The following is a 144179-nucleotide window of genomic DNA, read 5'->3' on the forward strand; positions in this document are numbered from 1 at the left end:
AATAAATTATCTTGATGAAACATACATAGCTCTTTAATACAGATTATTAGGGAACGAGCAGAATTTATGGTAGGGGGCTGCGGATAAAATTGGTGGTACCCCCAAAAAGTGGGGGTATGAACGGGCGTGGAAAAATTCTGTTCTAAAGCCTATATTTAATTATGAGGAGGGTGACTGCCTGAGAATGTATGTGTATGTCTTAATATCTATCTATCTATCTATCTATCTATCTATCTATCTATCTATCTATCTATCTATCTATCTATCTATCTATCTATCTATCTATCTATCTATCTATCTATCTATCTATCTATCTATCTATCTATATGTGTGTGTGTGTGTGTATGTGTGTGATATCCCTCTCGCCAATAATTCACAAGAGGGCGTTGTTTGGGATATATCACATTCATTCATTTGATGAGCTCTGCAGCTGATCTCATACACGCTCTGATATGATATCTGATCACTCGTGTCGTCGCGACATAGCCCCATATACAGAGATAAAGAAAGTGTAAATTTACCCACATAATCTACCCAACGAGCTACGGTAAATAAATTTAAAAAGTCGACAATCATGGCTAAATTGCACATAAGACCAGATATAACTCAAACTTCCTTGGTCATGTAAAATATAGAAAATTCTATACCTGTCAGGAAACGTTCACCAAAATATGCATCACAAAAGCCGGGGATTGTCAGGAAATGAATGCACGTACATCTCAGCATACCATCTCAGTACATGTGCACATAGACACATACAGACATACAAAGACACGAACAGACAGACAGACAGACAGACAGACAGACAGACAGGCGCACGGACAGAGACCGACCGACCGACAGACAGACAGACAGACAGACAGACACACACACACACACACACACACACCTCTTGTTTAGTTTTTTAGTTTTTACCTTTTTAGGTCATCCATATCCTTTAGGGGATATTTCCACAAGTCTTAATTTTTTAAATGCACATTTTAACAGTATTCACATATATACATATTTTTTTGTAGGCGGATATGGTGATACTATCGTAGAAATAGTTTTTTTTCCATCACAGTCCACAACACAACGACCCCACCCATTCAGCTGAGGATGATCCCCCTCAGTCACTTCTAATTTCAAAAATAGGGTGACAAACCACCCGCACCCAGGTCGAAGAAAATGGCCAATCCCTTATTGTTTTGTTCAACACAGGTACAGGAGCTCCTGGGATGTCGGACAAATTTGACAGTCTGTAATAAACTGTTATTATTAATAAACTAATCGGACCCAATACAGGAACAGAATTCACATCGGGTAACCGAGAATCAAAGTAAGGGCAATATCTTTTCCCACACGAAAACTACATGTATTGTGTGGGATTTCACTTGCTAAATTATGTGGGTAAGCTTATAACCCCATCAATATCTTGGAAAATTTACATTCACAATATTTATCATTTTGCGTGTCTTTTTCCAGCCCTAGTGTAACTTACGTGTATTGTCGGGGAAAGTAGCACTTTTGATTATAATTACTGGCATGATCTTGCTTATGCCCAAGCAAACCGCCACCCCACCCAGTAACTAACCATCTCACCACCACTCCAGCGGTTATCGTTGATAAAGTGAGTTGCGGCTCTTACGTGACCAAGTTTGGATTTGGGGAATTTGGTACTGAGAACCCGGGCTCAGGGTAAAAGTGCTATACCGTTGCGTGAGTTCTACTGAATCATCGATGTAATACGCGGAAATGACGTAAAAGCCTCGGCGACCGGAAGCAGAGCATTTTCACATAAAAATACACCCTCAGCGCTGTCATTCATATGCTGAACGCCGCTAGTGTGAAGGTTCTAACTTTCTAGCATTTCTTGTTGAATTCATCGATACACTTACTTTTAAACTGAGTCGGGACACTTCATAACCGTTGGACAATCGTGGAACTCAGGATGGTGTGTAGCCCAACTCAATTTTGGAGGTAAAAGACGCTTTTTTGTGCCTTCTCTCTACGTGTCCTGTACGTGTGTGTACATACGTTATAATATTGTGTTCTACCAGGCCATGTCGCGTACTTGTTTTACTGCTAACGATGCCGGAGTTGTTCCCCTGAAATATCAAGTACAATAACTTCTGTTGTTTAAGAAGTATTTTATTAATTGTGTTATCAAAGATTTAGACAGTCGTAGAAATACAGTGTTATCGTCGTTCGATCAAGAACCATTGATCGATTTTGTGGATCGACTACATCATATGGACTTTCTCTCACAAACTGCCCGGCCATCACACCCGCGTGCATTTTTGGAAAGGGATTCAACGCAGATATTGCTTGTATCTGTGGTATTCTGTTATTTTTGTACATTTTGAGTACGCTTGCTCAGTAAGTCTGAGAATATCGTTTGTTGAAACATGCCAGTAGCAACACAAGAAGCCCATGTAAACGTTCGGAGGTTACGACGACGAATCTTGCCAAAGCCGCTGCACACTGCTGGGGGTCGTGCAAACGGACATACGGCTTTTGACGAGGAAAATGCCAGAATAACGAGTGGCGACATTGGTGATTTCGCTGAATTGTCCATGAATTCTTCAGATAATATGAACCTTTCGCCAAACAGGGACCTTTACAACAACTCCATACCAAGGACTCCAACGCCAAGTGTAAATTTTCACAGGCGATCACCTCTGTCCCCCTCTTCGAATGTGTTTACTGAACTGCGAGTTAATTCGCCAAATTCGGGCCCCGGGCCTGGTGGTTACGACCTAAGGGATACTGCAAGAAGGAGATCATATCAAGGTAAAAACATGTACAAATAAAATTCAAAGCTTCTCACAATATCATAAAATTCACCCAAACATATGTACTAGTGCGGGTATTCTAGTACTGGGAAAACAACCTGATAATAAACTAACGTGGATAAAGGTTTACAATTCTAGGATTCTGTTTCCTCTCTTGCATCTCTTCATTAATAATACCACATTGATAATTTGGATGAAAGTTAAAATATGTTTGTTTTCGAATCCGACAAAATTACAGAACTTTGAAACATAAAACACATTCAACACTACAGTGATAGGTAATTTCTTTCCCATTCAGTGTACAGTATTACATGTAAAAGTTGGTGAATTTAGTGTACCAACTTTGTTGATATGAATGACAGTAGTACTTCTGAACTATATTAACAGTTAAATCATGTTCCTATGATGTTGATAAGTCTAGAAAATAAGACTTTGGAATGATTGAATTATAAACAGAACTACCATGGATTGTATAACCATATCATTATCCACAGTCCCTCTATCATATGCTTGAGGGACTGTACATTATCATTCAAAGTGCTCTCTTACTCTGGCAGCTTCCCAGAAATAAGCTCCTCCCCTCAATAAAATTTATTCACCTTGTGTATTGATTTATTGAAGGTAATATGTAAAGTTAATAATGTGAAATATCAGGTAATGACAAATTTTAAAGTGGAGGCAATTTTTCAGGGTAGAATCTCAGATATTGTATAAAATCTACATTAGATGGCCAAAACAATATTCGAGAGGCGATTTTTTTTATCGTAAACAAGTATGAGAATATTGTAATGCTGGAAAAGTGCTACGAACTAACCATTCTTGTACATTGACACCTAAACTTAAAATTTTGCAGAAAGATAAATTTCTGGCATAATATCATTTTGTTTATTTATAAACATTGTGTATATCATGCAAAGCATCATGGGAAGAAGTGAGAATTGATGGGTCAATAAACAACAGAAATGAGTGGTGGAACATTATTTCATTGTACTCACTTCTGAAACAACTGTGACCATAAACTTTATTTTTAGATCTTTTTAGCAAAATGGAGCTGTTTTCTCAAAATTAATATCTCTTGGTCGCAAACATTTTAAGAGATATTTAAACAAATATTTGAATATGCGTGTTCTTGCATGACCCCAATACAACTGAAATTATGTTAATATGTATTTTAAAAGTATTGAAATTAGAGAGGTAGTTTGTGAATGCTATAGTAGTTAAGATTTTCAAACCCTCACCTCTGAACATATTATTTTCCTCTGTCCATGTCTGCATATGTCTCCCTGTATGAGAATCAAGATAGCAATGCGCTAATTGGAAATTATAAATAACAGTCAAATTTTTTCTTCTTTTTTTTGGTCATATCATTAAATTTTTAACTTCTTAGGCTTTCAGTACTATAATAAGAAAAGGGTGGAGTAAATTGTCGGTCTTGATACAGTTATTTTATCACGTGTACGAGTATTTGTAGGCATCAGTGCTAAGTTCTTTACTGTTGATAATTACAATGTTCACTAATTAACAGTTGGTATCATTAATCAGTTGACAAGGCAAAAGTTTAGGGCCACTGTGGCCTTGGACACTGACAACATTACTTCATTTTGGTACAGCCTTTTCATAAGAGAAATGTAAACATCATTCAGTCCTTTAACAACTTTATGTCTCTTTATGCTTGACAGCTAAAAGCTGAGAACTAGAGCAGTTTGTAGTTTTTAAGTTGCTATGATCAACCAGGGAATAGTTGGGTTGTCAGTAATTCTATCCCCCTAGTTCATTTACATTTGTAAAGGACTCCCTACAAGGTCCCTTATCTTGGTGAAAAGAGGACAATAAGTGGTTAGACTTTGAAAGGGAATACTAACATGCCAACAGCCTATTGCTAGCATGCTATTGGTTGGAATGTAAATTTAGTGTGGATTCAACTTGATGTGTGGGAAACACAGCTGGGTGGTGTTGTAGTGCATTCAGTATGGCGACATAGTCAAAGGTATTTGATAGCTCTCGTCAATTGGCCATTTCTTCTGTAGTGCTATTCACAGTGTTTATCGTCTACCACTGTACAGAACTATTCCTTGGGGATTTGAGTTGTTGCTTTCTTTCATTGTCACAGTGCTGACATTTTTGCGTTAATGTTTGACAAGTAAAGCTAAATGGTGCATTTTTAAAAACAAAATCTATCTGAATCAGTCTCAGTAAATATATTCTTTGGCTGTCAATTATTTTGAATGATCAAAATACAATTTTCATTAAAAGAAGGCATTTACTTGTAGAATGATTATCAATACTGCAACAGTTAATGTAACTTACAGTCAAATGTTATGCCAAATAACCTTATAATAAATAAATAAATTTTTGAAAATTTACCTGAAAGCACGAAGGAACTGATTTCTTTTGAAATACTGTATAAATTTACTTGTTTATCTACTTCTATAATTTTTACAAGATATTTTAGTCCAGCTATATTCTTTAAATCGGAGTGTTAGACCCAAAGAATAAACAGGGCAAACTTTAAAAAGTAGGTATATTGACAGTGTTTGTTGGGTACAGTAGACAATTCTTGGTACCTGAAATATACTTTTACCAGATGGATACATCATAAAGATATTGTGCACTCAGTTTCTTAGCCAGCACTTTTGCTGTACTTGCTACACATGCGTGCATGAAAATAAGTTGACATTATCAACTGGTGTGGAGTTTGTGACTATTGTCTTAAAATTTCCATATGACTTGACTTTAGATTAGACCTTCTCTAGCGTGAGGTAAAATGTTATTGCGGGTACTAAGATTGTATTAGAGAGTGTGTAATTATATGTAAAGTTTCAGCATTACCACTGGGACCAATATACATTGTATATGCAGGGCTTGAAATTGGCAGTAGTTAAGGGCATATAGACTACCAAACATTGTATCTTGACTACCAACTTTGTTATTTGGTAGTCTATTAGACTAATGGAAATCAATGGAGAATTGTAGCTGAAGCAGTTCACTTAGATGAATTTGGCTACCAAGCCCAAAAGTTATATTCAAGCCCTGATATGTTACGTAGCTGAACCTGTGTTTTATAAAGCAAACAAACTGAAGACAATAAATATCATTAGAGTACACTGTAATGTTGATGAAATGTTTGTTAGAGTTGGAGGCATACGCAATAGTTATCTAAAGCTGGGTCCAACACCTCTAAAGTTGTATTTGTTCTTGTTGAAAGTAGTGTAAACTTTTCATACCAATCAGTCAGGTGTCATCCAGACTAGCTGGTGTTATGAATTTAAAACATAATCTGGCTATGCGATACTCCACTTCTTAAGACTCATTTTATAATTGAAACTTATGTCTTTAAGAAACATATCTGGGAGAGCTATATAAAAATTGGTCGGAATGAAAGAGTAATCTGTAATCTTAATTATGATGTCATTGATATCATAAAACTAATGTAAGAATATGGTAATGAGTGAATGCCTTACCATAACTGCAGTTCTGTTTGTTTGAAAGGTCAGGGGTCATTGTTGGAGGTCATAGGTGACCAAAATTTATTCACACCATTTATTTTTTGGGGGGTAAGGGTAAGGGTAAGAATGAAGGAAAGATGAGTAACCAAGATAGAAAGTCTCACAAACAGCTGTGATGCCGATGGTATTATTTCAATAAAGATACTAATCCCCTCCAGAAATGAACAAAACAGTCATTGAATACTGCAGTAATCTGGGAAAGCTACAAATGATAGTCAGTTTGCTGGGTAACATATGTTGCACTATTATTTTAATGGTGTGAAGTCTAATGAAATACAAAACTCATCTAGGAACAAAAAGGCTGAAAACTGAAACTGAAATTTAAATATATTGGTGTTTTGGATAGAATTGACCAGTGAATTAAAACTTTCAAAGTGGGTTCCATCTTTGGCTGTGGGCCTAAAAAAATTATTTGGTTCTGGTTACTAGACCCCACCAAGTTTTTTACTGCCAACGCTAAACTTTGTTTTACGTGTTCAAGAAAAAAAATGACAAAGTCGCAAAAATTGTGTGAAGTCTCATGAGAAGTAGTGGATGCGAAAACTTAAAAAGACAATATAAAACTGTTGTTCCAATCTGTAATGGCTGTACATCTGATAGGAAGAAATAAATAACACAGAGACCATTTGGAAAATAATGGTAAACCTGAACTAGACACTCACACATGAAAAAAAAATATGATAAAATAAAATAAAAAATCTACCTGCCCCACCTATTCTAAAATTGAGCATAATCGGAATCACACAATTTTTTTTATTAGGCCTTAATGAATAGTTCCGCAATTAAAAATATATAACTTAAATTAAATTTAAATATAGTGTTGTTTTCGATAGAATTGGCCAGTGAATTCCAAGTTATTCAAGTGGAGTCCATGCTATAAACGATACCATATATAATTAAATGTATTCCCCAATAGTTTTCTTTTTTCAGCCAAGGAAAATACAAGTGACATAAGAGGACTTTGACACTTCGAGTTGCTAGACGACTATAGACTAGTGAGAAAACCCTTAGGTCATGAGTATTTTCTGACAAATATTGAAGAATAACATAATTATACCAACGCCAGTAGTATAAACAAAAAATGGGGAAAGTAATGGCAATTTTGAATGTTTTGACTCATATTTTGAACACTGCTGAACCAGTGACTTAGACATACATTGTCGTGATATAGATATGTGTTGTTGTGAAGTAGAAAGAGTTAAGTAAGTATATATGCCATATATTTTAGTTTTACTCGGCTTGTCCATTGTATAATAAACTATATATTTATATGAACATTATAAGATAAGATGTACTATTAGCGTTGAAGCTTTGAAGGTTTCCATGGACTAGTGGAAACCATATTGAGTACCACCAAAATATAAACACTGCAAACTTATTTTTCCTTCCATTGGTGATCCCTGAAGGCACTATTTTTTCTCATGGCCAGTGTACACTATTGACTTGCCCTACGGCTAGAGGATGGTATGTGGATGCCTAGCTGAAATTTTTAATAACTTTTGTACATGTACATGCGTCCCATTGTGGTGTCAACTTGCTGTGGGTTTGTATTTGTGGACAACAATAGTGTGACTTTTGTGTAATAATGTAGCAGTAATATGTAGAATTGCTTGGTTTTTACTGAAAGAGGAGAAATAGTTTTAGTGGAAATGTTGAATAAGAGTGTGTCTGAATAGACAAGATACAACACCATAAATCAGACTTAGAAGACAGTCATCAAGTTTGTAAAGATCCATGGAAAGTAAGTGAGGACAGTCTGTTATCAATGGAAGAATGCATGTCAGGGACTTGATATTTATAGATTTCAACATATTTGAAATGTTTGGAAACTTTAGTGTTAGGAATGAGAAGAAAGCAGCGTTGTCATGATATTGTTCTTAGAATTTAAAATACTCAAAAATTTCTATCATTGAATGAAAAAAGTCTGATATTGGATATGAATTATGTAAATTCAGATAGATTTATGCTAACTGGACAATTATTTTGATAAATTTTGAGCTGACCTCGAGATATTTAATTTGAACATATTTTGGTTTTTCAGCATAAGGTACTGTGCGCAAGTTGACAACTCCTTTGAGATTAAGTACACCCTGTGTAAGAGTTTGTGATATGTGAGATAGCCAGGTCAATTCAAATAGGTCCCTACTGTAAGGAGCTTGGTGAATACAAAGGTACACATTGATTGTGAAGCACTTTTCCTACAGCAGTCAGCGCATAAAACCGATTGTTGGGGGTAATGGCCAATGTGCTTATCTATTACTTGACATGCCAGCCATGACAAGTTTGTGCCGGGTCAAAGGTCATATAGATCATGTAGGGAGGCTAGTTTTTGGATAGTTAGTACTCTTGGTGAACAAAAGCTTAAGGGGAATGATAACATGGGAAAACTAGGGTCCGGTGTGATGAATATAAAAGTCTTGGCCCCCTCTACCACCTATTTTGTATCTGATTTGTTGCACTGTGGTGTAGTCATGGAAAGGCTAATTTTAATCTGCCGAGAAGCAGGCATGAAAAGATTAAAAAGCTGTCTGCTAGGATTGTATGACCTTCGTCTAAAGCTGAAGCTTGCATGCACAATATATTTCTGATACTGTACATACTCAAGAGGTAATGACTTCTATGTGTAAGAGTTTGTAGATAGACGATGTGGTGTTTGGTGCTTAGATACATGTAGGAGGGTAAACATTTTTCCAAATGTATATTTTATAAGTATGGTTGTGGGATGAAATTTGATATTGACTACGATGCCTACGATTAGTTGAACATTTAATGAACATAAAGTAAAGTACCTTTCAAATCTGATCCCGTTACAGTAGGATTTAAACTCTAAGTTATGTCTTTTCTGGTTTAATTTCGATTTTGGGTCAAAAAATTCCAGTTAATATTTTATGTCAGAAGTTAAGTCAGAACCCATATTTGTATATTTCTAGTTCCCATATCTCAACAGAAATGTTCCAATAAATATTACATAGCCACCTAAAACTTTCCTTAGGCCGTTACCCTAGACAAGTAAAGTGACCATTTATAAGTATATGCAAATAAAGTTCGACACCCCTATAGGGGTGTATCCAGTGTTGTACATTGAATATACACATAGGGGTAGAGCCAGGTGTTGTACATAGACATTGAATATACACATAGAGATATACCCAAGTGCAGTGCATAGACAGTTTATACACACATAGGGATATACCCAAGTGTTGTGCATAGACATTGAATATACACATAGGGATATACCCAAGTGTTGTGCTAAGACATTGAATATACACATAGGGATATACCCAGTGTTGTACATTGAATATACACATAGGGGTAGAGCCAGGTGTTGTACATAGACATTGAATATACACATAGAGATATACCCAAGTGCAGTGCATAGACAGTTTATACACACATAGGGATATACCCAAGTGTTGTACATAGACATTTTATACACACATAGGGATATACCCAAGTGTTGTACATAGATTGAATACACACATAGGGATATACCCAAGTGTTGTACATAGATTGAATACACACATAGGGATATACCCGTGTTGCACATAGACATTGAATATACACACATAGGTATAAACCCAAGTGTTGTACATAGACATTGAATACACACATAGGGATATACCCAAGTGTTGTGCATTGACATTGAATACACACATAGGGATATACCCAAGTGTTGTACATAGATTGAATATACACATAGGGATATACCCAAGTGTTGTGCATTGACATTGAATACACACATATGGATATACCCAAGTGTTGTACATAGATTGAATATACACATAGGGATATACCCAAGTGTTGTGCATAGACATTTTATACACACATAGGGATATACCCAAGTGTTGTACATAGACATTGAATACACACATAGGGATATACCCAAGTGTTGTACATAGACATTTTATACACACATAGGGATATACCCAAGTGTTGTGCATAGATTGAATACACACATAGGGATATACCCAAGTGTTGTGCATAGACATTGAATACACACATAGGGATATACCCAAGTGTTGTACATAGACATTTTATACACACATAGGGATATACCCAAGTGTTATACATAGACTGTATTAGATGTATAATTAGTTTTCCATGGACTAGTGCATACCATATTATATATATATATACCAAGTACCACTGAATCTGAACATTGTGAATGCCTTGAATCTTCCATGAATGATACACCTTCAAGGCACTATCTTTGCACATATTCAGTGTGTATACTATTTACTTTAAAAATAATCACATTGAGGTATATCCAGGTGTGTCATATATAGAACAGGACAGCATGGATTGCTGGCATGAAGCCTGCAGGCAGCTGTCTTGTGACAATTTTATGGATATGCCAACCTAACATGTTATTTTGAAATATGCCTATTATCAAAAAGTGTACTTTCCTAAGTTCACACCAACTATAACAGTTGTTAGACCCTGTTCCTTTTAGAGTTGTGTGTCATCATTTGGGAACACTCATGTTTTTATAAAGTCAAAAAACTTGTCAATATGGTATTATAACTATCTTAACCTATAGGTCTGTCTTACAATTGCAAATTTGATTTGATTAGTAGTAGAGCTTAGATAACTTATTAGTTTATTTACTTATGTTAGAAAGATGAAAATGTATATTGAGAGGAATAGCATTTGTTTAAATGTTAAAATATTTAATGCATGTTTATTTTCTTAGCAGCTTTAGCTATTCATTAAAAATATTCAAAAGTGTTGTACCATGCAAGATATTAAACACATAAGCATTTGCAGTACAAAACCAGTTAAAGTGGTACTGTAAGTTAAAAGGGCCACATTTATTAAATTACTCAGAAAATGAAGTTATGAAATAGTTGTAGTGCTTTTTTCAGAATAGTAAGTAGATAAAGAATACCTGAAGTTACCAGGTATTGTACCAAGGTTAAATATATTGCAATTAGTAAGAGTTTATTAGATTATCCCCCCCCCCCCCCCCCCCTTTCCTGATTCTGGGATTCTCAAGCCTTAGTAAACACACATCTCTCAAAGGATTGTGGGAAATGAAATCAGGCTACAACTTACAAGGGATGGTAGGGTTTTATTGTAGCTTCCATCTGCCCTTTATATTTAATTATTAGTTGACTTAAAGTACGAGATCTGAGACCACCATGCACAAAGCTTACTATGCTGACAGCACAAACACAACCAACAAGTATAGAAAATAGACCGCATTTAGAAACAATATGCCACTTGTGAGCGCTGCAGCAGCCACACGTTGTGTTGCCCAGAGATTAAACCCTTTGTTGTCTCCTCATCATTAAACATGCTCCTTAGCTAGAGGGAGGAAGTTGGAGGCAAAGACTGCAACAAGGGGTATAATTAAACAGTGCAAGTACACACACTGTCACGATAACAGACCTCCATAGACACTATTAACCTCAGCTGTTGAGTTTCAAAGAGTATTTTTATATCCTATATATTTCAGTTCTAATATTTAATAAAAAAGTCCTGGGATAGACTAAATAATCATAGACCATATTATAGATATGCAAGAATATATTAGACTTGTTTATTGGCTGATGTTCTCATATTTTTCAAAAATGAATGTTTTGTACACGTATAAAAACCTGAATGCTACAAAATTTGTGTTAATAGTTCACGTTGTTTACTTGAATAGTAGAGCTTTATCAAATATAATGAATGTTGACAATACACATAAAAGCTAGGATGAATAAATAATTTAATTTTTAGCCGAAATATGATCTTGTTAAGTATATTATTGTCTTTCCAGTGTGGAGGTTGGGTGTTGTTTTGTCTTTGTTATTGATGTGATAAACAAAGACACCCATGTAACTGTTGAATATGGGGAGGTACACCAGGTTGGTACAAGTACAAGCTGTGACCTGCCTGTTTAGCATTAACTAGTGGCTCTTAGTGATCTCAGTGAAATCATTCATAATTCACTACCTGTACGGAGAACACAGTTTGAGAATAAATTGGCACTTTATGTAGATGAACACAAATGATTGAAAAACAAAATGGATTGGGTGGATATGGATGTACCTTTACTTTACTTCCTTTTAGACTTTTATATCTGTTATATTTCAGCACCAAAGATTTTCATACATTGACAGTAAGCATTTATCTGTTCCTGACAGAAAATGGAACACAGAACGTGTGTATGCATCGGCAGTTTTAAATCTAGCTGTTCCTGGCAGAAATAGGGTGAATTTGGAACACAGAAACATCAGCAGCATCAAGCTGTTGCAGATAGAAAAAAAAAATTAATGAAAAAACCCAGCTGGCTATTGATGAATAAAAAAGAAAAAACCCTCAAATTTGTCTGGTGCTGCATGTTGCAAAAGTTGCCCAGGGAAAAATTCAGGAGTATGTATTCAGAAGTGATTACAGGGACATAGGCCAACTTGAGATACTATTTTTTTTCTAATACTTAAAAATGTACTTAAAATCCATCTTGTATCATATTCATGTTAATTTTCTTTCTGAAAATAGCATAAAATATCAATATAGCATAGACAGGTTTGTACATGTGCATTTGTTCAGCTATCCTGATATCAGCAGTACTTTCTGGGTGAACCCAAAAAGTACCTCATCAAATCATTTATTCAGTTTGCCCTAACTATGCTACAGATCTTTCAGAGTGTACAATAAATGTGTAATTCTTTACATGGTACAAAAATGTCACAGGAAAAATGTTTTATTTACATCTGACCCATACCCCTTTAATTTTGATTATTGACAATTTTCACTTTCTGTTTGTTCTTTCATCAAAATTGTTCAGAATGGTTGTTATGTTTGTTTATAATTTTAGGTTACATACGGATCAAGGAACAAAAAAAAAATGGATAAAGGAATAAAATAAAAGATAGTGGCATGGCATATAAAGTTGATTAAATTCAGTATAGATTGAAATTTCAAGAGGCATGACAGACTGTAATGGTTGCAGGATAATACAGAGAAATCATACATACAGTGAATAGGGTTATGTTCCAGCTGGGAATTGTTATTTGTGACTATAAAGATAGAATTATTCTGTAAAGTACAATAAGTGATGCAAAGCTGCGTTCCATATTTTTTCAGTTTAAGCTGCTCTGTCTCCTTTTATGTATGAATTTATTCACATTTTGTAATACAGTTATTTTGTGTTGTGCCATCCCTCATGATTTATTGATAAGTGTGTGAACTGTATTGAATGGCAGCCATGTTGAATTGTGCTGTTGGCTCCCTGTACAACATTTCATGTATTTTTTGATAGCTAGGTGTATTCCTGTGTTGTATGTAAGATACTGGGTAATTCAAACATGGGGAATTTAGTAAAGTAAACTCTGTTTGGGGGTGGTGAAATGATGTATCCGGCACTATTCTTCAAAATTGTGTGGTATGTTGGTGGCTAAGGTTGTTTCATTAGAGAACAAATATAACATAGTATAATGGCACATCAACCAACCATAGCTGACCTCCTGCTATTTCCTCTCCTTCTTACTTGATAAAATATCCGTTTCTGTTACCATGATGATGTTCTAAAATTATAGGTAACATGAATCTAAAACCCTATGATCTAAGTAATCATGAAGACACCATTATTTACATTGAATTAACTATTGACGTTCACTATGTGCTTTACCAGAATGTTTGTTCACAGTACCAGGGGGTATTGTTGTGTTTCAAGGCTCCCTAAGTTCATATTATTTTCTATACTTGAGTGTGATAAAGCTAGTAATATTGTGCCAGCATTTGTGTAGTTAAAAGAACGGGCAGTGCAGCCACTACTTGGGTTGATATCTACCATATGGGAACGCCTGTCTGAACACCAGTATGCATAAATGAAGTCTAGTTAAATATTGGTGAGTGTGTATATATATTCAAGTTGTTGAACTGTAGAACAAAAGGTATTGATGATAAGGCATGTAAAGTGAATGGAGCAGGTGAGGGTAGGTGGAGTCCAATATGTGATATCATTTGCCTTGCTAATGTTTCAACCTGGATAGATAGTGTGTAAGAAACACAGAGGTCAATGCTCCAATTCTATGTTTTCATACCAAAGTGAGTTTGTACACATACTTTTTAAGGCGGTTTAGAATACAAATAGCCTCCCCATGGACTTATGTAGGTGGACAACTATGGATATTATGTAAGAGTGTATAAGCCTGTCCTCTATGGACAGCATACCAATTGAGTAAAGAAAGCATTCACTTATTCAAAACTTAATGAATTCAGTTGTGTCGGCTCAGAGTGAGATTTAAAGTAATGTGGGAAGTGGAAACAAGGCATCATTGACATGGTATAGAATTAACAGCTAAGGTCACATTGTTTCATATGAGTGAGTTAGATTGAAAACTGCAGCAGATTATCAAGGTGAATGTAGCTGTATCAACAAAGAGAGAAAGTTGTCTTCCTGTGACCCATTCTTACTTCTTACTGTCTAACAGTAACAGGAATGTTGGGCTGCATTCAACCCAGGTAATACATATTTGCATAAGGTACCACAAGGAATTCTAATGATCCAAAAAATAAGGTTGTGGGAGTAATGAATGGTTTTTGTTCTGGAAAATACCCAATTTTATGACACTATTATCTATATTCCTGGTGGAATGGTGTGGAATGTAGAGAGGCATGGCTAGCAGATGGAAGGGAGTGTAGTTTTCACACATTTAACTTTACTCAGTCTGTCAAATTATTGTCTGTACTACTTTGCTGTTGATACTGATAGGATGAGAAATTTCTAGTGAAATTATTTACTGATATGAACTGTAAAAAAATACAGCGTATTGCAATAGATAGAAATATATACTGAAAAGACAACTGTGACTATAATATAGATATGTGGCATTTAAAATATCCATTTGTATTCAATCTGTAACAAACTTGGATGACCATCCCCAGCACTTTAATACCCCCACCACACACACACACACACACACACACACACACACACACACACACACACACACACACACACACACACACACACACACACACACACACACACACACACCTGAAAAAGAAAAAAAAAACATGTAAAGAAACTATACAGAAAAACTCTTTTAACTGTATACTTGTAAGATGCAATTCTTAGGTTGCTATGTGGTTTTCAAAGCTAATGACCATTTCACATTGCTAGATTTGAAAGCCAACAACAAGTCTTTCCGGGCTAGTCAGCTTCTTGCTCAGGGCAAGTCAAAGATTGTGTATGTGTTTAGGTCTTTGATTAGTTTGACCCCTCACACTCTTGTCACAAGAATTCATGGAAATGAAGTGTTATGAAAAATGTGCATGGTTTTCAGTCTGTCCACAGGAAGTAAACAAAAAAGTTGAATATTAACACAACAACCTTGAGTAATAGACCTTGTATCTGTCCCATATCTGTCATTCCTTCATACAACTATCCCCCTTACATTATGACCAATGGTCCATTACTTGCATAGCCTTGGTTTGTGCCAACACTCTACAAACACATATTGCATTTTTCTTTTACATCAGTTGATTGGCGGTGCTTAGTTCAAAAGTTACCTTGTGACATAACAACATGGCCATGTCAGTACAATTCTGTGAGGGTTCCTGTGTTGCCCTACCAGTGTCTATATACATAGTTAGTTTGCTTAGCTTTCTGTGTACATGGTAACCAAATGTACCTGGAAGAGGGTTAAAGTAAAGTGGAATTTAGATGAGGATTTACCCAGGCTATTCATGTGTGGAAAGATATACATAAACAGACAAACACATTCTAGTAAATGTATGCATGCAAACGTACGTGCCATTCACAGAGGAAGTTTAAAGAACATGCCCATGCTATAAACAATGTCATGACTGTGATTACAATATCAGAACTGAAAAGCAGAATGGTGTAGTGTGTTGTGTAGTTTTATAGTTGAAGGCTGTTTTCAAGGCTGGTGTAAATCTTGCATTAAGTTAATGGCATTTCACTGGCCCTCACTACTACACTGAGCACATAAAATACTTTTTATGCACACTATGCCCAGAATATATACACATCTTTGCATACTAGCAATTTATATTTACTATGAAATTATTTTGTCCTTGAAACTTGAAATTGGGTTGCTTCTAAATTATTTTTTTTATAGTTTACAGTGCAGTTTAATTTGCTAGAAGGCAAATCCAACGGTCACTAATATGATTTAAGCACTGCTGGCACCACCATCGTTACATTGCATCATGGGTAAACACTAGTTTATTTTTATGGTTATTGAAAGCCAACAGCAAGTATGTCACCACAATATTCAAGATAATATAGAATGTTTCAAAAGTTAAACTAAATCCCTTAAATGATTTAATCTGGTCTAAGGATCACAGTAGACTACGTTAAATTGGTTAATTTTGACGAAATTGAATCCTTTTGTTTCCAATATGGATGCCGTGGGCATGATGCATGTCACTTGTTTCATATCTTTCATGTCTCCGTACAATTTGTTCCAAGTGTGTTTATTAGAATAGCTAGAGGCAGTCCCTGAATCCCCTGTGCATTTATTAGTAATATGATTGCAAATGGAACAAGGATAGCACTCAATGTGTGGCAGTTTGTGAAAAAGTGGAATGGCTGAAATTGGGTTTTTGATGAAAAATCACACTTTTTCTGTAAGAGATGAATTTTGTGCTAATGTCAAACTGCGCCTCAGCTGCTGTATTACTTAATACAAAAATAATAGCGTAAAGGCAGAAATGAAATGAATTCGTCAGGGCAGTTACTTCTCCCAAAGGAAACTACACACATTTGTGTAAAGCCCCATAAAGAAGCACTTCTAATAAATGAATGGCTAGTGCTGTCATTTCAAAGCTGCTCATTTTGCCTTCAAAACAGGAAAGAAAATAACAATTTATGAATCAAATACACAACTCAAAAAGACCAACTATTGACCAGGAGAAGACATTCCTTGGAGATATTCCACTTAGATAGTTTGAGAAAATAGATAATTAGAGCGAGTACATGGTATAAAAAATGCAATATTTTAAAACAATCAACATGAGTGATGGAAATTGTGCCAAAAGATCACGTGAACATCCCTCTCTTCATAATTGTGATCTCCACACTTAATATTCATATATATACCAATCATGTTGGTAGTTAAGCGTACACTATTTAGTATACCTAGGGATCTAGTAAATCCCTTCACTCTCCATTGAAACGATTTTTATGCAGCTTTACCAGGATCAAATATTCACAAGGTCCGTCAGACTTGTATCTGCAATTTTAAAATACTGATAAAAAGCTAAGCAGGTAGTGAGGAGCCTATTAAACTTTCATGTTCTCAACAGAAAGGTAACTTTATAGCATACAGAAATCTGTTCTTCTTGTACTTTTTGTTGGAAATAATTTCAGTTTTATTCTATTATGCATAGTTAGTGAAAGCAGGAACTGACACATATACATGTAGTGTACTACTACTACTGGTCACTTACTGAAAGACAGCTAAAACAGGCGGTTTGTTTGGTGTTGTGTTCAGCAACAAAGGTGTTCTTGTCTAGCAAGCAAAACAACAACAACCTAACTTGCCAAATGATCAATAGTATAAATGTGTATCTTATATAATCTTCTGACGAACTGTCCCTTCCTAGCTGTATGACTGATACAGTGTACATGTACTCATTTACATACCTGTGCTGTGATGTGATGTCATATTGTTACATCAACCTACTACAGTAAAAGATACAACACAAACTTCACACTGATGGTCTAATTGAGTATTTTCATATGCAGATTTATATTTAATTGTTTACACAGTCTAATGGGGAACAGATTGGAAGGTGGGACACATAGGAAGGAAAGAGTGGGTGGAAGGGGGATGGGATGGGATGTGATGAAGGAAGAGATAAGATGGGATGGATAGATGGATGGATAGATAGATGGAGGAATGGGATGGGATGGATAGATAGATGGAGGATGGGATGGATATATAGAGGGAGGAGGGAAGGTAGGATGTGATGAAGGAAGAGATTAGATGGGATGGGTAAAGGGAGGGATGGGATGGATAGATGGAGGGATGAAGGAGCAAGGAAGGGTAACGGCTTGGGATAGGTACATTGTAGATAGATGAGGGCAAGAAAAGAGAGAGTTGAGAGGGAGGCACATGTAGAGAGAAATACTGAAAGGAGGAAGAGATGGGAAGGAGGCAGGCTTCATGACAAAAAGTGTGTTGAATTTATGTTGTATTTGTACCAAAGAAAATTAGCAGTAACAAGTGATGTGTTATATACAAATGTCACTTATTTTATTTGTACAAAATTAACAATTTCAGGATAAATTGTTTATATAGTAGTTTTTAAAGCAGAACAAGAGTGGATGTCTTGGTGTATCGGTTCAGAATACACAGTTTATCATTTTGAATAGATAACAGGTATAAAGCATACAATTACATGCAAGCCATTTCTCGCAAACTTTACCAATCTTCAAAATACAAATACATTTTTTTTTACCTCAAGACCTCATGAATATGTGAAGATATTTTTACTATGACAATATGTGAAAAAACAAAAGTATATAGATATATGTATATTTTACTTGAACGTACACTTCCTCTAACCCCCATACCCAACCCCCATTACTCACATTCAGTTCTGTTCATTTTCTTTGTCAAGTTGTTTGTAGCCTTGCTAATTAGTGGTGTAAGTGTGGTGAACCAATCATGGTGACTGAATTTAGTGGTTGAATGTAACACATGGTGTTCACATCAGTAGTTGTTACTTTCATTTTGTGTCGTTGCTTTCCCTTAAACTCATTGACTATCAAGGTAACCCATCTAGAGCCAACCAATCATCATAGCCTGGCCAATAGAGTGTAACACATGATAGCCTCCAACCAATCAGCATGGCTGGTACAGTGTAACACATGGTAGCCTCCAACCAATCAGAATGGCTGGTACAGTGTAACACATGGTAGCCTCTGAATTAGTATTTGCAGAGCACTTTGTTGATATGTCTGCACTTGCATGAGACTTTTAATTTGAAAGATAAGTGATGTACCTACATTGTAGGCTAATCACTAACTATGGTCAGTACAGTGCAACACATGGCCATGTTGAAATTGTATGATTCGATTGTAATTTTCCCATGGACTGTAAACTTCTAAAGGTACTCAGCCATTGGCCATGCATTGTATACCATGGCCAGTGTAGTGAAGCACATGGCCACATTAAAAATAGTTCATGTACATGTATAGGGTCCTCTGATTAGCGATGATTTAGTGTAACACATGGCAATGTTGAAATTGGTATGTGTTCATTCTACTTTGTGTGGGTTTCTTTTCCCATAGATTCCAAACTTCTGAGGGTACTTGATCATCATTTCCCATGTCCAATATTGTAGCACATGTCAATGTTGAATGAGTGCTTATTCATTACATATTGTGTAACTGCCTGTTCCCATAAACTGGGGATTTTAAGGGTACTTGTCGTCCATTTTCCTCTGGTACTGTAGTCTAGCACATGGCAATGTTGAAAGTAGTGTTTGTTCCACATTTTGTATTTGTACATGTATGGATACTGCACTGTGAATGGATAGAAACATCTGTGAACAAAGATTCTTATAATCTTATGCTATATCACACACATGGGATTATACTGATCATGTTATTACTAAAGGATCATTTTTATTGCAGTACTTAAAAAAGTAATGTCTGGGAAAAAAGTAGATTTTTGTAATTCATTCTGAATTCTCAGTAACCCATGGTTATAAATGCATGTTCTGCTTTGATATATAGGTGTTATAAATACTTTGCAATACATACGTCATCTCTTACTTGAGTTAATGACAAAACACATCTTGGTATGAAATATTTCTGCTCCTACATAATGTACATAGATATTATGAATTAATAAAAAGTGCAGTTATCACAGGATCAAATTTTCCTGATTACAAAATTTTGATGAGTATGAACAATTTTACACAAATTTAGGTTCTAGTCTTACTTTATAACGTTGATGTGAATTAGTGACTCATTGTCCAGAAATTGCATCAGGTTTGTAGACAGAAATGATATACATGGAGACAGGAATAGCAAAACTACACTTCTAAATCAGTCATTGCTACTTACAGTACTGTAACCAAGAAACACATTTGTTATCAACTCTTGTTGAGTTTTTGTGGTTAGTTAAACTAAAAGTCTTTGTACTCATAATATATTTTTTAGGCAAATGTGAAGATTAAACTTTAAATTTTGGCTGAATAAATTTAAAGTCACTATATTGAACATATTTGAGGCAAACATGACAGATGAAATGTAGCATTACCACCTATTTTCACACTAACACGGAAAGTAAAAATTACTGTACACACACTTTTTGACACAAATAAACATGAACAATATATATGTTGATCTATTTTGAGGGAAACACAGAAGGTACATTGTAAAAGATGCAGTCCTCATATTTTCAGACAAATACAGACTAAAGTAAAAGTATACATGTATTTGAGTCAAACACAAGAAGTAAAGTAAAAGTTACACGTGGACATTGTGAGACAAACTACATCATCTATATGGGAAGTATAATTTAAGGGTTGCGTCAGTGGACGAGCGGTTAGCTCGTATGCCTCTTATCTCTGCAGCCTGGGTTTGAACCCGCCTGGTATCGGCTGGGTTTTATTAAATTTACCATGCTGTAAGTAAGAAGAGTGTCGTTCAGTTTGACTCTACCGAACAATGCACGTTTTCCCTCCTGCATTAACACTGAACTTTCCTCCTGTTATTGGCATTGCCTGTTGGATGGTTAATAAATAAATAAAATAGATAAATAAAACATCACTGCAACTACCATAATATATGTTTAGGCTTGTATGTAGTATACATGTACTGCTGTACTACACTATCATATTTATACCATCTATTCATGCTGTCCATTATTTTTGTAAGGTTTAGGCCCTGTATTAGGTGAAATAGGCTGATGGTGAAATTGTACGCGAGAAGTTGTAAGGTTTAGGCCCTGTATTTAGGTGAAATAGGCTGATGGTGAAATTGTACACAAGAAGTTGTAAGGTTTAGGCCCTGTATTTAGGTGAAATAGGCTGATGGTGAAATTGTACACAAGAAGTTGTAAGGTTTAGGCCCTGTATTTAGGTGAAATAGGCTGATGGTGAAATTGTACGTGAGAAGTTGTAAGGTTTAGGCCCTGTATTTAGGTGAAATAGGCTGATGGTGAAATTGTACGTGAGAAGTTTATAAAATAACAAAAAACAAAGCTAACTTTAATAATATGAAGTGACTATCATTGTTCATGTTTATTATGTTATCATGCATAAATGAAATATATTTATTATTGTGTCTTTTTGACATTAGATCTTGTATATTTCAGTTTGCTAGCTACGTACTACAAGAGGCCTACTGCCCTAGTAGAGGCTTGGAACAGTGTTAGGATGCCAGTAAATAGTGTAGTCTAAACCCCAAACCTAGTATCTAATTCTTATTAACTCTTCAAAGGTCAAGTTTTAAAATTTAACAGTTGAGGGCAATATTGCAAGTGTGGCATTATTTGCATTTTAATTGTCACCAATGGAGTCTGAGTATTTGACCTTGGCCTTGTCACAATCTAAACTCTCTCAAAGCATCACATGTGTGCTTATACTGCATGGAACAAAAGGTGTTCTCCTCTGGCTGTACAAAATTGTAGCAACAGCTTGGCCTATATCAACACAATGTGTATTTCAAATGGGGCATGTCCTTGTACTTTTACTGACTTTAAGATATAGGAGAAACTTATTCTATGTTTGTGATATACACTGATGATAAAAGTACAAGAACCTATGCTTCAGACACCAGGGGGAGATTCCATACATGTTAGCTTTGTACCCAATAAACTGTCTATGCAGCCAAGTTATTTAGCAGCTATGGTTGGTATTATCATTATGCAACTTACTACCGCTAGGTTATATCTGGGTCTGAAACATACTTCATAGAAAGTGCTAAAATACAAATGCCTTGAAATAGGCAATCAGGGTTTTTGTAAAACTTTATACTTTTAGTGTATAACTAGCCTCAAATACAGGATTTTTGTAAAACTAGTAGCAAGTATTGCTGGTAAAAGAAAGTTGGCTAATTTTGTTGTATTTTATAAAACTTGTCATGTAAGACAGCCATGGTTGCAATGGTGGGATCGGTGCATGTGTATATGTGCAATGGTAGGTTCTGTGATATGTGTTGAGTGTATTCGTTATGGTAGGCACTTGTGTTGGGTATATTTACAATGGTAGACTCTGTCTGGTCTGCAACACAAGTATCGAGTACATTGGTTGTCTGTGTCTATGTGTCGTGAGGTACCAGTAGAAATAGGCAATGAAACAATGCTGCATGCACATGTACATGTACTTAGGGCATTCATTTATTTGGAATCATCAAGGCTATTCATTCATAGACACACTTTTAGCAGCTTTGTGTCCCAGCTTGACCATATTTGTGTGAGTGAGACAGCTTAAACCATGTGAAAATGGACCTCACAAATGGGGTTTTATAGTGACGAGTTTGTGTGTTCTGTTTGCACTGGTGTGCTACTTCTGCTCAACCATCAGCCTTCGTTCTACCATTTGTTTTGAAACATATGATGTGTAGCTCTGTGGCAGCAGTTTCATTTCGTAGTAAGACTTCATTCTTCTTGTACATAATCATATAATACCTGGCACCATGTCAGTCACATCAACTCGCCATCAGTACTCACTTATTCATATTACATGTTAGCCTGCAGTCCCATGACCTCCACAAGCCTATTATAATTACAAACTAATGTTTTATAAGATGGGGACAGTACAGAGAGAGAGAAAGAGAGCAGGCCTTCAAGCAAGCATATCATTTTATTTTCTGATATTGGGGTTACTGATCTACATGTACAGTACTATATTTACTTGTATTCTATTATTATTTGTTGTTAAAGGCCAGGGATTCACAAGTTCTAGAAGTGTTATCTTTATCAGTGGACCCACAAGGATTACATGAGATCATTATTTTGCTCTGAATCGACTGTTTCTATGGCACTGCCAGAAACTGTTTTTCCCACCCCTAAGTTTTGATGCTGACCTGAACTGAGCCATATGTGTACAGTTTTGTACCCTTCTCATTTACCTTATGATACAGGTTAACCTTTGTCAGACATTAATTAACCAATTGGCTATGTTTTCTTTTTGTCTTTCAGAATCATTTGGTAGTAGTACATATCCAATGCAGCAATCACCTCGGTACAACTCAGGGAATCCATTAGAAGATACAGATAGAAAGGTAAGACACACATCAAGTCATCACACCTCCTCCCATACAGACCAGTAAGACACACATCAAGTCATCACTCCCCTCCCATACAGACCAGTAAAAAGAAACATGTACTAAAATTAGATATTGTGCCAGTGAACATGATGAATACATTAATAACACACACATGTCAATTGGAAGAGTGTGGAATTATAAGATTGACAGTTTAGAAAGATGTGATGTGTAAGAATCAGACAGAAGGGATTAGAAGAGATCATATATTTCTATTAAAGTGAGTTTAGAGGAGAGGGCTGTTTATGGTACAATTCAAAAGGGTGGGGGGGGGGGATGGGGATGGGGGGGGGGTGTTAATGCGATAGTTTAGAAAGGAGGGGTGTTAAAGTGACAGTTCAGAGGAGAGGGCTGTTCAGGTTACAGTTCAGAGGAGAGGGCTGTTTAGGTTAGAGTTTAGAGGAGAGGGCTGTTTAGGTTACAGTTCAGAGGGGAGGGCTGTTTAGGTTAGAGTTTAGAGGAGAGGGCTGTTTAGGTTAGAGTTCAGAGGGGAGGGCTGTTTAAGTGACAGTTCAGAAGGGAGGAGTGTTTAGGTGAGTTTAGTGAGCGGGAATTTTTTAGGTTGCAGAGGAGGAAAAGGAAAAGGAATAGGGATAGGAGTATGAATATGAGGGTAGTAAGGATGGATGAGATGACAGAGCTGACAGTTTGAGAGTGGGTGGGATTACAAAGTTGTCAGTGCAGACAAGTAGGATTAGTAGATTTTGTTGGATTACAAAAACTCTTCAGTGTAGAGAGGTGGGATTAGCAGGATGAAAGTTTAGGAAGGTGTGAATTCGGAGAGTCAATCAGTCAGGAATGGTAATGGTAGCAGTTTAAGGGTCAGGAATAAGAGATGAGACAATTATGAGGGGAAGAGGCTGTGAGAATGAGTTGAGGGGGAGTGGGAGAATAAGAATGGAATTACTAGGATGGGTAGTATGGTGTTGGTTGAGGGAGAAGAGTACAGGGGATTGTTACGATGGGGATTGGGGAGTTTGTTTGAGGGAAGAATAGGAGGAGGGAATTACTAGAATAGGGAGTGGGGGTTCAGGTACTATTATGGCAACTTAAAGGTGTACTTTTTTATGAAAGTACTTGTAACAGGAGATCGAATTACATAACTCCTTGAAATACATCATTGTGACAATGCATGTATGTAACATGATACCTATCTAATTATCAGTTACAATTTGGTTAATAACCAAGACAAGGTGAATTTCACCTGGGCTGTCAAAACTTGTGCCATGGATTATCCTAGATCTAAAAATAGCTGATTCGTGACAAATAACTGATGAAATTACCAGAAATGACTGTACTTAACATCATTTCAGTTGTAGTGCATGCACATACAGCATAAATGACAACTCTGCCTCAAATTCAAATACAATTATGCTGTTTTATTTTTGTATTTTTGTAATATACAGTCAGAAAGTTTTCTTATGTGTTCAAGTTGTGTAAGTTAGTTGTCTTAGCAAAGCCATGAATGATTTCAGAGGTTTGAGGTGCATGAGTGTCATGAGAGAGAATTAATGTACCATCATTTTAAAGATATAATGAACAGGTTTTCAGTAAAAGTTTAGAAATTGAAAATTGTTGAAAAATTAAGAGAGAAAAAAAGGGCATGTTTTTGATTTTGCTAACAATTATACTTGAATAATTTGTAATGTGAATTCTAACTAAACTAGGGAGTCAGGTTGAAACTACCTGTGTGTTAATTTTCACTTGACACATTTGTAGTTTTAGAATTAAGCCGTAGATGCAGTATGGCAGTCTGAAATGAAATGGTTGCTGTTTTAATTCATATTCATAGACTACATTGAGGTATTTAGCATTTGCAGATCAAGAGAAAAGACGACATATCTAAGCTTTAGTGTGATACATATGGTCACTATGTGTCACGTCATTGTTTGCAATTCAAATTAAACATGTAACCGATAAACTGATGAAAATAGAGCCATATTGTAAGAGTGTGATATAATATTGATTGTAGAATGAAAACTAGTCATTATCATTTCAGCTATCATGCATTAAAATACCAGATGTTTGTATGACTTCCAGAAATACATAGTGACTGAGGCTAATAACTTTACAATCCAACATGGCCGCTACTGACCTCCAATGGTCAGAATACAGAATGTACAGAAATCAGACAGACACTTTGAGTTCCCTTCTTTATTTGCAATAAAATGTAGTATTCTATAATGTACATGAAAATATTAACAGAAAGAAGAAAAAATTATTTGAAATAAGAATGACGCAAAATAAAATGTGTATTTCAAAGGTTGGCCATGGTGGTTTCTGAAATGACCAATTTTCATGAAATTAGCATTGATAACAATGTGGATGATACTATCAGATGTAGATGGTAGGGTTGCAAAGAATTTCCTATACCTTTCGATATTTACACTGATATTTTTCAACCAGTAAATTTACTGATGCCAGATGGTCACTATTTACATTGCATATTCACAGAGAATGCAAAATGCAATATTTGGATATTATTCTGTACAGTGCGTACTAAAATGATGTGAATATAGAATAGTTTTAATAAAACCTAGGGAAGTGATCAGTCTAGATCCAACCAATATGTAGTTACACATCAATTTCTTTGTACTAGCTACCACCTTCTGTGTATGGTTGGATTTGCAGAATTTTGGAGTTGTATTGTCATAAACTATTTGAAGAAAAAGAATTCAGTTTTAAAATGCAACAATTCGTACAGATGAAAAAGACTGAACACGAAAAGCCCCCCAAAAAAGAAGCCTTATAAACAATAAGGATTGTATAGTACTAATTTAGTCTTGGGATAAAATCCGTAACCATATTGTACATTGCCACTCAGGTTAATTGCATCGGTAATATAGTTTTTCTGAAGGTAAAATGTTCATATTGATTGCTGGCATTATGCTTGTGTTGACATACATTGGGCACGCCTTGTGTTGCAAGCACACACTGTACATACTGGCTGGCCTTCCCTGTCAGCCATAATATATAGCTAGATAAATGAACTATGGGCCATACAAATACAATCTAGGTGTGCTCTAGGACTCCCTATCTTAATAGTGATCATTCAACAGTAAAGAAGCTGAGAATGTTGAATTCAAAGATGGAAAGTTGCAGTGTAGAGAGTTTGCCCCGAGTTGTAAATAATTGTGCAGAGGATGTTTAAGAAATAGTAAACATATTTTGAGAGTTTTCACTATCTATCCAATTTGACCCCCAAATGACCTTGTGTATCCCAGCATACATTGCAGGAGAACACAATGGTGGTGTTATCTATGGGTTCATTGAAGCAGTTAAGGTAAAAAAAGTACTTTCTAATGCAAATTCAGCATGGAGCTTAAAGCTTGAGAGCTTTATACACATTCTTACTGCAGAGTTAGAAGCTCACAGGATAAACAGCTTTCCAGTTGCCACTTGTTTGAACAATTTTCTGATTTCATGCTTCACTGCAATTCACCAAATTTGATTAAATTGGAAAAGAATGAACTTCCGTGGTGTGGTTTTCAAATTACTAGTTCTGCTGTCTAAACATACATCTGACTTTTCTTAAAAATGAGAAGAAAGTGATGAGAAATTACACTCTGATATTTCTGATTTGCTCACCCCAGTCCAGGGTTATAACAGAATTAGTGGTTTCCTGAAAACCAGAAAAATGTTGATTCTCTGTGCACATTTGTGTTTCTATTTGCCTAATATTGTGTAAAGGCCTGGTTTATTTAACTATATAATATCTTTGCTCACCAAAGGTGACTAAAATTCATGGAAAACTCATCAACCCAGCCTGCTGGACCAGAGACTTGTCTTGGTGTTACTACATGTATCTTAAGAAGCTCTCTAGCCTAGTGACTTGTCTTGGTGTTACTATCTCAAGAAGCAGTCTAGCCCAGGGACTTGTCTTGGTGTTATTATCTCAACAAGCTCTCTAGCCCAGAGACTTGTCTTGGTGTTACTATCTCAAGAAGCTCTCTACACCCAGAGACTTGTCTTGGTGTTACCATCTCAACAAGCTCTCTAGCCCAGAGACTTGTTTTAGTGTTACTATCTCAAGAAGCTCTCCAGCCCAGAGACTTGTCTTGGTGTTACTATCCCAAGAAGCAGTCTACACCCAAAAACATAGACATATGTCTCTGGACTACAACTATTTTTAAAAAACCCTGATATTTTACAGTTTGAAAAGTTGAAACTGTTTCATACTTTTGATTGTTAGTATGGAATCCATGCTATCCTGTCATACAGAAATGTTATGTAGTGAGAACATTGATTTCTTACTACATTGTGGCAATTGTTAGCATGCTAAACCCACTTGTTATTCAATGTCATTCAAGTTTATAATTTTAAGTTTAAACAGCAGAGTTCAAAGGTGTGGCAGTATGTGGTTCTACCAGAGCTTGGTCACAAGACTATTTCTAATAAATAGTATAAAAATAAATCCACATATAGGACTAAAGTGCTATGCAAAATTATGTAAAGTTGCTTCCACAGCTTAAAGGTTTTGATTTTTACACAAGTTAAACTTAACATGTTATAAAAGGGTCTTTAGTAGAGGTAGCCTGGAATTAAGTCCTTTCCAAAACACTACAGGTCATAACTCTAGAAGTGGCCCAAAAGTAGTCCCAACAAAGGTATTCATGAAGAATTTCACGTATGTATCTGAAGGGTAGATTGTGTAACACCTAAAAGAACAAAGAATTTATAATACGGAATTCTGTCAGATCAGGATCTAGGAAGAGAAACATTACAATCCTGTAAAATGTGAATGGGGAAAGAATAAAGAACTCAGAATTGTGGGATAGATGAGAGTCAAAGTTCACTGACCTTGAATATTTTCTCCACAATGGAAGTGTAAGCTAGGGCCTTGTAATATATCGAACACCAAATAGTAGAGTTCTTTGGCCCCAGCGATACACTTAGTCTAAACACACAGACAGTGAAAAAAAAGGAAGGTCGTTCTATAATGAAATAGTTGAGGTAGAGTAGAGTTGGACAGTTTCCAGTTTGCTTTCATCTGTATGTACACATACCACTGTGTTCTACCTTCATCATTTAGGTCTATTTTGGCCACAAATATTTGAAATTTTACGACATGTCCTAAATACAGGGATAGCTTTCTAAATATTTGCCAGATTTGCTGGTAAAGGAAAAGTATGGTTTGGTGACATCAGTGGGAGCAAAAAATACAAAAAATGTATTACAACGCTGGCAGAGAAAATGTAAAAATGTACAGTTAGTTGGTATAACTAGCAAAAAATATATTGTTGGTTAATATCAATGATATAACTAGCAAATAATGTATTAGTAGAAAATACCAAAACTTACCCTTTTGCCCTTTTCCCCTCCCACTCACCCAGTACTATAAAGACAGGTAGAGAAAATGAACAATTGGTTGATGCTGACAGTAGAGTATATAAAATAGGGAAAATGCTAAAATTTACTTTCATAAGTCACGGCAGAATACTAAGTTACAGTAACTAAGATCTAGTCCAGAAACTTGGACATCTTTCATGGCATACTAGCATTTTGTGGCCGATTAGCCAAGTATCCAAATTCTTTGATATAATATGAAAAAAGTGTGTTTATTGTGTTTTTCTGTGTTCAGTTAGTGATTATGCAGTTCTATAAATTCTCTCTAGATTAGTTTCAGTTTAGCGTCTCAACATTCCAAATGATCAATATTTCTTTCTCGATGAGAGTTTCTGGTTTGAGTCTGACATTCCAGTAATCATCGTTGGCAATGTGAAGCCCACACAGTGTGAATTTATCTTTGGTGGTCTTAACAATCTAACAACCGTTAGGGTGTTGATGTTGACTTCTATTCTCTGGAAAACTTCTCTTAATTAGGATGGGAATGACACAGGTGTAGTGTCTTTGTCTCTGTGATTACTAGACAGGTAGAGGGAGAGGCAAACAATGGTAGAATTGGTTTGCCCTCATGGCTATCTGGCAGTCCTCATACATGGATATGTGTTGCGAGCAAGCTAGCTAGCAGACAGGAAGAGAAAGAGAAGGGAGATGAAAGGGAAAGACAGAGGGAGACCACGAGTGAATGAGTCAGTGAGTGAGTGAGTGAGCGAGTGAGACAGAAAGACAGAGAGACAGAAACAGAGACAGAGTGAACAAGAAAGACACTGAAAGTAGGGCGAGAATGGCAGAGAGGGAGAGTGAGCCTGATTTATAAATGTTGGCAAGCCGTCACAGCTAGTATGCATGCATCACGTTGTTCGGTCATTCAATCTAACTACTTGAAGTTGATGCCTGTATCCAGTAAAATCCAATAAAGGCAGACAGAGCTGTAAATCAGTTTGAAAACTGAGATGAAAGGAAATGAGAAAGATAATTCATACTTATTTAACATGCAAATTTTCTCATTCTTTTCCCAAAATGCTTTGACTAGGATTTGCCACTTGCTGAAGTTCCCGTCACTATGCCATCGTAATTTTCACTTGAACTAATTATAATAGCATTTGCATTTGATAGTTGATTACTACTATAATAACTGCCTTTGTGGTGAAAATTTGAACTATTTAGCACACATAATTCCAGTGTCATTATCCCATTTTTTAATTTTCATAAAATTACTTGAAACAAATAACTAATTAAAAGTGTTCGTGTTAAGGTTTTATCGCTGGGGAACAGAAAGGGGGGACAATGTGATATGGTAAAAAGTGATAATTTCCCCATTTACAACATTGTGATTCTTGTGGCAACTGGTTTTAAAATTACACCAACCTTTACAAAAACAGTAAACAGTATATATATAACTATGACAGAAATTACACTTACAGTAGAACCACTCCCACTTTATTGTGACACCTGTTAGAACTGTTATACATAGACTTTGGTCAAATTTGTCTAAACAGGTTACTTCTGTACAACCTCTGTTCGGAAGGCAAACATTAACATTATCGAACATTTTCAGTATGATTTGTTATGTGTATCTTTGATACCCATTTGCTCAGCTGACTTATTATATGTAATAAGTCATATGGATTGTGATAAGTATCTGTAAGCTGTAACAGATGTAACAGTAGAAATGGAATTTATGTTTTCGACTATAACTACTGTGTGTGCTGATCTAGATAGATAGACTGATATTAGATGGATGGATATGTGTACTTAAATAGACATTGTTTTTGTAAATGTATATATGTATACATGTATGGGTGTGTATGTGTGTATTTGTGTGTATGTGTGTATTTGTATGTATGTATGTATGTATGTATGTATGTATGTATGTATGTATGTATGTATGTATGTATGTATGTATGAATGTGTGTATGTATGTATGTATGTATGTATGTATGTATGTATGTATGTATGTATGTATGTATGAATGTATGTATGTATGTATGTATGTATGTATGTATGTATGTATGTATGTATGTATGTATGTATGTATGTATGTATGTATGTATGTATGTATGTATGTATGTATGTATGTATGTATGTATGTATGTATGTATGTATGTATGTATGTACATTTGTATGTATGTATGTACATGTATGTATGTATGTATGTATGTATGTATGTATGTATGTGTGTGTATGTATGTATGTATGTATGTATGTATGTACGTACGTACGTACGTACGTACGTACGTACGTGTGTGTGTGTGTGTGTGTGTGTGTGTGTGTGTGTGTGTGGATGGATGGATGGATGGATCTATCTATGTCTGTCCTAGCCATCCATCAATGTATCTCATTATATATCCATCTAGTTGTATCCACAATAGATGTATCCAATATGTATCCATCTGTCTATAGATGTATCCAATATATGTATCCATCTGTCTACAATGTATGTGTCTGTCTGTCCATCTGTTACATGTATATCCATTTAAGTTTATACTTTGTTATATATATAGTTTGGTTGTTTGTTAAAAGCAAAACAAATTACTTTCAATTGATAACTTCAGGTGAAATTTGCATATTTCTCTTTGTACAAAGAATTTTAAATTGATGACATGAGAATTTCAAAATTTTTCAATTCCAGTAAAAAATTCAAAACCCAACACTTGTATCATATTTAGGTTTACATTGGAACCAGTGATGTTATTGGCACATACCACAATTTCAAACATAGTCACAATATTTTCCATTCTCAAAGTAAAAACAGTTCTAGCAGTTAGGGAATTAATGTAGGTAGGTGTATTTATACATATTCTACACATGGTTACCTATGATGCTGATATCTGAGAAATTGTAGATGTAGATGTACATGGATTCCATACTGCGTAGAAAGTTGACAAGGTATGCCATGGAATCGGAAACAACTAGGTCAGTTGAAGTAACATAATGGTAACTGTATTTTCTTACATGCAAATAGGGCATGTCGCATGGTCTGTAATTGCGGCAATAAAGGAAGAACTAATCCTCCAAAGAAGATGATTTTTGTATGATTGAGGAGAAGTTTAATCATACGGTTGCACCCCAAGTTGGTCCAATTTAATTGTAAATCCAACTTTATGTATAGTTATAATCATTTACTTAGCACAGCACGGGAGCGGCTTATTTGGCAAGTTTGTCATGAATTTCCTCGGCTATTTACAGCACACATTGCAAAGTTCACATATTGACCAGCTTTGAGAGAGCCTCTATTCTGATGCAAATCAACAGTGCAAGTTCATATAAATGGAGAAAAGGTAGATGTTTATGTAACCGTAGCAACTTTATAGATCCTTTTAGCAATGGATTTGCATTTGATCAGCCATTCTAATTTGGGTCTTTTGTCCTTTTAGTCCGAGTAAGGAGTGGTAAACGTTTGTAGGGAGATTGATTTTTTGTGTGCCATCATGGTAACAGCTTGGTTAGAGGAAATAGAGAGTTCTCCCAGCTGGCACTGCCTTTAAATAAAAGAGCCGGACGTATAACAGAAAATTGTTCAATATATTCCATTGTTATAATTATCTTGCAAAATGTTACCTAATTTAGGTTGCCATTTTAACAAGCTGTGTCGTTGATCAAAGCATCTAAAAAGCAATGTAAAATTCATCTTATTCCAGTGTGTGTAAGGGTATATTAGTGGGTAGGGATATAACTTCCTGTTGTACAAGGTACTGGATAGGGGTGTAGCATCGCACATGTTGATATTGTTTTAGTTATGAAGAAGTATTACATCTATCGTGTGATGTTAAAATTTGGCAAAACTCACATCACATGACTTCCCATCAACCTCTTGTTTAGGAACTCGAGTGAATTGACATATTTTTGGATTTCAAAGGTGATGGATTCTAGTCACCCTAGTTTAGAATCTATCTCAGGAGTGAATAACTTTCAAACGTGACACATACCTTACTTTCATTTCTAATATAAATACTACTCGTATTTTCCATCATTGGATTTGTGAAATTGCGTGCACTCTCATAAAATATGGTTTCTTGAAAAGCATGGTGAAAAACTTTGAATTTAATTTAATTCATAAATGAGTTGTTGTTGCCATGTTTGGTACATTTTCCATGTAATTCAAAAGAGGATGAACAGATAATGTAAGCTAGACTGTGATAGCATAGCTGTTTCTATTAATAATATTAGGTATGAAAAAATATGGTAAGTATATATACCATGTGGGTTTTTTTCCAGCATTTCAGCTGTGCGGTTACACAGCACAGGTTTCTTTGCATTTAAGACTTGATCTGATTACAAAAAAAAATCCCCCCAACAGAGGAAAATGTTATCAGACCCTACCCGTATAATAATCTATCCTCCAGTAGACAGAACAAACAGTACAAAATTTTAAAATAAGGGTGTTCTCCAGGATCGTTTACCCCACTGGGTAGCAGCCGATGTGTTCAACAGTCCGTGCTTTTGTGTTATATGTATAGTTGCCCTCCCTCACTTGTTATCTGGTATGCAGTCAATTGTGGAAGTAGAAGCAAGGTCACTGTCTATACAAGCGCTGTTATTGGTGGATCAACAGAGGTCATCTAACAGTAGGGGGTATTCAGCAAACAAGCCTTGTGGGAGGGGCTTGCTTTCTTTCACTCTGATATTATTGTGAAAAAGGGGGCATTGTGCATGCATTCATCGGAAACCAAGATCCTGAGCATGAGTTATAGAGGCAGTAGGCTGATAAGTATAGTATGATCAAAGCTTGATATTGACAACACTGATATGCTGGCACTTTACGGATATAGGACATTGTTTTGAATTGGTCTGGGTGCGGAGTATTTCACTGCAAGGCAAACCCCATATAGTCGGAAGAATGGATCAGTATACTGTGGGATTCAATGAACTCTGATGTACGTGTGTCATGATTGGTGAGTTCCTATGTCCATACATACATGTATTACTCATGCCGCACAGGAAGTAAATAGATGAGAGTTTCACTTGATGTGTCATAGAAGGATATATTATAGACGACCATACTCTGCATAAACGTACATCCTCATTCTGTTATCAGTACTTCTAGCTGTGTGTTTGAATTTTTCCATTGTGGGTCTATCTGATAGGTATACAGCTGATTGTGAGACCACCATCAGGTAAGGTGTAGCATTAGTAGGTATGTGTGTACAGTAGATTTTGGGTGTGACATTGTTTTGGTCCACTGCCAATCAACATAGCTCTTTATAGGATGTGCAAATATACCGTCATTGATATTGGAGACTAGTGCTTTCATCAGAGCTCCATCCATTTCAATGGTTCATTTGAAATAGCCAAGAACCTTGGTATGGCAGGGATATATGAGTTACTGTGATAAATTAGATTTGGTAGTGTGGGAAAAAACCAGTGTGGATTTAATTTCTGATATAGAGTTACACTGCCAGTATGTATTGAACAAAGCTGTTTGACCTATGACCTTACCCCGGTTGTAAACACTGTTTGTATTGCTCCTAGTGTAGCAAAACCTCTCTCATCTTATCTTGTTTATGAATGTGAATTATTGGTGAACAAAATATGAATTCCATTGCTATCTAAGGATGAATTTGATAACCAATGACCTTCCTGTCTCTCTTCTTAGGCCGTTATTGAAATATATTGGATTTAGTGATGTGTCTACATTGAGTCATGGATACATAACAATTCCTGGATTTTGGGGGTTGGGGGAGTAGTATTTTCGCCAGTTGACCTCGTATTTTGTCTGTTAGAATATTGTGTTGTTTATTTCACCTAGAGCAAATAGCTTGTTGTCATAGTAATATTTGTTTGGATATTGGCATCAGCAGATTGAACATTGCTGATAATTTGTAGTGCTATAAATTATAAACAATTTTACAGATATGTGAAAACACTATCTTACATCATGTGGGATTCTCTAAACTCTTTCAGTGTGCCATTCTTTCTAACTTCCTGTTTCCGTAATGAAATACACTAAAAACAAGCAAAGCCAATATTTCAACAAGCTAATATTCACTTTGTTGCAATCCTTAAATAACAACAATAAACATAAGTTTTCAAAGTGCAGCCAACAACATAGTTCTAAAAGTCTTAACATATTGTGATTCTCGTCTGAAAAATGTTGGGAATTGTAGGTTATCTAAAATACAATGAATTTTACTTCTTGTTACAAAGGAATGTCGACCTTGGTTATTATACCATATTGTAATCAGTAAGACCGTTTGTTTCAGGTATGTGCTGGGTATGAAGCTATAGGTTTCAACACGTCAACGACACTGATCAAATGGACATAGTGACAAATTCCACTCGGTCGTTACTGGGTTGCATTGCTTACAGTCAGTTGGCTATATATGATAGATTTATTTGATATGAGTACCGTTGTTAGGAGTGGATCTCTTTGTATGTTTCCCACCATACCTTGGTTGAACATGAAGAACAGCCATAGTTTGCTCACTGATTGCCACAGCAGGACAGAATAGAAATTTGCTCTCTGATAAATATTAGACTTAGGTATAATGAGTATGTATTCTTATCTGGTCATGTGACTGGCTGGATGTACAAAATGTATGTATAGTAGTGGTCGGCTAGTAATAGAACTAACAGGTAGTATTTGTAGGGGCAGTGTTTAATGTATGTAGCATTGCATCTGCCATTTTGGATAAATTTGACCAGTCAGATTAAGATACAGGTCATCTATATTTTAACTGGAATCATCATCAATGCATTGTTTTGAAACAGTGTTGAAAATAAACCATGGATATGTAACTTCATTGTCAACTCAAGATTATCAAAGTTCCACACCAAAGATGAACAATTTCAGTTTAATTATTAATTTCTCTGCTGTAACATAAACTACTGGAATCCATAAAGCACAGAAAATATCACCAATAACATACAACATGATGCTGTCTGTGCACTAGCAATACAGATGATGCTTTCTCTGCAGTTACAGCAATACAGTATACCTCTGTAATTTTGTACTAGAACTGCATACTGTAAATTGCATTACACTGCTTTGGGATTTACTTAGTTGGTAAAAAGTGATGCCATGGATTATTTTGCAAAAGGCAGGTAGTTGTACAAGCATGAAATAAACCAACGACCAGTATTGGAAATTTAATGTATACTTGTAACTCAAAGTTGTCAACGTTTGGTCAGTCTCCTTTTCATGAAATAAAACACCAACTAATGTTGGTAATATTTAATATACAACTGAAATTTGTTGTTGTTTAGTCATCTCCATTTCATTTACCCTGTTTGACCCAGGTCACAAACATACCATGCAGGTTGTATTGTTTGTATCATGTACTGTTAAAGCATGGAGTTACTTTGTCTGTTTATTCAACAAAAACACAACAAATGGTGTATTGGAGATGTTGGGTGTTTCCAAAGATAACATATTTGCTCAGTTGGTGTGTTGTCTGTACCATCTGTAGTGAGAGATACCAGTTTTTTTGTATGGGAAATGATAGCTAGGTGATTAGCTATGCATAGTATGTGGTAATAGTATGAATTCACAGGATTACTTTGTGCTAATGAAGCTAACAGCAGCCAGCTGAGCTGAGAAGATGGCATCTGAATGGCCTGGTACAAGTGTACAAGGTACCATGCAGGTATCCTACAATGGCTAAATCATTCATCAAGGCTGTTCACATAACTAATAATGTCACATTATCAATATCTCTTCATTGGGGTTCAATGTGACCGTCTTATGTATGTTGTTAATGTACCACTTTATGGTAAACATGTATGTATGTCACCATTTCATAGCTCAATAGTCTGTTCGGATACCCTCCATCTTGTGTTCAGCATATGTATGTCACCATCTCTATACTCTGGTTGGATGTCCTCCATTTTGTGTATGTAGTTGATGTACCACTTTGTAGTAAATTTGTATGTACCATGATTTGCCCAATACTCATCATATGTATGTCACCATCTCTAGGCCATACTCTGGTTAGATGCCCTACTGTGAAAATGATACTGTGGTTGAACTTTGCAAAGAAACATTGAGTGTATGTGTGTCTCACAATTACACATAGTAATAAGTATGTCTATGAAAGTTGAAACAGACATACAATGTACACCAATTGTGAATCTTACTCTATGATTTGATTACATTAACTGAAGGTGCAGTATCAAAATTCCCACTAATGTTATATCTATGGGTTTCATGTGTGTACAGTGAGGGTAGAACTGGCTTGCCTCACCCAGCCTGTTTACAGACCTAAGTTGAGTTTTCCTACACTTAGCCTTTCTACAGATGATTCGTTTTCCTATACCCCTAGCCTGTCTACAGACATTGGCATGCAGGTCTTACTACCCCTAACCTGTCTACAGACATTGGCATTCAGGTCTTACTACCCCTAGCCTATCTACAGACATTGGCATTCACGTATTTACCCCTAGCCTATCTACAGACATTGGCAATGGTCTTGCTACACCTGAGCCTGTCTAAAGACATTGGAGTAAATTTTGCATTCACTTTCCTACACATAGCCTGTGACAGGCATGGTAGCTTGTGTTTGGCATTTACTTTCAAACACATACAGTGTAGCTTGTCTACAGCTTCTAGATTTGGTTTGATAATATTACTAGCAAGGTTTTGAAGAAAGATGGCTGCACGCCCTTTTGCAATTGAAAGTAAGAACACAAAAATATCTTTAAAAAAATTGTGTAGACATATTAGATTTATTGTATGACACTTAATGTGTTTGGAACAAGAAAACTGAATTCCGAAATGAAATTGATGTATGTGTGTGTTTGAAAGCACCTTCCTTCCTTGTCGAGATCCTGTCATTACAGTCTTTCTACAACTCTACATATAATATATTATATTCACTGTCAACCATTTCTTATCTGTGTATTGCAGTTCACTATTGTTTGATAAGTGGCCTTCTTGAAAAGCTCTTGGCTTAAATAAATGAAATCCAAGTGGAAGGAAGCCAGCTTGTGTTAGTAAGATTGTTGCATATTTGGAGACTAGGTTATCTATGGAAGCCAAAGATGATAGACAATGTAAGCACTGACCCAGACTCCATGTCTACTAGGATATCCAATATGTAACAAGTCAATATAGTGAAAATAGTATATACCGACTTGACTTGACTGAATGAATCGGTTTATGTGTGCTTTTAAATTCAACAAAGGTTTTGTATACATTGTGGGAAATATTACAGTCCAAGATGTGAAAAAAAAATTTATTTAGAGTTAGACTTCATCGCATAATAATTCTCTGATGATATTGTTGAAATGGGTGATTTGGTGTTGTTGAATAAAAGAATAGAAAAAGTTGTTATTTTGACGTGAAAAATGGAGGGTCCAGGATCATTCACCGTCATGGTTTTGTCATTTGTGCATAAATTTAGTTTTGTTGATTCCAGTATTTTCATGTATCATTGAATTCAGTATCCTGGTATTATTGTATTGTGATCAGTTTTTCATTTATTTTGGTTCCCTGTATTTTCTACCATAATGATTAAAGAGTGAGAAAAAACACATATTATAGTAAAACCACTAATTAGCTATGTAGTTGTCTGTATCTGCACTTCATCCTGGTTATGTTTTCCTGGCAGACCGATGTACCATGTACATATCCGGTAGACTGTGTAAAGAGTTACCTTGTAGTGAGAGAATTAATACAAAGTTAAGGGGGCTTTGTTTGATAATCGGCTCCAACAGAAAAATGTTTTCATTTTCCCATCAGTGGGTTGCTCCTAGATTATGGAAATTATTATCTTTCAAAATGTTTTTATTACAGCTTTTCAGTGTTTGTTCACAGCATTGTGAGGACAAGGTACAAGATTTGTATAGGAGATTGGACTAATGATGTGGGAACTCTGGCTGTAACCATGGTTTCTAGGTCTTAGTAGTCACAACTGTTACCATGGGGTTAAAGTGAATGCAAAGCATGTGTGTATACAATGAGACTTAGTCAGAAATTGCAAGTCAGAATTTGTTGGTACGTTTGCTTAGATATCACCAAGTGATGTGCATTGGTTAGTAGAATACTCAGAAATACTCCATAAATATGGTAATGAGGATTGAAAGGCACATCTTGCATGAGTCTGTGTAAGTTGATATCACTTGATAGTGAATGTCTCCTCCAAGGCAAACATCGTAGGAAATGAAAAGCTGCCCACAAAATTTGACATCCATCCATACTAAGTGCGATGCCAATGGCATCATGAAAGGACCAGCCCGTGTCTGGTTTGATGAAGTCATTTTGCTGTCTTCGTTTCCAGATGTACTGCCTTAGGCAGCCTAGATCTGATTGAAGGCTAGAGTTTCAACTTTTTGTGGGAATCAAATTTCATTCTGTACATGCCATGATGACAACCATGTCTACAGATCGACACCACTGATCACAATAATTTATGACTGTTCTTTTAAAAAATACGCCCAAGCATCATTTTGTGTTGGTTGAGGTTACAATAGATGGCCATATATAGAAACTAAGGAGAAGGATTCTATTTCTGGGCAGACTATTTTTTCACAGTGTTACTTTTTATAAAAACTAAATTCAATCCGAGTGCAAGTACGTTTCAATTTGGTAAGTCATACATTCGTGAAAATATAAGCCGTGATTACATCTGACAGCTGATCTTATACAAAAATTATTCTTCAGAAACTTAGAAAGTACTTTGAGTTTGCAGTAGTTTGCATAAACTTTATGGTCAGCAGTTTTCCATGGTATCTTATCAGACCACAATGATAAATATTCTTCCATTCTGCTTTGACTGCAACTTGCTTGAAGTAAAGCATCAGATTACATAGATACAGATATCAGAAGTTCTCCTCTATCTAAGTAATAGATGTAATAGTAATACTCAAATAGTAGTAACTACAAACAGAATGAGTCTACAGAAGAAGAAACATGAGATAATATTAATATTTTGCTTATTGTGCTCAGAAATGAAAGTACTTAATGAAATCTGCAATCAAATAAATGCAATGGATTTACAACTAGAAGTTACCTCATCAGTACACCTGTATGATCTGAGAGACTTCCCCCTTACAGTTATGGAGTATTCCAAGGAGTGTACCGAAATAGTCATAGTAAAAACAATCAAAGAAGTTTCATTAATACCTTGCCTGCTAGGAAATTAAAGTAACTGTGGTCATGGTTGACTGACAGTGAGAGTTCAGAGTTCAGAGTTCATAGTTCGGTGACTGGTCATGGTAGTTTTGCTCTACATGTACCCCATGTGTTGAAACACTGTCAACTGCTGAACCCTAGGCTGACAGGTCCAGACTAAATAGTCAACAATGTATGGTTTTAACCATTTGAAAATGTCTATCACTGGATGGAATATTGTGTGAAGTCTTACATTTTTTCATGGTATGTGCTAAAAAAAATAAAGTGGTCTCATTTCATTGTTTGCAGACATGAACAATTGAAGTGTATGTTGGTCTTAATACTTGAGATTTCCCCATGTTCACTTTTTGATGTTGTTCATGACTGTCTGCTGTCTCCCCTATATCCTTGCCTCCCTCACACTTCTTTCCCCTCCATACCCTCCCCAAGGTACATACATGTACATCATGTATACATGCTACACAAAGACATACTCAATCATTGAATTGTGTGATTACACCACAACAATGAATGTACACACACATGCACGCACGCACGCACGCACACACACACACACACACACACACACACACACATACATACACACACACACACACACACACACACACACACACACACACACACACACACACACACACACACACACACACACACACACACACACACACATTGCCAGAAAGCAGCATGTATTGTTTAACTCTTTGACATGAGAACGTGCTGTACATTACAGCAATATTGAACTTTAGTGATTTTGAAAGGTACCATGCATATTTCATCCAGTATTGATCAGTTTATACAGATAGCAGGGTCATTTCATATTGATTTGGAAATGTTCGTAGAACAAAAGGAATATTTCATTTGCAGGGCATGATGTGAATGTAGTGTATTTATAAATAACTCCATAACTTTCAGGTCTTTGTTAAAATTGTACCATGTGTTCAAGTGACCATAACTTTGATGTCAGTAGCAGAAAGAACATTTGTGTGAAACTGTAACATATATATTTGATAATATATCCACCATGACTGACCTTCAGAGATAGCTAGTAGGAGTAAAATACCATACCTTTCATCTATTTATCATGTAAACAGAACTAAACATAGATGTATATGAATTACTTATTCGGGATGCTCCATCATTTTATGTTCACAGTAACCAATAACATTATATTTGAATCTAGTTTTCAAGTGAAAAATTTGAAGTGAATTTTCTGAGTTTGTCGTCAATTACAGGAAACTTTTCTGTAGGATGGTATAACACTAACAGTAGCAGCAGCTCTCTTTTTTTTTGTTCAGCTATACATGGCATTTCTTTCCATCAGCTTAGATTAACTGAATACTGTATACTTAAATTCTGTCCTGTCAATACTTTGGGTTTTGTTGTCATAATTTTATCAAAAGATCTTGCCAAACCTTGAAGTTCTCACCATTCTCAATGATTGGTTCTAATTCCACCAATTTGAAATTATCCATGCACGACAAGATTATGCAAATGAAAAGCCCCTTAGGCCAAGTCCAATAATAGGTGATCTATGCAAATTAGTGGCACCCTAGGCCAGGTTTAATCATGGACGGTTTATTAACCATGTCTTTCATAGCCTGATAAAAGACTTCAATTAATTGTAGGTTTTAGTACAAAATCTACTTACGCTATACACACTGGCTTTCTTTAAAAAAAAGAGAATGTAAAATTTAAATTTGAGCTTTACTATTTTGTGATGAATTGTAGATGCCATTACTTGGGGGTTAGTTTATGTCTTGTCATTACTATGAGGTATGTACAGTGTTTTATACTGTTATTTCACTCTTCCGGATATTGTTGGTAGATTAACAAGTGTATTTATTGTATGCAAAAGAAAAACTGTCTACCAAGTGTTCTTGTTTGGGTTTGAGAATGAGAATCATTTTCAAAGAAATCTGAAATATTTTGCAAACAGTGTACCACCATATTGTAGTTGAAACCTGATAAACTGACTGTGTAAACTGACCATGGACATGATGGAGCCTAGGTCAAAGTCACCTACAAAACCACCCTAATAGCTGGTTGTGGGGGTACCAGTGAAGTCAATGTTAAAATTACTAACTTGTGGAGATAATATTATAGGGTAGCATAGAATCAGTGCTGTCTTGTCTAACATTTGAAGTTTAATTGTTGCCCTGGTTGTGTGTGTGTGTGTGTGTGTGTGTGTGTGTGTGTGTGTGTGTGTGTGTGTGTGTGTGAGAGTGTGTGTAACATTAGGATGGCGTAACAATGAGACTATGACTGTAAATTGAAAGTTTATGTTGAAGACAAATTTTCACTGATTCATAGAGGAAAGAAAAATGTATTTTGTGACCATCTCATACAACAGTGTGATGCCCAAAATTTAGTCTGGTCTGTGGGAACCAGTTACAAACCAAAAATTTGCAGAATTTTTCGCGTTGTTTGTAAAATATCAAGGTATACATTATGTTATCATTACATAGTCTATTAGTACACAGGTATAGATAAAAGTAAGACAACTGATGAAGTTGCCAAGTCCTCACTATTGAGTTGAGTGCTATAACTTTACCATCTTTTATAACAAGTAATAAGGTGAAAAGCCAGAGTTTCCATCAGGACCACTTGATTTGATTAAAAGTCATTACAATGTTGGGTTCTGAAATATAGTGGTAATAACCAGTATCGAACATTTTACTCCTGAGATTAAAACTGGTACAATAGAGAGATGTACAGCATGTGGTCTGTAAGTCCGATAATATGCAGATATTCTATGCAATAAGTCTCTTTAATTATTCAAAGCTCAGCCAGACTGTGGTGTACATGTAGATACAAGCTTTACCACATACAGACAGACACCCTGTTGTACCAACTCAGACTGTGGTATAGATACAAGCTTTACCACATACAGACAGACACCCTGTTGTACCAACTCAGACTGTGGTGTAGATACAAGCTTTACCACATACAGACAGACAAACATATACACCCAGTTGTACCAACTCAGACTGTGGTGTAGATACAAGCTTTACCACATCCATACATACATACATACATACATGTACAGACAGACAGACAGACAGACAGACAGATAGACAGACATACACCCTGTTGTACCAACTCAGACTGTGGTGTAGGTACAAGCTTTACCACATAGACAGACAGACATACACCCTGTTGTACAGTGTTGGTGATCTTTTGTGGAAGTACATGTAAATTATCATGAATGACCAATGAACAGCAGGTAGTTGTCATATTTATTGTACAAGTTTTGAGTTCAAAGGTCAAAGGTGAGGATAGGTGGAAAAATAATTAGGATTATGATTTGAAAAAAGTACAGATGAAAACGTAGCAGAATTTATTTGTAATTTTCTGATAATTAAGTATTCTATTAATATTTGCCATTTATTATATATTGATATAATGTTCAATGCCAGAATCAAACTGACAACAAAATATACTGTTTGATGTGTTCCTTGCTGAAATAAGTGAGAATTTTATTATAATCCCTGGTTTGTAACAAATCAAGGGTTGCATCTTTGAATCTCTATTGTCACTTGTAATTTGAATCACCATAGATTCTAGTTACTCAATCCTTCATCTCGTTTGAAAAAGTCCATTTTAAAAATTACGTCCCGCATTACCTATCAAATATTTAGTGAAACCCTCAGCGGTATAACTAGCCGGAATGAGATTTGGTTGCAAGGTGTTTGCCAGTCCACAGAGAGACTACATCAAATACTGCCATGATTCATACAGTTAGTGCTATAACATCGTTGATATTGATGCCGACAAAGAAGGTGAAAAAAAGAAGGATATTTTAGTCTAACTGTAAATTGTGGTGTAGAAATTACTTTGACAGTAATAAATCAATGGATATTACGGAGTCAGTATGTCTAGATGAATAGACAATCAAAGCTCATTCGTACTGACTGTGTGTGTGTTAACTATGACAACAGAATAGCAACAGTATGATAGCTGATATAGGTAGTTGTTCTACAGGTATGGAAATGGGTAGACAGCTGTAGTTTGTATGATGAACAGCGTATACAGGAAGTGATCAGAATGAAGTATCTCATCATGATGCTAGGCAAAAACAATCTAGTTTCTAGGCCGAGTCAAGCCAACCTAAATAATAACCCATATGCTGCGAAAATATAGTCAAGTGCTATCCTGCATAAAATCTCAAGATCTTTCTTTACAGAAATGATTCAATATTACATTAGTATCTAAGCTCAAAAAAACCCAGATCACTTGCTTTTGAATACTGTATGTTTTGAAGTATTCATTATTTTAGGTAGAATTGCTACGATCTGAACATCTGAAATGATAACTTTTTATGCAATTATCAGGTTTTTCAAATTTGGAAAATTCTTGCTCTGGAAGTGATTGTTGATAGTGGTTTTATTTGAATTGATAACAAATGGCACATATATATGTAGTTGTTGACCAATGGTTGTGTATGTCTTATGGTAAACAGCCTACTTCTACTTATTATTATTATGGACACTATTATGTGGAGGATAGTATGAGATACAACAACACAATGGCCATGCTGTGTCAAGGTCATCTTTCTGACCTTGATCCTAATTTTAACACTTTACACAGTGTAAGCATCATTTGGAAGGAAAACATGCATCTTTAAGACAGTTGATGACAAGTTCTGATCTGGAAATGATTTATTTAGAGAAGTATGACTCACTCAGGCATACATATGGTAAACATTTGATGTCTCTACTGTAAAATAAAGTACATGTAAGAAGAGCAACGTGTTTCTATGTACTGAAAAAGGAACAAAAACATAGTCATAGTTTCAATACGGTTGCCAATATTGAATGGCCCTGATGGAGAAGTTTACCATCTGGTAGCAATGTATTACTGGACAGTCATTATAGTGCTTTCCATTCAGGGAAAGAAAATAATTGGTGCATAGTTGTCCCAGTTGTACAATTGATAATGTTGCGATGCCTTTAGTAAGATTCCAGTAAATGCAGACATATGCTGTTGTTGTCGCTTCTCTAGTGTTTTAAGAGGGACTGATGTGGGGTGGGGATGTGGGCATTCTCGTTAGAGGTGAAATTCTTGGATCGTCACAAGACGAACAACTACGAAAGCATTTGCTAAGAATATATTCATTAATCAAGAATGAGAGTTAGAAGTTCAAAGATGACCAGACACTAGTTCTAATAATAAATGATACTGACTGGCGATCCACCAGCATTACTCCCATGACCTGGTAGGCTGGAGGTAGCTTCCGGGAAAACCAAAGTCTTTTGGTTCTAGGGGAAGTATGGTTGCAAAGATGAATTTTAAGGAAGTGAGAGAAATGTAAAACTGATAACACACATGTATACTGTTATAGAATAGACAAATGTAAAACTGATAATACACACACACACACACACACACACACACACACACACACACACACACACACACACACACACACACACACACACACACACACATACACATACACATACACACACATACACACACATACAGACAGATACACTGCTGTATAATACAAGTCACTGAACGAAATGTAAAACTAAAAGCAGAAAAGCACACATATACACATACCAGGGTATACACAAGACCATCTTACACACATACATGTGGTGACAGACACACAAAGAGAAAGAGAGAGAGAAACACACACACACACACACACACACACACACACACACACACACACACACACTGGCATACACCATATTGACTAACACTGACTATACTTGGTTCTTTGTTATGGCTTGTTTTTCTTCCATGTTGAAATGAGTGCAATGAATTGTAGGCAACATTAAGGCCTAGGAACTGTGCAAACAGAGACAAGATGGCTGTATGCACTACATTTTAAGTGGATAGACCATTAAAAAATCCGCCGGTACTGAGGGCTGTGAATCTATTCAGCTCATAGGAAATGGGCTACGCCGTCTGAAAGGGTCATTAATACAGGAAACCACCCTTTTTTCTTAATTTAAGTGTATTTGCATATGGAACAGGGTATGGTTATAACAGTTTGTCAAATGGCTTTTGAATCGTCAGGAAGTGGATTGAATGACCAGTGCACTGTTTGGCATGTTGCGACAAGCCACTCTCACACAGGGACACTTTCACACTCAGCAGAGAATGACAAAATGGGCGAGACTTTTTATATAAATTATACATTGAAACACTCTCTTGTTGTGAATGTACACTAGGTTTTGATGTTACACCAGTATAATGTGTAGCCATAATGTGTCTCATGTGTCATGCTAGTGTATCCGCCAGTTAGATTGTGAATATGGCAACTAACATAGAGGTAATGGGTAAGAATTAGGTTGCATTCAGTTATGTTCTGTAGACACCAACACAAGCTATGTCTAATTCCTAATATATGTTGATCAGGTCAGTAAAACAGTATGATAGAATAGTGATAAAAATCCATGACTTATTGTACCTGCAAGTAATATTTCACATTAAAGTTGACAGACACTTTCAAAATGATGAGTTCATTTGCATGCTTTATTGCAAGGCTAAAAGTATCAATATCATCATGTGAGATGTGTTTTTATTGTTCTTTCTGTTTTCACAGTTAGGAAATTTCCTTCATTTACATTCATAATTTCTTACTGAACTGTGTGTAAAGAACCTACATTTACATATAATTACAGTGGTATATCTTATAACTTACAGAAATTTATGTTATGTTTTATTACAGAGTGAGAGCCCAACCAGAAAGAGACGTCGTATTTCACATAGTATAATAGACCTTACTCAATCTCCTAGTCCGCCTCCTGTGAGACCGTGGCAGTCATCCAATCACAACGGTCCACAGCAACGTTCATTGGCTCTTTCGGGTCGGCATGGTAATTCTATGCTTATCTCAGGGGATAGATGCAATACACCAGGTCAAAGGTCATCAGGTAGAAGAAGGTGAGTGATATCAAATTTTGTTTGGATTGTGTTGTTTGTTTGTTTGTTTGTTTGTTTGTTTGTTTGTTTGTTGACTGGGTTTGTATGTTTGTACATCCATTTGTGTAGGTGTGTATACATTTTCATGATTAGACATGTCTATGTATGTACATATGTACGTACATATAATGCAAAATCAAATATTAACAAATATTAAAACAATTTTCTAAAAAATGTATTGTTACCATTTATTATCTCAATGAATTTAAGTTAAAAATCTACATCTTTCCTTTTGAATTAAAACATATTGTGATAAAAATCACAGAAATATAGTCAATTGTACATAAATTTGTTCCGAAAATTATTTTCATGACATTTGCATTGATAGCAGCTAGATGAAGACAAGTGTGGGATATAAGACAAGTAACATAGATTGATATGACTTTCAGTATGTCATTTGACAACGTTACTCTGTCAAATGGTGCCAGGCACTGACATAGGAGTGTAGATTTACAGTAATCCTGTCAGGAATTGTGATGTCTATCATTTGCTTTTAAATTAGTTTTTGTGATGAATAATTGCATATGCCTTCATCATTCCACAGTCCAATTACACGACGACAGAGTCAGAGATTCCTTGATAGGCAAGCAAGAAGAAACAACAACCAATCACCACTTAATAACGACAGAAGAGCATTCCATCCTCCTAACATACCCCCTAGGCTGTCACAACCAGTGCCTCCACTCCCACAGCAACAGCAACAGCAACCAATAGTATTTGAAGTAGACCAGGTATGTTTTATAATGTTTGTTATCATTAACAGTGTACATGTGAATCATGGTGAAGGGTATTATATATGTGGTAAAAAAGTTTAGAATAAAAATCATTATACTGAAAATTAATGACACACTCCAGGAATGTCTGTCTTATTAATGTAATTATGATATGAATACTATATATATTTTATGTTGATGAAATGTGTGCAATAAAGATAATTTCTGGTATTTTGTCGCAAAAAATAATATTTTTCACTATTTTGAATATTTTGAGTTGTTTTTTTTAGAAATTTTAAACGTTCAAATTCTTTGAACAAAAAATATGTACTAGTATTTTACTGTGTTCTAATCAGTTTTGTGTTTTTCCTTACAGATGTCTTCTGCTCCAGTGTCAATATCATTTTCCCTACCTCACCAGACAATTCCAATCTGTTCATCGCAACCTATCCCACAATGCAATGCACAATATCATCCTCACCCTTCCCAAATCCCCCAGCATCAGTACCCTGGAATGCCATCGTGCAACACTCTCCCGCACCCTCCTCCACCCCCTCACACAGCAGCAATACCAGTCACAATGTGTCAAGCAGGACATATCCCTGCATGCAATGTCACACATATCCCAGCCTGCTCTGTGGCGCAAGCTATTCCGGTATCACATCCATCAATGGGTCCGGCGTTGATTCCTCAGAATGCCTTCTACACCGGTCCTCCTATGCCACATCCATCTCATCACCCACTTCCTCATCATCATCATCACCATCATCATCATCACCATCACCCACATCATCGTTATCATCCTTCTGCAACCCATCACTTACAGTCAGCCACGCATTATCTACCTCCACAGCAGCAACACAGATCGGTAAGTTGATAGCCAATATTTCATTACCTGTGTACATTATAGTGAGATAAAAGCTTCCTGTATTTAACATATCTCTTCAATTGCAATAAAATACCATGTATTGTGAATACATACGCATGTAGTCTAACTTGCGTCTCTTTTATTTAACTCCTACATACTGTTATAAACTTACATACCTGGTTAAATTTTATATTGTATTTTGAAAAATAAACTATTACAAGATGTGTCAATCAATATTGATATTTATAAATCGATGTATATTATATATGCTTTCATGCTGACTGAAATGCCATTTCATATCTTGAAAACATAGCAAATAATACTCATGTTTCCCCTCCACTGTCTATGGTTCACAGCACAACTGTTTCTTCTTCCAATGTCTTTGACCTTTGACATGTACTTATGTTTGTTTGATTGTTATATCTTTCAGCCACTGCATGCAGTTGACAATGATGTTGAAATCATAGGTGAGAGGGCACTGCCAATACCGTTGCCACCACATCCAGGCCCGGGATTCCATCATGTGCCTTCACCAGTCCCTCATCATCATACCCCTCCATTGACACCCTCACCACCCCTTCATCATATGTTGCAAGAACCACAGGTCAGGCCAGCTCCTCCAGATTTCCCTTATATGGTAAGTCAAGCTCCATTTTTGTGGAGGGGTGGAAGCTGTAATACAAAGTCAATAGATAATCAAAACCTATCAGTGTATAAGTGTGTGGTATTTGTAGTAGTAGTAAAAATGATTTCAGTACAGGAAACAACAAAAGCTGAATTCCTTCTGGGTCCTGTATTGAACCCGAAATAAACAGAATGTTTTTGTCAACTAACAAATACTGAAATAGTTGACAATTATTAGAGCCAGAGCTTTCATTTGAAGTCCTGTGTGTTATTTTGTCTTGCTATTAGTTACAAATCTCAGATATTTCTATTTGTGAAGTGAAGTGAAGGGCTATTCCCTTGTTAGTTGACAGTAGATAGAACTAAATTGTATTCTTACAGTGAACGTCTTCTTATTTACAGCACAACTTCCAGCAACATTCCTACCCACGCTTTGGTCATATCACATATCCACAGAGACGTATGTCAAGTCGACGATGGCGACCCCAGCCTCCTCCTGCTCCACAACATCCAACACCAACACCTCAATCATATCCTGGCTTGTTATTACATTATCTGTAAGTCAACATATAGTTTAGTCCAGTCAGACTTATTTCTACCTTCGCACGCTTGTATTGATTACTGGGATCAATTTACGTATGATTTTGGGTGATAAAATAGCATCTTGGTAATTTTCTCAACTTCAAAATCTTGTAAAGAATCCCTACTACTCATGGCATGTGTTTGGGCATTTTGGGATTTCCTGGTGATCACATTAAGAGTGTCCTAATCTCTGTGTGTTGACACTACAAGCAGAGCTAATTCTTACAATTTTGTTTTTTATCTTGTATTAGTGCCATGCTATCTAACCCTCCAATGGTACCACCCTATGGTATGGAGATTGATAGTGAAGATGGTAGTGAAACGGAAAATTATGAGGTAAGAGTATCTCAAATTTTAAATTCCCAATAATTTAAACAGATTTAAAACCAACCGGGCGCAAAACTATCTTCTATACTTGACATAAACATTGTATCTAACAATGTTTCACATTAGTCTTATGTGTCCTGGACTACTACAAATTTAGAGTCCTGATCTGACCAGGCAGAATTACAGCTTTGCTATTTTGTTGTTAAATGTAGTGCTGAATGTGACCTTGAAGTATTTTACTGTTATTACAGGCATTGTTGAATCTAGCTGAGAGACTAGGTGAAGCTAAACCTAGAGGTTTGACAAAGGCAGATATTGAACAACTACCATCATATAGGTATAACCCAGATACACATCAATCAGTCAGTGACCAAACATGGTAAGTAATTCAAAATATAGCTATACTTCAAAACTTCATTCTCAAAGTAAACTTTTTCTAAGAAAGTAGTCAATATTGTAAAATAAATGTCAGTACTGTTTTAAAAACAATGTCATCAAATTATTCTCAAAAAGATGTCATTATTGTGAAAATATCCAAACTATAAATTCCTATATGGAATCCGTAGTTGATGGTAACAGTGGTAATGTCTTTGACAGTGGATGGTCGGATAACTAAATAATATATTCAGTCTAAATGATCAATTATTATTAGCTACTTTTGTGATTTTGAATCTAAAATACATGTTTTTGTATGTTTTCTGTTTTGTAATATGTAAATGATTTTGAATCTAGATCTAAAATTCAAATTTTTTGTTTCCTTTCAGTTGTGTGATTTGTATGTGTGATTTTGAACAACGCCAGCTATTGCGAGTACTCCCATGTAGCCATGAGTTCCACACCAAATGTGTAGACAAATGGCTGAAGACAAACCGTACATGTCCAATATGTAGAGCTGATGCTTCAGAATTGGCAGGCACCCAGTCCGATTGAGAACACACCCCTAAATTTAGGATGATGTCTACTAATTTACATGTGTAGATGGAGCAGTCCACTTAATGATGGGGAGTTTTAGTCAAAGAAAATGATGAAAACTACAGTGTTGTGGTTTTGGCATTGGAAATGACAAGGTGTTTTAGTAGTAACAGTACTTTTGTTAGATGGACTGTGTGCATGGCCTGCATTGATACATTACGACATTGTGGAAAAGCTTGTGTCATCATGTGAACCATACTTAGATCTACCTCAATATATGAAGCAACAGATCATATTGACTTCAAGCCAAAGAACACTGATGCGATTATTTCCAACAAAAATTTCTTTTAAAAAGCGAAGGGCCCAAAATCTGACATTCCTGGAGTCTTTGAATGACATCTGAACTATGACCTTTGAACTTGTGACAGAGCCAATGGGTCAACAGTCAGACATAGATCTCTGCAAATAAAAATACACACAAATGGGCCTCTGAACTTAAAAAATAATTGAAATAAGTAATAGACAGAGAAAGTGACAAGAGTTGTCGTGTGTGGAGGATTGTGTCCTGGTGAAGCAGTCTGGGACTAGAAGTGTTGATGCAGAGTAATGGAATTATCAGCTGTGATGCTGTTTGCCAACATTATACCAAGTATTCTCTGTGTTTTGAAAACTTAGCAATCCAATCTTTTGAAAGTGCTAAGACGGACATAACTGAATCTGTCACATCATTGTGACATCATCCACTACAATGTGGTCAAGATGTCATTTGTAGCCAGTGACATCACCCACTGCAGTGAAATTATGATGTCATTTGTAGCCAGTGACATCATCCCCTGCAGTGAGGTCATGGTGTCATTTGTAGCCAATATGTGGTGTTTGGTAAGGTGCCTAATTAAGTAGGGACATATACTAGCATTAACTCAATCATTACCTGTCATGAGGTGTGGATGTGTGTAGAAACTAACCTTACAAGCAATATACTTACAATGCCAAGGTATTTAGCTTTTGAAGTGTTTATTTTCACAATCTTAAGTAGTAGAATTCTTTTGAGCTCCCTAAGTCATGCAATATAAAGATAGGTGTCAAAGCAAACAGCCTGTATGTATGTTTGTTTTCAATAAAGTTTGAATCATTTGGACTATCCAAAAGAAGCAGTTTTCCTTTTTGCACCTATGTTTAATATTCTGGAATTGAGCATAGTATCGTCCACCAACATGGAGGGTCTATGAATTGACTATAGTACCCTCCACCAAGGTGGAGGAGGGTCTATGACTGGACTGACCAAAACAAAATAAATAATATGGTCCATCTCTCCCTCCATCCTCTAAAAACTAATAATATCAGGTAGTAATGATATTATCAATACAATGGTGTATTTACTATGTGTATGAGTTATGTAATGTTCTTGAATGAATCCTAAAGCTGGTAATCAGAGTATAAATGCTATGTTTTTGTCTTGTCAAAATTTAATCCCATACAATTAAAACCAATACTGAGATTCTGAGTTCGAATTATTTCATGTGATTCAGTTCTGTAAACCTGGATATTTTCTCTAAATAGTTAATTTTCGCTTATTTCACTAGAAAACAAAAATGCAAAAATAAGCAGTGACTAAAATGCCTTCTTGTACATGAAAATAATGTACCAGTCTGGTAATTAGTAAAAATTAAATCTTTGAGAACTAGCTGAAGACTGTAAAATCGCAAAAAAATGTTCTAGTGGTGAAAAAATCTCGAGTTAGAGTATATGAATAAAGCCAGCCCAACAATCTATAATAAGTACATTACACTGTGGTAGATGTAGATATCTATTGCATCCAGTAGTACAGTGACAAGGTAGAGGGTGTGTGCACAGTTTGGTTATATGATAAAGTAGCAGCACTGCTACCAGTTACAAGTAATTCCACTTACGTTTCTAGATATTTATGTTTGATGCAATTCTTCACACTTTGGTACACTGATAGGTTTATCATTGTAAGCTCTCTATATTGAGGTTATCGTAAGCACTCTATATTGAGATTTAGCATAGTAAGCTCTCTATGTTGAGGTTTATCGTTGTAAGCACTCTATATTGAGGTTTATCGTAAGCACTCTATATTGAGGTTTATTGTAAGCACTCTATATTGAGGTTTATTGTAAGCACTCTGTTGAGGTTTATCCTGGTAAGCACTCTTTTTTGAGGTTTATCGTCAGCACTCTATATTGAGTGTTTATCATTGTAGGCACTCTATATTGAGGTTTATTGTAAGCACTCTATATTGAGTGTTTATCATTGTAGGCACTCTATATTGAGGTTTATTGTAAGCACTCTATATTGAGGTTTATTGTAAGCACTCTATATTGAGGTTTATTGTAAGCACTCTATATTGAGGTTTATCTTTGTAAGCACTCTATATTTGCTGTCAATTATGACACAATGATGAATTGTTCAATCTACCCAGTTACACCATCTGTTGAAAATAATATACATAACAGTTCAAAGTGGTTTTATTTTACAATGTGCTGTCAGCAATTTCTTTTTATTTACAACTAACATGTATGTTATTTTTATGTTTATGCTACAGTTTCAACTCCAATATCATATATGTTGCAGTAGATCTTTTTTTTAACAGATCACAATTTTTTACATGAATTACAAATACCGCGAAAGCTCATAAGATGTATTTCAACAAAAATTTCTTTAAATAATACCACAAAATGGTGACCTGGCTAGGGTATTTCAACTATGTTTTTTTTTGCCAGTGTGTTAGTCCACCTGTGTTCAGCTATGACAAACCATAGCCCCCTAGTGTAGGCTATATGGATAAACTTTGGCTATTAAGTTGAATATTAATGGTAAAATCTAGAAATTCCCACTATTGTAGAGTTAGAATGGGGCCTTCTGTTGGCATAAAATTTGAAAAGTTTTAGCAATCAATGAAATTCAGTGCTGCCGATGAAGTTGTATTTCCTACGATATGTCAATTTGAATATCATTAGCATTATGATATCTGGTTTGATATATTTTGCATATCATTTGCATGTTGGTAGTTCTGGTCCAAACATTTGCATATCATTTGCATATTACTGACATGATGTTACTTTGTGTTGCTGCATATTATGAAAACAAATATATATTTTAATTGTTCTGATAAATGAACTGCAAGACATTGGGATAGCCGTTTGAGTGCCTTTTTTTCTATTTAAAAAAAATATTAGGGATTTGTATTATGTTTAATATTAGTTTTTAATATTTTGTAACTCATCTTAACAGATTGTGAAGCAGGTCAAGTCAGTAACACAATGTGTAGTGAATTATCTTTAGTTGGTGAAGAAACCACTATTGTTACAACTCCAGGATTTCATTTGCTTTGATGGATTAGATGAAAACTATGGTGTAGAAAATCAACTTCATTATTTTACCATGTTTATGGTGTTCATAATAAACTAACAGAAACCAGTCTTGGTGTATGTGTTTACCTTTTCATTGTACTAAATTATCGTACTATTTGGATATAAAAAAAAAAACATTCTAATAAATCAACATGTTTTATCAAAATATATCTATTTTCAGTCTTTTTGGCCAAAATAACTTTTATTTATCAGCAAGTCGCTTTCATTAGACTGTTTACGTATGTTTTCATCCACTTGCACTGTTTACGTACATATACCTCCACTTGCTTAAAAATAGTGGAAGAAAGTTCTCTTTTTTTTCTCTCATATAAGTGTCCTTGCTATGTATTTATACCAGAGCACAGTTTAGTTCAGTTGTGTGGTTTCTGGAAAGTTTTGAGTTTTCATACACATGACAGAATATTTTTTGAAAATTTGTATTGTATTTTATCACCTTATAAGTTTGTGTGTTTGGATGGTAACAGTAATAATAATAATAGCTATGACAAGCAGCGTGTGATTAGTGAAATAGAATTTCCTGTTATCTGTGTCTTTGAAATCTTGTTGAATATGTGACAGGTTTATTAGAGAGAAGTATTTAGTATTGTATGTGCTATAATAAATATTGATGCAGAGTGGTGACTTCTTTTTTGTATTTTAACCCTAAAAAAAGTATGAATATCTAACAAAAGAATTTGAAACACACGATGAATGATTGAATTATTAGATATTAGAGTTGAAATCGGTGATAAAAACCACTATTTGGCTGTGTTTCCTTGCCCAGCTTATACGGTCCAGGTTTTCCTTTTTTGTAAAATGAAAATATATATCAATAAAATTGGTATCAGCATAAATAAAAGTTGATTTGTGTACAGTAATGTGTGTGTCTGTGTGTATGCATGCACAACTTAATGTACCATGTTTTTATGTATATATGTATGTGTCTGTCTCTGTCTGTCTGTCTGTCTGTCTGTCTGTCTGTCTGTCTGTCTGTCTCATTTTTCTGTGTCTGTGTATAATAAGCCCAGACAATTAATGGAATATGCATCCTCTATGGCCAGCCATATTTCTGACATGCATAAGCCAATTTCATTCCAACCAAGTGATTGACACACTAAAGTGTGCATGCGCATAGCCTGGGTGGACAGGCGTAGTTTCACATCCTTAATTCACATCCCCAGTCTCATCTGTGCCCCTTGTCACTCAGTACCTTGGTTGTCAGTCTCCTGTAAACAAGACTTTAGTATCATAAAATGGGTTCCAACGTGTCAGAAACAAAAGTATCCAACATTCTAGATACAGACACAGTGTCCTGTTTGACAAATTACATGTAAAGTGGTCTGAGATGTAATGGACATTCATAATGCAGTCATGGCATAGACACTTCGTCTATCAGCCCTAGCCAGTAATGTGCAATAAGCCTTGTTCAGCTTTCTTATAAAATACTGAAGTTCTATTGTACTTCTAGAAAGACATGGTCATGAGCTTTTCAGCGTGGTGCCATCGTGACTGACACTTAACCCTTTCGTCACCTCTTTTTATACTTCGGCCACGTTACAGCGCCACCAGTGGTGATATTTAGTCATGACCCATCATGTCGTTTTCACAGCGTGTACGTACACTCATGGTATACATGCAGAAGTACAGTATAGTACTGTTAATTCTGACATTGTCCCACAGGCAGGCATGAGCTCAGCTTACAGCCTGAAATCCATGCTGCCCAGTATTATGTGTTAAAATGAAGTGATGTGTAGCAGTAGCCTGTTTGTACTACTGATCTGACCAACTCACAGAGACAGGTACTACATGTGTAGCTATGTCGCCAGTCATAACCCAAATCAAATACAAGCCTAGGACTAGAGTCTTAGCTAGTCTCAATGACTAGACCTCGGGCTTTCTCCTTAATAAAGATGCAATCGCCCTCACCAGCGACCTTCCTTCGGTCTAGCAGCAGCAAGACTATGGTCTAGGCTAGCTACTCAACAACAATATCCTCATGATGACCTTATTACCGGCAGACACATATAGACCGTTTGTTTCAATTTGAATTCATTTCCCCACTAAAAAAAAACCTTTTGGAGCCATCAAAGAACAAATCATATAATTTATTACATGTACATGTACTCCGATTAGAGATTAAATGTAAAAGCCCACGATTCTCGAATTCTCGTATACTATTAGTGTTATCATATATCAACGGAGACGTTAGGATTATAGATGCGATTATTCTGTTGTTCAGAACAAACTTTTATGACGGAGCTCTGTCATAAAAATATTTTCTCGATTAAATTGTAATCGTAATGTGAATTGGCTGGCTAGACTCTACTTTAATAGGATTATTTTGATCTGCTGTACATCTTCAGATAGGATCCGCTACACTGGAATTGTCTTCATTGTAAGCTTAATTTGTAAACGGACGTACGTACTTAAACAGCCGTGTGGTTTATCGTAGAACACATAACATGCCTCAGAAATAAACTTATTTTTTGTAAAATACCAATAATTAGACATTGTACACGTTAATTAGAGACCCATTTATCTATACACAGTGTAATAAGTTGAAATCGTGATTAGGTGCTGATTTTTGGTGTATCTAGCTACTGCGATCATGGCCGTAGAGGGCGCCGTTAAAATTTCAGAACAGGGACTTGTGACTGGAAACGTGCTAGCTACTGTGATCATGTCAGAGACAGGTTTACTTTATACATTCTGTACACGTGACCCAGAAATCAATGAATTTGATTTGATATATATGTAGCCTACTGCCACACAAATTGTTTACCTACAAAGTAATCCAATATTGTTCAGAGTACAATGTTATGATAAAAACTTGGCGTTAACTGTATGCATACATCTTAGTAACTAGCCACATAAGGCCTAATGTGCAGTCCTCCTCACTCTCACTGCTTCAATATTCTAATTCAATGTAATAAGATCTACTGGAACTATTTTAATTCTGTTTAGAATAGTTGTCCCTTGACAGCATGGTATGGAGGAAGCTTGCTTTTTTTTTAAAAATCCACAAATGGTGATGCTAAGGCCTAAAAAAAATAATTGTTTGGTTCCGGTTACCCAACCCCACCTAGCTTTTCACTGCTGACCCTAAACTTTTTTTACGTATTCGGGAAAAAAATAATAAAATCGCAAAAATTGTGAAGTCTCACAAGAAATAGTAGATGCGCAAACTGACAACAAAAAACTTACAAAAAATAAATCTGTTCTTCCAATCTGTAATGGCTGTACATCTGATAGGAAGAAATAAACAACACAGACCAAACAAATGGAAAACATGAACTAGACTCACAAGAAAAAAAATATAGTAAAATAAAATAAAAAATCTACCTACCCCACCTATTCTAAAATTGAGTGTAACCAGAACCACACATCTGATCTCTTAATCAACTACTCTCAAAACTAAACTAAACTAAAATACACGAATCAAGTTATAGTTTGAACAATGTCTTTATTTTATTGAAAACCAAAAAATTATCCAACTTTAATTTTGGTTGTATATACATGGTTATCGTCTTTCATACCGAACACTCTTATTACAATGCAAAACGTGCAACAATGATAAAATCTTTTAAAACTCAAAAAGTTTAAAAAACAGATCTTGTAAATCTTAAGACACTGAAAGAAAGTACTACTTTTAAGAATAAATAACAATAACGTGCCATCTTGTAACTAGAATGTGTAGAAGATATACAAATTATTATTGCAGCTTAAAACTTGATGTCAGTGTTTTCTTGGTTTGGTTGATGAATAATGACAACTCAGTTACGTTGTCATGGTGATAAATCACTAACAAACCATCCAATAACTTACAGCTGCTTATTCAACCTTTGACCTGGATCCAAGGATCATTGGACAGCCCCTACAGTACATTTGATTTCCATAGTAACTGTGATTTACTGACTATGTCTATATTTTATGATTTTAGAGCTACCAGTCACAATAATTCTTCCAATGCGCTGGTTATTGTCATGGTTACAATTAAGTACCGGTAGATAACACAATATTGTCTACATCTCGCACCTGCAAATTGGGTTAACTGAAGCTTTGAAACAATCCATGGATCATCATAAGAATACAGACCATGACAGTTAAATTACTTTGCAGTTGCAGTGAGAAAGGAAAACAAATTTAAAGACTTCATATGATTGAAATTATCATCTACATTCACAAGTATGTTTTCAGAAACTATGTCAGATAAATCAAGATTATGCAAATCAAATGCACTAGAGGGCCACCCAATGACCCTTTGACCTCTAGGTCAAAGTCACTATTCAGACAATAACCAACTTTCAAACCTACACTACTTTTTCCTATATCAAAATTGAAAATAACCCTGGCTTTGGCAGTCTTTGCTAACAATAGAAAACAACTTGTATCTCATTGCTAAGATATGATATGATATCAACAATAAAATATTTGTATTTTTATACATTGATTACATGTGTTAAAAAACTAACACTGATTGTTTTCATAAAGTACTCGTTAGTAATCTACTCAAAATACACTTCTTTCTTTTTTTTTATATCAGCTTTTCCTGAGTTTTTGATTGTTCATCTTATTTCAGTTCCCTGGAGTAGCTAGTTTGATCAACTCTTTGTCATTGCACTTTATATACCTTGTAACTAAATAACATTGGATTTGGGTGTAGGTCATTCAAGATATTAAGGTTGAACTTAAATGCTTCTCACACCGTGGTTTGTTGATATCAAGGGATATTGATGGTCATCTCTTGTTCTTGAATGCAGACATAAATTGAAATTCTTATTTTCAAATCATGGTTTGTTGACATGATCCAGCATTATTTTACTTCACTTTCATTTACTATATTAGTTCTTATATTCCACCCCCCCCCCCCAAAAAAAAAAAACCCCACATTTTATTTGCCTTCATTTTTCTATTTTTTTGAATTCTTAATTTTACATTTTCCAATTTTTTTCTTTGTTTTTTTCACGATTATCATTAAAATAAAGATCCACAGCACTGTTGCATTTTATTGCTGATTAAGAAAAAAACTAATAAATACCAACTTATTATGAAATGGCTGTAACACTAGTTTCTAATTTAAAGATAAAAATGTTAAGTGGGAAATGAAGTCTGTTTAACAATGAATGTCAGACCAGGAACATGCAAGACTAATGAAGGTTTAACCTAATATATATACTGTACTGTAACCTAGATATTTTCACTACTACAAAACTTTGCAATTTTACAGTCTTCAGCTAGTTCTCAAAGACTAATTTTCACTAATTACCAGACTGGTACATTGTGTTCATGTACAAGAAAGCATTTTAGTCATTACTTATTTTTGCGTTTTTGTTTTCCAGCGAAATTAGCAAAAATAAGTCTTTTGAGAAAATTTCCAGGTTCACAGTATTGTGTACTAAGTCTGTATTGTAACCCAACCAAAATAAATAATACAAATAACATTAGGGTTAGGGATGTTAAGAGTACCCACCACGACAAGACTCAAGTACTCTGGTTCCAACATTTATGTTGTGTACCCTAGTCTGTTTTGCAACCCAAACAAAGTAACATTAGGGTTAGGAATGTCAGAGTACCCACCATACCAAGACTTGACATGCACTGGACCCAACATACATGTTGTGTAACCTTAGTTTGTTCTGTAACTCCACACAAATTGAAGGAAACAAGTAACGTTCAGGTTAGGAATGTCACAGTACAGACTTTGTTGATTAAATAAGTATTTCAGGCTTTAACTAATAGCATGGCAAGTTGGGGGACCAGTACCCTTCAGATCAATGGTATGGTGCAACCATTACATGTATTAGTGTGAATTCATATGCAAACAAAGCTAGTATCCTATTTAATGTAGTCTTTCCTATTTGGGTACATAAACCACTTATTATCAATCACATTTGAATAGAGAGTACTGGGTATGATGAGTGTTAATTATCTCTGACTATTCTACCATATAACAGGTCCAGTTAACACCTGAATATCATAATGTGAGGACAAGCCCCATTTCCCTAACTAACACAATATCTAAGAAGATCATAATTATTTCACAAATTAACATAATATCTAAAGATCATAATTGTCATTCTTCAAACATTCATCTAAATTAAATTCATCAATAAAGTTCTTGCTGTTTACACCAGTAGTTGTGACAGTGATATTTTCAGCTTGAGGACAGCTGACTTGGCCATGTTGGTAGTCATATACTGTAGTATTAGTATTAGCAACTCTGCATGCCTCCATCAATGTCTGCATCACATCAGATGAGTCTGCCCACTGTGAAACATTCTGGTTAGGATCAGTAGGGTAGCTAGTGATGCCAGTCAATGTAAGGTCCTCCTGTGAATTTGGTGGAGTGAGGTAACCAGAATTGTCTATCTCTGGATCATCAACATCCATCCTGGCCTCAGTACAAACAGATTCTGTACTCTCAGATGATGTGTCACTGTACAACAAATATTGTCTAGAAATAAAAGTAAAACACTGAGTCAATACATGTATGATCAAACTTGATTGCATGAAAACAACACTATCATTTGCCATTACACTTTAATATTAAGTTTTAGTACATGCATTGCGCCCTCCCCTCATCAGTTCAATCTGATTTCCGACCTTTGACCTTCACCAATATTTTAGTCCAACTGTAAATTGTGGTCTAGAAATTACTTTGACCATAGCCCCTCCACAGGTCTATGCTTTGACATGAATAAATCAATGGATATTAATATTTTAATTGTGGTCTATTTTTAGAAGATAGTATCAACTTGTTCCATCTAGCAAATAGTTTACAAAAGCAATAATTCAATTAAAATGTTTAACATATCTTAAACACAATCTGAATAAAATTTTACATCAAGACTGAAAATCTGTAAAACACGGTTGGTTATGGAGACGCTAATTTCCCTACCCTACTTTGCTGTCATCAAACTGCACATTTTCAAATGCAAATACTTTAGAAGGTAGTTGCCAATCATTTCAAACATCAAGCCATACTACACTTTGCACATCTACCACTAACCATGACCTGTGACCTTTGACACAAACTCACCTTCCACCTCCAGCACCGATGGGGCAACCTGAATCGGTAGAGTCATCATTTTCATTCCATTGATGTAGTTTTTTCTTCCATAGTTTTATCTGACAATCCCATGACCTTCTGCTTGCTACTTGGTACTTATTAGGTGTTCTTGGGTGAACTTTAGCTCTCTTGGACCTAAACATAATAAGTACACATAAACTTTGTTAAAAGGTACAAACCTATGCAAATCAATGTTATGTTTAATTAATATGAATAATCGATATCTCTAATAACTATAAAGATATGTACCAACCATACACATACACCAACCATGTATGCACATCTAGAATACACTTGAAATACAAAGTGCACATGTCACACACACACACACACACTAAACCTAAATATTAACTTCGAAGTTCAAACATACACATATACATAGAGACACAGGAGACATATACCAGACACACACACTGTGACACACATACATACACACACACACACACACACACACACACACACACACACACACACAACCTAAATATTAACTTTGAAGTTCAAACATACACATAATACATAAAGACACAGCAGACATATCCAAGAGATACACATACTTGCATGCATTTTCACATGTACAGACACACAAGGAGACATGCCTTTACACACACACACACACACACACACAGACAGACAGACAGACACACAGACAGACAGACAGACAGACAGACAGACAACATACCTTGGTATTTCCTTGACATAGTTCCAATATGCTGATGTATTCTTGCCATAGTCAACTTGTTTTTGTCTTCTTGTTAACACTGTTTTGTCTGCCTCTGCTGGTTTCTTGGTTTTGTCTAGTTTGTTAACCCTAAAATTAATAATAATACATATATGCATAAGGTAAATGCAAAGGATGGCGGTATGTCATCGCTTGCTCACCCAAAAAGATGTTTGTATTAATTCTGCTCACACAAAGACATATTTGTATACTTTTTCTGGAATGTTAAATTTCAGAAGTTATATTTCCATGACAACTTGTGTGATTCGTTGATTTGATCTTTGACCTACCCATCATTCTTGTCAGCTAAGACGAGTTTCCTTTTTGCTAGTTGATTCTGTGCTTCATACTCCTCAACCATTGTACCCCAATCTTTGCTTTGTGTCTCTTCACTGTCTAGGTTTTCCTTCATTCTGCTCACGCCTCTTGGACCCTCAGGTGTGTGACTGTTGGGATTTATCGATTGGGAGAAAATCATTAGTTAACAACAAATGATAAAAAAAACAAACCAAAAGTAACATCTTTCTAAATCACTTTGTAAGTGTATTTAAAATGGTCATCAAATTTTTGCTGTTTTTGCTAGAAGTATTTGTTTAGTGTACAAGGAACCATGTCAAAGTAAGACAGGTTTACAATCTGTTCAAAGTTTAAAGGAAATCATATTCATTTCACTGGTTTACATGATGTGTTCTGTAGACTATATTTAAAATTTTGACCTTGGTCAATTTTTTTTTATAAATGCATAGGGCATCTGAATCATACTAAGACTTTCAAAAACGTTGTGCCATTTAACACACTTTATAATCAGCTGATGACATACAAGGTAGGTACAATGTAGAAACATCATGTATCACTCTGCTGTATGTGACAGAGACACAGCAATTGCTTAGTACGATATAATTGTGTATTTTCTATGTCTAACTATGTGGTGTCAACTCACAAGGATAACTATTTGTGATCATAGTGACGTACACCATTTGTATTAGAAGGCAGACTGGTTTGTATGCAGCTACATGTAGCTGACTTACTCATTGTATGATGAACCAAGTGGTGGAAAATCTACACAGTTTGTCATGTACTTGGATTTAGACATTGATGATTCTACTGGTGACCAGGCTGGTCGTCTTTCCTGTGAATAACGATGGCATCGTCTGTAACACAAGTAGAAAGAGGAATGCAAAATTATTTGTCTGATTATGCTTAGGTCATCCTTTCTGAAAAGATAAAGGAATATCAGCATGTAATATGGGAAAAAAAATATTTTTTAAAATAAAGGCTGAATCTGCATATAAATATGGCAGGAGTCAGATTAAGATGACTGCTAGATTATGCTAGATGTCTTTGACCATGTAACATGCTCATACAGCACCTAAGAAACTGCAATTTTGACAGTATTACAGATGTTTTATTTCTTTATTTGTGAAAATAGTTGGTGTGTCGTTGATACACATTGGGCAGTGTCAACACACTGACTTGACGGGATTAAAATTAGCCTTTTAAGTGAGTTTCTTGTCTGACCATTCTGGCTGTCTTTCTGTAGTGTTATAACACTAGGAAATGTAGACACATTGCGATTGCCTCTCTTTGACAAGTAAAGCAAGGGTTGAGAAATGAAGTGTTTGCTGAGAATTGTGTTCATTTGTATGACCATGTCAGTTGTTACTCTAGTACTATATATCCTTCATTGAATCTTAAGATCTCTGCCGCGTTGGCATTCAGACTATAAGTCAGTTGTCATGCTGATCAGAAATGTTTTGATCTTATTCAGGACATCAAGAAAAGAAAGAAAAATTAAATGTTTACTTGAGGTATTTTTCTAGTCAGTACTTGTTCCATTTCATGCTTCCAAACATAAAAGTTGTGTTAGTAAATCATTGGTAATAGTAGCAATAACCAAATCTTTGTGTTATCCACCAAAGCACTGCCGGGGTAATTATAGTAAAGCTTCTAACTAGTAGACAGGCTAGCCATTATTCTAGATGACCTCTGACCTCCAGCAGTATACTGATTTGGTAGACATGTAAAGGTATAGAAGCTGTTTTAATGAGCAACATGAGAGTTGTAATAGATTGCAATGAACACAATACAGGCCATAAAAGTCTAAGTAAATAGTACAAATACACTTGCAAATGAATCTTAACAAATCAGTAGCCCTCTAGTACCCAATCCTGCTTGTTGACCAACCTGAGGTTGAATTTGAATTGATGTTTGAAGAAATTTAAGATTCCAAGGGAAATTAGACCAATAACAGGGAAATTAGACCAATATCAGAGAAATTGATCAAACAGGTACTTCAAGACAATAACAAAGAGCACTTGGGTTCGGATATTTAGACATTTTTAATTATATGTTGTAATCACAACATCTCAAAAAAAACCCATCCAACCTATTGCTGTAACATTTTGATATTCTTATCATGACAACCTGTGTTTATGTTTTTAATCTAGTGAAATCATCACAATTAATGCAAATTTGAAAGGAGGAAGAAAACTTTTAGACTAAGACCGGACCGGACACAAGTATTTTGGTTTCTTTAAAAAAAAAGTACTATTAAAGTCCCTACAAATCTATATGTTGTCAGATTAATGGACATTTGTCATCAGGTAAAACATCTGGTCCAGTGTAAATAACATGGTGTAAAGGGGTGCAAGTACAAATAGCTGGCCTTCTAACATTCAATGGTAAAAGCAGTGCTTTGTAACATAAACGATTCACTGTTCATCATTGTACACTGTCAAAGTCTAAATGACAGATACCCACTCAACCACTATCTTTACAACTTCAGGGTCAAGTGATTTTACTAGGTAGAAGATTTTTCAGTTACTCAGATGCTAGAAGGACAACTTTACGTATTCACTTTGAAAACTTTATTTTCCAGAGATATGATTTTCACTGGAAACACTTTTTTGATGTGTACATGGATTTTGTTTACAAGGATTCACTCTTCCTTCGTACAATGTATAGGTTTAATTTCATTGCAACAGTAATGAAACACATTTCCAGGTGAAAATACACAATTCTAAACCAAGTGTTTTCTTACGAGTAGCAAGTTGGTAAAATCTACCCGAGTTCCCCAGGTGTTTTAACACATTTCCCACCCTAATGACATGAGGTGTGTACTATATATAATATCCTTACCAGGTCCCATCCCATCCCATCCCATCCCATCCCAAAAAGATAGTTGTCGGTGGCAGAGTGGTTAAACCACTTGCCTCTTACTACTGCAGTCAGGGTTCAAACCGATTCAGGGTTTGATTAAACTTTACCATGCTGTGTCAGTGAGTAAGGAGAGTTTCATTCAATTTGACTCTCCCAAACAACGCAGGTTTTCCCCAGGCATTCCGGTTTCTTCCTGCATTAACACTGAACACATGAAGAAGGGCCCTCACTGGACTTCTTGGGAGACAAATGTTTATATACTTTAAGAACAATCCAGTGTAAATAAAGATTATCATTATTACCCCCTCTTACTTATGACACAAGGTATAGACACATAGTATATATTATATCTTTACCAGACCCATCCCTTCCTCTTGTTACTCTGGTTTGCAAACACTACATACACACCACCAGTATCATACAAAGTATATTTACTAAATGACAATGTGTGTTCTGTGGTCTCTCAAGACAGCTTATTTCTGTTAAAAAGCAGGAAATAGATATAACATTGTGAACTATATCATGTCAGAGCAGAAGCCAGGAAGTAGAACAACTGAAGTGAAAGAAGAAGGGGGATTAATGAGCCATTATCTTGTGAGAAAAGAATAGTGAATAGAAAAGATACAAGGTGTGTGCACCATTCAATAATGGCAAAGTGAAAGTAAACTTGTTTACACAGGAATGCAATCTAACTTTGACACTCACATGGAATGAATGTATGTAATTTACTCAGATTTCTATTTAAAAAATTCCCCATTAAAATGATACATCTAAGTACTAACATAATTGACTGAATTTTATAAACATCTAATTTGAAAAGTGAAAGTGTGTTTTATTGTGTCAATACTATGGGTTTCAATACTTAGTTCAACTCAAACACCACCTGAATACCATGGACTAGTAATATGCAACTAACCAAACATATCCATGTCTGTGCTTGCAACCAAGACAGACTGTGCGTTCTTATTCAGCTATATTTACTCCTACCTGTCACCATTCACTGGCTAGTGAGACAAGATATTAAGGAATATATATCAATTGTAAACAAAGTACAGAGCCAATTGTCTAATAAATGAAACTGATATCCATCAACCCACAATGTATTCAATGTAAAATCAATGTTTACGAACAATTCTTAGGTAGAGAAAAAATCTGATGAAATGCTGTCTGTTAACTAAAAACAATGAAATCAAGTTAGTAAAGAGAAGGGGAAATGTGGCCATACATAATAATTTTGTATACGAATTGTTGATAAAAGTAGATTTTCTCTTCTTAGTAAAATAACAAATAATTTTAAATCATTCATTCAAAGTATTTACTAAATGAATGTGAAAATATGTGTTCTGTGGTCTCTCTGTGTGTACTCAGTTTTTGAAATGTTACATTCTCTGGTTGGAATAGAAAGAACACTAATAGTCTTTGAAGGTGTGAAATGGACCAGATAATTAGGCTAGGGTCATCTATCAATGAAATCCTTTCATTTTGTCCGACACCTGAGGATATCTTTCACCTGTTGAGATTTAGCCCATAAATACCATAGACTGGGCTGATTAACTAGCACTCTGGACTCTACTGACTATTTCACCTTACTATTATCACAAACGATAACACATGTGTATAGGGTCTGAGATGCAAAAAAACCCCCAAAAATAGACCCAACCCTGCGATGATTTAACTTGATAATAATTCATGTTATAGCTTGTGGATTTGGACAATTAGTCATTATTTCACCTATAGTCAAGTGTTACAATGGATTTGACATTTGACCCTCACACTACTATCTCACCAAAGTAGGACTGGTAAATGTGAAGTGTTGATAACAGGTGAACAGTGTCAAAATGTACTCAGGGAGAAAAAAAAAAAATTAATTTTAGAGTGGAATAATTGACACACATGTGCAAGTGTAATGAAACTGTATGATTGTAAAATAACGTTTGGAATTGTGGGATTCTTCTCTACAAAGTGTGATATATGTAGATATTGACTAACAAGTATGAAGTATGTCAGTCAATTTTTTACCATAATAATTACAACATTTTTAACAAAATCAGTATTTTTGCTATAAATTTCTATGGTATATCATTTTAGGCAAGTTGCCAATTGGCTGCAATATTTGAAGATTACAAACTTTGTTAGTCATGATTATGTGGTTCCTTTTACCAAAATGTTACCTTTTATGCCAGTCTATTAAAAGTGTTTTGCTTTCCTGGTATAGGGGAGGGGGTGTGTATAGGGGAGGGGGTGTCAAAGTATAATGAAATTTGACTTTGAGACGCTATTTTTATTATGTCGACATTTCAATAGCAATTTTCTTTCTTTAGATAAGAAAATGGCTGCCAACATGGATTCATTGAGTGTGTTGTAACAAGTAGTGTGAGTATTGGCTGAGTGCCCAGCTACAACTATTATGGCCCAGTACAGGTACCAACAACACTAGAACTATACACACACAAGTGACTACATGTAGGTGTCTTTCATGCAGGTCAAGTGAAAAGTAACATTGTGGAATCAGAATTTGATCTGAGACAGTGCACACATGTTGACAGTTTTTATCCACTTGGCCTTCCATTTCAAATCAGTCATGAGTTCACCCTTCAATAGTCTTTAGACTAATTCCTATACAGTTGCCATGTTGGCACCCAGACTAGTCCTTAAGTATTTGTATGTTGTACTTATAAAGTACAATATATTCCCTTTACATTGCAGCATTTGTGACAAATCTGCTGTAAACCTAGATATTTCACCATTGCCGGCATTGGTAAATTTTACAATTTTAGTCTTCATTCTCAAAGACGTATTACTAGACTGGTATTACTAGACTTGTACATTGGATTCATGTACAAATATGAATTTCAGTCAATACTTTGCAGTTTTGTTTTCCCAATGAAATAAGCGAAAATAAGTCTGTAACGAAATTTCTAGGTTTATGACCAGAGAACATGTCCATGTATAACGCCATTCTATACCAAACACAGACATTCATCAAAACAAAAACCTTATTTCTATTTTGTAAGCCATGATATAGAATAACAAAAACAAAATTACTAAGTTTAAGAGTTTTGCTTTTAGCAAAATGATGGCATTTTGAAAGATTAATTTTAAAACTTATTCAAATATTCCATTTGGCTTATCATTTTCAACTTTAAATTAAAGTTAAGTTTTATAATTTTCTTTTGTTAAATTTAAAGACCAATTTACACTATGTTTACACCCAATTAGCAACTGACTGACTGGGGCCATACATGTACTTATATGCAAATTTTATTATATAAAAGGTTTGTTCAGTAGAATTTCATACAAATCATAAGATGAGATAGAATGATTATAAACTGTATGTTACTTATACATGTTATAAGTCTCCCTAATACACAGATTATGATGTCACTTCTTGCATGTATCAATAACATGCAGTCGTCCATGGCAACAAAGTCAACACTCATTAGTTCATTGTTGACAGGTGAAATAGACAGGTTCAAGTTTACACTATATACCATGAAAACACTGACTTGTCATCTCATGTTGCCAAAACAACCATTCAACCAAACTCTCTCACACATTGTTATTTTCTATATCTGGTTTTAGTAAGACTTGGTAAAATTTTAACATGTAGTCTACAGCTACCAAGCATGATGAAGCAGATGGAAGGCTTATCATAATTAGTTACAACATAAAGCTGGGTTGTCACAGGGCGAGTGGTTAAACCACTTGCCTCTTACCACTGCTGTTGGAGTTCAAACATATTCAGGCTTTGATTAAATTTACCACATTGCAAGTGAGAAGAGTGTCGTTCAGTTTGACTACTGGACAACGCAGGTTTTCCCTTGGTACTCCAGTTTCCTCCAGCATTAACACTGAACTCATGAGGGATGGCCCTCACTTGACTTTTTGGGAGACAAGTGTTTACTTATAAGAACTACCCACTGTCCAGTATAAATAAAGATTATTTCAAGCTTTTGTAAATGTAAGACATCATTCATGTGATAATTTGTACCACAGTCCTGCTATTACTAAAGTTGTTGAATCTATGATAGAGACAGTCTGGGTCTTTGTAATAAATTCAAACAAAATTATTGAATGCAAAAGTCATAAGAACTTGTATAATTAAAATCATAAACTTCTATAACCTCAGGCAATTATTTATCAACAATTTATAATTTGTGCATGCAATGACATCAGACAGAAATTACCCAGTTCAAATGTATCTTTTAAATGAATTTGATTTACATGTAACAATAGCATTGGCATTATCACTTGACAATCACACCAGGGGTCTAACCAAGCATAGTTTGCATGCACCGCCCCAGACACAAACATTGCCTCCCACCTGACTTCAACTAATTTCAGTATTATTTGGGATCATCCGATGTATTGTTTTCATTTTGAATGGTTGATAACACCTTTTTCAGATCGGTGCCTAGTACATGTGGCAGGCCCCAAATTTTGCCATAAACATCATTTGGAAAACAAAGCTGCAAAAATAAGTAGTGACTAAAATGCATTTTGAGAATCTATTTCCATAAAAATTGTGTGGAAAATACTTCATCAACTAAAACTTTAGATGCTGGGAGATTCTATAATGCCTGGGTATGCATTGTAAAATACTAATGTGACTTTGAGGTATGCAATACACTTGTAGAAAGGAGGTGTGTCAGAAATATGTGAAACTTGAATGTTGTGAATGATAGAAGGGATGAGAGGTATGCAATACACTTGTAAAAAGAGTGGGACATTGGAACATGTGAAAGCTGTGTGAATGGGACAGACTGGATGACTACAATCTGGAAATAAACTATTGCACAATATTCATCTTCAGATGATAAATATATTCAAAATCGACATCATATCCTGTTTAGATAAACATCTGTGATACCATGTTCATCAACTTGTACAAATGGGATTGTTTTATGAAACCATGTTAGTCTCAATATTCTGTATGTAAGGAAGAAATTAACCAAGTTTGCATTTACAATAACATTCTTTCACATTGGATATCAAACTGTTTCTGTATGAATTGTCTCTCAGTACATGTAGTCCAACCATACACACACCCTCATATCAGACCATACACACTCGTATCAGACCATACACACTCGTATCAGACCATACGCACACTCGTATCAGACCATACACACACTCGTATCAGAGCTCCAAATTAACTTTTTTCTTTCAGAAAACGGTAGCCCAAGGATGGTGACCAACAGTCCTATATTCTTAATCTGAAAACATATTGTTGGAAATATGTGTGATATTAAAATACTTTCGTGTTTGTAAATCTTCCATCCTTTAAATCATTGTATAATTAACAGTAGCCCGAGCAGTCTACCAGCTGCAAATTGTGGTAGCCCCATGATCACAAGAATTGGTAATCTGTGGACACTGCTAGTATACAGCTAACATAATTTACAAGCTGTGTATTTTTCAGAGAAAATGTCTCATGCCCATATCTGAATAGCATGACACTGATAGTGGAAGCATGGTGTTTTGGAAGCAAAGTATGTGAACAATGCATCTCCAATTCGTATAACATTTGGACTGAAACAAAAACCTTCTCACCAATATTTTATAATAAACTGAGTTCAAAAATTCATTAATGTTATCTCTAAATGGTAACATTAAATCATTAAGTGATGGTTTTGTGTCGTCATGATGTGCATTTACACTTTTAAAAGATGAAGTCTTTGTGTTTTTACTGATCACTAACCATACAGGGTAAGATGTGTTAGGTTAGTGGGCTATGAAAGAGACTATCTGTACAGGGTAACCTAGGTTACTGACAAGGTGTGAAGATAGGCTTTACAAATACTCTGAAATCAGTCAGCTGTTTTGAAACACTGAATAAAATGTTTTCTTTGTAATTTTCACTTTCCTTCTATCACCTGATATTGGTCAAACACCAAACTAATCACACTTAATAATATAGACATTTATAGTTTATTTTGCTCAGTATAGTGTCAATTGTCTTGTCTCTACTTTGCCACACTGTAGTATACATAAATACTGCAATGCCAACAAACAAGCCAAATGCAATGTAATTCATACAGAGTATATTATCAACCATCTGTTAAGTTTCAGGGTAGACTAGCGTAAATATACAAAGAAAACAACCTGTATTATCTAAACCATGCAGTGGAATGATTTACAAGCCATATTTTGTCTCAAACACTAAACGTTGTATTTGGGGAACCACATGGTGTACCAGTGCATCATGTAATGTTCAAGATATGTGTCATGTCATCAGTACACTTATTAGGAAATGACTGGTTAGGGCTGCCAGACATGACATATGTACATTTTGTACTAGGAAAAGACTAGTTAGGGCTGCCTGATGTGTTAGGGCTGTCTGACATGACATGTGTACTAGGAAAAGACTGGTTAGGGCTGCCTGTGTTTCTGTCTATCATGAGTTTTTTTGCAGAAGTTTTGGAAACCTAGTGACTGTAATAGGGGAGGGGGAGGGGGGTGTATCTGGGTAAACTACAGATACCTTTTACAGTCAAACTCAGGTAGATTTTACCTACTTACCAGCCGTAACAAAACTCTATCATGGGCCCAAAAAAAGAAACTTTACAAAACTTATTTTTCTTGATTTGCATACCTTGCAGTGCCATCTGTACTATCTGCACCACCTCGTTCACTTCGTAAAGGACTTCTAAGTGGACTAAGTCCTCTATGTGAGTAATCGCTGTGTGAGTGTTGTTTGTCAAACCTCTCTCTGTAAAAGATAATACATGTAACAAGATGAAATAAATGAGAAGAATCCACTGTGATGTGTAGAAACTATAATAACTTGTGATCTATGAACATTACGTGTTACTTTTAAAAATGGAAAGCACTCTAAGAAAAGTCTTCCAAATATTAGCAAATATCTCAAGCTTCATACAATTGCCACTCAACTTTTAGGGCAAAGAGACTTATCGTGGTCTCCCTATTTCAACCCTGTCTTTCAAACCACACCACAACTTTGCCCTTGTTAGCACAAAAATTTGTTCAGAAGCCTTGGCGTAGTTTGAAAGGTAGGCTTGAAATAGGGACATCATGACAAGTCTGTGGGCTAAGCAAAAAGCCAATCAATGGTTCTTTCAATATCTGTCATGTCATGGAATTATCACCCATGTGGTGATACTTCCATGGTCAAGTACTAAGTATACTAAAAACAGACAGTAATAAGTATGCCTGGCCACACAATGTTGCAATGTTTTGTGGTATATTTTTCAAAGTACCAGAGATGTCTGTCTCCTGTAAATAACACCGATATAATCTATAACCATTTCCCAGACTCAGTCAGAGTTTGATATATATCAGTATTCCTCCATAGGTTTAGTTCGGCATACATCAAATGACTGGACAACTTTTTGACACTGTACAGGATTTGTAATGTCAAGGTTGACCGACAACTTGGAGGTAACATATCTATGTCATAAACACACCCATGATCTAAAATGTCTCAAATCAACATCATGAAAATAAAAGATAGCTGGTTTTCATAAGTTTGACTGTCTAACTAACTTTTATAATTCATAAACTTAAAAAAAGTTACATTCAATTTCAAATTGTCAGCAAATATCCTTCATTGATTTTGAACTGTTCTAAAATGCTCATTGCTCCCCTTGTGGAATCTTCCTCTCCAGTTCAAAGTCCAACAAATTCAAAAATTGAAGAAAAGCAACTTTGGCGTGTAGGGTCTACGATTAAAGAGATTCCAATTTTGAACTTTCTTTTCTAACCGAAAGTCTTTCACGTAGATAGTCTTGTCAAGGGACCTTTAAATTTTCTAAAGGTTAATTTGGATAAGTTGACCTTCATTTCCAAGACAACCAATTTATTAGCGCGACTACTTTTGTCATCAATTCACTGGTGGGGATAGGATTTGCACGATAACAATTACAAACAGCTGCCAAAAACAATTGAAACACAGACTGAATAGTGTAACTAAGAATGAACTTGACATTCAAGTGTATGCAGCGTGAAATCCATGGTAATTAATGATCAAAGACAAATAAAAATCTCCCGCGTTTGGCCCAGAGCCATCTTGAAAATACGCGCGAAACAGGTTCACCTGCAGCGCAAGCCGATGGTGTTCATAAAAACCCGGAAGAATAAATTATTCGACAGATATCAGACTTATTTCACCAATCTTCTTTGGTTTTAATCGTAGGTGACAACATTTCAAATGATAGAATCAAGGCGAAATACAGACAAACATAACCCTTCATACTAGAAATCCGTTAAAAGTCGATATTGCATGTATTAAATTCAGTGCAATATTACCCCATCGAGTTCAACCCAAGTGACGAAGTTTACCAAATACATACCGGTGATGCTGAGCCCTCCTTTCACGATCACGATGTCTATGGACCTCAACTTCGTCTTGGTGTCTTGAGCTGAATTTCTGAGCTGGAGCCATTTTAGAATGATTTCCTGTACAATAGATTGAGTAAAATCACAACGTGTGTGTAAAATGAAAATGCAGTGTTCAACTGAGTCGATCGGCCGATAGCTTTGTTTTTCTTTTGCATTTGGCGCGGAATATCTAGCGCAAGCGCATGAATGTCTTCCAGAGTGCTTTGCAAGTATCGAGTCATAAATATTCATATCTTTTAATTCACTTCTTCGAATTATGTCGGAAAAGATCCCTCTGCCTCATTATTTTAGATCATATGAATAGCAACGATTTTTATGAAATTAAGGGGACTAAAATTTTGCAAATATAACGTTTAAAGAATACAAGAAAATGGAATTTCAGAATATTGTATGTCAGGCGCTACCACTATTACACAGTTACTAATCATTATATTAGTCGCCGTCGATAACAGAGATTTGATGAATTATATTATAAAAAGCCCCTTTTTATGATATATATACTGAACGGTATAAAGTGAATTCAAATTGGGGGACAGAATATAGCATTTACTGTGTCTTTCTGTTTAGGTTCTCGCACGAAATTACCTGACTGATTAAAATGGTATCTTCCACCTGGTTTCCAGCTGGACTGTATTTCTTGCTTGTTGCTGATTGGCTGTCGTGATGTTGTTTTCAAACGTCAGGCAGAGGCGGTTCTCTTGAATATTACATTTGCAGCTGATCAAGGGACTCGGCAGTGCTTTTTAGTTTGGTTAGAAGGGCTGATCGGTTATCTTTCGTTCTCTGATCGACGCTATTTTAGTTAGAATCGTAGTTAATCGAGTACAGCTACCTACAACTATACTGTCTCTGCTCTTTCGAGTCCTGTCTTTTTCAGCAGCAAGTGTATCACCAAGAACTTCGAAGGACCACAAGTTCCGAAAGATCATATCGGCCGCACATTCCAAGTCAACCAAGATCCGGTTACATGCTCAACTCAACGTGAGAAATTGATGTCATCTCTTGAACGTTGTACACTGACAAAGTAAATCCAGTTAGTCAAGTAATCAAATATGCTGTTGTGTTGACGACAATTTGTTTCGCGGATTGGGAAAGTGCAATTTTACAGTGGTTTCGATACTGAAGGAAGCCAGTGAGGTGGGGCAAGTTGAACTTGGAAACCTTCCAGCGTGATCACCGAGCTCTCTGGGATAGCGTCGCGTCCTTCTATGATATATTACTTCTAAGGACAGTTAAATTTACGGACATCCAAGGATTTTTACTATCAGTAAAGCAGTCAATATGACCACTGAGTCCAGTAGAAGAGGCAGTTTGCCGATACCGTTCTTACTCCAGGGTAAAGACTCATTTTCTTCACCGGCGAGTTTCGGCGCTGGCCAAACAGTGCTGTCACCCATGACTGACCTTGCCATGAATCTAAGTGGTCTCAGTACAAGGTAACTTTAAATTATTTATATTTTGTTTTCAGTGCTATAGTTTCATATACATATAAACAGATGTCTTCATGAATTATGAATTTATTGAAAGAACATTTCACAATTTGCATCCAACTAACATTAACTCATGCTTGAGTTGAGGATTGGTTTACACATTAACACCGAAAACAACCCTATAAATTCATCGACAGATGTGTTTTATTTAGTATTTACAAATTACCCAATTCCATAATTTATTGCTGGAGAACTCTTACTCTACATGAGACAATTTTTTTTGTAATCTTAGAGTTTTAGATTCAGAAGGTCGAAATGTAGTATTTTCTGTTTATTTACATTCTATTATAAGGTTATTTACCAAGCATTATGCATGATTTGAATTTGTGAAAAGACACACGTCACTTTTCAATTTATCTGCTGTCGGTAGATTCAGATTATTTCAATCAAATTCGAATTAAAATCCTAATTCTGACCTTCTTTTAAATGGAGATAAGGAAAGGTGTGATTTGGCTGACAACACACAATATAGGATTTATTCTAAAAGTTTGTCCAGCTGCCAATGTATCAATGTCACATGATTTGAATAAGACACCTAAAGCATCAAGACAGATGTTATAAATTACTTCAAACATTTTTTCGTTTTACAAAAAAATAACATATTACATTGCAATCTTTTTTAATCTTACATACAATCGATCATTACAGTTTTGTCACTTGTTAATCTCCCTCTTCCTCTTTCCGTCATTTTATCAGTTTTAGTGAAACACCAAAGCGTAGATTGTCTCTATCCAGTTGTGATACCCCTACACCAAGCAGGCCATCATCATTGAGTTCTGATGCAGGTAAGTCATTGAATGGTATTTTGCTTACATTTCATAAACATTGGCAAATTATAAACCAGTCTTGGTATTGTAAATGCAAATGTGATGGTAACAGTTGGATCTAAATTTTAGACTGTTCTTACTGGATTATTGTGAAGGTCAAAACGGTTTAATGTTCAATGTTCAATGCTCCACACCTTGCAACTCTTTAGAAACTGGTCTAGCCTGTCCTTAAATAATGCCAGACTTTAATAGCTGTGTAATCTAGTCATTGGATCTCTCCTTACTAGCATCTGAATCTGCTAATTTAAAACACAGCTGGTAGACAAGGTCAGCAAACAATAAATTATACCAGGTTACTGTAAAGTATTCAAATACTAAGGTAACATTTATAGTCATTTACATTTTTCAAATTTGATATACTGTACATTTTCTTGTGTATAGTTGTCATAGATTATAAAGAATATCAACAAAGGAGGGCCCTTATTCTCAACTTCTTTGTGAGGAAAGTTTATTTAAATGTGGCTTTTTTAGGTTTTGTTGTATTGTTAATTAGTCCTCTAACAAAAGAGTTTACAAAAAACAATTGGTCTAGATTACTGGCATGTGCCACTGGAATATTTAATGACATTCTTTTGTTTCAAATGTAATGCATCCGATATTTAGATAAAAGAAATATGAAAAAATCAAGAAATAGTTGAGTAGTGAAGTGTGCCAGCTGTCAGGAATGGGGGATATTGATTATGTACACAAAGCAGGGTCAATAGGCCGGCACTTTATGCTAATTTTGATCTCCTCAGTATTGTGGAAAATAGTGTGGCTAGATTTCCCATGAAAGAACGTACCATGGGTCTGTGCTTGACTGTAAGCATATGGCCATTAAAATAAAGGTTCCTTCCGGAAACCTGGATAGGCTTTTATGATGTAAATGTTGGGGCTAAAGAGCGGTAAATTCAAATAGATCTGTTTTACTATCACATTTAACCATCTGTTCCCAGTGGTGTCATATTTGAATTTTAATCATGCTGCACCAAGTGAGATAAAATATACCATTTCTGATAGTGAATTATTGATCTTTAATGAATGTAAAAAGCTATAATAAACTCAGAATGATATATAATACGAATAATATATTGATAAAATGATTGATAATTGTGATGTGTTGCAAATGCAATTGTTATACTTGTTTTTGTAGCATTCACCTTATTTACGTTTTTGTATTTTATGTGCAGCGCTTTTGAATATTTTAAATAGAAAAGGCGCTTTAGAAAATAAATAAACTTAATTGTTGACATTTGAGGGGCCCCTCCACTGCATCTATAATACTATGCCTGAACTCTTTCCCCATCATGGCTTTCACAGTGCCATATCTTTTTTCTATTTTTTTTAATTGTTTTTAATTCTTATGGCATTTTTTCACAAAATATTTTGCCTATACCATACCTTTTGGACAATTTCAATGCTTGACATGTATAGTGTATGTTATGTGTTGTACATCCATGATCCAGTGTGATGTGTTGGATTCATTTTCTTTGTTTCATCACAGGTTGCTGTCTTGATTCCCCAAGTCCACAACACCCTTCACCCATGTAAGTAACAAAATTCTGATATGAATTTTCCATTTGGTTCATAATTTTAATTTTAGAAAATGTTTGAAAATAGTCATTGATGCTATTTTGAGTGATTTCTTTCTACTGCATAGACACAAAGAGATTAAAATTGCAACAAAGGAAATCTTCAAGTTGTGGTTTTATTGTTACAACATCTGTGTCCTCAAGAAAAGGGCATTTATTATCTTACTACATGGACAACTCAGATTGTTCTAGAAATTAGTACTCATTTTGTTTGTCCATGTTTTCATTTATTTTTTGTATTTTTTTCCACTACAGATTTAGTCAACGTTGTTTCACGTTTACAGCAATTCATCAACCGAGTATCGGAAATGTTTTAGAGTGTGGAGAGAAAGCAACACTAAACAATGGCATTAATAGTGAACATCTTGATAATAACAGTAATGGAAGCAGTAGTAGTGGAGCTTACTCAGACAGTGAAAATTCAAATGATGGAGAAAGTGTACATTTTAACAAAGATAGGAAAAAACTGGTTATCAGGTTGGTTTCCTTACTTTTGTTTATGAGTAATTTTTTTGCAAAATAAAAAAAAAAGACAGGTTCTTGTTGATCAATTGAAGATTGTAAATTTTCTCCACTTTGTTGATTTATTCTTTGTCCATGTTATATTTACAACTACTCAAAAGAGCGGGAAAGTTATTTTTCTTGTTATTCAATGTCACTATGGAATACATTTCAGTTACTTGACTGTTTTGTGTTTCTATTTAGATATCCACAATCTAGAGTGTCTGGTCACTTTTTATTACAGGATATCTTGAGCTATGATTATGGTTGAAAATTAACTTATTATTAGCAATGTAGCAATATTTAACTAGGTAGCCAATCAGAAGTATACTAGAATGTAGCAAATGTGTTACCAGACAGCCAATCAGGAGTAGAGTAGAATGCAAACAGACAATGTCAAAATGACCTTTCCTGTGTCCATATTATCAGCAGCTATAGAAAGACTGAAGGACGCTGGCATATAGTGTAGCCTTCAAGCAAACAAAGAAACGTTTCCTCCTGCCATTCATTCCGAGTTGACCAATAAAATTGAAGTCTCCCTGGGCTAGGCCTATTCTCACTCTCTTTTTTGTTGTATTTAAATAATCAATGGATTCTAAGTACCTAGTTCAGAGAAGACTATAAACACAAAATACCAGCAACCATAAAGTTACAGGGGGAAAAAGTTATAGCTGTTTTTTGTACCCATTTATTGCATAGTATTTACCCTATAGAGTTAACCCAGTCAGTAAAATATTGATGTCTTTTTAGAACCCAACATAAAATTAGAATTTGAAATTGGGATCTATAAACCTTCAGTGTACTTCTTTATCAACAAATATGTTGAAACAGGTAAACTATCAATACTACTGAAGTAGTTGTAATTGTGTCATCAAATTTCCTTTCTTTGACGTTGTGTGTTTTATCTCAATTCATGTTTTAGGAGGCCAATGACAATGAAGAGATGCAAGACCATGCCGGTCCAGTTCAGTGGTTTTCTATCAAGTACTCCACCATCTTCAGATAACATTAATAAAAGACAAGAAAAACGACCAACTATTCTCAGTCCCTGTGTCTCAAATAAAAACCATACTACATTCTTTATCGGGGACACTCTAGACAAAGAAAATATCACTCAGGTATGACAAATATAATGGAAATAAAAATACAATGAGCAAACCTTTCACTTCATACTGGGAAGGGGTTTATTTACAGCATTGCACATGCAGGGAGTGGCACTTAAAATATAGCATGATGTGGGCAGTCAGTCATGGAACTACTGGGAGATTACCATACCAAAGATGCCCCTACCTACACTATGCAGGCTTGGGGACTGGCCAGTGTTGCAACAAATCGCAAAGTTTGGCACAAACTAAATTGGTATTTGAAATTTTCATTCTGAAGAACTTGATGGTTTCCCTGACTGAATTGGATATTTGTTGACATTGTTTTTATTTTAATTTTCACAGGAAAGTATCATTTCAAGAAAACCACCCTCAAAAGATGATTTTAAATTTGTTGAACCTTTACCTCCGATGAGGCGGCCATTGGGAAATGGTAATTTTACAAACTCAGGCTATACACCACCAAAGAAAAGACCAATCTCAGCTCCTGCATCATTGGTGAGTTCTAGAACTATGCATCATTGGAATTCCTTATATTTTAGTCGATTTGATCCATCATAATCTACCAATGTCAGTAATTTATATTTCAACACTTACATGGTGAGTCATTGGTGACCCCAGATTTATTTTATTGATTTTAACTGAGCATAGGTTGAAATATTTGGAATGAAGTAACAGAAAAAGTTTAAAGAATTTATTTCCAAGGTGCATTCTACTTATAAGCTAAGTTAATTAACATAACAAATACATGATTTTTAAATGCTAATTTATGAGACATATCGTTACTTACTGTTGAGAACATTACTACATGCTAACTGTCAAAGCAAACTTACTTTACTTTCTGTTGAGAACATTGCTACATGCTAACAGTCAAAGCAAACTTACTTTACTTACTGTTGAGAACATTGCTACATGCTAACAGTCAAAGCAAACATACTGAATTAAATGTCTTATTTGTTTTGAATTGACAGTTGAATGATGACAGTCCGATCACTTTATCTAAATCATCACTTACAAGTACAGATGAAGAAGATGATGATGGTTTCCTTGAACTCATTGATGATGATTTGCAAGAGGTATAACAACTATTATTTATGAAATTTACATGAAATTAATTGCTTTCACTTATTTCACTGGCTATGTTTACTCCTTTTGTTCCATGCAAAGCAAAACATCTCATTTTAAATATAAAAGTCTTGAAGTTGAGTTGGTGTCCAATGTGTATTTATTTTGTTAACAAACCATAGATCCTACACGTGTAGGGTCTATCACCAAACACAACTTTGTTGAACATTGCATATTTTCCTGTAGGACTTGATGCTGCTTTTTAATTTTGATTTAACCCATTAAGTCATATTTGTCTCCCCTGAAATCTTTTATTAAACTGTTTTATTGGGAGAACTCTAAATGTTGTGTCTTGTTTTCACCAATATAGAATGCCAATCCAGGTATTGGTGGTATGGCAGGTTTATTGAGTGCACCCATTATTGGATGTTCACCAGTTGGGTGTATCTCAATGGGAACAGATGAAGTGGATGGGTGTGCTGAACTACCTCCAAGTTTTCCAGAGCTAAATAATGCTGATACTCCAGCGTCAGGGTCACGGACAAAGAGGGGACTGTTCCGATCTCCTAGTGTACCGTGCGGGTTTTCTAGTGAACGAAGCTCATTCTTAAAACGGCCTGAGAGGTCAATAGACTTAGTTAGTCCTATACAGAGCAAGAGAAGATGTTCTATTGCAAGCCCACAGTGTGTAGAAAAACAACTTAAGAAGGTAAGCAAAATTGATCAATTTCAACTTTTAATGAAATCATCTCAGTATCCTATCAATATGGTTTGCATTTTTTCCTTCATACTGTGTATTTCCAGGAAATTCTTTAGCAGTGGAACTAACTTATAGAACAATCTAAGTTAGTTGATTAGGAATATATCTGATTAAGACCTAGATAGCCTAGTTAAACTGGCCACTAGATATTATGATTGTATGTATCAAGGCATATTCTGACTTGTTGCAGTGGACTAAATGATGCAACAGACGTTGTTGATGTAGACATCAGGTTATGTCTTCAACCATCACGAACTACATCTTTAGTTGTCTGTACTTGATATGATCAAGCTGAAACTTCCATTTCATTAACAATTTTCTATGTTTTGTGTTTGAAATAGAGCACACCCAAGACTACTCTGAGTCGATCCAAGTCAGTCATAGAAACGGATCATATCAACAGAGCATTGATGATTGGTGGGGATCAACACAATCTGATTGGTGATTTTAGTAAGGTAAGATTTTTAGAAAAAAATGTCTTTTATTGTAGATTTTCTAACTAAGATCTTTTGGATTTCACTAACCTTTTGGGTTGTGAATACATGTTAGAATCATGTTGTAACATATTATCAAAGTGTGTAAGGTCAGAGTGGTAATTACTGATAATAGTTTGATATTGGATTATCATTATCTGATATTATCTCTCAGAATGCTATTACCTGCTATCTGTTGGCAAATACCACATGTTAAACAGTTCAGTACCATGTGCTCATTTTGAACTTTTCCACAGGGACTCCCTTCAACTAGTTGTTGATTATTTGAAAGAAAATTAATCATTAGTCATTTGCTGTATACTAATGTGTGCTAGTTTTGATCGTCTGTACTTTACAGAAATAGAGTTGTGCTGCCATCAACTAAAGCATATTTGTGGTGGGTTTTTTTAGAATTTAGTAAACTGCTGGTGAATCTGATTATGACAATCTATCATGAAATAGCAAGGTCATCTGATGAAGGAATGAATAGTATTTACACAATTTAGAAGAATAAATTCATTCAGATTTTTACTGGGATGCAAAATTAGGGAAAATTTGAAATTCAAGTCGAAACAAGGATGTCCATAATGATCACCAATGATGATTACAATAGGCTGATTGTGAATTAAGAATGATAATCAGTTAGAAGTTTGATTAGACTGTTACCAAGGCTACATCTTATCTCTTCTAGATTGGATTGTTGCTATGACTACCACTATCTTAATAGTTTCTCTGTGTTCATTAAGTTTATTTTCGTATTTATTTTAGCAATTTGCCTTGCCATTGACGAAAGGTAAACATCAAGACTTGAAATCAATCACTCCAGACACCATGAGACGATTATTAAATGATGAATTTGAAGATATAGAGTATTCTATTGTAGATTGTAGATATCCATATGAATACCAGGGTGGTCATATCAAGGTATGTAATATTATAATTAGCTGTTAATTACAACCCTAGAATTATTACATTACAAATGAAATTATATCATTATAGTAAGTTTTTGCTTCACAGTTTAACAGAGATCTGATCTTAAATAAATTCAAACTGTTCACGATATTTTGGAAGCTGCTGTTGCACATGGTCCCTTGAAATTAATTTTATTTTAAGAATTTTTTTTAACAAAATGTTAATTTACTCAGTAGAAGCTATTTCACATGTAATCCATGTTTCTCACTGATTTTTCAAAAACATTTTAGATATATGAACAAGAATGTTTGTCTTTACTAGTTGCAGTAAACCTTATATATTATATGTATCCCATTTCGATAATTTTCAGTTTTATTTGTGTGTGGTTGTTTTTTTGCGTTGTACTTATACTATAGGTAAATAAATTCAAACAGTGAAGTGTTACCCTGTGATATACCTGAAGATAATAATTTGAATATATTCCTTTCCTACAGAATGCAAAAAATATTTGGACAAAACCTTCAGTGTTGGACGAGTTTCTGTCTGGAGAGAGACTCAAAGCCTTGAAACAATCAACAAAAAGGCATATCTTAGTCTTTCATTGTGAATTTTCATCTGAAAGAGCACCAAAATTATCGAGATTTCTACGAAACAAAGACAGAGATTGTAACAAAGAAAGTTATCCAGCCCTCCATTACCCTGAACTTTATCTCCTTGATGGCGGCTATAAGTTGTTCTTTGAATCCTGCAAGGTGAGAAGACTTTCTTTCATAAATACTATCAACAGTTTTACTGGAATACCCTTCCTCTTCCAGTATATCATGGAATTTCTTCTAAAGATAATGACAACGATACATACCAAGTTTATTTGTAATGTAAATATATGTTTCTAACATAAATTCAACAGTGGAAATACTAGTTGACTACACAGGTGGGATTAATTGTATATGATGGTTTACATACGAGATGAAACGATATATCCTGATATACATACTTTGGTATGAATAGATTACATAAATAGTATCTAAATATCATGTATAAACCCACATTTATAAACTAAGTAGATGATCCTTTCATATTATATTTCATTGTTTAAAGTGAATACTGCTATCATGGAGTACTATGTGATCTTAAAATACACCTGATGGCAAATTTTGATGGTAGTAATGTTTTGTATCAGCTATAAATAAAAATGTCACAGCTGGAGAACTACGCAAGTCACAAAATAAAATAAACAGTGTAACATAGCTGTGTTTTACACCAAATTTTACAGGAGTGTAGTGAAATACTTATTTTACCAGTAGTATGTGTTGACCTCTTTCTAGATACAGATTCATCTTTGATATTCAGCATTGAAGATTCATTGTATATTGTTTTCTGTTTTCTTTCATTTTAGGATTTGTGTGAGCCACAGACATACAAACAAATGCTTGACAAGGACCATACAAGTGATTTCAGACATTTCAGGAGTAAATCCAAATCATGGGCTGGAGAACGTAGCAGAATGGGGTCACAACGATTCAAGAATTTGTAGCAGTCAAGCGCTTCCTCCCAATCAGGGCTGCTGTTCTGTCAGTGCACCAACTGCAGCCAATCACAGAGTGTTATTTATGTGCAAAAGACATGCATCAGCAAATCAGATGCTGTGTTTTATTCCAGTGCAATATTATATTCAACCATGGAAAAGATAAAAAGTGTGAAACTACTATTGTGTGTGCAGTATATTAAAAAGAGAAAAGAACTTCTTCACCTCAGTGTGAATTATCAAAAACTTAGGGAGTCAGACTATGGTATAAACATGGTCAAAAACTCATGGTAGATGGATCAAAACTCTTATCATTGTGTTTGAGACAAAGCTGATGATATTATTATCACCTGATTCAGTATGTGACTATGATGTACTTCAAAGGTCAAAGTTCGCATAGGGTCACGGGTGTATGTTTGTAAGAAATGTCTTTTCTCCAAACACCTGTATCTATCACTTATTTATTTATTTCTACAGAATATATTCATGATTTCTAGACCGTGAACAGAAAATATAACTTTAGTTTTATTCCAGATAATTGTCTTTGTGAAATAGAAAGTTAGAAACAGAAACATACAATGCAATGGTTGATACAAAGTCAAAATAAAATGACCAGTAGACAATTTATGTTGCTATCAAATGTTTATTACACCTGAAATACTTATTGTTGTTTTTACATGTGTACACTGACAAAGTCTGTGAAAACACATCTTAAATTGTTTAGCTATCTTTATTGTGGTGCCATTTTGATTGGTCCTTTCAATTTTAATACTTACAATTTTCATGTAAACATTAAACTTAAAGGACCAAGTCTGTATTATTGAAATTGCTTTTTGATTTTTTTTCTTGATTTTTGAATCTAATGTATCCTGAATTCTAGGAATTCGATACTGTTTGTATATTATTATAAAAGGGTCTATCTAGGCTATAGTATTAAAAAGTTGACAGGGTAATGTAAATTTATTTGCAACTTGCAAGACAGCATTTTTAGCAATCCTCAGCAGTTTCTGTGTGGTTCTATGCCAATCTTGTGAGTTACAAATCAGTCTGTATTACTCAGTAGACCAATGTAAATGAAGTACAAGTCAAAAGTGTATTGCTTTTCATTCATATCACCTTTTGCAGGGTCTTAAAACGCTTATTTTTTTATGAGATTGTGTTTATTTTCATGTAGTCTAGTTTCTGACAGGGACCGTGTTACATACTAACAGTAAAAGTGAAGTACTGTAAGTACATAACACAGTCCCTGTCAGGAACTAGACTAATTTTCATGTAGAGACTGTAAGATACATCATGTCACTCTGCCCTCACTGGCCTCCTCATGAGAGGGGTTGACCGATGTGTGAGGGCGCCCTGTCCCATTGTACTTTACAGACTAATTTGCATGCTGTCGTCTTTTCTATTTGTAATGTTTGTAATTATTTTAAATATTGAATATTGTCATGTTCTCTGTTGAGTGTATTTTTGCTTCTTCTATGTGCAATCATTAGGTCATACTTGTCTTCATCAATTGATAGTTGAGTTGAGTCCACTAGATCATAAACTTAACTTGATATTTGTTATTGTGGAAACTAAGTTGACAAGTATATATGTACATTGTATATTGCAGTGCTTTTTTTGTATCTTATGAAAATTATAAACTAAGTTTATGTTGTAATTTTTTTTTTGTCGGAAGTCTCATAAAACTAAAATGATCAGAAACTGATTCCTAATCAGACCATCCCTTATTTTAATAGACAAATTGGTATAACCCCACCTTTTGTGTCATGGATTATTCTATTTTCATGAGATAATAGGGAAGGTAGGGTTATCTGTTGGACTGAACTTAAGACAGATCAATGCCAAAAACATTTGAGATTTCTATATTTGCATGTGAATAGTTTTGTGTAGTTGATATCCCTGTCTCTACATTCCAGTGAAGTGAGTGAGTTTTGTATTAAACAACAAACTAGGGGATACTGTTGTAAAACAAATACAATTTAGGGGGTACTGTTTTATAAATAAGAGTGATTGAAGATTTTAAAACAAAGGAAAGGCACAAACTCCAGAACTAAACAAACTTCATTAGTTCACGCTTATATGAACAATTTACTTGAATAATTCTATGATGGGAAACATTTTCAAAGTTGTCATCTGGTACGTGTATTGATGTGTAAATGGTTGTAGAGTTACACAGGATGTGAGGGTTTGTTATCATGTATGTGAGGGATACATCGATACATTCTGTCTTAGCACTGTGCTAGTTATGCAGGACTAGTTAAAATACATTCGTAATTAGATTACCACCAGCAAGTTGTTTATATGAATGTGAAATAATGAATATTTTTCCTTGATTTTGTCCCCCTTTGATAATGACAATGACCAGTGTCTTCAACAATCTTAAAAGTCAAATGCAGAATTTCCATTTTATTGTTAGCTACAAACCTCACCATCAAATCAGTGATCATGTTTTCGTGATAGTTTGAAATTTAAGATTGCCCCTAAATCGTGAATTGGGATTCACTTTTATGCAATAAAAAAATGTTAATCATGATATATTATGTTCTGTTTGTGTTTTCTTAAATAGTCCACAGACTTGAAGTTGTCTTGGTGTTACTATCGCCAGAAGCAATCTCCAGACTCCACATATGTAAAGAGTTTCTTGAGAGAGTGTCTCCTCGTATGTGATGAGAAAGTAACACCAAGACGAGTCTTTTGGCTCGTCTTTTCTTGATGAAATGGTGCCAGTGAATTATTTACATGCTTTATAAATAATTTACAAGTTTACCATCATGTTGTAAACACATCTAGTTGATATATAGCAACCTGTATATGAAAGATGTGTCAATCCTCTCTCTGGTCTATGTTCATAGATGCACATTATTTCACCACAAATATCCCATTAATATTGTACTGGTATATGTGAACTTATTCATGTTCACAACTGAATTCACCACTTCAAGTCGAATATAAGGCATCTCTACATTTTACTGATATCTCTCATAGCCAATAAGAGTACAGGAGAGATGGTAGCCAATCAGATTGAAGATAAGGCTGTTGTAGACCTGGTTGTTCTATCTCTATGTTGTAGGCTGTTATAAAAAGCGTAAGCAATGAAATGAACAAAGATAAGTATGACTATTGTGATGCATATACAAGTTATCAATATTGTGAATTCAATTACACCACTGGGCACTCCACCGATGGATCACCAAGAACTTGACAAAGTTTTTAAAAGATGATTATGAAAAGTCCTCCATTTATAATTACACACTATAGATGTCATCATCTTCAGTATGTAGGATGATGGAGGTAGAATACCACCATCCATCGTCGTAAACCACAGCCTCTTTTTACGGCACCATCCACTCAAGAGGTTTTGTTATTTTGCAGTGTCACGGAAGAAATAACAGCTCTGGTTTGCAAGAATGACCACCACCATAACTGACATAGCATAGAACTATTGCTAAAGTATAGAGTAAATGTTGAACAATCAAGTGGTATTTTGGCCTGGGTTACTGCATAAGTGATGGCTTGTTTTGATATTTCAAGTAAATGCTGTAGTTTTAAATTATCTACCCTCCAGTTAAAATTTAAAACCGTCGACCATTTGATCGTTACTAGTACAACAGACCAGTATTATAATGATCTATGCAAAGACTAAGACTTTTCATTGATTCCTGCATTTGACTATGAACGGTGAAACCAGGGATTAATTTGGCTGTGGATTATTCAGTCGGCATCCCACTGGGAATTCATTTACCTGTCTCATAACTGTACATAATTTGATTCTTTTTAAACGTCACAGTCTGAATTCTCCACAGGGAGTCCCATTGGTTATCTAACCTGTAGTGTATACTATGTAAAAGGAAACCAGTTGGGACTTTATTAGTCAGATGAACACTATAGATTCCAACCGAGAGAAAACTGGACAATAAAAGACGGCTGGTCCTGTACAGAATTACTGCTAATTAAATAGTCTTTTCAGTGCCGTTGAACAGACGATATTTAGATTTGAAATGAACTACATTCAGTCACTAGTCTGCAACATGTTGGTTAGTGTTCTTTTCCCACGACTTAATCCAGTGAATAAATTAATAATTACATGTGTACGACTGTTTTCGCAAATGGTCGTAAATGAAGCCAACGGAACTAACACGTCACCATGCTATGACGGGTTGAAAAACAAAGATTTTACGGGGTTGGGGGGTTGGGTGTTGGGTGGGGGTTGGTAGTTAAGTTAAGAATCTTCGCTGACGATCTCAGTTGTCACCGATAACAGTCCAGCAAGGGTTCTAAGCTATGGGAGGGTGTGTTTCGATTTTTAATCCAATTGCAAGTCAGTGAAATTCTATTGCTGTTCTACGTTTGTTCTGTTGTGACTGCTATGTCTTGTACCACAGTTTCAACAAATAAATCAAGTACTTCGTTGGATTCTTCAACTCAGTTAACATCGTCGTAAACCACAGCCTCTTTTACGGCACCATCCAAGACGCATCGTCGTAAACCACAGCCTCTTTTACGGCACCGTACAAGCCTCGCCGCCAAAGTTCGCAGTTTTTCGCAGAAATAACAGCTCCGGTTTGTGAGAATGAATAAATGGGGACGATCAAGATATGAATAAATTGTTCGTTACGGATATTTACAAATTTAAATATTATCAAACTGTGTGTCGTCATAGCAACTAGTTATCAACAGCTGTAATATATAACTTTTACTTTTGTAATAAAACCATTCACTACTGTGATACCCTGTGAACACCAACAAGAAATTCCAACGAAAAGCGCGTTAATTGTTAATGATGTTTTAACTTTTTAGCTCATTGTCACTTCCATGTTGCAATTTTGTGGACGAAAATTTCGATAGTACATCAAATATGAGTCATGATAGTCATCAGTTCACAATGAATTGAAGACAAGACTTTATAGTATTGAGTCCTTCGTCTGCAAACAAGATTCTTTCGACTCAAGTGTCTGCATCCGCTGTGTTCCAATACGATGTTCCATACGCCAATTCAGTCAAACTATCTTTAGTAAACGCACGAAGTCTACCACTGCCGCTCTGTCTGCTTCTATTTCTCCGTTCTAGCTGTCTTTGTCGTTTTTTCACCATACAGCAGTGATAGCAACACTTCGTCATCAGCATCAATATGTTGAGTAAAACCATCAGTGCGCAACCGAACACCATAATAAATGAATAGCCAACAAATACACGTTGAGTTATCCAATGTGTTGTCGTGTGTTCTCTAGCTAGGAATCCAGTGGTAAAGACATCGAAATACTTGTGAAAGTAACATCCAATTATCACAGATACCAATAACACTGTGATGAAAAAATACAGATGACATGGGGTTGAGGATTGCCTACTTCTATTTTTTTTATAGGGAAATCGATGAGGGGTTAGAATGTATGAAAGCCAGTAAGGGACATTTTGTAATAAAAAAAAAAAAAATCTCGTGAGAATGACATAATATCTTGTGCGCACGACATACTATATTGTGAGCACGACATACTATATAAGAATGTACATAATATTAGTATTGTAACATTACATGAAATATCGATATACAATCATATCTACTGTGGTTATTAATAAGACTGCCTTGTCAATACTAACTCAGGTGTCTGAACAGAAGAGATACCGAACAGATAATACATGTAAGGGATGGTCAGTAGTAAGTTACATAAGAACAAAACATTGCAAGAAATTTCAAAGGGGCACAAGCTGTGTTTATACATGTTTAGATTTAATTTTTACTGTATTTTAAAGGTACTCGCATTATTGTACTTAGTGAAGTACACTTAACCACCACTTGCAATTGACTGAACTCAAACCTGTATCAAGATATAACTCATAAATGCTGTGATGACGTAAGTTCAAGAAATCCCTACCTTGCAGTCAACTGTTCTAACAATGCCAGAAGACAATTGTAATGTTGTAGAAGATATAAGATTATTAACATGAACATTATACTTGAATGTAGTTTTATTGAAGTATTTTCACTTGACTAAAAAGCTGATATAAAACCCAGTTTGTATGGAATTCACAAGTCGTTGTACCAGTGTTCCATGAAGATATGAGTAATACACATTTCAAAGACGAGTGATGTGACGTCACAATTTTCATACTCACGTGTTACTGTATTAACTACCAGTAAGATTCTAGTTCTCTCCACAGCATCTTTGCAGGGTTTATAGAGGATGTACCGAAAAGCCAATGTCATGGCAACTATTCCCGTCAGTATTGCTAGGATACTGCTTATTATCATTGTTATCCCAAACTCAATACCAAAAAGCTTGGTTATAATATGATGAGCTGTAAAATTAGGAAAATGTGAACATTTAGTCGATACATGTAAATATTTTATTTGACGCGGCAGAGACACAATCAGTTCTTTTCACTAATTTCACTGTCTACTTCTGTCTGTATTATATTAACTAAACTTAGAATTGCACTTTCTATCTAATCTATATGTTTCCTTATAAACCGTTTTCTGATTGAATTCGGAATAATTTATTTGAAATTACCAAGCTTTTTAACTTTAAATTGCATATGACGTCATACCACGCCCAAACGACGACCGAGAAATTTACATAATATTTGCATAATATTTTCATCTTCCGACGTACAGGTATCTTGTCCTGTTTTGGAATAGCCGTGAAAGTTGACGGTATTGTCAAGGACAAATTTTATATGTTGGTTGACCTAGGCCTCATGGCTATCATGTGTCACTTTTTGTATCTCATACAACTATCGTTTGTAACAGAGAGAGAGAGAGAGAGTCATCAGTTATCGAAGTTAATCAATTCTTACGCTATTCATAAAATATTAGTAAATTGGAAATGACTCTAACTAACATAGTGGTGGGATGCTACCAATAAGTTGGAATATTTTAGTGCAGTGAGAGGGTGGGGGAGGGGTGGGGGTAAACCATGGGGTCGTGATGTTGGAAATAAGTACACCCTAGCTTCAAACAAATTAAAACTACTGTACATTACACGGTAACAGAATAAATATAATACAATCATAGTAAATACATGTATTACCATGTATCATATTATATTAAGATTAAACACAGACCAGAACATGTCTTTCTTTGTCTATGAAGTACACTATTGTGCAGATGATCTCAGTGTGTGCTAACACATCTACATCAGCCAACCAGCCCGCACCATAATTGAGACAATAATATAGCCACAGATGTTCAAGTGTACGCACTGTGTGTGAGGACAATTATCACACAAATGACGAATAAAAGAAAGTTTATGGGGTGAAAACAACAGAATAAATGTGTATACAAATTTGAACAATTAATGAACACAGACATAATTTTTTTTAATGTGGACTAGAAATGGGTTCCTAATACGGACTAAGAACACTAAATGGCTGTCAAAGTCATGTATATTAGGGGTCTGTCTGTCTGTCTGTCTGTCTGTCTGTCTGTCTGTCTGTCTGTCTTTATGATTGTAAGTCCACTTGTGTGTGTGTGTGTGTGTGTGTGTGTGTGTGTGTGTGTGTGTGTGCGTGTGTGCAATGTAGACCATATAGACTACTATATAGACAGTTTGCGAATCATTAAAATATATATTCCTTGAAGTTCGTAAGTTTGTACTGTGAAATTGTGTTACTCCTAAACATTTGGATGTATCTGTGTCACTTTGTAGATAAATTACAGGTGGCTACAACCTTTACATTGCATAACTTACAATAATAATAATAATAATAATAATAATAGTTTATGTTATGGTCAATTGTAACCCACAGCTGCTCTCAGACAAGCAACAACTGTCGTAAACCCTGGTTTTTCGTCTAAATCGATTAAATTAAATTATATGTGTATTTTTTCTCTCCAAAATATTAACTTGTTTTTTTATGACTGAATATGCTTTTGAAATCAGCTACCCAATATGCATAAATAATGAAGACAATATTGTCTACAACAAAAATAGAGAATGGATATTTTTTCATAGAAAAATTGAAGAAAAGAATTAAAATATGAAAAATGATCTCACTGTCAAAGTCGACGATTCGGACACCAAATCCATGGTTAAGACACTGTCTGCCGTAGAAAAGACCGAAATATATCGATCCTAATAATTGTCCCCTGTCACATTTGTAACGTGAGTCTTGAAAACGCCCAATAATAGCTTGGTTTTCGGTAATATTTCGTTTGACATCAGATTGAATCCAGAAAGGTGTTGCCAGACTGCCGATTATGAAAAGGAACCCGAATAAGGCCAGGTTTGCAGAGAAGAAATATACCACTTTGTTAGTTGCAATATCAGACTCGGTGACTCTCATTTCTTCATCATCTGGGTTACCATCAACTTGAATATCTGGGTCGCATACTGGCATGGGTACAGAATTCGTTTCTCCAAATACAATTTCAATATTTTCGTGATTTTAGAACATATCGTAGGAGAAGACACAATGGAAACGATAACATTAGGTGGGAAATGTTGACATCGTGACCCACATGATGAGATGCAATGGTTTTGTGAATAATTTTAGATAAAAATAGCTATCGTCGTTTCTGTGTTAGCTTACTATAAATAGTGGGACTTTTAAACTCATCAGCTAGCGCCACAGCTGCTGGTTGAGACGACACCATGGAGTATGGCAAACTTGCAATCACCTTGTCAGGTTACGGATTGGTCATGGACACTCGGCCATGGTGAAATATTCCAAATGTCTGTCTGTCTGTCTGTCTGTCTGTCTGTCTGTCTGTCTGTCTGTCTGTCTGTCTGTCTGTCTGTCTGTCTGTCTGTCTGTCTGTCTGTGTGTGTCTGTTGTGAGTATTGACTTTGATTCAATTTTTTCAAAACAGGACGACCTCCAATTTCAAAAATATAGGATGACCCTCAATCAATCCACCGACCCCCCCCCCCCAGCTGAAAAAAAATTACCAGTCCTAATAAATATAAAAATATAAGCAAACACTACCAAACTGATTTATTTAACTATTATACGTATCTTTAAAATGATAATATTTTTCACAATATTCGTAGTACGTGGAAAATATTGTCAGTTTTGAAGTTAATACTGGAATTTGCCATATTTCATATTTGGAAATATAAGTTGCATTATAAGTTTATGATTTACAATTGGAAATTGTACGATTAAAATAATCATAGCCTTTCTGCGTAATTGTTTTGAAAATGTGAGAGATGACGGCCAGTAATCGAAATCCGCAAACGATATACATGCCGGACAGGGAATACCTTGAAAACAGATTTACATACATGTATTATATATTTCGCCATCATCGAATACTTTTCTATTTTTAACAGCCTTCAGAGTTTTTGTTTCTGATAGCTTATTTTCACACTAAAAAATGTTTAGTCGCTTAGTGTACACTTCTAACTCTAATGCTGTGATATCAGCGGCGATGGGCGTGGAGTAGAGTGGTAGGAGTGAGAGTAGGTAGGAAGGGTGGAATGGGATATCGGTGTCATAACACGTACACATATAGAGATCTAAACCCCCAAACCCCCCGATCTGTGACAACATTACATTTTGTGAATAACATTTGATATTCATAACAAACTAACTAACCAACCAACCAACCAAACAAACAAACAAACAAACAAACAAACAAACAAACAAACAAACAAACACATACACACATAAACAAACAAACTGACAAACAAGAACAAACATAAGAATTACATTTGTAAACTCATTAGTGTTTAAAAAAATATCGAAAGTGATATATAAGTACTTTTTATATAAGAAAAAACATAAAACACGACATCACTATTAACTCAATGAATACATTATTTAAAAAACCATTTAAATAACATAATACAACGTTAAATCAGCAGAAAATACCTTCACGTTACCAATAACTTGAAGTTACTGTACTTCGTGATGTATGGACTAGACAAGTACCTATTGTAGTAATACCTGAACGTATGGTATACAGCGCCCGCTACGTCAAAAATTGTATTTTTTCAAGATATGAAAAATTTCCGAAAATTACAGTTTGTGTGTATTTATGTTTGTCTCAGTCTGAGACGAACGCAAAACAGCTTTGTGCATTGAACCCCATCTCATTACTTCTCTTAGGAAGGAAGGACTACCTACCTCCTTGATTGAACAAAGTGATTTTCTGATAGGCTTGTGTAAACAAAAACATTCCAAAACCCTCCAATAGGTCTGGTAATTACAGATACCTTGATTTAAGTTCTGATCCTTGTTTCAATAGCAGCTAACAAGGTCCCCTCCCGATGTATTAGGCAGATTATTAAAATAATGGATTTAAGCAAGGTTGTTTAGCTGCAGATATTTACATGCAACGAATGTCAATCAAAAGAACTCAGGCTCACTTTACATTTGTTTTCTTAAAATGTAGTTGAGTAAACCTTAAAGGAAACCAGACAGGAAACTAGTGGTCTCTCATTTAACATTGAAGAACAAATACACGAACCACAAAAAAAAGGTACATTTTATCGACAAATATAAAAGTTATCTTTATAATGCAGTGCGTGAACAACACCCCACAGCTTATGTCTTTTAAATTTGCCATTGAAGTAGTATTTAATTTCAAGCTGAAAAAATGACGACTTTAACACTATCTCAGTAGGACACCAATAAGTTTCATGATGAATGAAGAAATACTATATGTTGAGGAATGACAAAATTATACCTACACAAGCATAATTCATGAAAAATAGGGAAAAATAATGATTGTGAATATTATGACTCATATTTTTAACACTGCAGAACAGCTGACATAGAAGTACATTGTTATGTTGTCGAATGAGCAGGTATATTTTGGACAAAACATACAATAAATTCCATATTTTTTGTTCAAATGCATTCAACTTAATATGGCATATGGTATGTGGTATAATGATGTTCATATGGTGTGGTGTTAAATAGCAAGCTATGTTGGCATGACAACTACAAATCAAACATGTGTGCACTTGGCAAATAATGACATAATGTACATCTGTCAGACATAGCAGACTGTTTGTATGCTGACAGACATTAATCTCTCCAAGTCAAACTAATATGACTATATTTATAAGTGATTTATATAAAGTATGGTTTGACATTCCTGATATGCATTATCATATTTCAATTCTAGCTTCTAGTATAACTTTTATCTTATCAGTAGAACCATAAAGATTTGATAAGATCATTGTTATATGTTCTGGACCAATTTTTCTTAGCTCTGCATGACAAATGTAATTTTCTCATATCTGAATTCTGATTCAACATGGGCCTTTTATTGTCATACACACTTCACCTGTCTTTCAGAACATGTCTCTTTGATATCCATGACAAATATTTCATATTTTTTTCAAAAAAGTGGTGTAAATTTTACTTGTCAAGTTTTGAAGGGCTGAACTCTGCTGATATGATTAAAGTGGTTCAATACAACATGTCAAAATGCCAAATATAATATCAAAATTATTGCAGTTTTTTATTCATACCAATCTTTACTGACCTGCCTTTTGACATTCGTCATCACCATGGTAAATAATGACATTTCTACTTCATGAAATTCTCTGTACTATTTGTGTAAGGACATTTCTTCAAAGTCTGTTTGGCAAAGAGTCCAATTAAATATAGAATATGACTAACTTTCACAGACATACACAAACTGATAAAACATGGCATGAATCTATATCAATGGCACCTGCCATTATTTTTGTATCAAAAGTGTGTATGTCAGTTTGATAGTGTGATAAGGAGAAGACTTGTTGGGCCCTTGAAAGCCAGTCTTTATTGTTTTAAACCACTGATACAGTTGTCAAAAGACATTCTGATCATAGGCATCTCTACATAACAAGGGTTGTATATGAGGAAGTACATGGACAAGCAGTCATAAATGTTGACTTTGTTGGAAAAGATTTCTCAACGATTCTCGTTATTACATGACAATTAAACTGTCACATGTCACCAACCACCTGTTACTAGATCGTACTAATTACCAGTAAGACAGTCTAAAGAAGTGTCCAGGATAGGAGGTGAAAGTGTCACTCAAAACAACATAAAGCTAAGGATAAATTGTAATTACTTCATTATTTATAACTTTATACCTGGATGATTGAGAACGTTCATAGATATGGCTTCTTCTCAACACCACAGTCTTACTACAGCTATATTCTGGCCTACATCCTCTGCACCATTGTTGTAAACCACAGCCTCTTTTACAGCACTGTCAGCAGAAAAATTGTACCCTTGGCTTACAAAAATGCTTCTGCACTGGATGATTTAGACTATATTGAGAGGATGTATTCAAAATCAGTTGTTTGAAGGTTCTAGGCTTATATCAGTTGTGTGAAGGTGCTAGGCTTATATTCATGATATAAAAAACACTTAAGATGTAGAGACTATAGGTACAAAACTCAGACAGGTAAAATTTCAAAAAACAACTTTCAATATAATGATGACTCAATACACACATATATATAATACTGTGTACCTTTATTTCTGATAATAATGTATAAATCTGATTATAAAACAATTACGTAAAGTATGAATTGAAAAAGGAATCTGGCAGTTAAAATATACAGGTATGCAATAACAATCAGGTCTTGAAATGTCATGGCAACCAAAGATATGGGTGATAGGGTTAAAAACTTGCAACATTTCTAAAAGTATCAAATTCAACAACTAGATTAATGTTTCCATTTTAGAGTAGTGATGGTTCTCGCCAGTCTTTTATTCACTGATTAATACATACCCCCTAGGTCTTTATAGAGTAGTCAATTCCATCCCATGATTTCACTGATTATATATACATACCCCCTAGGCCTTTACAGAGTAGTCAATTCCATCCCATGATTTCACTGATTAGATATACATACCCCCTAGGCCTTCATAGAGTAGTGAATTTCATCCCATAACTTCACTGATTAGTTATACATACCCCCTAGGCCTTTCTAGAGTAGTCAATTCCATCCTACAATTTCACTAAATACACACTGTAAACCTAGATATTTTCACTACCAAATCTTTTTGCAATTTTACAGTTTTCAGCTAGTTCTCAAAGACTAATTTTTACTACTTTCACCTAAATAATCATGATTCTCATTAGTTCATCATAGAGTTATGGAACCCACATCATGTGAGGTGTTCAAAGTCATGACTAAACCACCATCTTTAGATGAAAATCATTCTCACAAACCAGAGCTGACATTTCTTCTATGACAGTGTGTCTTGGATGGTGCCATAAAAGAGGCTGCGGTTTACAATGGATAAGACACTGAAAATAACAGCTGGGTAAATTACAAACCCTTTGATTCATCAAAAATGCAGTATACTTAAATATTTTGACAGGAACTGATGTGAAGCCCTCACAATAGTATCATTGATTGGAAAGTTTTTTTTTCATAGCCTAGAGACTTGGCTATCCGGCTTGACAAAAATCCCAGTATTTACGTCAGATAGCCAAGTCTCTGTGCTAACATTCTTATTATAATCACTGATAACACAGGCAACAAATGTCAAATTTTCTATTGTTTTTTTTTAACCATTAAAGAAAATTTTTTTTGAAAAGATTTACTGAGTTGTATAAATCTAAACCTCTGCTCTGTAATTTTATTCATAATCACATGTATTTCAATATTACTTCATGTTTTGACAACAACTTATTTCAAACACGTCACCAAATAGATTTCTTAGTGGGGTTAAATTAGACAGATATATTTGTCATTGTGTACACTCCTAACAAACAACAACACATTGTTCATCCTGGAGTTAAATCAACCGTAGTCTATCACAGGTCAAAGGTCAACAACTCTATGAACAAATGAATCAAGTAGAGATTTTAACTAAAGAATAAAAATCTTTGTCTACAACACTTAGTTACAGGATATGGAGCAAAAGGTCACACCAGACAGTTACCAGGTAACACTTAACATCTTCATATATGCTAAGATGAACTGAATGAATACAGTATGATTTTTTATGTTTTCAATATTTCTATTTATATCATTTTTAATTCTAAAAAGGTTCTATTCAAAGCTATCATGTCTATTGCCAGTACTATTTCATACAAAATATATACAATCCAATATATAGAATTTTACATCCCATAATATATAGAAATCTACAATCCACTTCTATACATTCCACAAAATTCTACAATCCACTAGATATAGATTTCTATAAATTCCACTATATAGACTTCTCTATACATTCCACTTTTAGAATTTAACATTCCACACTATATATAGAAATATACAATCCATTTCTGTAAATTCTACTATATAGAATTTAAAATTTCCACACTAAATGGAGAAATCAATGATCCATTTCTACGAATTCTACTATATAGAATTTAATATTCTACACTATATATAGAAATCAAAATTCCATTTCTGTAAATTCTACTTTGTATAAAGTTCTATTTCTTCACATCTCTATTATGAAATTATCTAAGTACTGTGCATGGAAAAGAAAATTGACGGTGCCTTCTTACTCAAGATCAAATAACAAGCAGTATTGGAAAAAATAACACAGATATATATGACTTATGCAAAATAGAAGAGATGTAAAAGGAAACACCTGTTCATATGGTATGTGTTGTTAAATTTAGCATGGCATATTGGAACTGGTAGGCTATATATGGTATACATATTTCCTATTATGTATATACTAACAGTTATGATGGTGTACACCTACAACACCTTAAAAGGCTTCTAATAGCTTTAAGCTGGTTTAAAGAAAGTTTGTTTTGGGATATTCAAAGTTTGTTTTGGGATATTCAAATTTTTTTTGGGGAAACAAATAAACTGATCTGAGCAAGAATGCTGTTTTAGTTAGATTTTAGAATTGTTATGTTGCAGAAGGGAAAGTCAAATAAATTTTTCATGTTTCGCAATAAATTCTATAACAACACTCAGGTCGATTTCTGGTACAAACAAAGCTAAACGAACGGTGTCTCAATTATTTAAAATGAAACTGATAAATGCCTAAGTTATCCTCTCGGGCAAAAGAAGTATGAAATCAAATCAAATCCACTTGTCGCACAGATACAGGCGTCTTGACACGTCTTAAATTTTGCACTTCATATATGAATCATTTGTGGAGGAGGATTTCTGTTTAAAAAATAACAGGTTTGCATGGCCGAGTTCCTCCATTTCTCAGAACTAACTAAACAATTCTAATTGCCTTGTAAAATGAAATTACAATCTACAGTCAATAACTAATTAATGAAATACAACAGGTGACTGGTTTCATCCATGATGTAATATGTGATGTAAGAGTAACCATGGTAACATAGATTATCTGGAGACTCCATTTTTAGAATAATGAACACATGAACATACATACTTCATTACTGCTGTAAATTGTAACATTTCAATCATAAACAAAAATAAATTCTCAACTTTCAGTTATTTCACTCATAAAAGTAGATGGACAAAAATGAAATATAATCTACATCAATATTTTCCAAATCAGTTAAATGAATATTTTATTTGACATCATGGAAGTTGGATCAAGCCAAATGTGTTTACAACGCTTGAGAAATTTGTGCAATTCACAACCACTAAAATAAAATAAAATAAAATATCTACAAATAAAACCTACAAACAAAACAAAACACAACGAAACAGACAAAATCAGTGCTGCAAATACTAAAATTCCTTCGTACCTTGGATTAAAATTGTCAGATTTCACAAAACTAGAAAGTTCATCATCAGGTATTTATATAAAATTCTAGAAAATATACAATCTCTAAGATAATATAAAATGATATTCATAGATTTAAAATTCAATGGCAAGAGATATAATTATAGAGTGTAAGTTTTAATGAGTTGAAATAATATGTTTTTGTTAATTATTATTTTAGTCTAGGGAACTTAAAATGGAATATTCACAAATTTCAAATAAAATACATTAAAAATAGAAATTTAGGGAAGTTTACCAGATATGTGTGACTTCTGAAAAGTCCCTTAATTACAATGGTGAATATTACTAGTATACAATGTATAATTTGTTTCATGTAACATGTAAGGGTATGTTTGTGTTCAGAAATGGTAAGATACACAATATAAAAATCTAACAACCAGTAAGTTTACCCCTTTTGTTGATCTGAATACTGTGACTGTCAGACACAAAGACCTGCTCAATGCATGAAAATGTTATAAAATTTTCAAACTGCTTTATGAAATATAATTATGTTTTATAGATCCTATTCAATACATCCATAATGATATTCTATACTACAAAAACATTTGATCAATGTATATTTATTCATTCATTTATAAAAATATTGATATTTTTACTGTTAGTTTGTGTTATGTTTATCATCTCAATTTTCTGACACTTGTAGTTTGTCTATATTGCTGGATCCGTTATTCCACTGACACTCACTCACTATGTGAGTGTATTGTGGAATAACCTAGCCCAGAGTTTGGGCTATCTGGTATGACATACTGGCTTCACAGTATAGCCCAGAGACTTGGCTATCTGACTTTATATACAGGCTTGAAAGAGAATGATTCTGTCAAGCCAGTCATGTTGCTGGGACATTGAGTCATAGATCTTATGAATATAGACAGCTTGGTTTAAATAGTATGCTTTCCTACTTAAAAAAGAATGTGAAACAACAACATTTGCCAAGTCCTTGTTTGTAACTCAATAAACTGCCAAAAAAGTGTGTAAAATGTTTGTTATTGTACAATGACAAACTTTTCAGGACTTTGCCACTGTTTCACATAAGTTACAAACATAGCGGACTTGATATATGTTGTTTCACATTCTTTTTTAAAGTAGGAAAAAAATTTCAAAAACAAAACACCGAATTGTCATCCATATGGCCTTATCCTACACATGAATTCTTAGGACAAAGATGTTTCAAGTTTGATCAATTTACAGAGTGAAATATTGTATTCTGAGCTACTTATTTGGGTTGAAATGATAACTTACAGCAACAACAGAACAAAGCACCATAATAATTTCTCTGTTTCTTTCCTAACCAAAACGTTTAAAAATAACATTGAAAGTGTGATGACATCACTTTTGGTTCTTGTTTATTGCAAATGTGACTATCATGCTTACCTTGTAAAGGTATAAAGATTTCATACCCTAATTTGCATATTGTCAAAAACACTGACATTACACATCCCCTATCTCATCTACCTAATTACCATTTTCTTAAAATAGCCCAGAGACTTGGCTATCCAGCTGTGATCTCATCTATTAAGCTATCTCACTTCCTTTGTTAAGTAAGTAAACACTGAGTGTGTAATTTTGCCTCCACTGTGACATGGGTGTGGTAGTAAACTGACATTAATACAACAATGGTCTTAATATATCTCCAACTATCTTATACATATTTACTTTCCATGGTTGTCTCAGCAATTGTTTGTTTTATTTCTTTTCAGTTATAAGATCAATTATTCAACTGTTTCATAAATTTCGCAGGTAAATATGTTAAAATTTGTGTTGTAACACAAAGTATAATGCTGTTTGGTGTTTAAGTCAAGGTTTAAAAGAAAGTATAGTAAGAAGTGTAAGATGTTAGCTAGTATGGAATAGTTTTGTCTTGGAAAATATTAACACATTTCAAGACACTATTTAGGTTTTTCATGAAGGGCATACACGGTCACCAAAATAGATTTAGTCATTACAATATTGAAGCAGTTTTCTCAGTGTATATATTATAGTTACCTGATTATAATATTATTACAGCAAAATATACAGAAATTGGTCCAAAAAACCCCCAAAAACTGAACAGAATATTGTCAAAACTAGTCCTCTGTCTTATCAAAAAAACATTAATCATTGAAGGTTGGGGTGGGGTACATGAGGTACTATATAGCCCAAAGACTTAATTTGGCATGATATACTGGCTTGACAGAGTGGTTAGCATATACTGTCAAGCCGGATAACCAACTCTCCTGGAATTTATAACCACATTTTGAGTTAGAACTAAATATTTTACAAGTGAGAATCACGAATGGTGATTTATTTCTAGAGTTTTTTTTACAAATTATTCTGTGTTTAATGTGATTGACATATACGTCATAGAGAAATGGTGATGAAATGTACTGCGTATATATGACCTTTGACCTGATTTACATGACACTTCACAGTTATGTATTTTAAAATAAGCCCTTTACCAGCTGACGTCCATAGGAATTATGGATGAAGCAGAAAATATTACATTTCTGTCATAAAGTTTGACATAAAATGTAAAGCTGAAAATTGCAACCAGGAGATGAAATTTTCAAATTTGTTTTCTACAGTTTAATACTGGAACAAATAATTTGATCAGCTAAATGTTAGTACCTTGTACATCAAAAGTTAAGGTTACTAGGTAACCTAGATAAGTATTGCTAGGTGACGTGACAATGTATCCATTTTTAGAAACTAACCCATTTTTGCATCCACCCATAATGTCATAATGATCCACGACAACAAGTCATCATACAGGAGAAATATCAGCAAAACAAAAATAGTAGTTTTAGGCCAAAAAAAAAATTCTGGTTCTGGTCAGGGTAAACTTTCTAAAGTGGTGCGACGACGCGAATTTTTTTTTTTCCTAATTTTACATACTCTGTTCTATCATATTTATCTCTTGAAAAACTTCCTTTTTCTTCGAAACAGTTTAGGCTTTGTATTTAAGCAGTCTTGGCATGTAGGGTAGATTTCAGCTGCTTGTTCTCCTGATATCAGGAATAATTCCGAATAAATAAGGAACGGGAAAGCAAAAATTATCGGAAAAAAAAAGGATCGACGCGAGGGTATTCAGGGCACGCGCGCCCTGACCAGAACCAGATATATATATTTTTTTGGCCTTACATATTCTGAACACAGAATTGTAAAAAAAAGTATCAAAAAACCCAGCAGTGTTTTCTCTCTCATAAAAAAATCTTTAAGACACAAAAGCAAATCATGACAGCTGTTGGTTACTTTACATGTTAACTTGACTTTAGGATGTAATTTGTTCTCAATATTCTTTTAGAAATTGTCATTTTTACTGTCACTAAAGATTATCTCACCAAGGTCATAAATTTGACATGCTATATCTAGAAATTATTTACATTTCTTTAGCTAACATGTTATGGCTTAAAATAAATCATTTATCCAAAATTGCCCTCATTTACTAATATTATAGTTACCATATTTGTGCATTTTTCTCATCTCCTGACATACAATACAATAGTTCATTGTATTGTGAAATTTCATTAGTTAATTGTATAAAAATATTTATAAAGTGAATCATTAATGACAGGACAGTTCATGGCGTATGGTTATCAGATATTTAATCAATATTACAACATATAACTAGCTACATGCAAGCATTTACTAGCAGAACTTGTTACAAACAGAGAAAGTAAGTAAATGAATTCGATTAATAACACTTGGCACAGCATGTTGGAACTAGGGAACTTGTAATATATTTCATGGTTTGATAAGATCAGTTTTACCTTCTGTAGGATAATAGCCCATGTTCACAAATGACATTCACTTAAGTCCCCCTTGCATTTCATGTGCACATAAAGAGGCCATGAAACCGTCCCCCTTGCATTTCATGTGCACATAAAGAGGCCATAAAACTGCCCCCCCCCCCCCCCCCCCCTTGCATTTCATGTACACATATTAATGAGGCCATAAAATTGTTCATATCAAACCATGAAATGTTATGTTGGTCTCTGTACTTCCAACATGCTGTGTCAATCCAGTGTTATTAATCCAATTCATTTATTTACTTTCCCTGTTTGTAACAATTAGGTCCACTTGTATATGCTCGTCTGTCACTGGTTGTAATTTGATTAGAATATGACTTGCATATGCTCATCTGTCACTGGTTGTAATTTGATTAGAATATGACTTGTATATGCTCATCTGTCACTGGTTGTAATTTGATTAGAATATGACTTGTATATGCTCATCTGTCACTGGTTGTAATTTGACTAGAATATGACTTGTATATGCTCGTCTGTCACTCGTAATTTGATTAGAATATGACTTGTATATGCTCATCTGTCACTGGTTGTCATCTGATAAAAATATGATCTGGTTTGTAAAAAGCTTAAGGCAACAAATGAAGTCATAACGATTGACAGGTTGTCACACTGACTCAAGAAAATTGACATTCGTGTATAAAAGATTAACTTCAAAATGTAGATTACACAATAAAAATGTCAACAATGTCAGAGTCTGTATACAGTAGGAAAGTAACCATGTAGTGTTTTGACGATGTCATACCATTGTTGCTAGGCAATACAGTATGTTGTGTTGTTTAAAATGTATATTATAAAATATTTTACTGTAATTTCATATTTTAATTCATTGTGGCTGTTTTTGTTCAAATTTACAATGAAACTGATCTTTGACCCATTTTTATGTATCAGTAAAACTGAAAACATTACAACGAAAGAGCCGAAAAGTGTTTTCAGAAAATGCAACACAGATGGATTTAGTTTATCTAAAATTATGAAATTGACATAATTATTCGAAAAATAGTGTATTCTAATTTCTGTGTAGATTTCACTACTTTTGTTTGGGCATTGTTTGTTTTAGAATTGAATAAAAATTCAGGTTATACAGTATTTTTTGACTATATGTACGTAATGCATTATTATCAACAAATATGACAGTTCTCAGTGTTAGCAACAATGTCCAAATTAAAATGACTGTTTTCCAAGAATAAACCCAACAAAAACAAACAAATAAACATAAAAAACAAACTAATAAACAAATAAAAACTAACTAATAAACAAATAAAAACTAACTAATAAACAAATAAAAATAGAAATAAACAAACATGCAAATAAACAAAAACAACTTGATGATGATAAACCCTTTTTTCACTATCTACTAATATCTATGCATTATTTCTGCAGACATATTACCAAATTATCATTTGCAATTGCTGGTACTTACATACCATGTACTATTCACATTATAGAGAGAGTCTTCATTGTTTCAAGGTCATAGGTCAACAACCCAGAACTTCATGTATCAATTTAAAGAGCTTCAAAGTTCTTATCATCAATATTAGATAATATAATGCTGACCATATACCAATTGCCACGTGGTATTTGTATACATTGAAAATAGTAAATGAAGTGATTTCTGATACAAGACTTATAATATTGTTGTTTTATATGTAACATGACTTTAATCGGCAGAGAGGGTGGTGACTATTTCTTGAAAGTATGTCACCTTTCATAAAAACTACTTAAATGATTGTCTGAAGCTTAATTCACTTTTGATGTTATTTTCATGTTTTTTATACATGATAGATAGACTTGTATGGTATGGTAGGTGTCTGTCGTTGGAAACAAAACAGGACGTATATAATACAACTTTATTATTGCTGTGATCTACATCTCACCATTGACTAAGCTATTTAAATGAAATTTTTTTTTGGGTGTGAAAATCTACCTACAGCTGGAATCACTTAAAATTTAGTGTTCGTTGTCCATTCACTGACATGGTTACACTAAACCTGTCAGGCAAGGTGACCTTTGACCTTCATTAGACATTTTCACTGGGCTTTTGCAATTTTGTGTGGATCCCTTGGAGCTACATCTGGGGGGTACTTTGAAAGTAGTGCGCTGCTCTTAATGGCTGTTTTCTTCTGGACTGATTGCAAAATGTACTATGTAATCAGAAGAAACTCAAGTCTAAATCTCTAGTTTTGTTTTCATTTCATGGTAGTGATACTTCTCAATAGTATTCTTGTAAGTCTATTTGCTATCAGTGAGAGACAAAATACAATCCACTTGGCAGTTTGCAAGTTAAGGTCAAAGACCTTTGACATGTGTTTGATTTGTTGAAAGCACTACAAGTAGAAAAGAAGGATCTTACTCTTGGCAACAATCAGGGTTTTATCTACCAACAGAGAAACTGAAGCCATTTTGAAGTTGAATATTTAGTGAGGAGTGTAATTTGAAGTCCTAAGACAACACAAAGTATATGTGATAAGATATCTTAAGGATCCCTCACCTTTGAAAAGTACAACAATAATTAAGACTTTGAAACAAATTGATGAAAAACACAGACTTAAGCTTAGTTTTAAGATTGCCTGTTTCTTTAGTGAATATAATCTTAAGGCAATTAGCATGTTGAGCAACATATGTGGGATCTGAATGGATTAGTTATTTTTTTCAAAATTAATAATAATTGCTTCAAATAAAAATGTGAAAATTTTGTAGGAATTCTTGGTATTATAGGAGCCAAGACTGTAGAGTAAGTACAGAGGTTATGGTCACATTTTTTTCAAGACAAGACCTTAATACATAAGACCAAGTCCTACATCAGCTCCTTTCTGGTGATTATCTTGACCTGTTACTCTTGGAATCTTTAGGTCAGGATCTTCTCCTAGCGATGCAATTTTGACAAAAGCACAGTTGATGACAAATAGGCAAAATGCACTCACAACTAACCAAAATGAGTAATGAAAATGGACCCATTCATTCCTCCAATTATCGTCGTAGTCTCCTACACTAACAATTCCATCTATGAGGTTCACATAGTATTCCACTATAAAGAGTACCATTGTCACGCCAGAAAACAGTGCTAAAAAACAAAGCAAAGAAAACATTAAAATCAGTTGAAGAAATTTGTTGCAGTTCTTTCATCTCAAACTCTTAAATGTTGCTTGTTATTGCAGTACAAACTTCAAATCTATGGCAATTTCGTTGTAATTATTACAAATTTTTCATAAATTTACATTTATGATTCTGTTAACATTCTATGTGTATCAGAGATTTATTCTAATTGATTGATTTCCAAGAACCGATGGAATCAAATGTTTGTTGTCATGGCAACATGACCAGAGAAATTATTAAATGAACATCTTTCGGATAAATTTGACTTCGTAAAAGTAGCTGTTAACCGCAGACTTCAAAATCAACCTAAAAATTATCAATATCTCTTACAGACATTCAATGCATATATAGGTCTGTTGTCATACAATCAAACCAGGTAGAATCGACCATTATAGTTTCAATTAACTGTCACAATGTATTTTACATCATCTCACTATGTTTTTTTGTTACAAGTTACACAAATAAAACACAGGTACTAATAGTATGCAAGCATGTAAAATATTACACTTTGTTTCATCTGACAGTGATGTTGATTTGTACTCACAGTGAGATAACATGGACCATGTTATATGCCTGTATTTTGTTTAAGTAATTCATAGCAAATATCAATTTGTGAGATGTAAAAAAAACAAAAATTGAAACTCTATAGTCACTCTAGTTTGGTAGAAACTATATCTTGAACTAAAAGTGATAAAATTTGTTATTCTGAATACTGAAACATGTCAAGATAGTCTGTATACTTGATTTGTGTACATATGTGTATTGAATGCATTAGCTTGCTCAAATCTGCTCAAATCTGCTCAAAATAAATCACCACTGGAGTTTACATTTCAGGGTTTCATGAACTTTTTTTTATAGTTACATGAAATCAAAATGAAATGAAGACAACTTGAAGGGCAAGTTACTCCGTGAGAAATAAATATTGATTTAAAAAAATTATCTCAAGTTGGAAAGATTATTACTTATTGGGAAGAACAACTTTTTGAAATATATCTCAAAATCGGTAAAAATTACAATTTTGTACTGACTTGCTTGTCTGATAGAGTAAGCCTCCCTACACAACTCATTAATTATTTTCAATAGAATGTCAAACTGATTTGTGTATTACCTGCAACACCATTCCATATGTACAGACCAAACACACCAGATATCATGTTAATAGGGACCACACATGCATTATAAAAAGCTGCCACGGCAGCCGTTATTCCAAATGGAATACATAGACAACAAAATACAATGATGGATATCCAGAGGCCTTCGTTATATACACCTACCAAGTAATCAAATGCTGTAAAAATAAGAAAAGAAAGTGTTATTTTACAAAAAAATAGGAACTGTAGAAGATATTACACTGAAGAAAACTGAAAAACATGAAGTTGCTACAAGATTGCCACCGATTAGAAAACAAATGTTACCATAGGCCTAAACAAAATAACTGTTTGGTTCCAGTTACCCAACTCCACCTAGTTTTTCACACCGACCCTAAACATTTTTTTATGTATTCGAGAAAAAAAATTACGAAAATTGTGCAGTCTCGCAAGAAATAGTGGATGCGGAAACTGACATCAACTTAAAAAGACAATATAAAACTGTTCTTCCAATCTGTAATGGCTGTACATCTGATGAGAAGAAACCAATAACACAGATTCCATACGGAAAACAACAGAAAACATAACTACTTGAACTAGACACTCACATACGAAAAAAAATACATAAAAAAATAAAATGAAAAATCCACCTACCCCACCTATTCTAAAACTGAGTGTATTTGGAACCACACAATTTTTTGTTAGGCCTAAACAGTTTGCAGGTGAAAACTCACAGCATATCAAATTATGTTGTATGTATTGGTTCAATTTTCTAATTCTCTTGTGTTACTCTAATATATAATAACATAGGCAAGATATATTTGTTTCCAATATTATCAGGTATGATATGAAAGTCTTCATTTCTACTGAACAACACTGGATATTATGAAATTTAATAATTCCTGTATTTCATTAGATATAATCAGATAAATTTTGAAATTTAAAACACATACTAATTAGTGTTTGAAAACAAGAACCCACATCAAAGAAAAGCCAGATATCTAAATCATAACTATTTATTTTTATTTTTATTTTTTTAATTCATACAACTCAAGGATTTTCAAAATAATAATTCATCATAAATAAAATTGATTTAATAATATCATTACAATTATTGAATGTATAACAATCAAATTAAATGACAAACAACATTATCATAAAAATATTTCTTGGTATACGTAGTTGAAATAGACTAGGTATGTGAATCACATAATAGTTTTTGCAGTAGTACTGGTATTACCACAATTAGTTATAATCTAATATGTTATATTTCAAATGAATAATGAGTTCAAATGATAATTTTATCACTAATAGCTTTGGAAAATTATCTAATTCATTATTATCTTAGTATTTAATACAGTAACTGTAGTTTAGTGTTTCATTTATATCTATAATTATCTATTATTTTTGTTTTTGTTGTTTCTGTATGTTGTTTTTGACTTTAGATATTGTATTTTTATTTTTACATTATTTCATGTCAAATAAAATATACTATACTATACTATGTTAGATGGGTCTCATGAACACATCATCAACATTGAAAAGGTCTATGTCTTATCAGGATTACTCGGTTAAAATATCATTATACCTCAAAAAGGATAAAATTTATGAAAAATTGGGAAAAATATGAAATGGTGATTTGGGATATTTTGACTCATATTTGGAGCACAGCAAAAACAGTGATATAAACACAGGTTGTCATGACGTAGAATGACCAAGCTGAGGGCATATAAGCCATATTTTCAAATATGATTTGAGTAAACTGTTAAAAACATAAACTATATGAGTTGATATTGGAATATACTGTGTAAATATATTGAAAGACCAATAACCACAACAACCATTAATTTCTCATATAAATATGTATTTATTATTGTTTATGATTATATTAATACAGTTTTGATAACCCCTCCACACACACATACACACACACACATACATACATACATACATACATACACACATACATACATACATACATACATACATACACACACACATACATACATACACACACATACATACATACACACACATACATACATACATACATACATACATACATACATACATACATACACACATACACATACATAATGTAAGAATGTATTATTATTATTATCGTCATCGTCATAGTTTTAGACATTGAACCCAGCTACGTTGTCTATATGAACTTGAAGTAGAACTTTACTTACTTTCGTATTCTAAGTCTCTCATACCAGCTCCCCAGTTTAAATGTGTTGTCGCTTCAAAAAGTCCCACGAATACCGTACCCAAATAATGTCCACGATCGATTGTGCCTTCTTGTGGGTGCGCACCATAGTCTTCTTCATCGGCAGTACTCTTGTTCTGGCGTACATGTGACCAGACCCAACGTGGAGTTGCCAATCCAGTTATTATCAAAACTGTACCTGCCACGGCCACTATGGCGGCAAGGAAGCAGAAACCTTTACGGAGAGGTTGCATATTTCGCTTGGATCTCTCAAATTTCCTTCCGATACTCCAAAATCAAAAAGTTAAGACCACTCTGTCCCCACCCATACGTAAAACTGCCAAATCAAGTGAATGGTTGGTTGGCGATCATAAATTAAATAAATCGGATAGGCTAGACTGTTGTCGGTGTAACTCACGGCTGTCCGAGCTCGCTATTCCACAAACTCCACGTTGGTTTACAGTAGAATACTCCAATTCAGAATGAAAAACAGAATGCCTTTGTGGTTAATGGCCGTTCAAAACTGAAAATATGTTGACCTTCTTAGGATATACGCCTCAATTTATTCAACTCGCTTGACCTTTGCTTCACGTTCGTCGACACTCCAACACCCTACTACTCTAGGACCGACGGTGACGTCACAGGCCAATCGATTAATAGTTAGTATACCATTATGGTACATGTGGTACCAACTATGTGTGTATCAGTCAACGCTACCCAGTGTTTCATAAAAAATCTGAAAGAGCTCACGACAGTGTCAAATTTATAGAGTAATCTTGGTACTGCCTGAAAGTAATGACACATTTTGGGATCAAAGTATTTATAGTTCAAATTCTACATTCCAACAGGTGGTTGGTGACAGGCGTATGCAGTTTGATCAGACCCGAGGAGGGAAGGCCATTTGACAAATCAGAAGATTGAAGACACGTTAGCGACTATCTCTTATCTTGTTTCTTTAATAAAATTTGTGTTCAGCTATCAGCTGCAGCCCTCTGTTTTCTGCAATATTTACTTTCCTTTGATATTATCTTGACTCTTGTGTCTATCTATTGAGAGAGTAAGCCTCTATATGAAAGGCCAAGGAGTAATGTTTTTCTTCAAAAAGTACTTCAAGTTCTGAAATAAATTGATTTGATAAAAAATCTCAGGTTTCGAAGAAGTGAGTACAATCGTTGAATAGACATTGAATAGAAAAATAGTTTCTCTCTGCCTCCGCTGTCTATGTATGAGTGTTTTAAGTTAATTTGTTTACATGGATTCGATTAGATCATGGCAGTTGTATGTTGTGGTTATATAAAATTTAAGCTCAAAACTATAGTTGAGTTTTAAGATTTTTAAAGAAGACTTTAAGAAAAATGTTTTTCCCCATCAACACAGCATTTTTTTCACATAACTACTTTGTATCTTAGCCGGATGCACTATTAGATGACAATTTGCATACATTTTCTTTGATCTGTTTTCCCCAAGACTTGTTTTCATCGAAGTGCAAAAAATGAGAAGATTTAGCTCCCGCCGAAAATATAGCACAGATTGTTATTTTCATAAGAAGTTAGAAAATATCCATGGTATCAATGTATCTAGCTATGCCCCCCCCCATCAATAAACGTGTGATGACATTTTGTTTCCGCTATCTATGAGGGCGCACTATGCAAAATGGCTGCGCCCATAAGTCTTGTCGTGAAATGGAGTGGCCAAGAATACTCAATTTCGGACCTCAGTGGTGACAGTACAGTCAAGGAATTGAAAGAAGTCATTAAGACACATACAGGTGTTTTAACTGGACGACAGAAATTGTTAGGACTGAAGTTCAAAGGTAAGAATGTGCGAAATCAACATCCAAGGCCAAGCAACACAGACATTTCACATACACTCAACTATGATTTATTACTATAATACTAAATACTAGTGCAACAATAACGTCACGAAAATAACGGTTCACCGTTACTCACATCGTCGTTTAACATGACTTCATGAGTGAATGCGTATAAGAGGAGGGTGAGAACATTTCAATGAAGAGGGAGACAGGGTAACAGTTGAGAATATTTGGTATTGTCCAGAGGGGTTGAGAAACTACAATTTGCTAGTATTTTGTAATATTGCATGACGTTATACGACTAGTAAAAGCAACCGTCACATCATTTTGCAAAATGTGCCACAAAACGCTTCAATTATTGCTGATACCGTCCTAGCTAAGACTAAGTGATTATAATTTATGATTATGACGTACCTCTCATTGCTGGAAATAAACACATGCCAGTCGTCTCAATATGCGACTATTAATATTGCCATGTTTACACCATTCAGCTGGTCCGAGTACAGAACTGTATTGAGTCTGAGTATAGTTAAAGCATAAGATTCACCATTGTGTACAATCTGTATCACTGCTTCATTTACTAACTCTAAATGTTGTAACAAGCTAACAAATGTGAGTACATAATAAGGAGCATACATGACAACAAATTTTTGAGTCTGTGTGTAAAATGTACCTTATTTGGAATGTTATTTTACAGGTAAACCACCAGGTGATGACGTTCAACTATCTGTACTTAAGTTGAAACCCAATATGAAGATCATGATGATGGGTACAAGAGAGGAGACTATCCAGACCATCACAGAACCACCTAAAGATATTGGTGAAGTTGTTGATGATTTTGATATTGAAGAAGAAGAGGTTCTAGTTGAAAATAGGTAACAATCTGATATGTTGGTATTGATAGCTTTCAATTTGTGCACAGTCTGTCTGTTTCCTGCCCCTAACTTTATGCTGTTGTTTCTTGGCCTCGCTCGGTTCGCTTGTTGCCTCGCTCGTTACCTCGCTGGTTTCCTCATGTTCAGCGTCGCTAGAATCTGCAGTGAATAAAGTGTCTGTTCCATGCTCCTCTTCAAACATCTTCACTGGACACAACTGTCCACTTGGACCCTGGTGTCCACTGTTTGGTTTCCCGCAATTAGAACAGCACCTCCGTGACATATCCAGTCAAAATCAATAAAAACTTTCAGACACCCACTTTCTAACGTCCAACTTGAAATGACAGATAAATTTCAAGTGAAAAGAGCATGTGCAAAAGGTCTGTCTACAAATTAGCATAAGATGACGTAGGCCTACGAGAAGGTCACTCACAAATAGTACCGGTCGTAATTAACCAAAATGAAACATTTTCAACCCTTTATGACAATAACAGATGTACTTGTGGGTGTTAAGATAGACACAACTATTTGTTGACATGTTGACAGTCTGTTAGTGGATGTTGATGCTGTAGCACTTAGTAGGCATACACTGAATAACTTGTGAAACATTACTGTATTTTAGAGAAGAAAATTTGCAGAAGATTGCCAAGAGAGTGAGAGATTATGAAATCAAAATACTAAATCCACCAAGAGAAGGAAAGAAACTTTTAGTATTGGATGTAGACTATACATTATTTGGTAAGTATCGTAAATTATATTTTCATACTTTATCAAAACTTAGTATTCATTACTTTTTAATCAAATTATAGCATTTAGTTGAGGAACTACAGCTGTTATTTTGATTTTGCAAATATTGATATTTCCACATAGGTTCCGTCAAGGACATTGTAAATGTAAGGTTACAACAGTTGATGCAAGACAAGGAACATAACAGTTGTAGTTTTATATGAGGGAGGAGTGCAGTGATTTATTATGATTTTAATCTCTCAATGTATGGCTTGGATCATAGAGATAGAAAGACCGCAACAAGTCTGTGTTTGCAAAATTAATATTAGGTTCCTAGTGCTTTAGATAGGTAGAGTAGCTGGCAATGAGTATAACACAGTGTGTGTGATCCTGTTTTGTATCAAGTAGTGTTTCAGATACTAGATTATAGATTAAATGAAGTTTCAATAAAAAAGTTTCCATGGTATTTATTTGTGTATGATATTTGTTGTCCAGACCACAGGTCATGTGCGGAGACTGGTATAGAACTGATGAGACCATATTTACATGAATTTCTAACAGCAGCCTATGAAGAATATGATATTGTCATCTGGTGTAAGTAACCCACAAACAAACAAACAAACAAACAGACAAACAAACAAACAAACAAACAAAATTTACATGACTATCTAACAACAGCCCATGAACGAGTATAAAGTTGGCGTCAGATTCAGATTCAGGTAGCATCATATTGAATGTTGTATTGAGCGTCAGATAGCCTCATATAGCCTCAGATCCGAAGACACCCGATGGATTCATATCAAACCTGAAATAATACCGTTGAGACTACAGGGAAAAATTCCGCTTCACAACCTTCTGATGGAAGTTGGAATGTCTCTGCTTGCACAAGTTTTATTTGGGAAAAATACGTGAAATAGAGTTGAAATACCTGCCACCGAGACATTGATAGCCCCAAGTTCAGCCACTGTATGTTCGTTGGTTGATTCATTTTGCTAATAATGTACATGGCATCAGTAAAGGTGTCAGTAAAAATTAAGTTTACGTATGTCATTTTTAAAAATTTAAATTTAAAATTTAAAACTTGTGCAAGCAGAGACGCTCAATATGACGTTCAATATGATGCTACCTGAATCTGAATCTGAATCTGACGCCAACATTATACTCATAGCCTATGAAGATTATATCTTCATCTAACCCACAGACAAACAAACAAACAGACAAATAAACGAATAAACAAACAAACAAACATACATACATACATACATACATACATACGACCCTGGGTACAACAACGAGTATAAAGTTGGCGTCAGATTCAGATTCAGATTCAGCTAGCGTCATTTGAGCGTCATATTCAGCGTCAGATCCGAAGACATCCGACAGACTCAATCAAACCTGAAATAATACTGTTGAGACTACAGGGAAAGATTCTGCTTCACAGCCTTTTGATGGAAGTTGGAATGTCTCTGCTTGCACAATTTTTGTTTGGGAAAAATATTTGAAATAGAGTTGAAATACTTGCAACTGAGACATTGATAGCCCCAAGTTCAGCCACTGTATGTTCGTTGGTTGATACGTTTTGCCAATAATGTACATGGAGTCAGTAAAAGCTAAGTTGTAATATGGTGTCATTTTTAAAAATTTGAATTTAAAATTTAAAAATTAGGCAAGATTTGAACCACGATTGTGCCTGAGTCAGCCCAGCTTTATAATTGGGGACTTGGTAGGATAGAGGTTGCAATGTGAATGCTTTAATCCTATGCGCTTTAGAAACTGCAATGGATTGTATGCTCTGTAGGGAGTTGAGGAAGTGTAAAGGGCTGTTGTGCCACTATAGATCCATGCCAGAGGTACTGTACAGTGATTTGAGAACAATGTGGGAAGCACTATGTGAACAGTGCCATTATTATTATTGTAACCATAACAATGATGGTTTCTTACCATAGTAATGATGGCTATTAGCATGGTGCTAAATACGTATCCATAGTTTTAGTTGTTTGTAACCATGGTGATTGTTCATTGTAACCATGACAACAGTGGTTTGCCATTGATTGGTAATGTCTATTTTTAATGTATTCAACAGCTGCTACCAGCATGAAATGGATTGAAGCCAAGATGAAAGAAGTAGGAGTGACAGGCAACCCAAACTATAAACTGACATTTATACTAGATAGTGCTGCTATGATTACAGTATTCACACAGAAATATGGAGTTGTAGAGGTAAATTTACAGTATTCACACAGAAATATGGAGTTGTAGAGGTAAATTTACAGTATTCACACAGAAATATGGAGTGTAGAGGTAAATTTACAGTATTCACACAGAATATGGAGTTGGAGAGGTAAATTTACAGTATTCACACAGAATTTGGAGTTGTAGAGGTAAATTTACAGTATTCACACAGAAATATGGAGTTGTAGAGGTAAATTTACAGTATTCACACAGAAATATGGAGTGTAGAGGTACATTTACGGTATTCACACAGAATATGGAGTTGTAGAGGTAAATTTACAGTATTCACACAGAATATGAAGTTGTGGAGGTAAATTTACAGTATTCACACAGAATATGGAGTTGTGGAGGTAAATTTACAGTATTCACACAGAAATATGGAGTTGTAGAGGTAATTTACAGTATTCACACAGAATATAGAGTTGGAGAGGTAATTTACAGTATTCACACAGAATATAGAGTTGGAGAGGTAAATTTACAGTATTCACACAGAATATGAAGTTGTGGAGGTAAATTTACAGTATTCACACAGAATATGGAGTTGTGGAGGTAAATTTACAGTATTCACACAGAAATATGGAGTTGTAGAGGTAATTTACAGTATTCACACAGAATATAGAGTTGGAGAGGTAATTTACAGTATTCACACAGAATATAGAGTTGGAGAGGTAAATTTACAGTGTTCACTCAGAAATATGGAGTGTGGAGGTAAATTTACAGTATTCACACAAAATATGGAGTTGTGGATATAAATTTACAGTGTTCACTCAGAAATATGGAGTTGTGGAGGTAAATTTACAGTATTCATATAGAATATGGAGTGTAGAGGTAAATTTACAGTATTCACACAAAATATGGAGTTGTAGAGGTAAATTTACAGTATTCACACAGAATATGGAGTGTAGAGGTAAATTTACAGTATTCACACAGAATATGGAGTGTGGAGGTAAATTTACAGTATTCACACAAAATATGGAGTTGTGGAGGTAAATTTACAGTATTCACACAGAAATATGGAGTGTAGAGGTAAATTTACAGTATTCACACAAAATATGGAGTTGTGGAGGTAAATTTACAGTATTCACACAGAAATATGGAGTGTGGAGGTAAATTTACAGTATTCACACAAAATATGGAGTTGTGGAGGTAAATTTACAGTATTCACACAGAAATATGGAGTTGTAGAGGTAAATTTACAGTATTCACACAGAATATGGAGTTGTAGAGGTAATTTACAGTTCACTCAGAACTATGGAGTTGTGGAGGTAGATTTACAGTATTCACACAGAAATATGGAGTTTTAGAGATAAATTTTAAGATTTAAAAGGTATTACTTATATGAGGCTAATACCAGGCAAGAAATCCTACATTTCACACACTATTACCATACATAAGCCAAGGTATTGTCCTTGAAGAGAAAATGTTGAGGTTGTTCTAAATCATGATAACCCATGCCTATGTCACTGGTTCTATGGTGTTCAAAATATGAGTTAAAACTTTTCAAATTGCCATTATTTGTCCCAAGTTTTCATAAATTATGCTTGCGAAGGTATAGTTATATTTATATTCCCAACATTTTTCTTCATTCAGCCAGAAAATACTCATATCATGACCTAAGAAGGGTTTGTCACTACTCACCTAGTGACTCATAGTGACAAGGCCCCCTTAAGTCACTCATATTTTTCATGAATAAAGAAAAATATTGGGGAATAATATCTGAAAATATTTATATTCTGAGATCATAAAAGTATTTGTTAAATCATCACTTTATTCCAAAATCGGATGTCATTTACTTATTATGAATTACTTCGCTGACATCTTGACAAAATTTCATTTATTTCATCTTAGACCAAACCTCTTGGAGTCATTTGGGGAAAGTTTGACCAATACACTAGCAAGAATACTATTATGTTTGATGACATCAGAAGAAATTTCTTGATGAATCCACAAAATGGTCTTAGGGTAAGTTTTTTAGTAGTTTGTTTACAAGACTGTACTGAGGTTCAGTAGTGCTATAGGCATGGTAAATGTGTGTGTGTGTGTGTGTGTGTGTGTGTGTGTGTGTGTGTGTGTGTGTGTGTGTGTGTGTGTGTGTGTGTGTGTGTGTGTTTGTGTGTTTGTGTGTGTGGATCTGTGTATGTATGTATGTATGTATGTATGTATGTATGTATGTATGTATGTATGTATGTATGTATGTATGTATGTATGTATGTATGTATGTATGTAGGTAGGTAGGAAGGTACATATTTACGTACATACATACATAAATATGTATGTATGTGCCTTGGTATTTGGTGGTAACAGTATTTATGATGTATAGATGATCACATCAGAGCGTTAAAAAAATGTGATTTTTAGTAAAATACTTATACTCTAAAACTATTGGCCAGATAGGTCTGAAATTTGGTTTTCATGTTCTTTGGGATGTTTAGATTATGGATTCTTCATGACATGGTGGTATGTCAGAAATTTGCAAATTAGGAATAAAATGTCTCAGTTTGGTAAAAAATTAATTTCAAAACTACTGGGCAGATTAGGCTGAAATTTAAGGTGATGCATCTTGAGATGTGTAGATGAAGAACTAAACTATTCACAATATGATGATCCCATCAGTGATATGCAAATTAGGTGTAAAACTATTGGTCAAAAACTTAAATCTCAATAACTTGTATCACCCAGCAACCAAGAAACTGCATGTTGCGACACTAAAATTATTGTGCTTTTGCATAGTACCGGTAACAACAAGGATGGTATGTGGATAAACATTTTAAAAAAATTATCACAAACTTTACAGTTGTGCTACAATGCCAATGGCACTATATTTTTTCATTTTATCTAGAGAGATGGGGAGAAGGACGGCCTTGGGTTCTGGCAAGTGTTGTATTCCATGCTACAGTGTCAATGAAATGAGCATGATTAGGCAGCACCCCAGTGGTTATCTTTTACATATTTAATTGTTAAAATGCACTCTCTCACCATTCTTGTCTATGTGTGCTTATTCTCTAGATCCGACCATTCAGAGAAGCCCATTTGAATCGCCAACATGACAAAGAACTCCTTAAGTTATCCAAATACTTGAAAGATATTGTTTCACTGGATGACTTAAGTGTGCTCAGTCATAAACATTGGGAAAAGTATCGACCACCACGTTCATGATGACATCTTCATAGTCACTGTGTTATGAAATTCCATCAACTGACAGCTGAAGCATTCTTACAAAAGACTGGATGGTTCAACAGCAGAATAACATGGTACTTTAGTGTGTACACAGGGAAACACCTTCAGAATAACATGATACTTTAGCGTGTACACAGGGAATCACTTCAGAATAACATAATACTTTAGCATGTACACAGTGCTTTAAACACCTTCAGAATATGCAGAAAGAAGGACAGCCCAAACTGCAAATAGCAAACTTTCATTCTTATGAACGCTTACAAGAGAGATGCAAGTGTGGCAGGTGTTTCAGTTTATTTCAAACACTGAAAGATAAAAATCTTCTGAAGTAGACTTGTGAAAAATGTTAACAGCATAGGAGTAGTTTTGTTGTAACATGCTGTACAGCCTTCACACAGCTCAAGTAGATTGTCAATAGTAAATGCATTCATTTATTTGATAAATGCAGTTTTCATACGAAGCCATGTTTTTAATCACTTATGTCAGAGAACTGCAAGCTGTGCACGAGGACGAGAAATGTAGTAAACCCAAGTGATGACATGAGAATTCTACAAAGGTTTATTTAGCCACAAAGTATAAAATTGTACCAGTATGTCTGAAAGCATGATATGTGAAATTGTTCGTAAGAAGTTTGAACAGTCCAATTTGGCATTCCAAAGCAGTGACTTGTTAATCATGTCAAGTTGTGTATGAAAAGTGATATATTGCTGGTGCTGTCATATGTTGACTTGGTTGTCAAAGCCTTCTAAACCTCTAGTGGTGGAGGTTGTTTTTCAAAGGGTTCCTCAAATATCTTTGTGTTATTTCTTCAAGTTTTTAGTCCCCCAAAAGAAAGACTATTACAATGGGCTCTGTCTGTCCGTCCATCTGTCTGTCATGCACGTGTGCGATCCATGTATCCCTCCGTCCGTAATACGTCATTTCCAGACATGCAATATCTGATTTGTTTCAAATCTGACACAATGGTGACATCTGCCTGTCCTTTTTTTTGCAAAGTGCAAATTTGCAGTTTGTAGGTGGCCATATTTGTAGTTAAAATCAATATTGATGGCATAACTCGGAAATTGTAATATAGACTCCATTCAAGTGTCTAACCCCTATTAACAGGTAAAAGTTTTCTTTTTAAGACATTGACCTTTGACCTCAACATTCAGGGTCAATTATCAAATCCAGTCATGTCTGGCATATCAGAGACACTTTGTGATGTTTAGTTGTTGCTAATCCTTTTCAATCATGTCCACAGGTAATATAGGAGAAGAAAAATATACACAAGGTTTACTTTTAGTGTTCATATCACTTTACTGAATGGTGGCCATATTTGGAGTAACAAATCAATATATTACTGTATAACTCAAAATTTGCCATACATAGAGTCCATTAAAGTGTTTAACTCCATAAAATGACATACAAGCTTTCTTGCTAGAAAGTGACCTTTGACCCAGACCTTGATCTTCTGGGTCAATTATCAAAATCAAGCTAAGGGGTGTGTCTTCTACAAAGACTTGTTCTTTATTGATGAAATCCATGTCAAATCCACGTCCTGTACATGGATATACCTCCCCAAATAATATAATGATGTTGTGAACCTGTCAACAAAAATATGCAAATATTCTGAGGAATTTATACATGAGGTCATTCGAAGGTTGAAGACCCATAGATATACAAGCTCCTATACAGAAAACTATCTCACATCATCAGCTTCTGCTTCCAGGGGAATGTTTCAAGCAACGTTGCAGTCTAGCGGCTATATTGAATTTGTCACTGCTGTTGAGAAATAAATGCATAAACATGTATATTTTACTGTTCTCAGAAATGTTTACACTGTGGAGTGAGACTGATGCATGTCGTCATCTTGCTTACAAGTTGTCACAAGCAACAAACGAGAAAGGAAGAAATCAAATATGGCCGCCACTGATGGCACTGATACTTAACGCGTATCGATAGATAGAACTTAGAAGCTTGGTATGTTGTAATGTACCACCTTGGACACAAAATTATGTAAGATTTCTCTACTGTTGTATTCATTTTGTCGTGGAATAAATATTAATGTCCTAATTGAACTTTGTTATGTTGTGATTTCAGTGCCACCAGTATTGTCATAGGCAAGCCAAATTTATGAATTTGAAGAAAAACAGTAGTATACAAGAAGATTGAAAAACACAGGACACTTTTAAGTTTAAACATTGCAACTTTGGCATTCTGAAGACAACAAGTGTACAGCTTTCTGTTGGTACTTCAAATGTGTGACGCAGTCAAGAAATTCTAATTTTTTAGAAGGGCACTTTATCTAGTATCTTCAGGATTTTTTCATACAAGGACATCAATCTGTTTGATGCTAAATGAATAAATATTGTGTGTGTGTGTGTGTGTGTATTTGAGTTTATGGTGGTGGTAGGCACGGATTAGGATGTTTACTTTGCCATCGTGATAATACTTTTTCGACTTCATGGGCATGTTGGTGTAACCATGGAAAACATTTGATATATTGTTTTCTGTATTCTAGCCCATGCATAATAGATAGTAAACTTGTTTTAATCTTGGTTGAAAGAGGGCGCTATTTACACTATCGTAGTACTTGTGTATAAAGTAACCACTTAACAATATAGTCCTTAGGATCTTAGCATTAAGTTTTAAATCATTATTGTGAACAATGGAAGTGGGAATTATACTTTATATTTTCAGTCACTACACATATTCTGTAGATTTGTATCATTTTGACAATTAGTAATTACAAAATTTACTATAGGATCCCGATTTTATGATGTAGTGATTTCATTGAAAAGTTTTGGAAGTGACGTTAGTCTTGTCCCCTGCCTCCTTTCTGCCGCTGCTGGCGCTACACTCACGTGAGTGTAGCGCCAGCAGCGGCAGAAAAGAGGCGTGAGTGTAGCGCCAGCAGCGGCAGAAAGGAGGCAGGGGACCAGACTCCATTTGATGTATTAGTAGATGGTCGATGATGCGAGGAGGACAGACAGCAACAAAGTTCATCAAGAAACATTCAAGACTCGGCACAATTTGGCACATTACGGACACTAGTGCCAGTCTGAAATGTTACATACAGTGAGAGTAAGGATCGACCACTGTTTGGAGTAAGTTCAAGTCTATATTTCGCTCTTCTCAGTCAGTTTTGTGACAATATACAAGACAGGTGGATGTGCATTCATCATCAGCTGGTGTCATGTCATCCAAGTTGTGTAATAGCGGTGTAGCCAAAGAAGAGACGACGAAACAAAGTCAAGTGTGACGTCTATATTAATCACAGTTTTTCACAGACGTAAGGGGATGAGCAGAATTTACGACCGGGGGTGGGAATGGCCTGAGGAGAAAATATTTTGGCCTCCAAAAATGTTTGCACCCCCAACCCCCTTCGCACCCTCAAAAAAATTCGTAGCTCCAGAATGAACCCAAATTTTTTTGTGCCCCCCCCCCATGCTACACAGATTTTTATGAGTGCAATTATACGCCCCCCCCCCCCCATCCACTGTATTCTTGATATGTACAGTCAGTTGTATGGTACACTACATTAAAATAATAGTATTAGTGGCAATCGACCAGCATCCTTACATAATAAGAGATAGATTTCTTTACAAATAGCTTTGGGCTTTGCAAGGAGAAATCTGGCACTGTGCTGTAACCTATATTTGGATATACTTAAAGCAAGCAAGGCTTCCCCTTCAATCTTGATTTTGGGGAGAAACAGCAGCATCATGATTGCTGGTGGGGGGGGGGGGGTGGAAGGGGGTGTCTTCCTCCAACAGTTAGAACTTTTTTTAATGAATAAGGACATGTAGGACATTATTACATGGAAAAAGCATAGGATACTTTAACATTGTCTTCAATATCCCAAATTTACTCTCAGCAAATTTTGATATGGCTATATTGTCTACATTTTAACCTGTAAAGAGATATTAAGCTATACACACACACACACACACACACACACACACACACACACACACACGCTCACACATGCACACACACACACACACACACACACACACACACACACACACACACGAGGGAGAGACAGAGAGAGGGGGCAGTCACCCACCTCAGTGAAATATAGGGTTTAAGAACTTATTGAAAATTTTGCAATTGTACTTGGTAAATGACGGCTCCCGAGGTTTAATTTGGTTCAAATCATGAGCAAAATATTTGTGCCCCCTCCTTCCCCTTTCAGGCCATCAGAATTTTCATGCTCTTCCCGCCCCTTCAGACCCCCATTTTCTTCTCAGCCCCTCCCCCACCTGCCATAATTTCTGCTTGTTCCCTAACATAGTGAATAGGTCTGATGTCCAGATTTGGATAAGAATACAATAAAGAATTATTAGTGTTATTAGTATTAGTAGTCTGTGTCACCAAATACATTGTATATGAACCATTGCATTTAGCTATGTTCATGCTAGTTTAGTTCCTGCATGATATGATGGAGTCTCGAGTATTCTATACACAGCCAAGTACAGTGTGTTGATCAAGTCAGAACTGTACGCTTTAAGCTAGGTTAACTTTCTAACCCAAACCCTGTAGTTTGTAGTACTCTGCTTGAACCATTGAAATACTTGAAGTGTCGGCTTCCAGTGTGTAGTTTGTTACCCATATATTTCTCATATGTCCAGTGTATTTGGATTGCATTGGAAAAAGAACAGCGCCACCAGTGTTGTGCCAGTGAATACTTTTGTTTGGACCTGCATTGCGTTGTGTGCTGCGAAGTGCGTGTGGATTTAAGTACAGTGCTGTGAGAGCTAGTGAGCTGCATAAAGAAAATCTTTTTGAACTTTTAAAGAAATTTTCTATTGATACAGATTTTACTTTGTGATATCTGATAATTATTATGTGTATAATTTTAATTTCTTTTCTTTTCTAAAACACTCCAGATCTTTTAGTACAGTAGATAATATTTTTTTTAAATTTTCGAGTACTTTTTCATGGAAATGCCCTTTTCCACTGTTGTGATTATTTTCGCTTGTTGGTATTATATAAATATCGTTTAATTCAACCTACTTATGTGTGTTTATTGTTGTCACTGCAGTGTAAATTGGTGTTTATTAGTCAGCAGTTGAATCATGAACTGAGTCTGTGAGTATTTTTATAAATTTCTTGTGTGTGATTTCCTTTATCCCATGTATTTATATGAGCGGGCCATAGAAGGGTTACATGAAATGGCGCCCAATGTTGGGCTTGGTTCGGTGGTACAGTACTGATTTTGGTGAATGGGCTGGGGTTGGAACCATGTAGTTGTCTACTGTTGTATACAGCGTTTCATAGTTTTAATTCTGTTCCACCTTTTGTCCAGTGCTAGTGGATAAAGTGAGTTGAGAGTGATCCGTATAATTGTGTATGTTTGCTGTTCAATGGTTTGGAATTATACTTGTGTATTGCAGCATGTCAACAAATGGTGACTTTGTTTATGCTGTGGAAGATCCTACCATTCCTGCAGCATGTTGTAATGAAATGGAGGAAGGCTGTCCTGCCCACCGACCAGAGAAATATCCAAGATGGAGCAATAAAGAAAGTCCATCGATGAAGAAGAAAGGAATAGACTGATGAAAGAGAGAGAGACACTGTGAGAGAACAAATGGCTCTTATTGAAGGGTTGAAGAGAGAATCTACAGAGTTTGATTGATAAAGCAAAGGGAACTTGAAGTAGGTATAGATGAGACTGTTCAACAGTTATGATGTGAAATTGCTGAGAAGCGAAGGCGTATGAAAGCATGACAAGGACCCTACTCCAAAGATGGTATACAAGTATGAGTATCCAAATGATGAAGAGTTGAAACAACTTCCAAAACCAAAGGCAAGTTACTCTTTTGATAATATTTCCCCTTTTCCCAATAACAGGGAAGTAGTACACAGGATGTTGATAGTGATAGTGATGGGGAATGGGAGAAGTCCAGGTGGCATACCACTGTGTATAACCAGCCCAAATTACAAACATTCTCAGGGGACCCAGATATTTTGATTTTAAGGTTAAACACTTGCTAGGACACCGTCATGGGGTTATTATTAGAGCTGTAAGTAAGTCAGTGAAGGGTTCAGCTGGACACACTGCCATGAACATGAATCATAGCGCTAAAATGAAGGAGATTGTTGAGAAACTAGAAGGTGTTTATTTATATGTTTATTTTTGTGTTTGTTTATTATTTCATTGTACCTTTTATCCTTAGGTACTGTTGTTATCAATAAATACATTGTTGTCTAGTATTTTTTAAAGGGAAACATACAGTCGAGGTGATTACAGAGCTACATCAAAATACCGCGGGTAATAAGGTATACTACTTACAAAGAGATATAAACAATGGCAACTGGTTACAAGTGCAGTAAAAAAAACGAAGGATAGGGAGCAGTTGTCATAGAGGGCAGTATTTAACTCGATTTGTAGTCGGAGAATTATTCACTGAAATTGAGTGTCGAAATTTTACTAATAGTGAAGACTATATGCATAAAATTATTACCGTATCAATCGTGTTTCTTGATATTGATCTGCATGCTTTGGAGAGACACGACTATCAAACGAAATTACAGACTCGGACTTAAACTGTTTGTCAGCATATAAGTATTATATAGGCATTTGCCGTAGCGCCATTTGCCAGCGTCGTCCGTGCCTCCGGCACTCCTTGTTGCTATCAGTACGCGGTTATACTTATAGTATTGCTCCTGATCGGAGCGAGGCGACGACTTTAGTTGTAGATAAAACGTAGCAAAAAAAGGACGAACGACTGTCGACAGTCTACAAATGATTGTGATGATACCACTACATAGATAACACACCACCTCGGATGACACCTAAAGTCATACGTTAACGTTGCTATCTGTGCTTTAGAAAGTTGTAAATATAGATAACATTGTTTGTAATCAAGAGTCTTTTGAATCTGATGTTTGAGAAATTCAGACTTTCCTTACTATTCCAACGATGCTAAAATTCCCCATGGTGCATAAATAGGAATTACAAATCATGTTGTGAATAGCTACACTGTTTAAACAGGCTACCGCCCACACCTTCTAATCCGCCTATGAGCTTTGTAAGCAAATTGATGTGCCTTGCATTATTCAGCACGTTATAAAGCAAACATTTCTACACAACCATACTATACATTTACAAAAGCTACATGATAGAGTTTTGCCAGTTTAGTCCCTAGGAATATAGATACTTATTTCAATGGTATATCTGTGGATCCAGGCATAGCGTATTCATGTACTATCTACAGCGATAAGGTGTGGGCACAACTCTATCTGTTATTTCATTAGGACAAACTATTTTAATAACATTCATATTTTAGGAGCTGTATACAGTGTGAGAAATAGCAATTTTAGAAAGAAATAAGTTGGCAAAACGAATGAAACAAATCCCTATATTCCTTCGATCAAACAAGTGTAAAACCTTGCTCAGTTGAATTAGGGGGGAATATAAAGAGTGTAGAAGGCAGTTAACTACATTGTCCTGCCCATATCGTAGTCTCCAAACCATCGGAAGCATTTCTTTTGCATTTTCAACTCATTGCCTTATTATAATGTCACTTACAGTCCGTTTCACGTGAGCATCCCACGTCTGTCGGATACAATCACACAGAGACCAATAAGAAACTTCACTTTAAGATGGCATGTTGTTTTAAACGAAGCCAATCAATCAATCCTTTATTCAGTACTATGGCCACTGACCTTATGCAATTGTCATATTAGGCACTAGAAAGCTAAAGTTATACAGAATGATAATCTAATACAAAATACATGATGAATAAGAAAATAAAGTGAAAATAACAAAATACATAAATAAAACGAGGTACACCATTTAAACGTACTGCAACTAGATGCAGACAAGCGGGTGCCGATATTTTGATGTCTGCACTTGATGTCCGCATAATGGCGTATTAGTTCATTTCGATTAGACAAAATACTGTATTCATTCAATCTTGTTATCTGAAAGTGTAGTATGTGCAGTTTCTTACTAGTTTCTGCGTGGTTGTATCACACAAAGTAGTGAACGCTAATATGAAACGGGCTGTAATATGTTTGTTATTCATATCCAACGCTCATTTCCTTTGTTATCAGGTAAACCACGAACCACGGTTTTGATACGATCAGAGACTGTTTTTCCCACAATCTTTTACATGGTATGAAAGGTTATGTTTCAATTCCATCAAATATGTCTGACTGTTATTGTGATATTACTCTATTCCTTTTCTTGCCAAAACACCAGGTTTTGTAAAGAATACTCTTCTAGAATAAGATGTTGTCGAAATCTTTAAAAACTTAATTCGAAACATACATACGATTCAGTAATGTTTCATAATTGAAATTGATAACACTACAAAATGAAATCTACTATAGGAAGATTGAACAGACAAGATTATATTCTTGTGAATTGGTTTTGTGTTCATCCTTTCATCAACGATGTTTTGCACCTGAACAGAAAATATGTAAAAGTGGCACAAGCTGAGATTATAAGGTTTTTCCTTCGGTGTAAATGCTTACATAAACCAAAATTTAACTAATCAAGGATAATGCTAGTAATGTCAAAGTATGCCTTCCACAACATTGCAACTCATCTTTTGACATTGTCAGCATAGTTGATTGCATAATATATGGTTTCCCCCAACAATTCAATATAAATATACTAAATTATGTTAGCGAGTTGCTAATGTATAATCCTGAATTCCAGGTATTACTCAGTAGTTTTGCCAATAGCAAGAGTAGTAAGTAGAAGAGTGACCACATTTAAATGTCATCCAGAGTGTACCCCAGAGAACATACGAGTTAGCTTAGCCTTATGTCCCTTTAATGTCAATAGTTCTCACTGCTGATCAAGGAAAAGTTAGCCCAATGGATGTACAAACTGTAAAGTAACATGAACTGTGATGCTCTAAATAAGATGTAGCATGAACGATGGTTATACGAGTACACGTAGGGAGTTGTCTTCTGCAGTGTACACCATCGTTCAATCTATTCACATTAAGATGAGTCCTGATATGACTATCACATTACGTGAGCAGTGGTCCGGATTACGTTAAACATAAAACGTGGTCTTGATTATGAAGATATAATGATTGTGTGTGTGATGAAGGTAAGCAGTTGCTCTGATTGCACAGTCAAATTACATGAACAACCTGAGTATATCTGATTGCAGGGTCTAGTATAGAGGAGAACGTTCAAGCTAATAACACACAGAAGAATACTTGGCTCTTCTGTTGTTGATACTGGCGTAGAACACTAGTTTTTCTTTTGACACTGGCCTATCACGTAAGTTTACGTAGAGAAATGGACCAGGGTTTACAAACAATGAAATCCGAAGTTAAACATAGGAGAATATATTGAATATAATTTGATATTCATTGAATTTTATAATTTAGTTTTTCCTTCGCGATACCAAGATAATTTTAGATACTATTCCTCCTTTGGCACTTAGTGATTCTTGTAGCTTTACTATATGCATTACTCGCATACAATGCAAGTGTCAAGGTTGTACAACTAAATTATAAACAGCTACTGTAAGTCTTTTTAAACCGTGTGTCCTTGACTTGACAGTTTGTTCTAATGATTTATTTCTGGAAAGCAGCAATCAACAGATGGATTGGAGACGTGTGTGATGGGGTCAATGTCTCTGTGTACAATTAAGGTCAATGTACCGAAGTTAATGTACTGCAGAAAAGCATTATATTGGCATTTAGACTCCGAGGTGATTTTTGCACTTTCCTGTGTACCCTTATATGCATCCGTGTAAGGGGAAGTATGATTTGTCAAATGTAACGTTTGTGTGTATGGACAAGTAATGAGCTTCTTTTCTTTTGTCCTGTTCAACTGAAATATGTTTGAAATATATTCCAAGGTCTAATTTATACACATGAATGACTTTGGTACTCATGTCTGCCATCAAAATGTGAAGTTAAGCTTCAACGAAACAAATTATTTCCTACCCTACTCAGGAAACATTACTAGCGGTTTTAGAATATGAAGAGTAATACATGCGAGATACATTATGGAGAACGAGTTACTAAAACCTTTCGTTCAATTATGTCAATTTTCTATGTGGAGTGGATGAAGTTAATAGCTACTCCAGATACTCATCCATAAAGAGGGTCACTGCATTACTTCTTATGCTCATGTAGAAACCAAGTAGAGTTTACTTGTATAGCGATATAAAAATATCTAACCCTTACAACCATGATTTTCATGAAGTAATCTGGTAATTGCATTTCCCATACCTGTGCTTAGACAATTAGATTTACCGTTCTTTGATTATAGTATAGTTTGTGAATAAACGACCGATTCTTTTAGTTAAACCACATTATATTATACCAGTATATTGTTAGTTTAAATCGAGAGATCTGCTTGGTCTAGACATCAAAATAACTGTCCTATACAAAAGTGATATAGCAGTTAGTATGCATCCACACGGCCATGTATATATGAGAATAGTATTTCATGGTCGATCTATGTCGTATGTAGCCATCATGGCCGCTGCATCCCTATCGTCGATCCCGACTCCCGCACAGTAAAAAGTCCGCGGTCAACGTTCGAATAGCATAGCAGGGGCTAATGAGTGAGATTCAAAGCTATAGAATTGTCCGATGTTTACACAAAATATTACGACTTTTAGCAGCTCAGCATGGGCCTGTGTGTTGTTCTTGACTCCACAACAAAAACAGACACTAGGAGACACACCACGTATGTAAATTTGCCACAAAACTAGTCTAGCTTCAGACCTTGCACAAATCAACTTGGCTCTGTACAGGATAAACAAGAAAAGCATCAGCATATATTCTCTGCACTATAGCAAATGTTTCAGCGTTTAAATATAAGTTTAGTGACGTTGTCATCGACTTCATAGATGGTGAGCTTGTCCGAATCGCAATAAAAGCAGTCAAATTCATGGAGATCGATCTAAACCATTAGTTTCTTTCCCATCCAACTACAATTTGTTTTCCCGTTTTAATATGTTTGTTGCAAATTTCAATATATTGGTGTAATATAACAGCAGGAAACTAACCCTTGGGATGGTATACCCTTAGGTTTAGAGCAGTATACTCGTATAATACCGATTCGCTGACGCCCATGCTTATATATCGTCAACTGCTCAAAACCATCCCCAGGGTGTGGTTTATTGCTTATAAGTATCGAGTAACTTTTTAGACCATTTACACTTCAAAGTACAAATGTAACAAAGTGATAGCTAGATGATTTGGGGCATATCTTGACTAGGTTACATTGCCAAACTCATGTGTGACAGGGATTAAAGTGGCCATATGAACGAGGATCTGATATTTATTTTGGGGTTTTAATTTATAAAACGATTTTATCGTGAATGTACGATTTGTATGTACAGTAACAAACTTTTTACACAAATTTTAGCTTTTTGCAATGTATTGAGTTACAAACACAGACTTGGTCTAAGCTTATGTTGTGTCACATTGATTTTTCAAGTTGAAAGCCATTATAAAATTGTTTATATTAATTAAAATATCCAAAATGAATACCAAACCCTCATTCATATGGCCACTATGAACGAAGGTAAGTTAACGTTTTGTTCTGTTCTCTCATATTTCCTATTTGTACTTCATGTAAGTTTATGTATACACTAAAGATTGTATCTGTACCTAGTGTATAAATGGCATGAAGAAATGTCGGATTTGAAGGCAACGTCCTTGTCGTTTGTTGTTAGATTGAAAGAAACCATACTACACACGGATTCCGAAGGCGTGTGATGTAATTGACAAAGTTGACCTTAGCGAAAGCACCGGATGCAGTCACAATTTACTTACAATACAAACATATGAATGTTTAGATGAATACTGCGACCCCTCCCCCCCAAAATAAACTTTTGAGAACTTTATACCTAATGAGATCACCAAATCCCCCTACTTCCGTTTCGGAAACAGCACTGATTTATGTTTTATTATATCGTCTTTTTCTAAGAATACTGTCCAGCAAGAAACATACTTGTACACTGCCTAGTCAATGGTTGTTACAAGATTCTGTTCAGTTCAAGTCGTGAATATATGTACCCGGATGAACATATACGAACATGTTCCTTCTTTTGGATTAAGATTGATCTACAGAACTTTAAACCTGAGTATTTTTCAAAACACTCAACCAAGTACAATACAGTCACAGAAAGGAAATGGCAGGTGTTCTTAAGCGTTTTAGTGACATGAGAATTTAATTGAACTGTTGTGCTCATATTGTATTTCAGTCGTCTCCAGTTTCATTGTAATTTAACCCAGGCTCATCAACCTAGCACTTTTCTAGCTATTTACAAAGGGGGTTTGCTCAATGTGTTTTATGTTTAAGAAATATTTTGAACTCTCATATTTTGAAGGTCATGTTATTGTCCCAGCAGTTAATTGATTGTGAAGGTTTTAAAGCTAACAATGCTTTACTTCTTCTGTTCAATGATCTTAGTCCATTGTCAACAGAGTATTCATACTCAATTTAAGTTCGTCGTCACCATGTCACAATATTCATCCTGTTCACGTAAGACAAAAGGTCAAAGTTTGAATGCCTAGGGAGAAGGGCTTGATGTTCCGATGAGTCAAAATACGCATTTAGATATCTGTTGTACCATGATGAATACGAAGATATACGCATACACTTGCCATATTAAACTTAGGAAAGCGTTCTCGACACGATTTTATTTAGACTTTTATAGTCCCTATTTACCAATGGACTGCAACTTTGCACAAATTCCCGCCTGGAATAGAGCGAGCAAGCGGAATAGGGAATTAACCATGCACTATTTATTTTCAACGTTTTCTCTGATGTTCGCCATCAAGTTATTGGTTTCTGCGTGGTTGTATCAAACAGAGCCAGTGAACAATAACTTGCAACAGGCTGTACATAGATAGCTCCAGATTTTGGGGGAATATGGAAGAAAGTATTTGCAATTATGAGGTGCATCTTCGATACAGATACGCTGTTTACCGTAGACATCATTAGGTTTAGAATGAGAGCCAAGAAAACAGACATAGTGACGTCTCAAGATATATTTTGTGTACCCAAAGCACTGAAGTGTTTGATGTAGTCTTATCGTGCGTAGTGTTGTGCCGTGTCGCTAAATATGTTAAGACATTTCCTCGACCAAAATTTGTTTTGTACGTTTGTTAATTTTTTTAAAATCGTATCTTCAAGAATCCCCGTTTAGAACTTATTTTCCGCAATGGAAATATAGCAATGAAAATATAATAACTATATATAGGTATCGTAGTATCTTTTACAGAATTCTTCACTCCGAGAATAAGGTATACTATTGATTTATTTTGATTGGCTCAGTCTTGTGAGGGCATTTGTTTGTTTGCTGGTTTCTAATTTAATCATGTGTATAGTGTACATTGAACGTGCCAGGGCAATAAGGTGCTGTCGGGATTGGAATAAACGGATGCATTGGACGTGCCATCAAAACGGCCCCAAGGTAATAATGAATGTGCCTTATCAAATGTAGATCTAGGTATATTGCAAAACACTGTAAGATGGAATAGTTCATATGAATCTAGAAACTAAGTTGTAAACTTGATAGACAAGGCCTAAAAAAAAAAATTGTTTGGTTCCGGTTACCCGACCCCCACCTCGATTATCACTGACAATCCTAAACTTTTTTGTAACGTATTCGAGAAAAATATTATAAAATCGCAAAAGTGTGAAGTCTTGCGAGAAATAGCGGATGCAGAAACCGACATCAACTTAAAAAAGACAAAATAAAAGTGTTCTTCCAATCTGTAATGTCTGTACATCTGATAGGAAGAAATAAAAAGCACAGACCATTTGGAAAACAATGGAAAACCTGGACTAGACACTCAATATAAAAACAATATAATAAAATAAAATAAAACATCTACCTACCACTTTTTCTAATATTGAGCGTAATTGGAACCACACAATTTTTTTTATTAGACCTAAGCAAGCTAGTATTATTATTGAATACACCTATATATAGTTCTGAATGCATGATAATGTGATTTTATCATGCATACTCTAATTGCAAATAATTAACTATATCATATATGGATGTCATTAATTTGATTTTTATCACCATAATATTCGTAAGACATAAAATGATGATTTTTAATACGAATTCTAACAGCTACTACTTTTCCCTTTGCATAGAACACTATCTAACCAACAAAGTAAGCAAACCGGCCTTGACATCACCTTTGTGAACTTCACGTTATCAGCGGAGAAGAAATGTAGCAATGATTAAGCCTGAATATGCTCTCGTAAGACGCTAATGGTTTGCTTCATTTCACCATTGTATGATACTGCAGTGTAAAGCATGACAGTGTGCACACACCTCATTTACGTACTTGTAGAATTTTCTATTGAGGGGACTTCAAGCAGGGGAACAGCCATTTGTGCTGTCAGTTCGGAAATTATAGTTATTCATTCATCATTAAGCTTGGGGAGTTTTAAGTGCATAGATAATTACAGTGTCGGTCGGTGCCCTGTAACATGATACATGACTGAAAAGATCAATGTCAACATAGGTTAGTGGAAATTTCACGTTTTCAACAGCAAACTTCGTCTTGAAAAGATCTTCTAATAAGCTTAAATGAAAAAGAAACGATTTCAAACTTTGGATCTCTGACTAGATCTTACCAATATCGTTTAGGTTTTATACCGACAAAGCCCACCATATATTCAAAATCACATACGCTAGTAAGATGCCAACATTGCACCCGACCTCTCCACCTCCATGTTTGCAGAAAACGAAAGAGCCTTTCTGTAGTTCCATGTGGTATACTATTGATCGGGTCGGATATTCATTCAGTAAATTATTAAAAATAAGAGCTATTGAAGGTCATATATTCACGTTTAATGGGTGGTAATGCTATAAAGAAGTATAAGTAGTTATGGGAAGGATTTCTTTGTTGTTGTTATACTGTTTATAGAGTGACAACGGATAAGGATTTTTGTCTGCACAAACATTCTCTGAAACTTTGAGTTTTGCCAATACAATAAAACCACTATAGCTTGTGGGTAAATGTGGTCACAGCTTTCTGCGATAGCTTATACGGTGACTTTTACACCTTAATACGTTTTAATAATGAATTTCGACCAGCTGTTACATGAACATTATATTTATATGAGATACGAAGGGTTAAATGTTGTAAATGAGTGAAGGTTAGCAACATGTTTTATATAGCATCTGATTCTCGAGACAGATGTGTATATGTACATACATACATACATACATACATACATACATACATACATACACACACACACACACACACACACACACATACACACATACATACATACATACATACATACATACATACATACATACGTACGTACGTACGTACGTACATACATACATACATACATACATACACACATACACACATACATACGTAGCAGTCGTAGTTGGCTTGTATTCGTTAGTTCGTTCAAAATACACTAAGTATTTTGGAGTGCAATAGCCTTGAACGTTTTCCAATAATTATTTGCTTGAATGCAAGATAAAGCAAAGACTCTCCATTATCATTCACTTAACGTAGACTCAAGTTACAATCATGAAACTGAATGTTATCGATCATCTTTGAACTTCACTTTCAAGATATCACAATGCTAAAAGTGTCAAGGTTACCATGCATTGAAAGCGTTACTACTTTTTGTATAACTCAAAGTTTGTTTCTTAAATGAGAGATAGCTGGCAATCCTGCCAAAGATTTCCTGATTACAAAGATTTTTGTGTGTGAAATTTTATTCTTGCTCACTTTTAAGCAAACCGATTAACATAGTCAAAAGAAATCTAATTGGACAGCATTGTACAATAACCCTTTCAATAATTGTTGATGATATTACAGAGTTGTACTTGAGGGAATTGAATATTTCTACATAAATTGAAACTGAAGCTCTCGAAAGGTTGATAACCTACAGACATAGTAGGTTAAGGTCTTTTCCACATGGGCAGCACTGAAATCAAACGTAATATTTGGTTATTTTACTTCAATACTCGCACATCAAACTATAATATGGATTTTCTATCCAGCTGTGCTACAATTCATAGGCTGTGCATTAACTTAATCTTTCGACTGACGACTTGTATGACCTTGATCGTGCTTTCATTCTCAGTTCATTGCCCAGTAAAGGTTGAGGCTGAAGTAATGAGACTAGGCGATTTTCTATACATACTACATAACAATGAATCTCACACAACAGTATTTAGTGTCTGTCAAAAACAAAATTCACAAATAACACATGAATGTGTATGTACCTACAGCAGCACAATTCAAAAGTGTCTTCTAACAATGTAAATGTTGATTTTTGTGTGCGGTAATGTATGTGAATCAAGTAGTAAGTTTGTTTGTATATGCTAATGTTTATTTAATTCAAACGCACGCCCTCCCGTTGATAGCATATGTATTGTATGTTATGTATGTTTATGTGATATGTGTAAACGTATATTATATGCACGTATGTCTATATGTATGTATGTATGTATGTATGTATGTATGTATGTATGTATGTATGTATGTATGTATGTATGTATGTATGTATGTACAGGGATTTTTGTTATCAAGGCTAGTGCTTAAATAAAATTGTTAATGTAGTAAATACTATACCTCAACAAATAATAGCCTACGGTTTAAATATTTATTGTTGCTGTGTACACTAAAACCCTGAAATAAATTAGAACAGGTATTCAGTGAGTACCAATAAGAGTCGTACGTGAACGGGATGTTTCCTTAAGGACGAAAAGGCAAGATTTGATTACTGTGCCTTCATGCATTTCCTGTATATAAAATTCACAGGCACCGAAGTGTGATGGAAACCATGCAACGGCCTCTCTTGATAAAACCAGAAACAAATAATTGGTCTATTTGCATTTTAAGTCCTCTGGCCAACATATCAAGAGATACACTCTTCTATAATAACATGCGAACACAACACACAATCAGCCGCAGACAGGCACAAACGGGAGAACCAAACTCTTTACTTACTCTTAATTTCTTGCCGTCTCTGAAAAGCCTTGTACATAAACATGTATAAATTCCTTATACTGATTTCATCTTTTGATCATAACAAATGGCAAGCCGTCATTGGGATGCTGAAAAATGACCCTGGAGGAATATGTTTAACTTAATTAAAATATTGTAAATATAAATATTGTGATAGTATCAGCATATGTGCCATATCAGATGAAATTCTTTGAGAATGAATACAATAACTACAGCTAAATGTCATATGTCTGAAATACTGCAATGAATTAAAGTCTACCTTGTTCTACGCTATTCCAAAAGGGACCAATTAATATTCTCGTTGTGCAATAGAGAATCCTATAAGTAGAGTCGATACGTATGCTTCTATATTGTAGAGGATACTATTTTTTGTTGTAAATTCACTTTATGCTAAGTATACAGTAATCATGGAATTTCAACAACTACTTCTAATTAGAGGTTACTCAAACACTGTTTCCCAATATATCGCCAACAACCTTCTCCTTATACTGAAATAGATTTTAGTCACGATCGAACCATGTAGTTATTTTCAACGCCTGATTTAATTTGCAATCGAGTGTGATGAAAGAAAACCCACTCCATTTTGTGATGTTTGACCAATGACTAGAAATGACATTTAATCGACCTATTTTTGTGTCTCTTATCCAATCATAAAGATAAACTCGATTTCAATCCCTCGTTATACAGATTACAAACACAAATAAATAGTAGAATGGCCTTCTCAACTTTTGTGAATTTTATTAGATTAAATCCGATGTTATTTTCAATATCATGTACAGTTTATTTCCATTTTATGCTTGCGGTGTTTTCAATTGCTACAGTTTTCACAACTGTATAGTAATATCTGCAATTACGTAACGCAATCTCGTATTAAACCACGGGAATGTGTTAATAATGTCAGCAAATTCTCCCCAAACAAGTAGTGTTTAACGGTCAAGACATCACAATCACTGGCAATCACGGGCAGCAGTAACATCCCACATTGGAAGGAAAGTGCTGCCTTTTCCATTTCATAAATTGCGCGACTTCCGTTGTAGACCCTGACTTCAGCTGAAATAGAGTTTCTGAAACCATTTCAATGTAGAAGAGGATGTCGACATTTTAATGTGCCCTGTAGGGTTAGACGTTTTTGTATGTAGCATCTGAGGTAGTTTACTTTTACCTGTCATTCGCAAGACGGATTGAAACCCTCCATTACTGTTTAAAGGTATTTAACTGCAAAGTCTAATCCTTATACAGGAAGCAAGGTTTCACGTCTACTGGTCTGAAGTTTGCTATCTAATAGCATAATAATGTTACAGTCAATGATCTCCGGTATAAGCATGCATTTAAAGTAAACTATCATAAGCAGAGTGCGTTTTGTCTAGCTTCATGCTAGATGGCTTAAATGAGTTACCGCGCAGTTTTCACGTTTCAAGCAATGTTATGGTTGATAGCCACTTTATGGTAAAATCTAGAAATGTCTCAATTTCTGACATATGTAAATGTGGTTGTCAATTGAGGTGGTACAATATACTAGGTAAAGAAAAGATAAATAATTGTATAGATTTTGATATGGAGATAAATGTTGCTGTTACATATATTCGTACCCATATACACTGTAAACGAATATCAAATTAGGCGTCGCGAACGTTATGGGTTTTGAAATTGCTCTTCATGGCATACCTTTTCGTCGTAAATTCTTGTAAAAAGCATAAAGCCACAAAGACTACATCTTACCTCCCTACATATTATTTGACCATCTCTGTCGAAGTTTGATGTTACATACACGCAGAGCAAGATTTTGTCACTCTGGAAAACGCTAATGACATGAAAATGTGTCCTCGGGCGCCCCACTGCAATTTTCTCTTGATGGCAATTTGTTTCATGAACTTGCCAGTCTCCAAAACAGACGCCACACACACATAAAGGAGCGGCTCGTCATTAATTCTACAAGGCAAGACGGAAACACATAGTGACTGTCTTAATATCTATTAAGTTAATTCCCCATTCTTGCATCTTTCCAGCGAACTTAATTGGCTTTAAAATGTATGGGCAGAGGCGGTGATGTTTTCCTGCAGATTGCATTGACATGTAAGTGGACGAAACAGTACGCATTTGGAGTTAATTTGCTCTTACGGAAGTACGTTTCTTGATTCAAGTGATACTTGGTGATTCCACTATTTGCCACCATTGTACTTAGAGAATTGGACAGAGGCAATCGTGACTTACTTTATTTGTCCTACTTTTTTGCCATGATCGTCGATAATAAGATAGATAGACACTATACTATAGTCCAACCCAATACACGCTGACAGCTTTCATGACGTGCAACACGTTCTCGATATATCTTATCATCCACCAGACTAGACTTACAGAAAGAAATAACGTGAAGATTCTGATCTCGTATGTATAAAAAGATAAGTACGCTCGTCCGATATGTAGTGATTAAGAGTAACTGTTTATCATTCATAATGAGATATGATGAAAAAAGTTGACAAAACTTTCAGACACATTCAAACTTTATTACCGACGTTTCGACAAAACAGGTACGTAACTACTAACGTTTCGACCAAAATGTGAAGTCTTCAGGGTATAGTGGTGTACGCCCGACTACCGAAAGTTGACAGCGTTGAACTTTCCATTTTTGGAAGTCAAACGTACACCACTATACCCCAAAAAAGATCTCCCATGTGGGGTCGAAACGTCCTTAATAAAGTTTTAAAGTATAGACTAAAGACTTGTCAACTGTTTTCTCAAACCCAATTTTACCAATCCCAAGTCCATGTCACCTAATTGGTTCGTCATTGTAGTTAGACTGACATCAATTCTCAGACAAGTTCATTTATAATTATGCATAGTCTGACTTCGATCTATGTCTGTGCCACTCAGTTTACAAGGGTTATTACGTTCATTGTCAAATAATAGTTTACCAACTATTTTTCATCTCAGTACTAGTACAAAAGTAGTGAATACGATAATAATATCCTAGTGGTTATTCCAAAATAAAGAAACACCAAAGTTACCTGTCAAGTTTAGACTGCAATGCGCAATAACACAATGAATTCTACAGTTGTAAATATAGGATGGTCTTTATTGAAAACTATTCCACTATTCTTCCACAAAATATTCACAAATACAACTTTTAGTCACTTTCATTTTAACTTTGACCGCATGTCTTGTAATATAGACCATGCGATATACTTACATTACACATCTCTACCTAATAATTGAATAAGGTCAATTATACAAGGCAAATACCACGAATAAGAGTGTTTTCTGTTAAGCAAAGGTAACAAAGTGTTATCATCAAAGACTGAAAATATGCAAAAAAAAACAAGTTCATGGAAACTACGATACGGTCATCTGGAACACAATCAGTGACACCTATACATTGACATACATCTGTGCTAAAACGTACCTTGCAATCAAGACACGTACTTTCCCAAATTGAATAATATTCTTGCAGGGTCTTAAGATCCGAATAGTTCTTTTCAAATGCAGTGGCGTTCTGAACATAACTGTAACTACCACAATTATTAAAATCAACTTCTTGAAAAAGCCCGTTGAGGTGTGAAACTAGTCGAAGATTCAAGCTCATTTACTAATGAGAATTTAACCATTACATACGTTTTGGAAAGTGGATAGTGGAATAAATAAACATCTTCTAATCAGCAAATTGTCCTTTAAATTTATGCTTTCCGTTCAAAATCTTTTGTCATCATTATATGTTCTAAAAGTGTTTTCCTTTCGCAAGATGTGTACGTAAACATTGTACATAGCTTTCAAAATGACATCCAAACAATTGATTACTGTTTGTCGCACTGTTTGCCATTTTGATAGTATCAAACAATTGAGGTATACTTATGTCTTTCCCAACTGAAGATGTACAAAATTTTGGAAGGTATACTCCGGAATATTATATCCTCAATAGTGTGACATATGATCTTTTGAATACAAAACAAATATATGCTGGATACAAAAGAAATATATGCTGAACACTTAAAAGACTTTAACTGAAGTTAAATAAGAAGACATTTGCTAAAATGACAACACAGTGGTGTTAAATACGCTGTGGAGAGTTGTGACAGAAAATTATTCTCAATTGGGTGTATTGCGGAAATTAAACGAATGAAACAAAACCCCACCCAACCTGACTACGTAGTTATATAACACTTATAAAGTTGTCACACTGAGTTAGCTGTATAATGATGACATGTAATTTTGTAGAAAGTGTTTGTTATATTCACAATATCCGGGCAATTGCACAAAGCTTACAGACAGCTGCCGTTGCATTAATGACTATTTTAAAGCTTTCAGTCATACGTCACAGTACTTCGAACAGGATCACGGTTTCCCGTCTACGTAGATTAAAACGCAATCTATACTAAACGTCTGTCATGTCATTGATTTTCATCAATATAGACAATTTGTAGGTAACACTCGATAGAGCGTCAGTCGATATCACAACAGCGAAACTAAAGTACTTTGGACAATACCACTCAACTTGTTTGACCATTTCTCCAAGAAATATTCACTTGCATGTCACGAGTAACCAGCAAAATAACTAGTTTTCATTAATGAATACTCCAGAAACAGAACATTTCGAAACTTACTATCGGATAATTGTATGTAGAAAGTTTAGTAAATGGCACACACTTATAGGATGAGCATTTTTAACTGTTATATATATTTAAAAGTAATGAAAGAAATAACATAATTTATGGGTAAAGCACATTTTATTTGATTATGGACGCTTCAAACATTCACTTAACACCCGAGACACTGAAAAACCTTTTTTTACGTATTTGAGAAAAATAATAATAAAATCGCGCAAATCGCGAAATAGGTGGTGCGGATATCAACTGAAAAAGGCAATGTAAAAGTATTCTTCCAATCTGTAATGGCTGTACATCTGATAGGAAGAAATAAACAACACAGGGACCATTTGGAAAACAATGGAAAACCTGAACTAGACACTCACACCTGAAAAAATATAATAAAATAAAAAATCTACCCACCCTACCTATTTAAAATTGAATGTAATCGGAACCACACACTTTTTTTTATTTGGCCTGATTGATATTTATATTAGGTTCTAAATCCAGAACAACAAACACATATAAAATGACCGCAAAATATGTTTAATGTTTTGATAATAAGTGCGATACTTTTTAATTTTAATGTCAGGATGGGGAAGGGACTATGATTACTAGAGAACTAAGGTTTAACTTGAACTGGTCTAATTTCTCTCTAAATACAAAATACAACACTTTGTACAGCAAAATTGCTTGTACGAATAAACTATGCTTACATCTATAAATTTAGAGTACACTTGAAAATACTGATGGCTGGTTGTGGCAGATAAAACTACTCACAATGTTCGATGTAAAGTCTGTTTTGTCTTGTCACACTATTGAAGCGCAGACCCGGTTAAACGTTGGGTTTCCAAGAAGTAACAGAGTGCAGAACTTCCCCATACAGGAATCGAACGGCATACTACAGCATCGGTGCGGTGTAGGTTCATCACATATCAAATTCTGAAGTGAAACTCCCAGAACTGTCAAGCATTGTCCCTTTTATACTAAGTGTCAAAACAACTCTCTTGCGACACACGATTGGATGATTGCCACCAGGTGTCCTTCATAGTATATGAAAATTCGAAAAAGTTGTTTATTGTTCGAACATATGCTAAATGTACTACTTAACTGAAATTATATGCGAGTAAACATGTTTCTCTCCAGAACTTGTCAACAACTGTGCCCGACCAACCCAATGTCACTGACCCCGGCCAATAACTTTACTTAAAACATGTCACCACTTAGGTGTTAAGCTTTAGCTTAAATTTTTAATTTCCTGGAATGCCTCGCCACAATGTAAGAAAGCATTTCCTAAGCCAAGGTTTTCCGATGTAGAATTAGTGAATATGATTGTTCTATGTCCCCTAAGCATATGTATATCAGTGTGAGAAAGTATGAAGTAATGTGAGGTAATTAGCTCTGAAGGGTTGTTTATTCCCAAAACACCAGCCGCTACTCTTCACGTTTTACTGTACTATCATGATTTCCACATATCACTACAGAAAATATAAAGGAGGGTATTCAATGCAATTTTTTATCTCCATTTTGCGTACTACATTTTCAACATACTACACTCATCATATTTGTACATGAATTATTAATGGGATGATATTGGGGTCACCGTATAATGAAATTACGCTCTCGTAAAATCGATAGACTTTTAAGAAAATATTTCAGTTACATAGTTATCATTATTATGGTTATAATTCCTACCAAATGTCTGATGTAATATATTTCTTTTTTACCATCAGTTTGTTGAAGTATTGATATTGAAATAATAACTGAAATGACGTATCTGAACACAGTTTTAACAATAGTGATGCATTTTATCAATACTTTCTTTGATACAAATTTTCAATATCAGACAAATTGCAGCATATAGCCAAAATGACCATACTGCTCCAATGCTGTTATTATATATAGAAAGGCGTCGGCTAAATATCACACCAGTCTGCCAAGTGAAATCAAAGTTTCTTCGTCCTCTTATGCAATTAAAAGAGAAGCTTTGTTCTTCCTTTAAACATCAATTCATTGGAATATTAAGTTAAAATTTCACAACCCCCCTCTTCCACACGCCTTTAAACCAAACACCATATATGTATGTCCAATCAACGATGAGGTTAATTTGCATTGAACTATTCTTCATCCAGACACCTCTCGAAACACCCTTGCCAATATCAGGCAGTCTTTTGGCCAACAATCGCCTCTTGACACAATTCCCATGGAATATGCAATGATTAAGATTTGAACAATTTTCCATCAACATTTTAAATTCTATGCCCGCCAAATACTTACGCAACGGATCTTTAGTATAAGTCGTTTGCACACACAAATCAAAACTAAACCTTAAATCTTCGATCGTATTTCTACTAGATTAATTTAATAGTTATAGAAATTGGCAGAAAGGTCATCACACTAGTTATTCTGTGTTAATGCATGCCATCAAACGCTTAATTACACACTGGACAAAGTAATAAAACATCGCCTGCAATGTAAGTGCACGTAAATCATGTCTAGTATATTTTGGCTTTAAGACAGATTTTGATTAATATAGCAATTGGGGTAATTCCAGTTGCAAAATAAATCTGCGTGGTTGTGACAACTTTATATAAATATATATTGCACATATATAGTATGAAGAGCAAAAGAAGTGCACATAAAAGAAAATCAACATACGATTTTTTAAGAGACCGGGTTATCGATAATCAAACTATAATCACACACACTCATACGATGCATAACACTAAATTACTACGAAACTACAATATGAAGGTGAGCAAATTCAATCATGAACATTAAGTTTTAAATCGATTGAACATAGATATTGTGTATGTATGTATGTATGTATGTATGTATGTATGTATGTATGTATGTATGTATGTATGTATGTATGTATGTATGTATGTGTGTGTGTGTGTGTGTGTGTGTGTGTGTGTGTGCGTGCGAGCGTGCGTGCGTGCGTGTGCGTGTGCGTGTGCGTGTGTGTGTGTGTTGTTACATGCCGATCAACATAAGGATCGGGTGCAACATCTAAACCTCTATATCTCAAAGCATACCTATATGGATACTATATATCAATTTGTGAAAATTAATAAAATGCAATAAATTCGCATTTCATTGATATTTCTTGCTTGTTTGGTGGAGAAGATCTGTTATACTTTGGACTGTAGTCGAAACAGTCTTCTGTACTCTGCACGTACATGTATAAAGTTATCGTACTGTTTGGTTTTGTATTTCTGTTGAAACATTCACCACTCACACAGTTTATTACACTTTGCATGTTTACTTTATCCATTTGTCAGAATTTTCAAACTGACGTACGCTGTTCGGTAGTTTTATGGTATAGGTATGCAAATACAACCGCCAAGTTCACCTATATATACACCAAAGTCCTTGGGGAACACCAATCATGCTGCTCATCTCCTCCGAGATTGCTTTTTCTTGTACTTACTTCTCCATATAAGCTTGTAGAAAGCTCGCCTAAAGTCTTTATTAAAAACAGTATAGATAACTGGATTACAGCAACTGTTGACGTAACCAAGCCATACTAAAAAAGCCTCAAGTTTTCTAGGTGGCGGGCAATCACAAAAGGGAACGATGACGTACATCAAGAAATACGGAAACCAACAGATTATGAAGAGTCCCATAACAATACCTAAAGTTGTAGCTGCTTTCCTTTCACGCATTACATTTATTTTTTGCTTTTCATGGTGAAGTTTGGTATGGAAATTTCGCACAGAGACACACTTCCCACTGCTATCCCTATTTCCTGGATCGCTGCTAGATTCATCATGGTCTTGATAGGTGATGTCAGGCTCCATTTCTGAAGTTTCCTGTGTCGTCCCATTTTTGAACGGTGTACTTGTTGAGGGGGTTGCTTGCACTGTGTACGCTTTGCTGGACTTTGTGCACTTACTGTCACCATCACTCTGGATGTTATTACCCAGGTACGTTGTGCCCGACATTATCATTTGTTTGCTGCGATGTTTACCGCGTATTCTGTCTCTCGCTGCTATCCATATACGATAGTACACAAAGACCATGATCAGAAACGGCAGAAAAAAAGCTGCGATGGCAGAGAAAACAGTATACCCTTTGTGACTGGTAATATGGCATATAATAGCCCATTGATTTACTCCCGGGCCTCTATCAGAGTCATTATTCAAACCAAGCAATGGGGGAACTGATATCGCAGCACTTACAAGCCAAACAATTAATATAGCTAACAGAATAT

The 144179-nt window shown here is 35.0% G+C and overlaps 6 protein-coding genes across 8 annotated transcripts in view; 3 read left to right on the forward strand and 3 right to left on the reverse strand.

The window, feature by feature from the left end:
* Positions 1 to 1795: 1795 nt before the first annotated feature.
* On the forward strand, positions 1796 to 55138 carry LOC144446088 (E3 ubiquitin-protein ligase RNF38-like). 3 transcript variants are annotated; one of them, XM_078135789.1, is made up of 11 exons: positions 1796 to 1959; positions 2594 to 2772; positions 23401 to 23483; positions 46622 to 46836; positions 47420 to 47606; positions 47965 to 48456; positions 48887 to 49093; positions 49483 to 49637; positions 49914 to 49998; positions 50241 to 50368; positions 50754 to 55138. In XM_078135789.1, the coding sequence occupies exons 1-11, from the start codon at positions 1931 to 1933 to the stop codon at positions 50917 to 50919; spliced, it is 1926 nt and encodes a 641-aa protein (XP_077991915.1). In that variant the 5' UTR covers positions 1796 to 1930; the 3' UTR covers positions 50920 to 55138. The 3 variants fall into 3 exon arrangements, with proteins under 3 accessions (XP_077991915.1, XP_077991914.1, XP_077991917.1); XM_078135788.1 differs by having other exon boundaries at positions 1803 to 2772; XM_078135791.1 differs by lacking the exon at positions 2594 to 2772 and having other exon boundaries at positions 1806 to 1959.
* Positions 55139 to 60329: 5191 nt separating this feature from the next.
* Positions 60330 to 73645, reverse strand: LOC144446332 (uncharacterized). The gene is made up of 7 exons (XM_078136079.1): positions 73531 to 73645; positions 71814 to 71930; positions 63088 to 63210; positions 62350 to 62505; positions 62021 to 62149; positions 61312 to 61476; positions 60330 to 60726 (listed from the first exon to the last, which is right to left on the reverse strand). The coding sequence occupies exons 1-7, from the start codon at positions 73620 to 73622 to the stop codon at positions 60330 to 60332; spliced, it is 1179 nt and encodes a 392-aa protein (XP_077992205.1). The 5' UTR covers positions 73623 to 73645.
* Positions 73646 to 74860: 1215 nt separating this feature from the next.
* LOC144446333 (M-phase inducer phosphatase 1-like) lies at positions 74861 to 83815 on the forward strand. The gene is made up of 12 exons (XM_078136080.1): positions 74861 to 75015; positions 75766 to 75854; positions 77380 to 77422; positions 77723 to 77944; positions 78891 to 79086; positions 79417 to 79569; positions 80043 to 80147; positions 80507 to 80845; positions 81238 to 81351; positions 82138 to 82293; positions 82776 to 83033; positions 83678 to 83815. The coding sequence occupies exons 1-12, from the start codon at positions 74861 to 74863 to the stop codon at positions 83813 to 83815; spliced, it is 1968 nt and encodes a 655-aa protein (XP_077992206.1).
* A 22180-nt stretch (positions 83816 to 105995) lies between these two features.
* LOC144446334 (clarin-3-like) lies at positions 105996 to 110089 on the reverse strand. Its single transcript, XM_078136081.1, has 3 exons — positions 109598 to 110089; positions 107423 to 107602; positions 105996 to 106282 (listed from the first exon to the last, which is right to left on the reverse strand). Exons 1-3 carry the CDS (start codon positions 109866 to 109868, stop codon positions 105996 to 105998), a joined length of 738 nt encoding a protein of 245 aa, XP_077992207.1. The 5' UTR covers positions 109869 to 110089.
* A 1178-nt stretch (positions 110090 to 111267) lies between these two features.
* Positions 111268 to 120467, forward strand: LOC144446463 (ubiquitin-like domain-containing CTD phosphatase 1). Its single transcript, XM_078136230.1, has 7 exons — positions 111268 to 111427; positions 112125 to 112302; positions 112925 to 113040; positions 113524 to 113622; positions 115112 to 115248; positions 117109 to 117222; positions 118267 to 120467. Exons 1-7 carry the CDS (start codon positions 111268 to 111270, stop codon positions 118414 to 118416), a joined length of 954 nt encoding a protein of 317 aa, XP_077992356.1. The 3' UTR covers positions 118417 to 120467.
* A 22894-nt stretch (positions 120468 to 143361) lies between these two features.
* Positions 143362 to 144179, reverse strand: part of LOC144446335 (putative G-protein coupled receptor No18) — a 1275-nt gene continuing 457 nt past the window's right edge. Inside the window, exon 1 of the mRNA XM_078136082.1 lies at positions 143362 to 144179. This exon is cut by the window's right edge and continues 457 nt beyond it. Within this exon, the coding sequence (XP_077992208.1) occupies positions 143362 to 144179 (818 nt within the window).

The sequence above is a fragment of the Glandiceps talaboti genome, chromosome 15 (genome assembly GCF_964340395.1).
Source record: "Glandiceps talaboti chromosome 15, keGlaTala1.1, whole genome shotgun sequence".
Classification (NCBI taxonomy): domain Eukaryota; kingdom Metazoa; phylum Hemichordata; class Enteropneusta; family Spengelidae; genus Glandiceps; species Glandiceps talaboti.

Excerpts from the sequence above, each read along its gene's own strand:
- LOC144446088 (XM_078135788.1), top strand. The coding sequence starts at position 2,388 with ATGCCAGTAGCAACACAAGAAGCCCATGTAAACGTTCGGAGGTTACGA. Across the intron at positions 49,094-49,482 it reads CTCCAGATTTCCCTTATATG|CACAACTTCCAGCAACATTC; the intron begins GTAAGTCAAGCT and ends TCTTATTTACAG. Across the intron at positions 49,638-49,913 it reads GGCTTGTTATTACATTATCT|TGCCATGCTATCTAACCCTC; the intron begins GTAAGTCAACAT and ends ATCTTGTATTAG.
- LOC144446332 (XM_078136079.1), bottom strand. The coding sequence starts at position 73,622 with ATGGCTCCAGCTCAGAAATTCAGCTCAAGACACCAAGACGAAGTTGAG. Across the intron at positions 62,506-63,087 it reads CTTGGTTCATCATACAATGA|TCACACACCTGAGGGTCCAA; the intron begins GTAAGTCAGCTA and ends AAATCCCAACAG. Across the intron at positions 62,150-62,349 it reads TTAGCTGACAAGAATGATGG|GGTTAACAAACTAGACAAAA; the intron begins GTAGGTCAAAGA and ends TATTAATTTTAG.
- LOC144446463 (XM_078136230.1), top strand. The coding sequence starts at position 111,268 with ATGGCTGCGCCCATAAGTCTTGTCGTGAAATGGAGTGGCCAAGAATAC. Across the intron at positions 113,041-113,523 it reads TGTAGACTATACATTATTTG|ACCACAGGTCATGTGCGGAG; the intron begins GTAAGTATCGTA and ends TTTGTTGTCCAG. Across the intron at positions 117,223-118,266 it reads ATCCACAAAATGGTCTTAGG|ATCCGACCATTCAGAGAAGC; the intron begins GTAAGTTTTTTA and ends CTTATTCTCTAG.
- LOC144446334 (XM_078136081.1), bottom strand. The coding sequence starts at position 109,868 with ATGCAACCTCTCCGTAAAGGTTTCTGCTTCCTTGCCGCCATAGTGGCC. Across the intron at positions 107,603-109,597 it reads GAGAGACTTAGAATACGAAA|CATTTGATTACTTGGTAGGT; the intron begins GTAAGTAAAGTT and ends TTATTTTTACAG. Across the intron at positions 106,283-107,422 it reads CATATGGAATGGTGTTGCAG|CACTGTTTTCTGGCGTGACA; the intron begins GTAATACACAAA and ends TTTGTTTTTTAG.
- LOC144446333 (XM_078136080.1), top strand. The coding sequence starts at position 74,861 with ATGACCACTGAGTCCAGTAGAAGAGGCAGTTTGCCGATACCGTTCTTA. Across the intron at positions 77,945-78,890 it reads AGGAAAAAACTGGTTATCAG|GAGGCCAATGACAATGAAGA; the intron begins GTTGGTTTCCTT and ends TTCATGTTTTAG. Across the intron at positions 79,570-80,042 it reads TCTCAGCTCCTGCATCATTG|TTGAATGATGACAGTCCGAT; the intron begins GTGAGTTCTAGA and ends TTGAATTGACAG.